General features: G+C 53.4%; 5 protein-coding genes across 5 annotated transcripts; 4 read left to right on the top strand and 1 right to left on the bottom strand.

Moving 5' to 3' along the window:
* Positions 1 to 58,822: 58,822 nt before the first annotated feature.
* On the top strand, positions 58,823 to 60,440 carry P2RY8 (P2Y receptor family member 8). Its single transcript, XM_058535360.1, has one exon. It carries the CDS (start codon positions 58,838 to 58,840, stop codon positions 59,915 to 59,917), a length of 1,080 nt encoding a protein of 359 aa, XP_058391343.1. The 5' UTR covers positions 58,823 to 58,837; the 3' UTR covers positions 59,918 to 60,440.
* A 7,068-nt stretch (positions 60,441 to 67,508) lies between these two features.
* Positions 67,509 to 70,177, top strand: LOC131400657 (basic salivary proline-rich protein 1-like). Its single transcript, XM_058535344.1, has 4 exons — positions 67,509 to 67,642; positions 67,851 to 67,942; positions 68,001 to 68,184; positions 68,782 to 70,177. The coding sequence occupies exons 1-4, from the start codon at positions 67,509 to 67,511 to the stop codon at positions 70,175 to 70,177; spliced, it is 1,806 nt and encodes a 601-aa protein (XP_058391327.1).
* A 472-nt stretch (positions 70,178 to 70,649) lies between these two features.
* Positions 70,650 to 87,384, top strand: ASMTL (acetylserotonin O-methyltransferase like). Its single transcript, XM_058535343.1, has 10 exons — positions 70,650 to 70,791; positions 75,208 to 75,339; positions 76,529 to 76,576; positions 78,388 to 78,452; positions 79,211 to 79,272; positions 80,707 to 80,815; positions 82,599 to 83,018; positions 83,056 to 83,087; positions 83,373 to 83,675; positions 86,359 to 87,384. Exons 1-10 carry the CDS (start codon positions 70,699 to 70,701, stop codon positions 86,631 to 86,633), a joined length of 1,539 nt encoding a protein of 512 aa, XP_058391326.1. The 5' UTR covers positions 70,650 to 70,698; the 3' UTR covers positions 86,634 to 87,384.
* A 4,352-nt stretch (positions 87,385 to 91,736) lies between these two features.
* Positions 91,737 to 95,270, top strand: SLC25A6 (solute carrier family 25 member 6). Its single transcript, XM_058535359.1, has 4 exons — positions 91,737 to 91,935; positions 92,953 to 93,439; positions 94,133 to 94,273; positions 94,807 to 95,270. Exons 1-4 carry the CDS (start codon positions 91,825 to 91,827, stop codon positions 94,962 to 94,964), a joined length of 897 nt encoding a protein of 298 aa, XP_058391342.1. The 5' UTR covers positions 91,737 to 91,824; the 3' UTR covers positions 94,965 to 95,270.
* A 1,819-nt stretch (positions 95,271 to 97,089) lies between these two features.
* Positions 97,090 to 131,865, bottom strand: IL3RA (interleukin 3 receptor subunit alpha). Its single transcript, XM_058535358.1, has 12 exons — positions 131,710 to 131,865; positions 128,651 to 128,749; positions 121,312 to 121,430; positions 117,332 to 117,449; positions 116,704 to 116,836; positions 116,441 to 116,619; positions 110,947 to 111,062; positions 105,122 to 105,148; positions 103,538 to 103,652; positions 98,752 to 98,860; positions 97,607 to 97,685; positions 97,090 to 97,354 (listed from the first exon to the last, which is right to left on the bottom strand). The coding sequence occupies exons 2-12, from the start codon at positions 128,712 to 128,714 to the stop codon at positions 97,280 to 97,282; spliced, it is 1,134 nt and encodes a 377-aa protein (XP_058391341.1). The 5' UTR covers positions 128,715 to 128,749; positions 131,710 to 131,865; the 3' UTR covers positions 97,090 to 97,279.
* Positions 131,866 to 142,095: the final 10,230 nt, after the last annotated feature.

Below are 142,095 nucleotides of genomic sequence, written 5' to 3'. Positions count from 1 at the left end.
GTGCAACCATCACCTCTATTTCCAGCACATTCCATCCCCCCTAAAGGAGACCCTGTACCTACTAAGCAGTCACTCTCCATTCCCCTCCCCCAGCCTCTGGTGGCCACTAATCCACTTTCTCTCTGTGGATTTGCCTGTTCTGGCCATTTCATGTAAATCGAATCACACACTCTGTGGTCTTTTGTGTCTGGCTTCTCTCACTGAGCATCATGTGTTCAAGGTTCACCCACTTTGTAGCCATGTCAGTGCTTCACTCCTGTTCATGGCTGTGTAATATTCCACCGCAGGGATGGACCCCATTCTGTTTATCCATTCATCCATCAATGGACACTTGGGCTGCTTCCACCTTTTGGCTGTTGTGAATAATGCTGCTGGGAGCACCCTGTATCGTCTCTCTTCTTGACAGATTTACCAAAAAGCAGAAAACACAAAGTTACTGCCTCCCGCGTTCCAGTACCCAGAGACACGTGCCTTTTCTGATCGCTCCTGACTTTGGAGCATTTCTTACACACCGAGACCCCACAGCCCAGATCTAAGGGGAAGTGAAACCGTTTGCCTGGGACCCCGGTCCCCAGGACTTTGTTTTTTTAGAGATTTCGTCAGCGCCCACCTCTGGAGGGAAACGGCGGCCCCCAGATGAAGTGGCTCAGATAGGGCCCTGCGGTCTTGGAGGTGGAGGGCGTGTCACTTCCTTTTCCCTTGCCTTCGCCAGCTTCTCACTAACAACAGGTCTGCCCAGGGCTGCAGAGGGGAAAGGCGGCCACGGGCCAGGAGAAGGTGACAGAGGCTCTAGAAAACGTCCCACCCCGGGCCTGGCATCACTGCCTCTTGGGGTCAGCTTTGCCCAGAAAGATGACACTGAGGTACGTTTGCAGGGTACAGGGTTCTGGACCGGCCCGTGGGTCTGGTCTTTACGGCCCGGGCAAGGACGTGTAGGCATCTCGATTGCCCCCACACATGCTCGGGGCACACGCTGGGCCCGCCGTGTGCCGGGATGGAGAGCAGACCCTCCACCTGCTGGAAAGGCCCCACGTGGACGTGCCTGCGGGTTTGGGGTGGGCGGAGCTGGGCTGACCCCATGTTGCCATCCGGTCCCCCTAAGGTGGTTTTCAACAACCCATCAGCACTGACAGCCGACTTCTCTCTTCCCGTGACTGGGTGTCACAGGACCACGTGATTTTGGAAGACGAAACGTGGGTCCCTGCCACCATGGGCTTCTCCATCACGGCACGCTCCCTCCCGCGAACACCTGGAGGGGCCCACAAAACACACGGTTTCTTGTCTCCCGAGTCCAGACCGTCTTCGATCCTCCCTCACGTAGCATGCTGGACCCCGTGGAATAAACGGTTTCTTGTTCTCCGTATTCCCCGTAGACAGAACATCTTCACCCCTTTGCACTCATCCTCGGACAGCCCAGGCCTTTTAGCGACAGCCCCAGGAAAGGGTGAGTGTTAAGACAAGTTGGGACACAGGCAGGTGCCCGGGGTTCCAAAATCACATATATTTACGTCAAACCCACCGCCTGGAGGAGGTGACACCTCTGGATTCTTGAGTCACCCACGCTGGTCCCGGTCTGGACAGACCTCGTATACAGCCAGTTCTCCTTATTCGTGGTAGGTATGTTCTAGGAAGTCAATGCAAACTGTGAGTTAGCAAATACTGAACCACCGCACCCCAGTGACACACAGGGTCAGGTTCCTTCAAGTTTCTGGTCCCCACCTTTTCATCCATCCACTTGTTTTATGTGTGTTTCTGCTTAAAAACTCTTATTGAATCTACACTGGGACTCACTCACATTGAACTCACACCTGAAGGAAGCTCATCTCACACATGTATTTTTTCCATATGGCACACGGCAGCCTTTTTGTGCTCAGAAACACTAGACGGCACTTCAGCCCTACACTCGGAGAGGCACATTTGAAACAGCAAAATCACCACAACCAAGCACAAAAAATGCAAAAATATGGTCACTAAATAAACCTCAAAAGAGACACTGGTTGACAGTCTGAGCCAAAACGAGAAGGCGGAGCGCCGTCTCCTTAACCCGCTCCAGGAACGTGCGGGGGGGAGATTCACATTTGTTGCTCTGTGCATATGGGCGAATGACTGGAAATCACGTGAGTACTGATTCGGGGGTTGTAAGTACCTTCTCGAGAGTCAGGGAACTCGAAAATACAGAATCCGTGCACCGCGAGGACGGACTGTACGTGCCCCGAGCTCGGGTGCGAGTCCACGGGGGACGGTGTGGTCGAGTGGGGTCTCGGCCAGCGCGGAGAGAGGAACGTGAACAGCAGATTCGAGACCTGCCCTTTTTGGTGGGAAGTGCTACCCACAGGTTCTTCCTTCCTTGAGTGACATCAGACGTTTCCGCCCAAGGGCCTGGCAGCGAGTCCTGACCCCAAGGCGTCCACAGGGACCTGCTCCTGGGGTCTGTGACCTCCCCATGCTGGGGACGGGAGGGGCTGCATCCCCCAGATGGAAGGTCCTAGAATGTCAAGACCAACAATAGTGGATCCAGCAGGAGGGTGCAGATGGCTCCACAGGGGCAGGTCCCATCCGTCCATCTTCTTCCCCTCTCCCCCGCCACCCCTGGGACTCGAGGTGCACCAGTGGCCGCTCTGATGGGGCCTCTGAACTTCCCAGAGCCCACGCCCCGTCTACACTGCAGCCGGTCCTGGGGTCCGCCCGTGTCAGGCGGCAACCAAGGGGCCTCGGCCAGGATGTGAAGACATCGCAGTCCTCGCCACAGCGGATGGGAATGCCAAACGGGGCAGCCGCTTTGGGGAAACAACTTACTGGGAAAACAATTCGGCAGTTCCTCAAAAAGTTAAAGATAGAGTTACTCTATGACCCAGCAATTTCACTTCTGGGTATATGCCCAGAATTGAAAAAAACGACATTCAAACAAAAAACTCTTACAAGCACGTTCATGGCAGTTTTAACAATAGTGGAAAGGTGGGAACAGCCGAGTGTCCATTGATGGATGAACAGATCAATAAATGTGGTCTGTGCATGCGGTGGAATATTACTCAGCCATGAACAGGAGAGAAGCACTGACACAGGCTACAACATGGATGTACATTCAAGACACGATGCTCACTGAGAGAACCAGACACAAAAGGATGCATCATGTCTGACTCCATTTATATAAAATGTCCAGAACAGGCGAATCCACAGACAGAAAGTGGATTAGTGGTGCCACGGGCTGGGGAGGGGGATGGAGAGTGAGTGGTTAATGGATATAGGGTCTCCTTTTGGGATGATGAGAATGTTCTGGAACCAGATAGAGGTGGTGGTTGGAAAACATTGTGAATGTGCTAAATGCCTCTGACTTGTGCACTTTAAAAGGGTGAATCTCAGCTCGATACACACACACACACACACACTCACAAGGGCACACCCAGGAGAAGACCCTCGTCCCCGCTGTGCCCTGGGGTCCTCTCAGCTCCGGGTTCCTGGCTCTGAAGGGGGCTCCCCTGGCCTTCTGTGTCCACCCATAGACTCGGGCACACGACAGCCCCACCTCGGGAAGGTGCGATCGTTTGCACTGTCTCCAGGGTCCCCGGTCTCACCCTCTGCCTCTGACAAACATAATGCCCAGGAAGGCTGGTTTTAACACGAGGGCGCTGACAGGGGTGGGGTGCAAACAGGGTGAGAAACCGCCCCACAAACTGGTGTCCAGACCAGCATCCTGGGGTTCCCGTGACACAGTGCCTCACACCTGGGGTCTTAAACCCCAGGAATCTTTCCTCCCCCTGTCCTGGAGACCAGACGTCTGAGATGAAGGGGTCGCAGGGCCGCGCTCCCTCCGGAGGCTCCAGGGGAGGGTCCTTCCTGCCTCTTCCAGCGTCTGGGGCTCCAGGCGTCCCTGGGCTGGTGGCCGCCTCCCTCCATCTCTGCCTCTGTCTCCACGTGGCTTCTCCTCTGTGTCTGTGTCTCCTCTTCTGTCTCTGATGAGGACACTGTCATTGGATTTAGGGCCACCCCCCTCCAGGTCGCCCTTATCTCCATCCTTCACTTAATCACATCTGCAAAGCCCCTGTTTCCACATAAGGTCCATGCACACATTTGGGGGACCAGGACGTGGACGTATGTTTTGGGGACCACCATTCAGCCACCCACAGGTCACCTAGGGGAGAAGCGGGTGCAGCGTGGGAACAGAGACCCGGTGCAGCCTCCAGGAGGGGCGGTCAGCTGAGCACTGTGTGCTGCAGTCAGGGACAGATGACCACGTCCGTATGCCCAGAAAGCTCTGACCACATCCGTGCTGTTATGATCATTATTCTGTCCTCCTCAACTTGCCCCAAGGTGAGGCTGCAGCCTCTGGTGACCTGGGAGAAACGGGGTCACTCACGTGCCTTGTGGTCAATCAAATGCACAGAAGAAGCTGGCGTGTTCCAGATGGTCGGTCCCCTCCGTCTGGTGTCCATGCCCAGCGGACCCTCTGGATCCCCCACACACCCCCCAGCCACAGCCCCTGTGCTCTAACAGAGGCTGGGTCTGACCACTCTGCTGGCACCCAGGCCCACTCTCCTCTGGTGGTCACTCACTGTCCAGACGTTCCTGGCCACTGGAGGTTGCTCCAGAACCCCGTTCTGACCGATGAGATGTAAGAGACAGTAGGCCACAGGGAAACTGAGAAAGACGTTGCTTTCCTGCAGACCCAGAGGAGAGCCAGCTGATGACCTCCTTTCCTTCTCCTGCCCTAGACACAGACGTGATGCCTGGTGCCAAGGCAACCACCTTGGGCTATGAGACAATAAAGGCGAGGATGTTAAGATACTAAGGAGGGTGGAGGAGAAAGACAAAAAGAGACGGGGTCCTTGATGTCATCCTGGAGCTGTCAACCCCACTCTGGAGGGCTCATCTCTGGATTTCTTCTAAGTCAAGAAAAAAACTCCTGGTGTAAGCCACTGCTTTTCAACACTAGATGACAAAAGTCTTCCTAATGAATCACTGTTTGTGTAAAGCTGCATCTTTCTCCAGCTCTCACGAAGTCCTGCATCTGGATATGAAGACCCCTCCCCACTGCCCAGAAGAAGGGGTCCCTCTGCCTCCATTCAGGATCTGGGACACCACACACATCCAGAATGATCTCACATTTTAGAAGGCACCTCAGGATTTCTGCTTGTCCTGGAGACACATGAGGACAATGGTCCCTGCCCTTTCACTGGGGCCTTGGTCATTGAAAGATCAGGCCCTGCCAGAGGCTTGAGGTCTCCAAGGAAGAAGCCTCGTCACCTCCACAGTGTTTCTACCTAAGAGACGACTAAAACAAAGTCCCAGGAGCCGAGCTGTTCATGGCTGAACTCAGTCGCTCACCACCCTAAAAGGACTGAGGTCCTGACTTGCCTCACGTACCCCAAAGATGTCCATGTCCTAATCCCCGTGTGGTAGACAGAATAATGTCCCCAAAGACATCCATGTCCTAATCCCTGTGTGGTAGACAGAATAATGTCCCCAAAGACGTCCACGTCCTAATCCCCGTGTGGTAGACAGAATAATGTCCCCAAAGATGTCCACGTCCTGATCCCCGTGTGGTAGACAGAATAATGTCCCCAAAGATGTCCACGTCCTGATCCCTGTGTGGTAGACAGAATAATGTCCCCAAAGACTTTCACGTCCTAATCCCCGTGTGGTAGACAGAATAATGTCCCCAAAGACTTTCACGTCCTAATCCCCGTGTGGTAGACAGAATAACGTCCCCAAAGATGTCCACGTCCTGATCCCCGTGTGGTAGACAGAATAATGTCCGCAAATTGTCCACGTTCCAGTCCCCGTGTGATAGACAGAATAATGTCCCCACAGATGTCCACGTCCTGATCCCCATGTGATAGACAGAATAATGTCCCCAAAGATATCCGTGTCCTAATCCCCGTGTGCTGATTAAGTAAGAGATCCCGAGATGGGAAATTTTCTTGGATCATCTGGGTGGACCCCGTGTTACCATAAGGGTCCTGATAAGAAGGGGGCTGGAGGGTCAGAGTGGGAAATGGGTAGATGTTGCACTACTGGCTTGAGGATGAGGATAGGGCCCTGTGCCTAGGAATGCTGTGCCCCCCGGAAGCTGCACAACCAGGAAACCGATTGTCCCCGGGATCCTACAGAAGGAACCAGCCCGGCTGCCCCGTTCCAGACTCTGACCTCCAGAACTGGGAGAGAATAAATGTGTGTTGCTTTAAGCCATTACACTTGTGGTCACCGGTTTCGGCCACCACAGGAAACTCACACAGGGTCCTGAGAACACAGTGTGGCCACCTTGCAGCCCTGCCACAGCGTCTTCATCGGCCAGCCACTCCCGGGCACGCGCCTGAGCCCTCAGAGGGCCGGCCAGGCCCCTTCTCATCGTGGACGCCTCCCCCTGCACGGGGCTGCTCACACCTCCTCCAGGTCCTCCTCTCCTCACCCGCGAAAACCTCATGCCCTGCAGCTCTGCATGGACCATCCTTCTCTCTCCCCGTGCACCCTCACCCAAGACGCTCCCTTGGCTTTGACTGCAGGAACAACCTCCCCCTCCCGTCTGTGTCCTCGTGGGATGGTAGGCACCTGGTCCTAAACTTGTCCTCATCCCAGCTCGCATGGGGCACCCGTGGGAACTCAGTGAATGTGTATTTATTGAACGAGGGGGGGAATGAATGAAGGAAGCAAGGAACGAATGAGAGGCCACGGTCCAAGCCACATCTCACGCATAACCCAGCAGGTGCCCGGTGTACCTGTCCCCACACAGAAGCCTCACCTGCCCCCAACAAACAGACCACCAACTCGTCCACAGAACGGAGGGGCACACGTCCGATAGGAGAAGCTCTGAATTCCATTTTCCAGCCCCATCAGTGGACGCCCTCCGGGCAGGGCTGCTGTGGTCAGCCGGACCCCTTGGTCCTTACAAACCAGCTTCTAAACCGTCACCTCGAAGGACCACGTGCCCAGGGGACCCATCCCAGCCTCCAGAGCAAGACCAGCCCCCCCAGCCAGGGAACTGCCCCCCAGATGAGCACAGCTGCGGTCCTGTCTCCAGCCCACGCATCCCTCATCCGTCGTCAACAGGGCGCCTTGGGGTCTGCCGGGGAGGGCAGACCAGCACCCCTACTTCTGCGTGCTGCAGACAGGCGGGAACACTAGTAAATTACCCAGATTGTGTGTCGGCAGGCAAACAGAGCCACGGGGCAAACACGACCACCCCATAAAGGAGGTGCAAATGCCCGCTGGGGCTCGGGGGTCTTGGGATGGGATTAGCCAGGAGAAGGGAATGTATGATGTTGCAAGGGACCGGGCTTGGGGTCTGGCAGGTCTCAGCCAGCCGCACCTCAGGATGTCCGGTCTCTCTGTCCCTCGCTGGATGCCCTGGGTGTCCACAGAAGACCTCAAAGGGCACTGGGGCGGCATGCAGCCCAGTTTCCCAGGGCGGTTTTGGGGCTGGACCTTCTATTTCAGTCCTTCTCTCCCTCGAGGACCTGAGAAAGCTCTCTCGCTCTCTCAGAATCAGGCTCCAGATCCCCAGGGGCTCTGGGACATCCTGTTCCCTCTCCCCTCCTTGGAGCCAGCCCCAAATAACCCAAATGCGGGAACTAAGTTGGCCTGAGCCAAAGCTGCTTCCACAGCAGCTGAGATTGACGATTTTGGAGCTGCAGACGCCTTCCAGAACCGATGAAGAAGAGGAGTCTGTTTCCCCACAAGGCACACACACGCAGCACAGGGGAACTCAGGGTGCAGAAATGGCCCTACATTAACCACCCTGGGGTGTAGCTTGTGCCCGGGGTCCTCACTGCTTCACTGGGAGATCAGCCACGTGCTCGGGGGGCCACAGAGCAGGGATCAGCAAATTCAGCCCATGTGCGTGATCTGGCCCTCACATCGCTTTTGTAAATAAAGTTTTATTGAAACACATTTGGTCACATACTGACTCTGGCTGCTTTCAGTCAGCCCATTCAGCCCACTGGGATTCGGATCATTAAAGGTTGACCAGACAAAGTGGTATTCACCTCATCATTTTAAACACTCTTGATTCTTGGTGTGGGTTTGTTTTATCACTGGCTGCTCGAAACTGCCCCCTTTGGAGGTGCCGGGCAGTGGATACAGGTGAATCCCACCTGGTCTCTTTAGAGATGAGAGAACTCACCTCAGGAATGATGGTAAGGTTAACGGCTCAGCATACTGTATCTCACAGGCACAGCATCCTACAGATAAATTTCACCATCTGGCGTCTCCTGGACCAGCTGGTTCCTGCTCCTGACTTCCTTCGGGGGACCTTTACGATTCCTGTCATTCAGCATAATAACAGGGTCCCCAAAACGTCTTCTGTAGAGACGTGCTCCTCACGGGGCCCTGTGCTCGGGGAGTGTCCCGGTCCTTCCTGCCATGTTCGAGGTGATCGCTGTGATGCCCACAGACACAAGCCTGGGCAGATATGCTCCCTTTCCCTTGCACACTGGTCTGGAGGTGGGGACGCCTCGTTTCCCCACAAGACACCCCACACTGGTCCCTCAAACCTGAACCCCTTCCACAGGAGCCTTTTATAGCTTTTCTGAAATCAGCCTCGGACGCCAGGTCACAGTTTCCTATAATCAGTCTGGTCATCCTCAAATCTGTCCTCAAATGAGCGAGTTGGCCCCATTAGGGAGTCAAACTATGTTCCCTCCAAAGTGTTACGTTGGAGTCCACAGCTCCTGTTGGGAAATGATGGTTTTGAAAATGTAAACATCATGAGTGATGGGCAGAACTGTATCCCCCAAATCCATGTGTTGGGCTCCTGACCCCCAGGACCTCAGAATGTGACTGTATGTGGAGATGGGACTTTAAAGATGTGATGAAGGTAAAATGAGGTCATGAGGGTGGGTCCTGATCCAATAGGACTGAGGTCCTTATGAGAAGAGGGCACGAGGACACAGACATGCACAGAGGGACAACCATGTGAGGACACAGGGGGAAGATGGCCACATGGAGATGGAGGCAGAGACGGGAGGGAGGCGGCCACCAGCCCAGGGACGCCTGGAGCCCCAGAAGCTGGAAGAGGTGGGAAGGACCCTCCCCTGGAGCTTCTGGAGGGAGCGCGGCCCTGCATCCCCTTCATCTCGACTTCTGGTCTCCAGGATGGGGGAGGAGGAATTCCCGTGGTGTTAAGTCTCCATGTTTGGGTCATTTGTTACGTCAGTCCTGGAAAACCAAGACAGGCCCCAATAAGATCCTTTTCCAACCTTGGGGTGTGTGTCTCATGGACATCAACACAGCAGCTTGGAGAATAAAGGAGGTTACGATGAACTGAATTGTAGGGAGGGTCTGCTGGTCTGTGATTTTGGCTTATGCAACATGCTCGCTGTGAATTATTCTCATTCTCCCCCGTGACGCCTGCACCAAAGTGTGCATAGGGTGCGAGATCTGGAAGCCAGAGGGATCTGGGCCCCCACAGCCCAGGGTCCTGAATGTCGACCACCATCGCTGTCGCAGGAGGGATCTGCCTGGACCTCCTGCAGAATCCCAGGGACACGTCCTCTCTGTGGGACCGACTCCTCCCTCGTTAGGTGTGACCCTCCAACATAGGAGCACCACAGTCTCTGAAAGTGTAATATGTATAAATAGATGGGTGGATGCATAGAGATAGATGGTAGATAGATGACGAATAAATGATAGATAGAATAGATAGATGATGGATGGATGATAGGTAGGTAGGTAGGTAGGTAGGTAGATAGATAGATAGATAGATAGATAGATAGATGATGGATAGATATAGGTAGATGATAGATAATAGATAGACAGATGATAAATAATAGACAAATAGATAGAGGATAGATAGATAATAAATAGGTACTTAACTGGGTAGATAGATAGATGGATAGATAGATAGATAAATAGATAGATAGATAGATATAGATAGATAATAGATAGATAGTTACTTAGGTAAGTAGGTAGGTAGATAGATAGATAGGTAGATAAATCACAGGTAGGTTGATAGATAGATGATAGATAATACATAGGTGGATAGGTAGATGATAGATGATAAATAGATAGATGATAGATAGATAGAGATATATAGATGATACATAGATACAGATAAATAGATAATAGACAGATGCTAGATAACTGATAGATAGATAGATAGATATGAATCTAGACAGTCCATAAAATGCAAACAAATGATAGATAGATGTAGACAAATAGACGATGGATAATAGATAGATGCTAGATAAATATAGATAAATGATAGATAGATATGAATCTATATAGTCCATAGAATGCAAATAGATGATAGATAGATATAGAGAAACAGATGATGGATAATAGATAGATGCCAGATACATATAGAAAAATGGTAGATAGATACAAACATGTAGAGTCCACAGAATGCGAACAGATGACTGACAGATAGATGATGGATACATAAAGATTAACACATAGTGTCTATAATGTAGATGGATAAATAACCTTGGACTTCTCCTGGAAGAGTGATCCAGTATTCACTAATTCACCATCCCGGCAACCTTATAGAACGCAACCACCGGGGATCATGAGAATCGACTGTTCTTCTGCGTGACGGAGCCTGCCAGAGCCTCCAGCTCGGTTCTCAGGTAAATCCCCTCGGTGGCTTCCGCCCTCCTCTCCTACAGCACATGTTTTTCTGAATTCATTTTATTTACTTGTGCACCTGTGCAACGCGATCCATACTGCTCCCCGTCTGCCGTCGAGCCTGACTCGGCACCAGGGGGTGTGGACATGGAGCAGGAGAGCCCGGAGCCCCCTCTCCCTCAGGGTGGTTCCCGGGGCGTGGGTCACCCCTGCCTGTTACCTTCCGGCTGCATACCAGAAGAGGTCGTCAGGCGCACAGCTTTAGGATGTCAAAGGAAATATGTTCTGTTAGCTTTTTTTTTTTAATTAAAAAAAAAAAAAACCAGCAGGGATCTGTTCTGTCTGGGAATGCAACTTCGGCGCACCCTGACCCAACATTAGGAAAACGGTCCTTCCTCCTGCCTAGTTCTCAGGGATCTCTCCTCACAGAAAATCCTTGTGGGGGTGGAAGGCACTCCCCAAGGCCTTGTGGAGGTCGTGCTGAGGCCGGAGGCTCGGGGCTGGCGCCCTCCGGGGAGCACCGAGTGAGCGCCGACAGGAGGCGGGGCCCAGTGGGCTTGGCCATCAATGACGAGCGCCAACAGACGGTTTTACACAGGAAATTTCAAAACGGGTTTGCTCTGTACCTACCCTCTCTCCAACCGTGGCTGCCGGCTGGGAGGTGGACCTTGAAGTATTTGCATTTGGAGACGGCGGCCGGTCTGGCCATGCCCCCTTGGCAGCTTGCCAGAGATGCGGATCGGCCGCTGGGACGGGACCGTTTGCTGACACCGGCTTGTCCTGAGGCACAGTGGCCGGGATGCGGGCTTGCACAATGACGGTGGCTTCCTGAGAGGGGGCACCCTGCTGCTCGCCGCCTTCTGATCCCTTCGTCTGCAGACGCTGGTCTCCTGGCTGCAACTGCAGCCAGCTCCAGGTAAGTTGTCTGCTCTTTCGTTATTTTTGTGCATCGTCAGCAGTAAGGGAGGGTCAGGGTAGGGTCCTGGGGCGCAAAAGGGGGATTGCATGCGTCTCCCTCTCGCTGGTGCAGACACACCGAGAAAAAACCCCAGAAAGACTTTGCAGAGCCATCCAGCAGGGAAACGCTCAGATTTCTGGGCCAACAAGACCCTCTCCTTCCAAAACTCATCCAGATGGGAAAACGTACCTGTGTGCGGGGCAGCCCCCCACCCCATGGCAGGTGCACGGGGGCCCATGCCCTGAAGGGGTCCGCTCGGCGACCTGCAGGAACACAGCCGACCTCGTTGGCACCGGTTCGCTTAGAAACCCGGTTCTCTGTGCACTTTCAAAGCTGCCCCAAAACAGGGACCCACGTGCCGGCCGCAGGGCCAGTTTGGGAATTCCCGGCCGGCCGTACAAACAAGGTCGTCGGCAGTGGTTGTGGGTCACGCTGGGGAAGAGGAACTACAGAGCGCCTGTTCTGTTTCCAAACTGAAGCGAGGTTTTTTCTGTCCTTTCATGTTCAATGTGTGCGGTCAGAAGCAGTGCTGTGTGGCGGGGGTGCCCGGCAGAAACAAGCCGATCTTAAAAACGTGGTGAAGAAGGTGCCCTTCCCACCTGAATTGTGCATGCGGGGGGAACACGGGCTTATATTTGTCTTTAAGATGTTTCTGTGTTGTGAGAATGGAGTTTTTATTTGGGCATTGCCAGTGTTGGTGGAGGGAGGGGGTGTGTCCCGGGATGCTGCCCCCCGAATCCTGGCCACCCCCCCTCCGAGAAGACAAAGGGGACCCAGGCAGTGGGAAGAGTCAGGAGGACGGGCGGACCCTCCAGACTGTGCTGTTGTTGTTTCTGCTGTCTTCTGAAATATCGCTGCTTAGCCTCGCTGACAGAGGGAGGCTCAGCCGGGGCCCCACCCAACCACACCTGAGTCTGTGTCTTCGTCTTAGGGACCAGGGGAGGAAGCAATGGCTTTGTGACAGGGTGGCCGGTGACAGTGGGTAAACACCCACACCCGCCCCCCTGGAGATGCTCCTGACTGGGCAGGTGAGCCCTCCGTCCTTGGTGCCCAGCCCCTCCGTGTGCCTCCTCCTGGGGTGTGGCCATCCGGCTGGCAGAGCCATGTTGGGTAGAGTCTTTCCTTTCACATCTCGCTTTCTGTCCCTGGAGGCAGCAGTTGGATGGGCAGGATGTGGGGACCCCGATGCTCACTTGGCACCTTGCTGTGATTCCCTGAGTGAGGACATTTGTCCAGGGCCCCCGGGAGATGACCCATGGCTGCCCCAGATCCTCCCAGCCCCTCCCTATGGCCAGTGCAATGCCGTGGGGAATGGCGACACTGTGAATGAGCAGAGAGCCATGCAGGATGGGCTCCCCCCAGTGAGAGTTCTGCAGCTGTGTGTCCACAGCCTCACCAGCTGGACAGATGGGTGGATGGACCTGAGGTCTGCCTTCCTACAAGAGAAAGCAACGGGTTTGGTGACTGTGTGTGCTTCTGAACTGTGCTCGAACCTTGGTGGCTGTGTCCCTGCTGGGACCTTAGGAGGGATGTCCATGCTGGGACCTCGGGGGGCCACGTCCGTCCTGAGACCTTGGATGGCCACATCTGTGCTGAGACCTCGGGGGCTGTGTCCGTACCAAGACTTCAGGGGGGCCACGTCTGTGCTGGGACCTCAGGGGACCATGTCCGTGCTTGGATCTCGGGTGGTTGCAGCCATGCCAGGACCTCAGGGGGCTGCCTCCACCACTTCTGCGCCAGTTGTCTTGCTGTGGGGCATACGGCCAGGGCCAAGAGGGCAGACTGCCCTCGGTGCCATCCTTTAGGCCATAAACTCGCTCTCCCCAGCAATATATGGTCACTCTATCAAAGCAGCTCCAGGTTCTAGAGCAACAGTGTTGGGTGGAGGGGCTCTGTGAGCCAACACTTTTCCCGCACCGACTGTATACGCCAACACACGCCCTGCTTTCGGACCATCCCACTCAGTCCTAACCACACCATCCTCATCCCCCTGTTCCAGATGGGGAAACTGAGGCTGGAAGAGGTGAAAGAACTCACCCAAACACACAGAGCCACTGAGGGGCAGAGCAGGAATCCGGAACCACACTTTCGGCCTCCAGGGCCCTCTTGCTTAACCCAGTGCCTGACCGCTGTCCTGTCATCCCCTTGTTTCAAGCATTGGACAACTCACCACGTGCTGGGCTCGGTGCTGAGCGTTTCTGGGGAACAGGAAGACAAAACAATGTTGTGCAGACTCAGGATCCAGGCCCTGAGCATTCAAAGCAGGAAGAAATCCAAGAGGGCTTCCTGGAAGTGGTGGTGCTTGCCAGGGCCATGTGGGAGTAGAGCTGCAGCAAAAGGGACACCATGAACGGGAGCAGGGGCAGGCTGGGGTGTGTGTTCTGGGTGGAGGGAGCACTGGTGTGCACAGGGCCCAGGGTAGCCCCAGGAGGGGGGTGAGACTTCAGCAGCTGGCCCGGAAAAGCCATGGAAGCTTCTGGCACTGCTGGTAATGCTGGGACTATGTTTTGGAAAGACATCTGTGTGAGGTGTGATCCAAGTGGCTGGCGGCCAGAGCAGGAAACGCCCTAGAGCTGGAATCTGTGGTTTGCTGACCGACGAGGGGGGCTGGACGTGAGGGGAGGGGTCCAGGGTGACTCTCAGTGACTGGGAGGTGGGGTGACATGGACCGAGGCAGGGTGGCCGGCCAGGCTGGGCTGTGTTTGTTGAAGATGGTGACTTTGTGCAGAGGCTGTTCTGGCCGGACCCCCAGGGACGCTTATGAGTGGGTGGTGGGCTGAGAGTGGGGATCCCAGGCTTTGAGCAGTCATGGGGCGACCTGGGTGTTGTTTATGGGGGTGACACAAGCATGGAACCCCTGATGGAGAGAGGGAGCATGGGAGGAGAGGGACAGTGAGGTTCTTGGAGAAGAATTGAGTGTGAGATACTCAGGGCTGGGGTACGTCCTCTCTGATGTGACACTAGTGGGTTAGTGTAATTACTGGGTTAATTCTGTCATCTCCCATCACCAGATGCCAGCAATAACCTCTCCCCTGAAGTTGAGACAACCAAAAATCTCCCCAAATATTGTCCAGTGTCCCCTGGGGGGAGGGACAAAGTTACCCCTGTTCATGAACCCCTGTGATAGATGATAGAGAAATAGAGAGATGACAGAGAGAGAGAGAGGAAGAGAGTGTGAGAGAGAGATGATAGACAGATGTATAGATAGATAGATAGATAGATAGATAGATAGATAGATAGATAGATAGATAGATAGATATAGATATATGATAGATAGATGATAGATACATAGATAGATAGATAGATAGATAGATAGATAGATAGATAGATAGATAGATAGACAGATAGATAGATAGATGATTGATTGATTGATAGACAGACACAGAGTCTTTTATGCTAGATCAAAGTTTCTCAACCTCAGCACCATGGACATTCAGGGCTGGACCATTCTCTGTGGTGGGGCCGTCCTGTGCACTGTGGGGTGTGGAGCAGCGTCCCTCATCTCCACCCTCCAGTTGCCAGGAGCACATCCTCCATTTGTGACACCCAAAACTGTCTACAGACATCACCAAGTGTCCTCTTTGGGACAGAATCACCCCCAATTCACAACCACTGGGGGAGAGGACAAGAAGGAGCAAGGAACAAAGCAGCCATGGGGTTTGGAGCAGAAGAAGGACCATGTCTCATCCCCAGGGTCTCAGAGAGAGAACTGGGCTGGGTCGGGACATTCTGGGCCACGTCCTCCCATTTCTCAAACTTTTGCTGCATGCTCTTGTTTCTATAATACATAACTAAAATGTAAAAGGCACAGTTAGAGGGCACAGAGCTAACGTGTATAGAATAAGCAGATATGCCTCTTGCAGGCCACATCTTGGGGGGAAATGGGCCAGGAGTTACTCCCCCCATCCCTACATGAGGGGCATGTCATGCCACAGTGTGTGCTTGTCATCCTTTTGGTACACGATTATCTGCCTGAGAACCAAACACTGGCTCCAACAAGTGGCATCTTTACTAACAAAATGGGAACAATAGGAAGACTCTTTTGTAATATCCCGTGGTACAAAGACAATGGAGGAAGTGTGTGGATTAGGAGACGTGGCTCCCACCCGGCTGGGTCAGTCACTGCTGCTGACGTGGCCCATCCGCCAGCATGTGAAGGCTCCTCTGAGTGCCCTGCGGGGGGAGGTGTGGGTCTCCAGGTGTTTATCTGACATGCACGTGTGCTGGGGGCAGAACAGGGCAAGGCCACCCCTGCACTCAGGACAGGGAGAGACCAGCAGGCACATGGGATAGAGTGGGAGATAAACCCTCAGTCATGGCCACAGGGAATGAATGGGTAGGGTGTCTGCGTATGCTGCAACCTTGTATATGAGAGACTAGAAGAAATTATCTTGGGCTCAGTAACCATTTGTTGGATGGATGGATGGATGGATGGATGGATGGATGGATGGATGGGTGGAAGGAAGGATGGATGAATGGATGGATAAATGGATGAGTGAATGGATGGGTGGGTGGATGGGTGGATGGATGTGTGGGTGGATGGATGGATAGATGGATGCGTGGGTGGGTAGATGGATGGATGGATGGACAGATGGATGGATGGATGAGTGGATGGATGGTTGGGTGGATGGGTGTGTGGGTGCATGGATGGATGGATGAATGGATGTGAGGTGGATGGATAGATGGATGAGTGGGTGGGTGGATGGATGGATGGATGGGTGAGTGGGCGGATGATGAAGGAATAGATGGATGTAACAAGAGAGGAGGCTTGTACCCAGTTAATTCCCCTGAATTACTTTTCTAAGCTGTCATAATAAATTACCACAAACTGGGTGGCTTAAAACCACAGGAATTCATCCTCCTCCAGTCCTGGGGACCAGACGTCTGAGATGAAGGGGTCGCAGGGCTGCACTCCCTCCACAGGCTCCAGGGGAGGGTCCTTCCTGCCTCTTCCAGCTTCTGGGGCTCCAGGTGTCCCTGGGCTGGTGGCCGCCTCCCTCCCGTCTCTGCCTCCGTCTCCACGTGGCTTCTCCTCTCTGTCTGTGTCTCTCTGTGTATCTTCTCCTCTTCTTATAAGGATGTCAATCATATTGGATTAGGGCCCACCCCTGACTCATCTTAATTTACATCTTAACTACATCTTCAAAGACCCTATTTCCAAATAAGGCCACATTCACAGCTACCTGGCATTAGGACTTCAGCATATCTTTTTGGGAGTCACAGCACTCCTCAAACAAAACCCTGCAGTCCTCATCCTGATTAGAGGAGGAGAGAGGGTGTGGATGGGTGGAGACCTGGTGCCCCCGCTCAGATGCCCTCCACTACCGCTCACCCAAATTCCCTTACTAGGTCACAGATCTCCCCTGAAGGGCTGCTGGAGAGTGGAACTGCCCCCAAAGCTCACGCCTTCTTGAGCACCTGCACAGGGCCCACCTGTGTCCCCACTGTGCAAAAGGAATGGGGGAAGACAACTAGCTCGTGTGCAGCCTACTGTGTGCCCAAGGGGCTCCCTGGATGCTCTCCAGGAAGATCATGGGACCCTCACAGGAATGTTGCAAGACCCAACTCTGCATCGCCACCCTGGTGCTGATGAGGAAATGGAGCAGGGCTGAGAATAGGGTTAAGCACATGAGGCCCTCAAACACCACAAACCTCAGTCATCAAAGTAAATACTGTTGTCTTCACCTTTTTTAATGTATCGAGGAGAAATTCACATCACATAAATACACTATTATAAACACAATCCAATGGCATTGAGCCCATTCACCATGGTGGGCAACCACCACCTCTATCCAGTTCCAAGACACTTCATCACCTCCGAGGGAAACCCCGTAGCCATCAGCAGTCACTCCCTATTACCCTCCCCACAGCCCCTGTGAATCACCAACCTGCAATTGTTTTCAGTTCGGAAAGGAAGGAAGCTCTGACACACACTACAATGTGGATGAACCTTAAAAACATAATGCTCACTGACAGAAGCCAGACACCAAATGTCACATGGTGTGCGATTATTCCATTTATATTAAACGTCCAGAACAGATAAGCCAATAAATACCATTTAATGCAATGCTTTCACAAATGCAAATTAACGCAGAAATCACAAGATGAACCAAACATTAAAATTTCAAAAAAAAAGAACAGCATCACACAGAGACCTATTGGAGAGTGAGGCAAAAGGAAAAATTGTGCTTCCATATATACATCTTCTTATGAGTTTCTTTAATGGTAAATTTTTGCCAGACTATTAAACAGTTGAGAGAAGACAGAAACATTGAAAAGTAGGTGTACTGAAGCTCACAGTATTGTGTTAAGTTTAAATAGTTTATTGGTATCCAAACTAGAATTTACGATAAGTTGACTTTTCTGGCTTTCATGAGAGCAAATGCATCAATAATATATTCAAAATCTACTTCTACTATAATATGGTGGGGGAACCGAACTGTTAAAATATATAAAAGCAGATCCATAGGATGCTCATTTATCCCTTGCCTCAGGCTGTCACGTGGCTCCACATGGCACTAAAGCAAACGCTAGCTGGGGAGCAGAGCCTGGAAAGCATCTGGCCAAACCCTGGGGTCTTCCTTTCCCAGCCCAGACCTCCATGGAGGCATCAACCAGCCAGTAGGAGATCACCAGAGGCTCGAACCAGAACTCATTTGTGACACTTTGTTACAGCAACTACAGGAAACTACAAAAATTATCATTATCATGAAGATACAACAAGTCACAATGTGTGGCATGAAACCAAAGCAGCCAACACAGGCAAATTCGTAGCCTTGACAGCATTCATTGGAAAAGAAGAACAGTTGTAAGTCTGTGGCCCAAGGTTCCAGCTCAAAACCTAGAAAGAGTTTCTCTTCCTAGATCAAATCCAAAGAAAGTAGAAGGATGGAAATGCTGAAGGTCAGAGACCAGTGAAACAGAAAACAAATGCGCTCTAGAGAAAAATCCACAAGAATAATATCCATCTCATGTGGTCACCTTTAGCGTTGAATAAGATGCATTCGTTCAGTGCTAATGGATAATAAGTACTTGACAAATGTCACTCTTATTGGGGGTTTATCCCAAATTATATGGGATTCCCAGTTCTAGGTGCTTAACTCAGATAAACTCATAAAACCCTGATGACATGCCTCTGAGAAAGTTACCAACATCACTTTACACATGGGGAAACTGAGGCACAGAGAGACAATGTTATGTTTCCAAGGTCACCCGGCCAGTCAGTGGTCTACGCTCCCTGCTTTTATTACTGCTATTATCATTTATTATTATTGCTCCATACATAGGGATTCTGAGCAATCTGATGACTGTATTTAAAGCTAAGTACCCATCTGTGTGGGGGTGATGGAAACATTCTAGAACTAGACATGGTCGCGTAACGTGGTGCATGCACAGAATGACAGTGAATCATTCACTTTAAGATGGTGCATTCTATCTCAATTTTAAAATAAGGGAGGAAAAACATAACTGTCCGAGGCCCCGTGTCTTACTTCCTCATCCCGGCTATAAACAGTCTCTGCAGGACGTGCTGCTAGCCAAGCTGGGTCCTAGAGGTTCTGAGTCACCCTTGCAGGAAGCCAGTGAAGGGGCGTTCCGAGATCCCCACCGCAAGGTAGCTGTCCCTGAACCCCGGCTGGCCGATTTCCTTCACCAAGCACCACTCCCTTCTAAATAAACACTGCCGTGGCCGTTTCTAAACAATCATGCAAATGATGGACGGGCCAGGTTTCTGCACGTGGGGCTGTGGGCAGCGCGTGGCACAGCATCCCCCTGGCTGTGGCTCCAGGATGAGCCTCCTCACGACCCGGTTTTGTGCCAGCTGCTCTGTGATAAAACATCAGGCTCTGTGCACATGGCTGCTGACGAAAATGGACCACAAGGGAGAGACGATGGGGGCCAGAGAGATTACTGGGGGTCAGAGAGCCTACTGGGGATCAGGAGATGATTGGGGTACCAGAGAAAAATTTGGAGAACAAAGAGATTATTAGGGTACCAGAGAGAAGTTTGGAGAGAAAAGAGATTATTGGGGTACCAGAGAAATTATGGGGGACCAGAGAGAGGTTGGGGGACCACAGAGAGTTTTGGGGATCAGTGAGAATTTTGAGGACCAGACAGGGTTTTGGACTACGATAAATATTATTGGAGTATCAGAGAAAATTTAGGGCAATGAAGAGACTATTGGGGGACCAGAGGAATTATGGGGGATCAGAGAGAGCTTTGGGGACCAGAAAGTTTATTGGGGTACTGGAGAAATTATGGGGGACCAGAGAGAGTTTGGGGGACCAGAGAGCATTTTGGGCACAAGACAGGCTTTTGGAGGACCAGAAAGATTTTTGGAGTATCCAGAAAGATTTTTGGAGTATCCTCAAGAAAACTTGAGGAAATGAAGAGTCTATTGGGGGACTAGAGAAATTATGGGGGACCAGGGAGAATTTTGGGGACCAGAGAGACTTTGGGGGACCAGAAGTTCAATAAACAAGAAAGTTTATTGGGGTATCAGAGAAATTTTCGGGAAACAGATTATTGGGGGCCATAAAATTATTGGGGACCACAGAGACTTTGGGGGACCAGAGAGATTTTGGGGTGACCAGAAAAATTATTGGGGTACCAGAGAAAATTCGGAAGATCAGAGAAAATATTGAGGGCCAGATATATTATTCGGAGACCAAAGAAGCTTTCGGGGCCAGGCAGATTATTGGGGGGCTAGAGAGATTATTGGGGGCCCGACAGATTATTGGGGACACATGCCAAAGATTTCATTTTCACTATCCCCCATTCGAGGAGCTCACTTGGGTCACAGTGATGGCTGAGTGCACTTTTCCCTGAGAACATTCACGGGCCGTGTGTGCCCGGGCAGAATAACCCCACTTGGAGGGTGTGGTCTGTGCCCGAGCCCCACATACGGATTAGCCCCAGATCCTCTTTTCCCACTGAAAGTTGTTTCCATTTTGCTAAGAGCCTCTGACAACTTCCCTAGTGCCTTATACTTGGTCCTCAGGCTCCGGGGGACGGAACGTGGACCCAGGCTACATGCCGAGGGCTTCCCGTAGGGCTCTGGGGTGCAGCAGGGACTGAGTGGTTCCTGCGTCCCTGCCCGGTGTCCTCTTCCTTGTGAGGGGTGACACCTGCATGGCACACTCAGGGTTTGTCCTCGGAGGTCCCTGCCACCCTGAATGTCCAGGTTCATACCCACCAGGCACAACCCGGCCCCAGCCTGACACCAGTATTCTCACCTGTCTACCAGGTGCGCCCAAGTGCCCTTCCCCACCTCCTCACCACTCACCTAGCACCCAGGGTCTCCGTCCTGTCCCCTGGCTCTGTGACCACTTCCTCTGGGAAGCCCATGCTACACTGGGATACAGCCCACCATGTAACACCCCTGGATGGCACGGCCCAGGACAGGTCCCCATACAAACAGAGAGTGACCGTATGACCTGGCAAATCCGCTCTTAGGCATATACCCAAGAGAGTTCAAAACGGGGACTCAAACAGATACTTGTACACCCACATTCATGGCAGCATGATTCACATCAGGCAAAAGGTGGAAAGACCCCAAATGCCCATCAACGGATAAACAGATAAACCAAAACTGGTCCATCCGTACAGTGGAATATTACTCAGCCATGAAAAGGAGTGAAGCTCTGACACAGGGTACAACGTGGATGAACCTTGAATACATGATGCTTGGTGAGAGAACCAGACACAAAAGGCCACATAGTGTGTGGTTCCATTTATATAAGATGTCCAGAACAGGCAAATCCACAGACAGAAAGGGGATCAGTGGTGGCCAGTAGGAGGGGTAATGAGGCAGTGGGGGGATGTCCTAGTCAGCCTGGGCTGATATGACAAAATACTATAGATGGGGCAGCTTAAAAAGCAGACATTTATTTCCATAGTTCTAGAGTTTGGAGTCTAAGATCAAGATTCCGGCAGATTCTGTGTCTGAAGAGAGCCTGCTTCCTGGTTTGCTGTGACCTCTGTGGTCACTGCTGGGGGAGGGGGTGAAGAGATCAGGTGTCCACAGACAGCGGCCGCTGATGGCCTGGCTTGACCTGTGGGTTAAAGAGAATGGTACTTCCTGTCCAGCTGTTGGGTGTGGGGTGAGCAGCCATCCCCATTTGCCCGGGAAGCAGGGCGCTCTTGGGAGGCAGGACTTTTGGAGCTAAAATGAAGACAGTCCTGGAAAATGGGAACACGCTGTCACCCTGCTGTAGAAGGTTGAGTAGTGGCCCCCCAAAAGATATGCCCACGTCCTAACGCTCTAGTACCCAGGAACGGGACCTTGTTTGGAAACAGGGTCTGTGCAGATGTGATTAAGTGAAGGATGGAGAGGAGGTCATCCTGGGAGAGGGTGGCCCTAAATCCAATGACAGTGTCCTCATCAGAGACAGAAGGGGAGACACAGACACAGAGGAGAAGCCACGTGGAGGTGGAGGCAGAGATGGAGGGAGGTGGCCACCAGCCCAGGGACGTCTGGAGCCCCAGAAGCTGGAAGAGGCAGGAAGGACCCTCCCCTGGAGCCTCTGGAGGGAGCGCGACCCTGCGACCCCTTCATCTCAGACGTCTGGTCTCCAGGACGGGGGGAGGAGGAATTCCTGTGGCTTAAGCCCTGCAGTGTGGGGTCATCTGCTATGACATCACAGGACACTCGTACACTAGGTTACCCTGGACACGACGCCTTCAAGCCTTGTGACCACCAGGCAACCTCCACATACTTCTTGTTTTTACTCATTTCTCTGCTGTGATGGGCCTGGGGGAGGGGCCGGGAGGGATACTGGCTCCCATATACACAGGTGACCTTCAGAGACTCACTTCGGTGCTCTCTGCCTCAGTTTCCCCCATGTGTCGAGGTCTCTGCATCTCTCTGAGGTTGCACCAGGTCCTGCTGTCCCCTTCTCCCTTTCATCCCAGACAACGCTCCTTATGTTTCTTGTTGGGAATGCTCGGGATGGTGGGGACGTGGAGGGAGCCCCACATTAACGCCCCAGGCCACCGTCATCACAGAAATGGTCTGCAAGGGTAACAGCCAAGGCGAATGGACACAAGATAGCTCTCTCGTACACTTGGCCCTAATTGCAGGGACCGCAGACTGATCGTGAGGACCCTATACCCTCCTGGGCCATAAGAAAGATGGGACCCAGGCTACCCCTGCCCTCTCTCTCGAGATGGCCCGCCCACAGTCTGGTGACCACACTCAGGGGATCTATCTACCCACAGCTCATGGATGCCCACCTGGTTAGAGGGCCACATGGACTCCATCTCATCAGCTGACCATCCGTGATGTGCAGGGATGGACGCTGGGGCATTGTCACGGAAAGTCAGAGTATGTTGTATCGAATCCAGTGGATTGTGACCTAGGTGGGATTTCTTGTCCTCAGCACTGTGGACATTTGGGGCCCGATGATGCTCTGGTGTGGGGCATCCTTTGCATTACAGGACGTGGAGCAATACCCTGATCTCCACCCTACGGATGCCAGGAGAACTCTCCTCCCAGTGGTGACAACGAAAATGCTCCCAGACATGCCAAGTGTTGTCCTGGGTGGCTGAGTCATCCCCACTTAGGAACCACTGTGATAGATAATAGATAGATGGATGGATAGATAGATAGATAGATAGATAGATAGATAGATAGATAGATAGATAGATAGATGGATAGATAGATGATAGATGGACAAAGATAGATAATCGATGATAGATAGATAGATAGATAGATAGATAGATAGATAGATGATAGATGGATAACAGGTAATGATAGATAGGTAGATAGATAGATTAGATAGGTATAAACAGATTAGATAGAGGGATAGATAGATAGATAGATAGATAGACAGACAGGTGATAGATGGGTAACAGATAATGATAGATGATAGATAGATAGATAGATAGATAGATAGATAGATAGATAGATAGATAGACAGGTGATAGATGGGTAACAGATAATGATAGATGATAGATAGATAGATAGATAGATAGATAGATAGATAGATAGACAGACAGACAGATGGTAGATGGGTAACAGATAATGATAGATAGATGATAGAGGGATGAATAGATAGATGGTTGAATGAATGGATACATAGATAGATAGAAGATAGACATATAGATCATAGATGATGGATGGATAGATGATGATAGACAAATGATAAATGGATGGATAGATAGTTGATGGATAAATAGATACGCAGACGGATGGGTGAATGAATGGATGGACAGATAGAATGACAGGCGATAGATGGATAGACAGATAATGGATGGATGGATGGATGGACACATTGATAGATGCTGGATGGGTAGATACGTAATGGATGGATGGATGGGTGGGTGGATAGGTAATGTATCAACGGATGGATGGAAGATTGATACATAGAGAGACAAATTGATACATGATGAAAGAAACAAAGAGTCTCTCATGTTGAGGCTGGCTGTCTCAGTCTTGGCACTATGGGCATTCGGGGCTGGACCACTCTCTGTGGTGGGGTGTCCCCTGCACTGTAGAGTGTGGAGCAGCATCCCTGGTCTCCACCCTCCAGATGCCAGTAGGATCTCCCTGTCCCAGTCGTGGCGACAACCAGAAACCACTTCAGACATTGCCAAGTGTCTTATGGGGGGCCCAATCGCCCCCAGTCGAAAGCCCTTGGCCACACTCACCCTGGTTAAACAGCAATATCAGCCACATCTCACCAGCTGACCACGCACACCTTTGAGGGATGCTGGGGCTTCTTGTAGTCTCAGCAAGCACCCCATAACATTGACCAGAAAATCAGCGTAGGTTGTGCCGAACCCGATGTCTTACCACCGAGACCAGCCCTCGGTTCTTCCCCAAAACCCTCAGGGTGTCTGTGTGGGGCTCTGTGATGAGAACAAATCAGGCACACTCTCCGGTCCCGTGTGAGGCCGAGGAGGAGGGCGGTGAGGACCACGGGGCCACCTCCAGGATCCCGACATGGGCCGGGCCCTGTCCAAGCTCGCTGTGAGGTGGGTGTGTGGTGGGCGGGGCCCGACGTGGGTTTGCTCCTTCCATGCAAATCTTCAAACACTATCAGCTGTGTGTCTGACCACGGCCACGTCGTGACCTAATGACTTAACCTCAATTTCCTCTTCTGTTAAACAAGAGAAATCATACTTTCTCCCCCTCATCACAGGGATGCTGTGCTAATAGACGGGCTCTGGTAAATATCAAGCTACAGAGATACACGAGGTGTCGACCCGTGAAATGACATGACATTGAACATCAGCACTGCCGACAACAAGAGGGGAGTCAGCCAGGCGGTTGGGGGCCTTCTCCCTACTCTGAACAGGATGCCCTCAGCTCCCCCGATCCTCAGTTTAGCAATCCATACAATGGATATAGTGCCGTTCCGGGGCCTTGCAAATTAAGAAACATTAATTTTTCGTTCAGTGGTGGTTTTCTGGTATACGGGGCCTTGCAAATTAAGAAACATTAATTTTTCGTTCAGTGGTGGTTTTCTGGTATAAAGGCTTGGCAGTGCCCCTAATTTTCTCACACAACAACTTGGTGGATGAGCTGTGGGGTGTATTTTCTCCAGAACTCAGGAGGCAGAGTCCCGTCTGGTGAGTCAAGATGATCTACTGTGGCCTCTAAAACATGCCTAGCACCCCCATCTATGATACCCGCCCCCTTGTCTCCTCTTTCTGGACCTTCTGGCTCTGCTCAGAGGTGGGTGGGGGTTTGCACATGATGAGGGGTCTCCAGCAGCCTGTTGGTGGTGGCACAAGGGTCCTGGAGTGGCCTCTGATTTGAACGCTGAGAGACCTGGTCTCTCCAACTTCGCCCCGCTCCTGGCACCCCCCAGTCTTTGCAGCTTCCAGCAAAATTGCATCTTAATGTCACCCCATCCTGCATCCGTGTTCCACCGCCCCCACCCACGTTCCACCCCCTGATAGCTGCCGCGTGCTCAGACATGACCTGATTCTGCCACTGATTGAGAGTCTCGTCATTGAAGTTCCAGGGGCCCGTGGGAGGATAATGTGTCAGTGCCAACGTGCGATGGGTGATGCCTTTGGAATACAGGGGTCTCAGAACTCAGAGGGAGAAACGCACTTGCCCTCCACCCAGGGGACGGTTAGGAACGTCACTGAGGTTCTTGCTTGTCCAAGGGCATGTGTCTCAGTCAGAGTTCTCCAAAGAAACAGACTGTGGTGGCTAATTTTATGTGTCAGCTTAGCTGGGCCACGAGGTGCCCAGATATCTGGTTAAACATTATTCTGGATGTTTCCGTGAGGGTGTTCCTGCATGAGATTAGCATTTGAGTTGGCAGACTGGGTAAAGCAGATTGCGCTCCCCGATGTGGGTGGGACCCATCTAATCAGTTGAAGGCAGGGGTAGAACTAAAGGTGGGGTAAGGGAGAATTCGCTCTGCCTGCCCGACTGTCTTCAAGCTGGGATGTTGGTCTTCTCTGGCCCTCAGAATGGAATTTACATCAGCTCTCCCGGTCTCCATGTTGCTGACGGCAGATAACGGGACTTCTGAGCCTCCATGATCATAGGAGCCAGTTCCTTATCTTACATTTATTTATCTCCTATTGATTCTGTTTCTCTGGAGAATGCTGACTAAATTAAGAACCAAAAAGAGATAAATATAGATATGGATACAGATATAGATATAGATATAGATATAGATATAGATATAGATATAGATATAGATATAGATATAGACATAGACATAGATATAGATATAGGTATAGGTATAGGTATAGATATAGATATAGGTATAGATATAGGTATAGATATGGATATGGATATATAGACATAGATATAGTTATAGATATAGATATAGTTAAAGATATAGGTATAGATGTGGATGTATATATCTATCAATAAAGATAGATAAATATAATAGATAGATAGATGGATGGACAGATAGATACAGATAGACATAGAGATTTATTTAAGGAATTATCTCATGTGATCCTGGGGGTTGTCAAGTCCCAGTTTTGCAAGGTAGACCAGGCAGCTGGAGACCCAGGGAAGAGCTGATGTTGTAGCTCGAGTCCAAAGGCCGTCTGGAGACAGAATTCCCTCTTCCTTGGGGGAGATTAATACGTTTTCTCTAAAGGCCTTCCACTGATTGGACGAGGCCCACCCACATTATGGAGGGTCATCTGCTTTCCTCAAAGCCCACTGATTTAAATGTTAATCTCATCTAAAAACAACCTTCACAGCAACATCCAGACTGGTGTCTGACCACATATCTGGATACCGTGGCCCAGCCAAGTTGACACTTAAAATTCACCATCACAGTTTGGTGGCAATCCACCTGGCCCATGCCTGGTCCCTGGGCTGTGCTCAGGGCTGACCCTGCCTCTCGCTTGCCTTGCCCAACTCCCAGAGTCCAACCAGCCCTCTGAGTCTCTGCTGTGTCCTCCGTTGGTCCCCCTAATCCAATGTCCACCCGGGTTTCTGTGGCTGGACCCTCACTCCCCAGGCGCTGCCCCCAGCTCTCCATTCAGCTGCCCCCTGAGTCCTCTTCTGTGGCTGTGGGCATTCGCAGGGGCTGCCACGCCCCAGGGGACCACAAGTGCCCAGGAAGTGGAAACGCCGAGGGCTCTCCTCTCTAACCCTCATGAGTCACTGAGCCAGGGAGACACGGCCGAGCTTCTTCTGGTCAGCGTGACGGCAACGGAGAGGGGCTCTCTCAAGAGTCCTCGGGGACCTGGGGCAGGCGGCATCCCCACGTCCATCCAATGGGCCTCTTTCTCACTAAGGAGTGAGCATCTCCCTGGTTTCTGCACTGCACACCTCCAGGCTCGTCTTAGTGAGGATGGGACATTAGGGAACGAGGTTTGCTGTGTTTCGTTTTCCTGCACGCGTCTTTGTGTGCACATATCTTTTCATTTCTTTTTCTCCCCCAGTTTTGAGATAGAATTGACATATAACACCATACGCGTCTACAATGTACGACACAATGATTTGATACATGTACAAGGAACACATTTTAAGAAGGAAACAAAGTGGCTTTGTTTAATATCCATAAACACACTCTCCTGTTACAAAGTTTAGGATGGAAACAATGAAAAAACGCAATGCTTGAGAAATCATACCCAGCAGTAGAAATGAAGAAGAATGAACTCCTTCATTTGCAAACACCCTGTTTGCGTGTGTCTTAAGTTGACTGATAATAGTCTGCACTTCGTGCTCAGAAGCCAAAGCGACATCTGTATCTGTGTCCTTGGAGACTCGTTAGATGTGTCAGGACAGGGTTGCTCAATGAGCCGACCCCACCTTGACGAACGTTACAAAATCCATCAAGCGGGTAGGATGCGCAATCATTAAGATCCCAAGATAATAGAGAAGGCCGGTTGCGGCATCCTGGGTGCTCTCTTCACGGAAAGATAAACATCTCCTTCCCGTGATCTTATCAGTTTCACAACCATCAGCCCTCTGGCCTCCACGTCACCCAGGAAACCCAGCCCTTCTCCTCCGAGAGGTCCCGCTCGTTGGTTGGGCGTGGTTGGGGTTGAGATTTCGTGTCTACAGAAGACACGTCTCCAATGGTTAACAGCCTGAGGCCCAGGTCAACGGCGAGGCCCTCATGGGGAAGTTTTATGTAATTCGTTAAGTAGGAAACCAACAGAATAACGAGATCTCTAGTTACTGAGAGACCACATGGAGGTGTGAATGCCAGAAGACTGCTAATTTAGATATGGGACTGTGTTACGGGCTGAATTATGGCCCCATAAAATTCCTATGTTGAAGCCCTGACCCCAGGACCTCAGAATGGGGCTGTATGTGGAGATGGGTCTTTAAAGAGGTGACGAAGGTAAAATGAGGTCATTAGGGTGGGTCCTGATCCAATAGGACTGGGGTCCTTATGAGAAGAGGAGATGAGGACACAGACACGCACAGAGGGACGACCATGTGAGGACACAGGGAGAAGACAGTGTCTACACACCAAGGAGAGAGGCCTCAGGGGGAACCAGCCCTGTGACACTTGGATGTCGGATTCCAGCCTCCAGGACTGTGAGACCATAAAAGCCTGATGTTTAAGACCCCGGTCTCTGGTCCTTTGTTACAGCAGCCCAGGGAAACCCATACAGACAGGATGGGTTCTAAGACTCCCATCACTGTGGTGTTCTTCTCTGCTTCTCATCCTAACCTGCTGTATCTTGGAAATGGTGACCACACAGTAGACACCAACACCATTGCCAGGTGGGGGTACTGTTTGTCCGCAAGCACCCTTCACTGGCCTCTGTAATTAAATGTGGTCTGGAGATGGCCCTCAGGAGGGACTTTTCACATGCACGGCCACTTCCAGCTGGAACCTCCTCCAGAACAGGTGGACACACATCGCTCTGCACAGTTGTCTCTCCCATCAACCATTAAACTGGGTACCCCGTGTGTCAGAGGCCACGAGGAGAGTGTGTAGACAGACCTCCGCCTCAGGCCCCTCAAGATTTCCTCATCTAGGCTCTGGGCCCCCTGGACATAATGATAATCTCTACCCCATCACCAACGGAACATCTGCTAGATCTGCAGCCACCTCACCCATTTCAAAGGACTGAATGCATTCAGAGTACGTTCTCTGATCCCAGAGGAATTAAACTGGAAACCAGTACCTAAAAGATGACTAGAGATTCTCCAACATCCAGACATTTCCAAATAACCCATGGGCCAAAGAAGGAATCATGATGAAAACATAGAAAAAGACTTTTAATGAATGATGGTGTAGGCAGAATAACGCCCCCAAACATGCCCAGATCCTAATCCTTGGAACCTGTGAATGTGCGACCTGACATGGTAAAGGGGACTTTGCAGATTTGATTAAATTAAGGGTCTCCAGGTAGGAGATGATCCTGGATTATCTAGGTTGCCTTAATGTCATCACAAGTGTCCTTATAAGAGGAATACGGGAGGGTCAGAGTCAGTGATGGAGAGGTGAGGGCAGAGGAACAAAAATATTTGATGATGTTACAGAATAGAGACAATTAAAGAGGAGAGAAGATGCTACTGTGCTGGCTTTGAAGGTGGAGGAAAGGACTACAAGCCCAGGAATGCAGGCAGCCTCTAGAGTCTGGAAAAGACATGGAAACCTCCAGGAGGAACCAGCCCTGACCACACTTGGACTTTGAGCCGGTGAAACTGGCCTCCAGAAGTATGAGAGAATACATTTCTGTTGTCTTCAGTATGTCACACTTTGTTACAGCAGCTGCAGGAAACTCCTGCACACGATAATGAAGGCAGGATGAATCAAAACATGTGGGATGAAACCAAAGCAGCCAACACAGGTGAATTCGTAGCCTTGAATGTATTCACTGGAAAAGAGGAAAAGTTGCAGCTCCGTGGCACAAGATTCCATCTTGAGATTCCTTCTAGATCAAACCCAAAGAAAGTAGAAGGATGGAAATGATGAAGACAAATGTAGAGGTGGGTGGAAGGAGTGTGTACTAGAAGAGAATCGACAAGAACGGTATCTACATCATGGGGTCATGGTGAGGGTTAAATAACATGTATTTGTTAAATGCTGGCTGTTAAATGCTTCTCACTCTTCAGAGTGAGACGTTGCAAAGCAGCTCACACCTAATCTCTTGACGGGTAAGATTACAACCCTGCTTCGTGTAACACCCTCCAAAAATAAAGTATGCTTGCCGCAAACACAGCGTAATTCTGAAACGTCTGCCTCCCGTCTACACCTGTTAAAACCACAAAGAAAAAATAACAAACAATGCTTGAAACCTTTCTGAGATCCAAGCCCAAAGATTAATTTTGTTTATTCTAGTGTTCACCTTGTGCTTACTATAATAATGACGTTAAGTCATTAAGCTTGTAAGTAAGTGGTAAAGCTATTCCTTCAAAGTGGTCATTCTCACCCCAACTGCAAGATGAAATTCAGCAGGATGCGTGTCAGTCTTGGGCTGTCCAGCTACGCACGAGCTCCCCAGGGTCTGAGCTGAGTTATTGCACCTCCTGTGACCCAGATCTCCGTCTGAAAAATGCACAAAGTTCATGATCCCTCATGAGGTTGTTTAACATTTCAACATGCTTTTGTGATCACATTCGAATCAAAGCAATTTCACTGAAAAATTTTTTTGCACACCGCCCCCTCCTCTCGAGTCCTGGATTATCCCTTCTCTCTCCCTGCACAAAGGTTGAGGCCAGCAGGGATCTTCAAACTGGGGTCCCCTCGCACGCTTGGTTTGAGAACAACCAACGTTCAGCTCCTCCACAGTTCAAGAGGATCCTAGTGTCGAATAGACCTATGTTTGAAAGTCTCACTCATCACCCCATGCAACTCATGACAACAAAAATAAGCTGTTTGCCAATCAACATTCAGATCCTCTGCAGTTGAAATGGAAGTCCTAGAAAATTCTAGAATTCTGGAAAGCACGCTCTCTCCCAGGATAAATACTACTATGGATGTCTGTCCAGCAGACCCAAACAAAGGGGATGCCCACCTTCTTAATATTCAACCCAAACCCATAGGGTCCCGCATCCTCTTCTTGGAGGCACCTGTGTTGATGGTCGGGGGGCCGACTCAGAAAGCGAGTGCTCAGCCCCCATGCAGGGGGGGCTCCGAATTCAGTGGAGTGGCCGCCGTAGCCAAGTTTTTCAGTTTATCATCCTCCCTTCCTCCACCCTCAACGTGCTCAAAGAGATGCTGATCCTTTTCGACATGGTGGGACCGATTCCTGCTACTTTCAAGATGCACGGATGAATCTCACAAGCGGAACTTGTGCACAATTTCCTTCAAATCTGCTGTGTGTTAATCTGTGAGTTAGCATCCACGTACTGGAACAAATCGTGGAGCATTTGCTCCAGGTGCATTGAATCCTCATCCTGGGGGATGCTGTAAAATGTGCAATAGATTCAACACCTAATAACGAAAGCGAAAATAACCTGCTAGCTGCAGGAACGTGCTGTTCCCTTTCTTCAAATACAAAGGAAATTCTTGACCATAACGTACTTACTCGGGAAGTCGGATCCAAGATATTTTTCACTTATATGTTCCATAATTGTGCATCAAAGTGCATAATATCTTTATGTTGCTTTGATCTATTTTGATCGCACTGACCATTTAACCAGAAGAAACTTTCAGCACATAGGGCCTGCCGGTACAGGAAGTGAAACATTTAAATTCAGCGCATATGTCTATTTTTGTCGCCATGACTTGGATGGGAAGACAAAAGACTTTCAAACCTGAGTCCATGTGATACCATGATGAGAGTCTGTGAAAATGAAATGCAAGTTGCAGGAGAGAAAGGAAGAATGTAAAATGCCCCAATCTTTAAAAAGAGTTCCTTCCTGGGTCATTTAAATGGATGATGGAGTATATAAAACCAATAGAGTCAGAATCCACTGGATACCTTCAAAATGGTCACCTGGCAGCTGTATTTTTAAACAGCAATGTTCACGGTGTGTCAGAAATTGTTTGCATCTTTTAAAACTTAAAATTTCACTGTGAACGTTGAAATCCTTTTACAGGTGCACAGAGAAAGCCATTTGTGCTAGTTCCCTGCGGCTGCTGTCACAAATTACCCCAAACAGGGGGGGCTTAAACCACAGGAATTCATCCTCCTCAGTCCTGGATACCAGACGTCTGAGATGAAGGGGTCACAGGGCTGTGCTTCCTCCGGATGCTCCAGGGGAGGGTCCTTCCTGCCTCTTCCAGCTTCTGGGGCTCCAGGCGTCCCTGGGCTGGTGGCCGCCTCCCTCCATCTCTGCCTCCGTCTCCACGTGGCTTCTCCTCTGTGTCTGTGTCTCCTCTTCTGTCTCTGATGAGGACACTGTCATTGGATTTAGGGCCACCCTCCTCCAGGACGCCCTCATCTCCATCCTTCACTCAATCACATCTGCAAAGACCCTATTTCCATATAAGGTTCCATCTGCAGGTTCCAGGGGTCAGAATGCGGACATATCCTTTTGGAGCCCCCACTCAGGATTTTCTGGGCGGACGCCATGAGCGTGGCCTCCTTCCTGGAGGGCCAGCTGGGGAGAGGGCTGTCCTACAGCGGGGACACCCAGCTTGGGGCCGAGGGGTGGGCATGGCAGCAGGCAGAGAGCCCAACAGCAGGGCACGTGCGGAGGAAGCAGGCAGGGTCCCCTGAGAGCGACTAGAAAGAGGAACCAGCCCCCCGCAGGGCCCGTCCCCGGCCCATTGTCACTGGCCCAAACTCCATGTTATGAGAGGGGGAAGGAGCGGGGAGAGACGCTCAGAATCGGGATAACTAAGTCCCTTGTCTTTGCAATTTACACTCACGACGTAGTTTCACCCATGACAAGCCTCGAAATGGATTTACGTCCAAACAGGAAAAGGAAAAGTGACAGAAGCTTCTGGGTGGGCAGAGCTCCCCCCACAGGTCTGGCATTTCCGCCGTCTGCTGGCGGGACATAGGAATCGCGGTCCATCCCCAGACAAGGTGTCTGAGAAGATGGGGGTCCCCGGGGCCCACCCTGCTCCCATCCCCCAGGGAAGGGCCCAGGACTCTCCGGCCAGCCCCGGGAGACTTACAGGACGGTGTCGCACTGTCACGTGGGGTCCGAGCACAGCCTCGTAGCCAGTTAAAAGGTCACGGTTGAAAATCCCCAGCTCCCGCAGCACAGAACCGAGATTCGCCTCCCCACGCCGGACGGGACGGCAGCCTGGAATACCACCGGGCTGTGGACGAGGATCACTTCCCTCCTGTCAGGGGTGTGTCTCGCTCGCGGGTCTCCCGGGGCGGCTGACACCCAGAGGGGTCACCAGCTCGTCCTTGCTGCTGCCGGGGACTCCCCCGGTTTACCACCAAAAGTCCCTACACCCAGGAAGCCCCTGATTCCCCGAAAACCTGGCCAGTGGGTGGCGGCAGCTGAGAGCCATGCTGACCTCCGGGACGAACTGACCTGCCCGGTGTGGAGCCAGGCGGCGTCTGGGCGCGGGGTGGCCAGGGCTCGGACACATGGCCGAGGAGGTCCTCGCCGTCACACCGGGAGAGAGTGAGCTTGTGAGGGGGATGGGGAAGGGCGAGGGGGGAGGACGGCCCCCAGACCACCGAGCGCCTTCTGCTGATGGCACCATGGCTGACTCTGAGGCTGCTTTGATCTGGACACTCTGAGCTGCCCCTAAACTTAAAACCAGCCTTAAGGTTCTGTCCCTCCTTCCTCCCTCTTGCCCTTATAGGGACCCCGCGATTCCATAGGGAAAACCCAGGATCGTCTCCTGTCTCTAGGGCAGGCTTTGGCCAGAAAAGACCCACATCTGTGCCTGTGAGCAGCGTCCGGTTCTCCAGCTGTGCACAGTGAAACCGAAAGTTTATGCTGAATTGATGTAGAAATTCCCTTTTTTCCCCCAAGGGTGAATAGTTTTATTTTCCTTTATTTTATTTCATTTCATTCTAGTCTAGTCTAGTCTATTTTATTTTATTCTTTTCTAGTCTGGTCTAGTTTGTTTTATTTTATTTTATTTTTGTGGTAAGAACGCTTGATATAAGGTCGACTTTCCAAACAAATCTTTTAGTGCACAATACGGTATTGTTATCTATAGATGCTGCGTGGTGCATCAGATCTCCAGAACCCTGTCATATTCCTAAACTGAAACTCTGTCCCCATTAAACACCAACTCCCCATCCCCTCCCCCAGCCCCTGGCCCCTACCATCTACTTTCTGTCTCTATGGATCTGACTCCTTTAGGGACCTTGTAGAAGTGGGATCACACAGGATTTGTCCTTTTGTGACTGGCTTATGTCACTGAGCATCACGTCCTCAAGGCTCATCCACGTTGTAGCATGTGTCAGAATTTCCTTCCTTTTCATGGCTGAGTAATATTCCATTGTACGGATGGATCACATTTTGTTCATCCTTTCCTCAAACGATTAAACGTCGAACTACCATATGATCCTGCGATCCCAGTTCTGGGTATATTCCCAAAACACTTGAAATTACGACCTTAAAAAGATATCTGCACCCCCATGTTCACAGCAGCATTAGTCACAATAGCCAAGATGTGGAAACAACCTAAATGCCCGATGGTGGATGAGTCGATGTAGAAATTGTCAACAGACTGAGTAAGCCCCGGGGAAGCTGTGTGTCCTGCCCACCCCCTGGGTTCCTTGTGCAGGACCATAAACCCCATTTCTGGCCCTACAGACTTTGGGGAAAGCAAGAGAGGCCTCAGCATCCTCCAGGGCCCCCAACTTCCCTCAGCCGTGTTGCCTCCCAGTGCCCTGTCCCTCTCCACCCATGAGACTCCCACCCCATGTCCCATTCCGGCCCCCTGGGCTGCCTCCTCCTGCTGTCCTGGGTCCACTGGACGCTTCCTCATCATTGTCCTCAGCGGGGCCTCTCAAAAGCCCAGGAAGACCCGAGAGGTGTGGGCTGCCAGCCTTGGGGGACATTCCTGAGCCCGCCCCATCCCCAGGCATGGTGATCCCCCACCCATACTGCCATCACACTTCCATCCTCCTTCCCTCCCTCCCTCCTCCATCCACCCACCCCTCTCTCCCCTCAGTCACTGGGCCAAGACTATAGCCAGGGGTCCCGTTAGCTTCAGGAACCTAGGAATTAACTCAGCATGGCCCCTGCCAGTGGCAGGCAGAATAACACTCCCCCACCAAAGACGTCCACATCCTGACCCCCAGAACCTGCGAATACGTTTTGTGAGTTGGCAAAGGGGGACCTGAGGGTGCAGACGGGATTAAGGCGGCTCATTGGCTGACCTTGAGATGGACGGATGACCCCAGGTTATCTGGGTGCGCCCTAAGCAATATAAGGGTCCTTCAGTGTGTAAGCAGGAGGCAGACTAGAGAGACTCGAAGAGGAGACGTGATGCTATGCAGCTGGCTTTGCAGAAGGAGGAATGGGCAGTGAGACAAGAAATGTAAGCTGGAAAAATGCAAAGAAACGGATTCTCCCCCAGAGCCCCCGGAAGGAACCGCCCTGCCCACACGTGCATCTGAGCCCAGGGAGACCCATGTGGCGCTTCTGACCTCGGAGCTGCAAGATGACCAATGCACGCTGCCTCGATCCTCTGGGTCAGTGCTCCTGTGTTCCAGCGGTCACAGGGGACAAACACCCCTGCTCCTCTCCCGGCTGGATTCCCCCCGGGTTTTGCGATGGGAATGTCACGCTTTTAAAATAGGAGACTATAATGAGCACTCTGTTATTTTACAGATCGCTCTCTCTGCTCGGGGCCTGACTTTCCAATGACTTGGTCCCTAAAATGCTCAAGATTACTCCAAATCCTGGTGGTCCACAAAACACATGTTCTAGGTTCATCCACGAAGCCTCAGGCTGAATATATAGGGGTGAACGCCGCTGTTTCCCAGCCCAGTCCTCGTGGGGAGGTGGGAGTGGGAACCTCGTAAAGGGCTGTGTCCCAGATGGATCAGAGAGAGGACAGCTCTCCGATGGGCAGGGAGTGGCATGGGCCCCATCATGATGATGGATGGCGCCTGGGGGGCTGCAGCTGCACAGACCCTCTTAGCTGGCTCCCCAAAACCTGGGCCAGGCGTCTCTTCTAATTAGCATTTCCCAACCCTGTATCGTTACATCTCCACTTAAAACCAAGGTGTAAAGCAGAACACAAGGCAAATTGCCCACAGAAGGGTCTTTGGGGTTCTTTAGTGGGGATGAGCTGCGTTGCAAGGAAGTTTCCTTTTATCTGTCACGTATTTCTGCAACATCTGGAATTGTTCCCAACAAGCACACTTCTCTTTAAAAATCTCAGTCTGTCGCCTACCGGTCCCCAAGTTTCCCTGTGGTAAGGGGGCGGCTTAGTTAGCTCGGGGCTGAAATAACAAATACCACAGACTGGGATCTTAAACAACAGACATTTATATCTCACAGTCCTGGAGGCTGGAATCTGAGATCCAGGTGTTGGCTGGGTGGTTCCTCCTGAGCCCCCTCTCCTTGGCGTGTAGACGCCGTCTTCTCCCCGTGTCCTCACGTGGTCGTCCCTCTGTGCGTGTCTGTGTCCTCATCTCCTCTTCTCATAAGGACACCAGTCCTGTTGGATCAGGACCCACCCTAGTGACCTCATTTTACCTTCGTCACCTCTTTAAAGACCCATCTCCACAAACAGCCACATTCTGAGGTCCTGGGGGTCAGAGCTCCAACATGTGAATTTTGGGGGGAACACAATTCAGCCCAGAACAGGGGGCAACCTCAGAAAATATCTAATCACCCAGCTGTTTATTTGAGACGAAAGAGGACCCTTATCACCATCTAATAAGTAAGGTTTTAAATAGCTAATATTAACATAGATTTTTAAAATAAATTAGAAATATAAAATAATATTAAATATATTCAAAGGACACCATGCTTAAATACGCTACAGTTCCTCACAAACTAACCCTCATGAAGTGATTCCTGAATATATTAAGGTGGAACTTATGCTTCCCAAAGCATGTTTTTAAAAAAGTATGTAAAATCCCCTCCAGTGACCTTCTCTAGCCCCGGGGGCCCACCATGAAAAAGAGGAACCTTTTCTTCTACTGTGGCTCTGTCCTCCGGCTCTGTGTTTCATAATCTTCGTGCATTTAATTAAATCTGCACATGACAGGTTACCGTTACAAGCAGCCCGTGGGGTCCCTGGAGGATTAGGGACGGTGCCAGTCACAGGTCCGGTGGGGGAACAGACAGTGGGGTCCCCAGGAGAGCAAGGAGCTGTCTCGAGGCCCCTGTTCCTGTATGAGCTTTCTCCGAAGAGGCCTCTCCCCTGCACCAGGGTGAGGGTCCCCACCGCCCCGCTGGCACAAGCCCCACGAGGCCAGCTCACCCAGGACCACCGCGGCCCTCTCAGCAGCCACAGTAAGTCCCAGGACCCGAGGGGCACAGGCGGGATAGCGACCCCCAGAGACCCCCCGGGAGTCAGGGCAGATCCAGGGGAGGGGACGCGCGTCTGCATTTTAAAGATGCTGTTTAACTGGGGGGGAATGTGCTCAGCTTACATTGGGGGTGTGTTATTTTAACCGGGGATACCAAAGTCCTACCAAGTGTTTGTGGGACCCGTGGAGAGCAGACAGAGGCTGCACGGAATCCAGGACTTGAGCGGAGTCCTGGCGAGGGCTGAGGTTGCAGGAGAAAATGCTGGTCCTTGCACATCCGCTGTTACCGTTGTTTCTGTTTTACTGATAAGGAAACCGAGGCACTGAGTTAAGGAACGTGACCAAGATCCATGTCCAGAGAGGGACAGAGTCCTGGAGGGAGCTGGACACCAGGTTCCCCTGCAGCAGGGGGAGGGCAGGCGGGAGCTGGTCAGCAGGGGGACATCAGGGGGGAGCTGGACACCAGGTTCCCCTGCAGTGGGGGGACATGAGGGGGGAGCTGGACACCAGGTTCTATTGTAGTGGGGGGACGGCATGGGGGAGCTGGTCAGCAGGGGGACATCAGGGGGGAGCCGGACACCAGGTTCCCCTGCAGTGGGGGGACATGAGGGGGGAGCTGGACACCAGGTTCCCCTGCAGTGGGGGGACATGAGGGGGGAGCTGGACACCAGGTTCTATTGTAGTGGGGGGACGGCATGGGGGAGCTGGTCAGCAGGGGGACATCAGGGGGGAGCCAGACACCAGGTTCCCCTGCAGCGGGGCGATGGCAGGGGGGAGCTGGACATCAGGTTCTACTGCAGTGGGGAGACATCAGAGGGGAGCTGGACACCAGGTTCTATTGCAGTGGGGGGACGGCAGGGGGGAGCTGGACACCAGGTTCCCCTGCAGTGGGGGACATGAGGGGGGAGCTGGACACCAGCTTCCCCTGCAGCTGGGGAACATCGAGGGGAGCTGGACACCCAGTTCCACAGCAGCAGGGGGACAGCAGGGGGGAGCTAGTCCACCATGCCAAGGTCACTGGAGGGCAGCTGGACCAAAATCCACACTACTCCCTTCCTTCTGTTCACTCATCCACGCATCGTGCATTCACCCTCTCTGCATTTATGGAGAGCATCCTTGTGTCATTCATTCATTCATTCACTTACTGCACATTTAGGGAGAGCACCCTGTGGTCTTCCATTCATTCATTCATTCATTCACTCTGCGTGTACGGAGACTGTCCTATGTGAAATTCATTCATCCACTTACTCTCCACTCTGCTTTTATGGAGAATATCCTGTGTGTCACCCCTGCTCTGCTCTGCTCTGCATTTATCAAGAACCCCCTCTGTGTCCAGCTCTAAACTCGGGACAGCAGATTCAGAGTTGTGTGTGACCCGTGCCTGGCCTGGAGGGGAGGGTCATTACCTAGGCCTGACCAGCAATTGTGGTGCAATGCAGTGTGGACGCCCACAGGTGTGGGAGAGGTCTGGGGTGGGGGCTGCCTTGGGGGAAGGGGAGGAGGGTGGGCAGGTGTCCCTCAGGTCTGTGCCGGTGTAGAGGGGTGAGAGGCTGCGTTCGGGGGAAAAAACAGCAGGGACATGGCGGGAAGCATCAGGGAGCTGGTCCCACTGGTGTGGGCATACAGCCTGTCCCGGGGCAGGAAGGTCAAGAGGAGGTGACCAACGCATCTTCTGTGCCTGAGACCCAGTCAGGGAAAATCTGTCCCAGACTTGAATGCACTGGCTCTTTGCACAGATTGGGGTCTTTTCTCCTGCCAGGGTTGTTGGGAGTGGAACGTGGCTGCGAGCGCGGCCAGGCCATTGTGCTTCCACAGGTCAGGACACAGGCAGGGTGAGGGGCTCTCGGGGGGCTCAGCTGTCCAGCCCTGGACATGGGGACCCTGCTGAGACCCTCTGCCTCTTCTGTCCCTGTGTTTTAATTTGTCCCTACCACCGCTGCACACACCCTCCGAAGAGCAGGTGTGAATCAGCTGGCTGATGAAGGTGAATTGTCTCCATGAGGACGGTTTCCCACGTAGAGAAAACCATGAGTGATAAGAGGTGGACGCAGACCAGGGTCTCAGGCAGGGCCCCTTCTCTTCCTTGGGGAACCCTCAGCTCACAGTGTGGCCCCAGAAATCCCCTCTGGGAGAAAAGACGATGAGACACGCAGCCTGACGCCAGGCAGGGAGCGGGGCTCAGAGAGACGAGCGTGTATGACTCACAGCTTATTGCAAATGGGCTCTGCCATTTCCATCACTGGTCAGAAAACTCTGGACCTGGGTCCTGAATGTACCTGTCGCTCACCACGCAAGTTCCTTAAGCCCTCTGTGCTTCGGTTTCCCCATTTGTAAGGTGCGTCTGAAGGAAGGTTCCAGGAGAAAACGTTTGCAAACATTTAACAGGATGCATGCTCCAAATGGGAGACGCAGACTGAGGGCTTGAGGAACCCTTGGCCAGAGCCCCCCACGTCATCCCCAGGACTCGGTGCCAGGAAGAAAGACGTCGGTGGCCTTGGAATAGAAGGAAATGAGCACAATAGAAGCCCCCTGGGAACCTTGAGCTGGTTAAGAGTGGCTTCCTGGACGAAAGCATTATGTAAGCAGAGAAGCTGGCAGGGTCCACCCCCTTCCTCTTCCCTCAGGTCCTGCCTGAGATTAAATCGCCCGCGGTGACCACAGAAGACGTGGGAGGCCGGCTCCAGACACCCCGGGAGTGACCCGGGGGGTCAGGAGGCCAGAATAAGAGATGTAAGATTCAGAGTGTGGGGTGAGCAGGGGGCCAGGAGGCCATGGGTGAAAGGGCCTCCTGAGACGCAGCAAAGTCACACAGAAGCGTCTTCAGGCTGTTCCCTGAGATTCACAGGGCGTTTTTTTTTTTTTTTTTTTTGTATTGAGATGGAATTCACACAACTTACAATCAACTCTTTAAAATTCAGTGGCATTTAGCACATTCACAATGTTGTGCAACCATCATCTCTGTCTACTTTCAGCCCACTTTCGTCTCCCCAAAAGGAGACTCTGGACCCATAAGCAGTCATTCCCCCTTCCCCTTCCCCAGGCCCTGGCAACCACTAACCAACTCTCTGTCTCTATGGATTTACCCATTTTGGACATTTCATATAATTGGAATCACGCACCGTGTGGCCTTTTGTGTCTGGTTCTCTCACCGAGCATCATGTTTTTGAGGCTCATCCACCTTGCAGCTGTGTCAGTGCGTCACTACTTTTCATGGCTAAATAATATTCCAGCATACGGATGGACCACATTCTGTTTGTCCATTCATCCGTCGATGGACACTTGGGTTGTTTCCACCTTTTGGTTGTTGTGAATGGTGCTGCTATGAACATGTGTGTTCATGTTTCTGTGTGGACATATGTTTTCATTTCTCTTGGACTGATAACTAGGAGCAGAATTCCTGGGTCATATGATAAGTCTATGTTTAAGGAACTGAGGGACTGCCAGACTGTTTCCATGAGGCAATTAGTAAACAGTGAGGGGTCGAAGGGGACAGGGCTGACTCCAGTCCTTGCTCAGAGAGTGCCCCCAGGCGGCCCACATCATCTGGGCCACCCCTTCATTCCTGGAATAGTTGGGCCTCGTGTAGGTCCCACCTGGCTCTCAGTTCCAGACCCCAGACTTTTACTGAAACGTGACCATCATAATCAGCATATTAAGTACTTTCTCCTCTAAGGGACCACACAAATCGATGCGCATGGATGAGCCCATTTAGGTCTTAGAATGGTCTTTTGGGTTCTCACCACCACTGTCTTGGGTTGGGAGTATTCCCCCCAAATGCCCCCCAAATTCATGTCCACCTCAGAATGGGAACTTATTTGGAAACAGGGTCTTTGCAGACGTGATTGAGTGAAGGATGGAGATGAGGACATCCTAGAGGAGGGTGGCCCTAAATCCAATGACAGTGTCCTCATCAGAGGCAGAAGAGGCAACACAGACGCAGAGGAGAACCCACGTGGAGACAGAGGCAGAGGCTGAAAAGTCTAGATGGAGGATATGGTTAGATAGATAAAGATGGCTAGATGGATGGATGGATAGATAGATACATAGATACATAAATAGATAGAGATGGATACATGGATGGATAGATGGATGGATAGATAGTCTATACAGGTGGGTGAAAAGGTTAAGCACATTTGCATCAAATACTTCCCCCTTGATGCCTCATTTCAATGCACAATTTTTCATTGTGAGGACTTTAAAAAGTCCTCAATGTTAAATTGAACCTTCCTTCAGAAGGAACCAGCCCTGCTGACACCTTCATGTTGGACTTCTGGCCTCCAGAACTGGGAGAGAATAAGTTTCCACTGTTTTAAGCCTCCAGCTTGTGATCATGTGTTCGAGTATCCACAGGACACTCATATGACCCTGTCTTCAAGGTGCAAACTGGGCTTACAGAGGGATGATCCTGTGCGAGATCACCTAGCTCACATTGACAGGGCTGGACTCGAACCCGGGTCTTGCTAACCTCCTCCATCCCCTCTGGGATCCTCACCACCAGGCCATCCTGCCCCCGTGGACGCACTGTGGGGCAGGCAATCTCTTTCACATGGAAAATTAATGTCAGTGGGTCCACTTAGGGGATTTTCCTTTCTCCCCACCCCCGAGTCACCGCCCTCAGGTTTTCCTCCGTTCATTTAATGTCACTGCTTTTTTGATGAAACAGTAAAGCAAACATCTAATTTCATATAATTTTTAACTGCTGATGGGGGATTTCAGGCAGATGTGGTTCAGTTAACAAGTGAGGTCTTTCCATTTGTCTGTCTATCGATCTATCTGTGATCTATCTATCTATCCATCCACTATCTATCCGTGTGTCTATCTGTCTATCTATGTGTCTATCTATCTATCTATCAATCATCTATGTTTCTCCCTCATCTATCTGTCATCTATCCTCTGTCCACTATTGATTGTCATCTATCTAGCTATCATCTATCTATCATCTGTCTGTCTATCTATCCAACTATATCTATCATCTATTTACCTATTTTATCCTATCCTTTATCTATCATCTATCCATCTTCCATATCTATCTACCTACCTGTGTCTATCTTTATTTTCTTTCAATATATCTATCAATCATCCATGTATCAATTTGTTTATTATTTATCTATCCACCCATCCACCTATCCATCCATCTTTCTATCTATTTATTCTGTATCCATCTATCATCTTTCTATCATCTATCTATCTAATCTATTATCTATCATCTATCTATATCTATCTTTATTTTCTATCAGTATTTGTATCTATCTATCCATCTATCCATCCATCCATCCATCCATCCATCCAACTATATCTATCATCTACCTATTTACTCATCTACCTAATCTTATCCTCTCTATCAATCATCTATCTATTTGTCTTTATCATCTATCTATCGTCTATACACATATATGGACATCTGTATATATATATAATTTTTTACAACAGCATATCTTTCTCTGAACCATGAGGAGTTGCATGTGGCATGGTCTTTTGACTCTGAGAGCCCTCTCATGTCCTCCCTAACCACAGGGAATCCTCTTGGAAAACCACAGCACAGTTGTCCACCTGATACATCAACATCCACACAATACTTTCATCTAATGAGCTGTCCATACTCCACTTCTGTGGGTGTATCCAATAATGTCCCATGTGCAGAGCTCCCTCCCCGTCCACCACGGGGTCCAGCCTGGGAGCAGCCTTTCTTTGTCTTGTATATTACCATTTTCTTAGTGTCAACTTTCTTCCTTGGGGTGTGTCTAATGCTTGCCCATGATCACATCCAGGTATGCATTCTCAACGAGCTCTGTGCCCAGGTGAGGATGCTGGGTATTTCTCGAGTCATCGCACCTGGGGGCACCTGGAATTGGGCCACCCATCACATATGATGCTAATTTTGATCATCCGATGAAGGTGTTTGTGATTTCTCCACTTAGCAGTTACAACTGTGTCTTTTGCTACTCACAAGACACCTGCGGGGAGACACTTGAAGACCATACATATGTCCTGCTCTGCGTCAGAATCTCCCCTGGGATCCAGCACCCATAGACGAGTCTGTCCAATTCAATCATTACCATAGTTGCACATTGTAGTGCATTGAACAGAGTTCCTTAAAAAGATACGAACAAGTTCTACCCCTGCTTCCTGCAATGGGATTCTATTTGGAAACAGGATCTTTGCAGATGAGATTAAGTGAAGGACGGAGAGGAGCTCATCCTGGATGAGGGTGGCCCTAAATCCACTGACAGTGTCCTCATCAGAGACAGAAGAGGAGACACAGACACAGAGGAGAAGCCATGTGGAGACAGAGGCAGAGATGGAGGGAGGCGGCCACCAGCCCAGGGACGCCTGGAGCCCCAGAAGCTGGAAGAGGTGGGAAGGACCCTCCCCTGGAGCCTCCGGAGGGAGGGCGGCCCTGCGACCCCTTCATCTCAGACGTCTGGTCTCCAGGACTGGGGGAGGACAGATTCCTGTGGTTTAAGCCCCCAGTTTGGGGTAATTGGTTTCCCCAGCCCTGGGAGACTGATGCACATATTGGCAAATTCCCATTCTATCAGAGGGCACCAATGATTCCTCAGTTACCAGCTGGCAATGTGCTCTAAGCCAGAGCCCTTCCTTTGCTCGCACTGATGGATTTCTCATTGTTTGTTGGTGTGCATTCATGAATCCATCTTTTTTCCACTGCTTTATAATTCCTGACTGTTTATTGGTGAGTTTGGAGGTCATACTCCCAGATTTCACCTGGGGAGCCCCTTCAAGCTGCCTCCAGTGTCCTGGTGACATGCCCCCTCCGTCCTTACTCTCTGGCCCAGTAAGAGACCCCAAGATTGTGGGTGGCCCCCGACCCAGATCTGGAATCGGCCATTGTCTCCCTCCAGCCCCGCATCTCAGTTCCCGTGGGATGTGAGGATTCCCTCCCAAAGGACAGCACCTCCTTCACGTCTTCTCCAAACTCTCCACCTTTCGGGATGACTCACCTCCAAACCCGCCCCGCCCATCAGGTTACACATTTGAGCACACATCCCAAAACACGTGTGTTCATTTCAGGTATCAGCCAGACACGTACTGGACAGTCAATGTTTCTACTAAATATTAGCAAAGGCAATGTCTCACTTACATTTCAGATGAAAAACAGAAATATAAATGCAAGTCCTAAACTGTTCTTGCGCCCTGTGGTCGTCTTGCCTTCTCTATGGGGGCTCTGCTCCTCCTTGGAGACTGTGGTTCCCAGCTGTCTCAGATTCACCGGGGACCCTCCTGGGTTTGCTCGTGTTGTCAGCCCAGCCCAGAAAACCCCCCACCTCTGACCTTCTCCACCTGAGCATGGGGGCGGTGGGTGGAACCAGGTGGGAGGTGCGTCTGCAAGTTTCACGTCTGATGCTGTGTGGTGCCCAAGAGGGCTTCTTATGGTGTGTTCTTTCAAAATACCCTTTCGTGGGTGCCTGAGTACTTCCTAGTGTCACAAAGAAATGCACCTATGTCTGTCTTCGTTGGCATGTTGGCGAGCTTCTCACTTTAACAAGAGAGAGGTTTAAACACTATCTGGAAAGTGTGCATACCAATGGTGAATCCCACCTAAGGGCTCTGGTCACCGGAGTTTAAGTCTAGACGACCAGGAGGAAGCCCATCTTTGGTTTCACAGCAAGAGCGGCATGGTTGACATGCGTTGGCTCCTTCTCAAAGGTTCCTTAGGCTGGTTGTCTCCTTGGTGGCTTTGCTTGACACGTTCTTAGAAATTGGGTGGGTAGAATCAACCCAGTTATGGTTAAACCATTCCATGGCAAGTCAATATATGTTCACCTGGAGAAGACATTTAAGTGACCATCTTTTGATAGAGAACAGCTGTCAGTTAATCAAGCATGTACATCTTCCTCTGTCTCTACCTCTCTCCACCGATCTGCTAAGCAAATCTCTCCAGCTTACGAGCACCGTCGACCTTGTGGTCCAGCCCTGGCAGAACTAAGTGCCCAATTCCCACACCATGTGCCACTTGCAAACTGCTATTTCCCGGCAGGCCCCCACCCCCCAGGCCACCTCGAGTTTTGTTTTTTTGTTTTTTTCACGGAACGGCCGCTTCACGTTAATAAATGCGTCCACGTAAACTGGCTTCCTGCCTCGCAGACGGAGGCCGGTTTTGCAGCTGCGATTCAGCCGCCGAGAGGGACGTGTGTGTGGGGGTGCAGCTTGACAATGGAAGGAAAAAAAAATGTAACGCAAAGAGAAAGCAGGGGTCTCCTTCCTTTTTTGCAGAATCTGGTCTCTGGCGGGTTGGGAAGCCTGTCGCGGGGTGCCTTCCTGGAGAGAAAGATACAGAAGGCAGAGAGCATTGTACGCGGCCTCTGTTTGCAGGAGGCAGAGATGAAACTCTACACAACCTACACGCATATAGAGACACACAACTGCATGCAAATTGCCCGTCATATACTGCACGCTTAGGTTGTGCAATTAAGACGAGAATAAAAGAAAGGAGAGAGATAAGAGGGCTGCTGATGCCTTTGTGTTTAGCGGGGAGATTTCTTGCCCTGAGATCTGAGGGTTCTGCAGAACACAGAGGGACAGGTGTTCGTCCCCCATCGCCCAGCTGCTGCCCAGGTCGCTGTGGCTCTGTCCTCGCTTTGAAGTGGGTAGAACCGAGCGTCACCCAGGGGCCATGCAGCAGTACTGGGAGCCTCGGGTCTGCAAAGATAGGCCACCTGGAGGGCGTGAGCCATCACAGAAAATGTGCCTGCAGCCTCAAAGGGACCAGAAGGCCACCAAGGATGCCAAGACCCTCCTTTAACGCCCGGCATTGAACGAGAGCTCCCGTTCCGCGTCCTCGTGTTGGCGGTGTTTTTACGTCTTAGTCATTCTGATACACGCGAGTCTGGTGGGATCTCATTAGCCTTAATTTGCATTTTCCTGATGACATATGACATGGAGCATCTTTTCATCTGCTTCTTTCCCTGCTGAGGTGTCTATTTAGGTCTCTCGCCCTTTTTAAAATTAAGTTGCTCGTTTTCCTATTGTTGAGTTTTAAGAGTTCTTTATATATTTCGGATACCGGTATTTTTCGGATGTGTCTTTTCCAAATATTCTCTCCTGCCTATGGCTTGTCTTCCCAATCTCTTGACATGGTCTTTTGCAGAGCAGAGGTTTTTACTTTTAACGAAGTCCAGTTTATCCATTCTTTCTTCCACGGATCTCGCCTTTGCTGTGTGTCTAAAAATGCCTCCCACAACCAAGGTCATCTAGATTTTCTCCTCTTATCCTCAAGGTATTTTATAGGTTTGCATTTCATGTTTAGGTCTGTGGTCTGTTTTGAGTTAACTTTTGTGAAGGGTGCAGAGTCTATGTCTAGATTCATTTTTTTGCATGTGGACGTCCAGTTGTTCCAGCCCCATTTGTTGAAGAAACCATCTTTGTCTCATTGAATTGCCTTTGCTTCTTTGTCAAAGACTAGTGGACTATATTTTTGGGGGGTCTACCTCTGGGCTCTCTGTTCTGTTGCATGGATCTGTCTTTTCTTTCACCAGTGCCACACTGTCTTGACGACCGTAGCTTTCAGGAAGGCTAGAAGTCAGTATTGTCAGCCCCTGATGTTGCTCTTCTCCTTCAATACTGTGTTTGCTCTTCTAGATCTTTCCCTTTCCCTGTAAACTCCAGAATCAGTTGGTCAACGTCCACATCTAGTAAGGAGCTGTTGGGATTGGGGGCATCCCCTGTGCCCCACACCCACCATAGCATCATAGTATGGGGCTACAGCTCCAGTGGGGATGACAGTCAGGCTCCAATGGATGAGTGAGCTCAGGGATCTCTTGGGTACCACTGGCTTCTGAGAGTTTGTGATCTTATGTTGTGTTCTCTTGGATCCCATCACATGGGCGCTCAGCCGACACTGCGCTTCTGCTAAGAGCAGGCATGGTGACAATCCCTGCGTGTGACGGCACACGAGGGACAGTGACAATACAGCCCGGGCAACAGCATGAGGATGAGAATTGGAAAATAAAAATCGTAAAGGCACTTCAAAAAGAGGGAGGGGAAGATGTTATAGCCTCGGGGTGGAAAAAGTGCTCCTAGGCAAGGGATATAATACAGAAGACGTAATGGGAAAGATTTTGGGACGTAAAGATATAAAATGCTAAGGTAATGTAAACACCACTAACAAAAGTGAAAGATGAACAGCGGGTGGAGATAACCGTCCGCAGTATGTATGGGGGAGAGGGGGCAGGACCCACACGAGCCTGCACAACATCAAAAGAGAAGGACAAAGTTGGGAACAGATGCTACCAACCCTACTAACGCTACCAATGCTAAAAGACAAGACATGATCAAGACCGCGTGGTGTGGGGGAGAGAGCCATCCCCAGTTGTTAACCACCAACATAGATAGATAGATAGATAGATAGATAGATAGATAGATAGATGAGAGAAATGGATGATGCAGATAGATAAATGGATGGATGGATGGTTGCTTGGATGGATGGATGAATAGATGATATAAGATAGATAGATAATGATGATACGTTGACAGACAGATAGATAGGGAGGTAGATAGATGAAAGAAGGAAAGAAAGAAAGAGAGAGAGAGAAAAGAAGGAAGGAAGGAAGGAAGGAAGGAAGGAAGGAAGGAAGGTAGGAAGGAAGGAAGGAAGGAAGGAAGGAAGGAAGGAAGGAAGGAAGGAAGGAAGAAAAAAGGCACATGGATGAGAGAGACATAGATAATAGAGATAGATAAATGGATGGATGAGTGGTTGGATGGATGGATGGATAGGTGTATAGAGATAGATAATGATAATAGGTTGATAGATGATAGATAGGTAGGTAGATAGATAGATACATAGAATGGTATATCGATGGATGGATGGGTAGGTAGGTAGGTAGGTAGATAGATAGATAGACAGACAGATGAGAGAAATACATGATGCAGATAGATAAATGGATGGATGAATGGTTGGTTGGATGGATGGATGGATAGGTGATATAGAGATAGATAGATGATAGGTTGACAGATAGATAAGTAGATAGATGATGGATGGATAGATAGATAGATAGATAGATAAATAGATAGACAGATAGATAGATGAGAGAGACCTACAGATAGAGTCTCTCACGCTAGGTCAGGATTTCTCAACCTTGGTGCTACTGACATTCGGGGCTGGACCATTCTCTGTGGGGGGCCGTCGTGTGCACTGTAGGCTGTTGAGAAGAGTCCCTGGTCTCCACCCACCAGAGGCCAGTAGCATCCTCTACTCTAGTTCTGACACCCAAAAATGCCCCCAGACATCACAAAGTGTCCCTGGAGTGATGGCCAAGTTTCCCAGGTGACAACTCCCCGGCTAGGTTTACCATCAGTCACCCCTCCAACGCCTCTCATACATCTAGCTGACCTGTCCTGCTTCTGAATCAAGAACCGACGATGTTGCTCAAACAAGTCTGGGTGTATCCATGGTGACCGTGGGACCACATCATTAACGTCCCATCCATCCCACTAATATGCATTGGCCCAAAGCTGAGGTCCCCTCGAGGCCAGCGTGGATCTGCCACCAGGCGTACGCCCATGACTTCTCCCTACCAGGGCTGGCAGGGGTACTGAGTCCGGGACAAGAGAGGTGTCCCCGAGCACTGGGGATCCTGGGACACGGCCTTCTGGGGAGCCGACACACCCCGCCCACTGTCGGGAGGAGACCTGAGCAAAGCCTGCAGCGCTTCTGCAGTCTCTGCGTATGATTTCGTGGCGGCCGGCGAGGGGACAGTCTCCTGTGGTCCTTTATCCTGGGCTTCTGCAAAACTGGTCACAATTTATACATGACCCCCTGAGCATGTTGACCAGAAAAGGGGTCCCATGGATATACTTTGTTGTCCTTGTTGCTCATAATGCAAATTTTACATCTTTAAATATTTCACTCCTTCTCTCCCATGGAGTTCCTGAGCCTGGTGGCTCCCTCTTCATGTTATTCTATTACCCCACCACCTCATCCTTTCCTGCTTTATCTCTTTTTTGAGAGAAATTTGTTACGGTGCATGTATGGTGCATGTATGGTGCATGATCTTGCATGGTGCGTGATCATAATGTCCATCATTTCATTGACTTTATGGAGTCCATTGGCTAGACTCTTCCTCTCTTTCTTCATGCATGAGTTTCCAGGGGCTGTCGTAACAAATGACCACCAACACAAGTGTGTCCTCTCATGTTCTGGAGACCAGAAGTCTGAGCTCAAGGTGTGGGCAGGGCTGGGTTCCTCTCGTGGCTCTGGAGGAGAATCTGGTTCATGCCTCTCCCAGATTCTGGCGGCTTCCACAATCCTTCTCTTGTAGACACATCCCGCCAATCTCTGCCTCTATCTCCACACAGCCTTCTCCCAGTGTGTGTGGGTCTGTGTACAAATGTCCCCGTTTGATCAGGATGCCAGACTTATGGGATTCAGGTCCCATTATACTCTGTAGGACTTCATCTTCATAATGCATTACACCTGCAAAGACCCTGTTTCTCACTGAGGTCGCATTCTGAGGTATGGGGACTTAGAACTTCAACGTGTGAATTGGGGGGACACCTTTCGGCCCATGACAACCGCATGGTTTCCTGTGTCTTTTCTGAGTTCTTCATGGTCGACCAGAAAACCCCATGCAACTTCCTCTCCCGGGCTGCACCACAGCATCAGCCATGACCTTGGGCCGGGGGCAAGAAGGGGGTCTCCCAGACGAGGCTGGTGGTGGGGGCACACAGCTTCCCCATGGCCAGGACTTCTGGTCAGATTCCAAACTCTGCAGGCTGGGCATCCAGGGGAGGCTTCACTCCAAGAGCATCCCTCAGTGCCAGTGGGGATGAGGCTGAAGCTGGAAGCCTCATCCTGGAGGATGCCTTGAGGGTTAGCAGCAGCTGGCTGGAGGGAGGGTCTCGGGTTGCGGGGATCACTCACAGGCTGGTGGGATGAATGTGGGGCCCAAGCAAAGTCAACCCTGAGGGACGCTAATGCTCAACACAATTCTCCTGTCTGTCGGTTGAAGGTGGGGGTCTAGAAAATGCTCTAAGCAGCTCTTAGGAATATTCTCCTCCTTGACACATGCAGTGGGCTGAAGGATGGCCCCCAAAAGACACGCCCACATCCTGGCCCCCAGAACCTGTGACTGTAATTTGTTTGGCAATAGGGTCTTTGCAGATGTGATTAAGTGAAGGATCTGAGGTGAGGTCATCCTGGAGGAGGGTGGCCCTAAATGCAATGACAGTGTCCTCATCAGAGACAGAAGAGGAGACACAGACACAGAGGAGAAGCCACGTGGAGATGGTGGCAGAGACGGGAGGGAGGCGGCCACCAGCCCAGGGACACCTGGAGCCCCAGAAGCTGGAAGAGGCAGGAAGGACCCTCCCCTGGAGCCTGTGGAGGGAGCGCGGCCCTGCGACCCCTTCATCTCAGACCTCTGGTCCCCAGGACTGGGGGAGGAGGTAGTCCTGTGGTTTAAGCCATGAAGTTTGTGGTCGTTTGTTAAGACTGCCCCAGGACACTCATCCAGCTACTGATCTTGCTAATATTTACAGAGCACACCACAGGTCACCTCAGTTCAGCTCAGTGCATCATCAGGAGTCTATTGAACAAAGCCTGCAGGACGTGAGCTGTCCCAGGTGTGAGAGAAACAGAGCTGGGTCCATGCCGGGCTCGGCAGAGCAGCCAGGAGCTCAGCCCGTGTGTGTTGATTGACTGAATGTTGTCCTACGTGATATAAGGCACCGTCCAATTGGATCCTCCTACATCCCCGGGTCTCCTAAGCGGGGGCACTCGCTACCTTTGGGGTGGTCTGAGTATCCCAGGGCTGCTATAACAATGCACCCCAAACTGGGTACAAAAGCCAAGGAACCCAGAAGGAAGACCAGCCCACTCTGCTTGGGGCTGTCTCATGCCTTCCTGGGGATGGGACTCTCTTGTCCCCACTGTGAGACCCCGGGACGGCCCCCAGCACCCAGGAAACATAGATTGCTGTTTAAAGAACGCAACATAAGACCCACATCAACTGAGACCAGAGGACCACCATAGTCAGCCTCGAGAGTCTTCAGATGGGGGGTCCCGGGGCTGGGTGTAACAGATAAGAAGCACTATTCACAACAGCCAACATGTGCAAACAGCCCAAGTGTCCACTGATGGATGAGTGGATAAACAGAGTGTGGTCCATCAACACAGTGGAATATTACTCAGCCATGAACAGGAGTGAAGCCCTGACATCGCTACAACCTGGATGAGCCTCGAAGACACAATGCCCAGTGAGAGAACCAGACACAAAAGGTCACATAGCGTGTGATTCCATTTACATGAAATGTCCAGAACAGGTGAACCCACAGACATAAAGCAGATTAGTGGTCGTCGGGGGCTGGGGGAGGGGGATGGGCAGTGACTCTTAATGGGAACAGGGTCTCCTTTTGGGGTGATGAAAATTTTCTACAAATAAATAGAAGCGATGGTTGCACAACATTGTGAATGTGCTGGATGCCCCTGAATCGTATACTTTAAAATGGTTAATTTTACGATATGCGAATTTTAACTCAATTTTGAAATGCTGATCAGTATGCGCTGGGGAGGGGGAAGCAGAGGGGGTGACAGCTAAGGTGTGCAGGGTTTCTTTTAGGGGTGATAAAAACTTCCGGGAATCGCATTACAGGGATGGCTGCACATGTGTGAATTTATTAAAAACCACTGAATTGTACACTTTAGATGGGTGAACTTTATGGTATGTAAATGACATCTCAACAAGGCTGTTAAGAAAAAAAGAGAGATGTGGGAGGGTGCACACGTGCCGTCGACAGGACAGAAACGGCTGGACCGCTCTCTGAGCCGCGTGCGTCCTCCTGCAGGGCACAGTAAGTCCGACCCTCCCACCCTCGGCCCCTGACGGCCATTGGTCCCTTTAGATTGGGCAGCTGGGTGCCCGTCCCTTTTGCAAAAGCCACCTCTGCCACCAGCGCCTGGCCGTCCCCCCGGAGCAGCCGTTTGTGCTCATTTCATAAAATTTCCATCCTGCCGCCCAGGGCCTCCTCCAGCTCCAAACCACAAGTGCCCGTCTTTCAGGGGCGCTGCCGTCTGTTAGAGGTGATTTCTTTATTAATCACCCGTGGCGGCTGGCGGCCGGCGGCCGTGCTCTGGGGGCGGGGGACCAGACACCACAAGGCTGCACACGGGCAGAGGGGCCTGCCAGATCTCGAGGTGAAACCCTGGGGCCAGCAGGGAGGGGGCGACTTTGAGGCTGCAGACAGACGGCGGTGGGCCATCCGACGGGCACATGGGTTTTGCAACCACTCACTGCTTCTCCACCTGCTCGGCGCCTCCCGCCGACTTGCAACAGCGCGTGGCGTTCAAATTCTTTAGAAGTGCCCACCTGGCGGTCACAACGGCGGATCCCAGGTCCTTTGTAGCTCCCGGGCAGAAATGCAAAGAATTTCTCCCAAAATCCTGCCCTGTCCTCTGCAGCCCACGGCATCGCCCATTTCAGGGGAATCATGTCCCGTCTCCAGCTCTGTCCATCCCTGATCTTCTCTGACCCCAGAGAAGGACACATCCCTAAGGTATGCAGCAGCCTCCTGGCTCGCTCTGCCCCCTGTACGGCATCAGCATCTCTGTCTCTGATGCATCACTCTGCGGCACCAACGGGGACCCCGGGGAAGCATATGTCCCTTTGGTTCCTGAACCCCAGGATGGACTGAGATGGCCCTGGGGGATCGAGGCCAGCCCCCAGGTAACTGTAAGACATGCACCTGGGCACTCGCCAGTGGAGCAGAAAGCTTCACAGTCAAACTGAAACCCGGGGCCATTTTTAAATTGGTTTGAGGAAGCTCTCTCTGCAGATGCATGCAACAGATGGTAAGCCTTCTCCGGAGGAAGAAACACTAGGGCAGGACAGGCTGAGATGTAAGTCAAAATCAAGATATGCTTTGAAGGCTGTGTGCCAGCCTCTCGGGCACCTGGACCCTGTGTTTCCTGCTAAGAGGTATTCCGGGAACAACGCCCTGGTGATGATATGGCCAACGCCCAGGCCAGCTGCCCTTACAGCAGGACAGGCGGCAGCAGGGATGGCCTTGGGAGCAGGGAGCGTCCTTGGGGCTTCCGTCTGAGCTGGACCACCACCTGGACGTGAGGCTTGGTCCGTGACATGGCCACCTGATGCCCAGTGGGCCCCAGGCCCCACACCCTGATTTCAGGAGCCCCAGCATCTTGCACATCCCGTCGTCGAGCGGGTAAACGACAGCTCCGGCCACCTGCAAAACAGCAGAGCGATGATCCCCCACCGGATCTCGAGCAAGAAGTGAGGTGAGAAAAACAGGCCTTGGCGGCCCCAAGCTGAGTACCAGAGCTTCCTTCCACAGGCCCTCCGACCCCGCTGGCTTGTAGTTTCCGTGCTGCGCGCAGAAGCTCGCACCTCTGGTTTCTGAGTCCCGAATGCCGGGAAATTGCTTCTCGGGGTGAACGCAGCCGGAAGGAACCTGCCCCGCCCGGTGCGAATGGAGTGAAGAAGCAGGAGAACTTCTCAGAGCCGCCTGAGAACCGGTTTACGGGCTCCGGGACGGGCCTTGCAGAATACAGACCTCAATAGCTCCTATGGTTTCACAGTGGGGGTGGAGCCTGCAGAGATGGCCTGAGGCCATCATTACAATGGTAGTGAGGCTCACTGTCCGTGAGAATGCCAAGACATCACATGGATGGACCAATAAGCAGGCTGGATCCTTTCAAACCCCAGGTCTCCCCTCTGGCCTCTTGGAACCTCGGTCTCCTCTTCTGTCAAACATGAACACAACACCTGCCTCACCACCTCCCGGCATGGCAACAGGGACCGAGGAGTGGATTAGGGGCTCTGTGAGCTGCCGTGCACGGAATATAGGTGGGTCACTGTGACTCATATGATCACAGTATCTCCCATGGCATCACAGCACGAGCAGTACCTGCAGTGATGGCCTGAGGCCATCAGTACAATGGCTGTCTTGGTCAGCTTGGGCTGCGATGACAGAATCCCACAGATGGGGCAGCTCAAAAAACATTTATTTCTCACAGTGCTGGAAGCCAGAAGTCCAAGATCAAGGGGGTGGGTGGGTTGGGTTCTGATGAGGACCCTCTTCCTGGCTTGCAGGCGGCCCCGTATATGACCATGGAGTGCTGGACGGATTCTCAACTCAATGTCACATTAATGTTCCATTAAAGGATCCTAAAGATGTGTCTGAGATCCCCCACTAAATGTCCCACCCAGTTGACTCCAGGTTAGGCTGCCCAATGTGGCCGCCGCCTTTCAAATCGAGAAAAGACACACAACACACTTTTTTTCCTACTTTAAATGTGAAGGCTCTTTTTTTCCAGCATTCCAAGAAAGAGAAATCAGATTTCCTCAGGGTAGATACAGGAAAGATGAGGAGAAGCACGGAAGGAAACCCCAGACTCTTAAAGACATTTCTCCAAAGAAGATATACAGATGGCCAACAGGCACATGAAAAGATGTTCAACATCACTAATCATTAGGGAAGTAAAAATGCAAATCAAAACTACAATGAGATATCACCTCATACACGTCAGAATGGCTATAATTAACAAGACAGGAAACAATATGTGTTGGAGAGGATGTGGAGAAAAGGGAACCCTCATACACTGCTGGTGGGAGTGCAAACTGGTGCAGCCACTATGGAAAACAGTATGGAGATTTCTGAAAAAATTAAAAATAGAAATACTACACAATCCAGCTATCCCACTACTGGGTATTTATCCAAAGAACTTGAAATCTACAATTCAAAGAGACCTATTTACCCCTATATTCACTGCAGCATTAATCACAACAGTCAAGAAGTGGAAGCAACCCAAGTCCCCATCAACAGATGATGATAAAGAAATGTGGTATATATACAATGGAACACTACTCAGCCATAAAAAAGACAAAATCGTGCCATTTGCAATAACGTGGATGGACCTTGAGGGTATGATGTTCAGTGAAATAAGCCAGACAGAGAAAGAAACACCACATGATTTCACTCATAGGTGGAAGATAAACTAACACATGGATAAGGAGAACAGATTAGTGGTTACCAGAGTGGAGAGGGGTGGGAGACTGGGCATAATGGGTAAGGGGGGACATATGTATGGTGAGGGATAAAAATTAGAATGCTGGTGGTGATCACGATGGAGTCTACACAGAAGCTGATACAGAATAATGTACACCTGCAATTACACAATGTTATAAACCAATATGACCTCAATAAAATAATTGGAAAAAGAAAGCCAAAAGCAATGCCCAGTGAGCTGCCTTTTGTCGCATTTATGTAACAAACTACAAAGAAAGTGAAACCTGAACCCAAGGTGCCCAGAAGGCAGAGGGCATCACGCAGACAGCCAGAGGTCTCTTCCCTCCAGGGTGGGTCTGTAGGACAGGCGCCCAGGAGCCGGGTACCAGATTTCCAGACTTCTCCGGGGGAAGGAAGAGCCAGGGCTCCAAGATCAGCAGGAGAAGCAGAACTTCACGGTGCGAGGCTTGCGTTTCAGGAGCAGGAGGAAATGGCTCAGCGCCCACTGCCTCCAGTGGGTTCCTGTTTTCTGGATTGTTCCATGGACCCCTCAGGATAACAGTGGGGGGACGTCCCTGGGCACGGCAGCACCTCCCGCTGATCTGCCTTGTCGGGCTGTGAAATGGCCACGCGGAGCACGGCTGGAAAGGGCGGCTGGGTTTCCCGGCTCTCCCACTGGGTTCCAGCCCAGGTTCGTGGGGGTCTCGGGCTCAAAGTCCCTGCTTCTTATCGCCTGGACCAGCGGGGAGCTCCGAGCCTGCTGGTCACAGGAACATATGCCTGCGGCCCCGGGGAAGCGGGACAGCAGAGCCTGGGGCTGGACCCCCGACACCGCCCCCCTGGCCCGGGCTCCTCTTCTGCCTGGATGTGTGGGTCTCTCCTGCACATACGGATGCGGCTAAGGTGGGGAAGGGACCAGGACCCGTTCAGAAAGCATCTGCTCCCAGATGGTGGCCTTTCTCAGGGGTTAAGATTGCCGTCTACCGAGAAGTTCTCTCCGGTCTTCTGTCTCCCTCTCTGTGGCTCCAAGGTGCCCAAACAGGATTAACCATGAAGGCATTTTATTTCAGAAAATCCCTGCATGAGACACTCGGGGAAGGCTGGAGACCATCCGACCTTGGTGTGAGGGAAGGAGAGGGGACAGGGAGGGCGTCACGGAGGCTGTCAGCTCCCGGGAAGGCTCTATGAGGAGTGTGGGGTCCTTGAGACAAAGACACCATCAGAGGAGGCCCCGTTCCAGGGGAACGGGGCCTCCATGCTGGTAGGGGGCAGCTGGCATCCGCACAGACCTGGGGAGGGAGGTCAGGGTCACAGACCTGGGGGAGCCCTCGAGGGGCATGCGTGGCTGTCCCCATCTCATAACATGGGAGACAGCACAAAAGTGATGCACAGCTAGTCATTGTCCCCCTCGCCCCGTGGGGCTCTCGGCAGGACATCATCGCTGTATCAGTCATGGTTCTCCAGAGAAACGAAACACAAGGATGGAGATACATGGTAGATGATAGATAGATAACAGATGATAAATAGATTGGCAGATGGATAGATGATAGATAGATAGATAGATAGATAGATAGATAGATAGATAGATAGATAGTTAAATAGATAGATAGAAAGACACATAGATGATAGATAGACTGACAAATAGATAGATGATAGATGGATAGCCAGGTAGATAGATAGATAGGTAGATGATAGATAGATGATTGAAAAGTAGGTAGATATCTAGATAGATAGATAGATGCAATAGGGTACATACGAGATAAGATACATGGGTGTGTTACATATTCCCATACATAAATATGCAATAGAATACGTGTGAGTATATACGTGCACTAGAATGCATACACAATAGGATGTGTGTGTATATGCGTGTGTGTATATATATATATACACACACACATACACGCAAATATATACAATAGGATAGATGTGCAATAGGATATATATGTCTATATAGGTACACAAACATAGATGTATGTATATAGGCATATGTACATATATAAATATAAAAGATACATATGCAAAGAAATTTATTTCAAAGAATTGGCTCGCACAGTTGTGGGGCTGGTGAGTCTGGATGGCAGGCTGGGACCTCAGATGGGAGCTGACTCTGCAGTCTTGAGGCAGAATTCCTTCTTTTCCTGGAAACTTGTGTTTGCTGTAAAGGCCTTCACCTGATTAGACGAGGCCCACTATGGTACGTAGCGTCATCTTTTACCTCAAGGCAGCTTCTCGCACACTTGAGTCACACCTACAACACCTTCACAGCCACCCCCACACATGTGTCCAGCTGGGTACCTGGGGGCCATGGCCAAGCTGTGTGGACACATCGTCCACCACTCCCTGTGGAGCCAGCCCCCCACCCAAGGACGTGCTCTTCCTTGCCTCTTTTTGGGGCCTCTGCCAGGTGTGGCCAGCGGAGGGGTCTTCAAGTAGGGCCCTCAAGGTCCCAGAAGTGCGATGTCCAAGACTTAAATGCCCTGGAGCACCCCAGGGGAGGCACCTGTGTGTCCACTGGGGAGGGAGCAGAGAACTTTCCCCATGGTCTGGGTGGGTGCCCCATGAGGGCCGGGGCAATGGCTCTACCCTGTCCGGAGGTTGAAAACACGCCGCCCGCCCACCTCCGAGCTCCTCTTTCCTGTCTTCCTGTCCTGCTTGTGCTGTGGGGTGACGCTCAAGGTGACAGGAAATTTTGTGGGGATCCAAATCCACCACTGAAAAGCCTGCCTTTAGGGGAGGGAGGTGGGACGGAGGACACGTGGGTGTCGTCTCAGGGGCTCCAACGTCCTCAACCCTAATGAGCAGCCTCCAATAGGTGCTCTGGGGTTGGGGTCCCAGGTGTAGAAGTGAATGGAGGTGGGGGGCCGTGGTGATGAGGTGTTATGGTAGCAGAGGGAGGGAGGCCAGGCACACGGTGATAGATGAGTAACAGACCTGCCGGGCCTGCAATGTTGGCAGTGCAGTGCCCCCATGTGGTCGAGGAGGGCAGTCAGCGCCAGCCAGGCTGTCTCTGGGGGGGTCGCCAACTTCACCTTGCCCAGATGAGGAAACCAGGCTCAGAGCAGTCCCAGGGGAACATTTTGCTGCTGGAAACACTGTTGCGTGCAGGATTCGTCACTTGGTAACTTTGTAAACTTGTCACTCTGTTGCACTCCCCGCTTTCTCACGGCCCCAATGTTGAAGCCACCGCGGCGGGGCTGACGGCACGCTCTCTGTGCTTCCAAACAACGAGAAGGAAAGAGGTTGCCAAGGAAGGGCCAGCTGCGCACTGACCCGGAGGCCCCGGGCAGTCTGTCTCTGAGCCCACCTATGTCTCTGGGCCGTTGAGTAATGGATGGTCCTTATCTGTTTTCTGTGCGATGCAGTGTTTCAGGAGTTGGCGTGTGTGAGGCCTGCGATCCAGTGGGAGAACAAGAGGGAGAGAGGAGGAGGGGGGAGAACCAAGCGGGGAGCCCACGGGGGCCACAGACGAGGACCCCTCCCTGCCCCTCTCACCCCTGTGCCCCTTGCCTTCCAGATCCGCCCCTGAGCCCGTGGAGGTGGGCGCGCGGCCCGGCCCTGCCCCCCGGCCCCGGTCTCCCCGCCATGATGGACATGAACATGACGCGGCCGGACAACGCCACGCTGCTGATGCTGCAGGACCCCACCATCGCCGTGGTCCTGCCCGTGGTCTACTCGCTCGTGGCGCTGGTCAGCATCCCGGGGAACCTGTTCTCGCTCTGGGTGCTGTGCCGACACATTGGGCCCCAGTCGCCCTCCATCATCTTCATGATCAACCTGAGCGTGACGGACCTGACGCTGGCGAGCGTGCTGCCCTTCCAGATCTATTACCACTGCAACGGCCACCACTGGGTGTTTGGCGAGCTGCTGTGCAACGTGGTCACCGTGGCCTTCTACGCCAACATGTACTCCTCCATCCTCACCATGACCTGCATCAGCGTGGACCGCTTCCTGGGCGTCGTCTACCCGCTGGCGTCCGCCCGCTGGCGGCGGCGCCGCTACGCCGTGGCCGCCTGTGTGGCCATGTGGCTGCTGCTGCTGGCGGCCCTGTCCCCGCTGGCTCGCACGGACCTCACGTACGAGGTGGAGGCCCTGGGCATCGTCACCTGCTTTGACGTGCTCAAGTCGACCATGCTGCCCAGCGTGGCCCTGTGGGCCGTCTTCCTCTTCACGCTCTTCATCGTCCTCTTCCTCATCCCCTTCGTGGTCACCGTGGCCTGCTACACGGCCACCATCCTCAAGCTTCTGCGCACACCCGACCCCCACGGCCGGGGCCAGCGGCGGCGGGCGGTCTGCCTGGCGGCCGTGGTCCTCCTGGCGTTCGTCACCTGCTTTGCGCCCAACAACTTCGTGCTGCTGGTCCACATGGTGAGCCGGCTCTTCTTCGGCCAGAGCTACTACCACGTCTACAAGCTCACGCTGTGCCTGAGCTGCCTCAACAACTGTCTGGACCCCTTCGTCTACTACTTTGCGTCCCGCGAGTTCCAGCTCCGCCTCCGGGACTACCTGGGCTACGGCCGGCTGCCGGCCGACAGCCTGGACGCCCGCCGGGAGAGCCTCTTCTCGGCCCGGACGCTGTCGGCCCGCTCCACGGCCAGCGGCCACGCCGACGGGCTCGAGGGGGCCGGCCAGCCCTGCCTCAAGAGACAGGAGAGCCTGCTTTGAGCCGGGTGCCCCCCGGGACGGGGCGGCCAGACCCCTCCCTTCCGTCCTGGCGTCCGGACACGGCCGCCCACAGAGGGTGAGAGCAGATGGGAGGACAGGCAGGCCCCGTGGGATTCTGCAGACGGTGGCAGAGGGCGGACGGCCAGGCGGCCCCGCTGTGTCCCCCACGGCCCCCGACAGCCCATCCGGAGCCGCCCACCTGACTCTTTCTCCGCGCCTCCCGGGTCTGAGGTGCACGCACACCCTCTGCTGCCCAGCCGGGTGCCCCCGGACCTGGTGTTCATCTCATCATCGGTCACTCCCAGTGCTCGGATGTGGCCAGACGACGGTGGACAGGCCCCTTCGGCCCCCGTGCTCCGGGAGCTCAGGGGTCCCCCCCACTTCACCAGGTCCCCACAAGAGCAAACGACAGGGGCTACCAGAATGGCTGGTCGCTCTGGCCCTTCGGGGCACGTGCTTGACTTAAATTTCACAAGTGGAGACCCCCAGAAGAGACGGACGCCTGGGAGGCATGGGTCAGGCCCCCCCCAGTGGATGAGAACCCGTGGAAGCCCAGTTGTGTGAGGACAATGAGTGTCGGCAGCCACGATGGGCTCCCCGAGATGCTTTGTGGTGCACGAGGTTTCCTCTGGCCGGTCCTCTGGCTCCTGCCCCAGCCAAGAGCCCCGGGCCACAGAAGCATCTGGGGTCTGGCCTCCAAGAGCGTGCTCCTGGCCTCACCCAAGGAATCCTGTGGGGACCAGGCACCCAGCAAGACCACTGGACACACAAGCCCCCCAGGAGTGTCAGCAGCCGAGACCCCCGTCGTCACGTGGGTGGGGGCATCTCTGTCTGTTCCCGCACCCAGCACGCACCCGTCACAGCCCCAATGCCTTGCTGCTCCGGGAAGATGAGGGGCCCCCATGCCTGGAGCGTCCAGGAGGCCAAGACAGCGGGGTCCTGGGAACCGAGGATTCGCCTGGAACAGCAAAGTTTCTGACACTTTACACATCACAAGGGGACATGCGGCGTTGGGTTCACGGCCCCTTTGGAAGAGGACGGCCTGCAGTCTGCAAGGCAAGAGCTGGGCGGGGCCCAGAGTGGGGGGGCTCGGGGACCTCCAGGGTGAGATGGCCGCAGGGCAGGCGGCCTCCCCACTGTGGGTCCGAGATGGAGATTGTGAGCTGTAATTCGGGGCCTCTGGGAATGCCTGCTTCCCGCCATCATTGCTTTGGAAGAAAAGCACACATTGGTACCGGAGTGAAGAGTGTCCCCCAAAATCCATGTCCACCCAGAACCTCAGGCTGGGACCTGCTGCATGAGGGTGGCCCTAAATCCAGTGACAGTGTCCTCATCAGAGACAGAAGAGGAGACACAGACACAGAGGAGAAGCCACGTGGAGACGGAGGCAGAGACGGAGGGAGGCGGCCACCAGCCCAGGGACGCCTGGAGCCCCAGAAGCTGGAAGAGGCAGGAAGGACCCTCCCCTGGAGCTTCCAGGGGGAGAGCGGCCCTGAAACCCCTTCATTTCAGACGTCTGGTGTCCAGGACTGGGGGAGGATGAATTTCTGTGGTTTTAAGCCCCTCAGTTTGCGGGAATTTGTTACAGCCGCCCCAGGACGCTTGCACACACATTTAAGCTGTGCCAAAATTCCGTGGCTGTGACGCCAGCTGACATACAGACACCAGAGATTTCCAGCATCGATGGCTTTCACACCTTCATCCCGATTTTAATTCTGGAACGGGTGTGCAAGGGGATGAGCAAATGCAGTTATCTTTGGAGCCCCGAAGATGGAGCTCCTCCAGGTGTAGGGCACAGAGAGGACATGAATCCCACCTGGTGCTCCCAGCTGCGGGCTCCCGGGTCCTCAGAGCTGAGCACCCTCTGCAGCCGAGGACCGGGCAGGGCCCCTCCCACCGACGGCTGCTCTGAGCAGGGACGTGGTGGAGCACGCAGGGCCTTGCTCCCTATTCCGTGCTGTGGACCCCGTCCTTTCCTCCGAGGTCTCCAATCCCCTCACTGTGCACGGTCCTAGAATCGAACTGAACGTCCCTGTGTTTGCAGGGAGCTGAGAGCCACCAAATGGAGGCTTCCGGAATGACACCCTGAGCCCGACCTGAGAAAGGACTTCAACTGGCGGGTGGAGGTGATGCAGAAAAGGCCGGTGTTGGGGACCGGATTCTGCACGGAAGCCGTGGCATCCTCCGCTTTTCCCAACCGTCCTGAAGCCGAACCCTAGAAAGCGTTGTCGAGGCAGCAGCATCCACAGCGGGAAACGCTGAGCCCGCGAGACGCCGGCCCCCCCAGTCCTGGGCGTGGGCCTCCCGCGTCTGATGCAGAAAAGCTGTGAAAAACCTCAAACCGCCTGCACAGGATGCCTTCCTCCCCTCTGTGAAGAAGCCTCACAACTCCGTGTGTGGAACTCCGCCGTCTACACAACATCCTCCTCCCTGGGGGGTCAGATCCCACAGCCCTCGGGTTCCAGAAGGTGCCGGCATGGGTCACCAGCATTGCTATTATTGGGGTGTCCATCAAGGGTGGCCGGCGCCCCCATGAGCTCTGCGTAGAGGGGGCCCCGATTCCGCTGACGTTATGGGGGGCCCACCAGGGTCTTTGGCATCACCGGGAATTTCAATCCAGAATTTGCTCCTGCAGGCGACAGTCGGCCCTCCCGTAGGGGTCTGTCCTATAACGTGAGACTCCAGGGCTGGCCTCGGTCTGCTATCAGCAATTTAGTAAGGTTGTATGCATGTGTTTTCCCCAGAAACTTAATCTGTCCTCCTGTTGAGCATCAAGCAAAGGTATAATACATTTGTATTTACAGACACATAAAAAAAGATGAGATACTGTCCTTCAGCTCTTGGCAGGATGTGGAGAGAGGGGGCCCTCGGAGAAGCAAGACCCTCGGTGACATTCCTAATTGTCCCCAGGATGAAGGGCGAGTGTTTCTCCCTCTGACTTCTGAAACGATGCATTCCAAAGACACCTCCCATTGCACGCTGGAACCGACACGTTATCCTCCCGCAGGACCCTGGAACTTCAGTGACAAGACTCTCAATCGGTGGCAGAATCGGGGTGCTTCTGAGCACACGGCATGTGTTTAGGTGGTGGAACATGGATACGGGGGACGGGGTGACATCAAGGATTTGATGGGTGGGAAGACGGGACTGTGGCTTTGTTAAAAAGAAACGCCAATCTGTTAAAGGTATGTATGTAAATAGTCATGTGTGGAATGATATGATGTTTGCTGTTCACCTTACAATAGCAGAGCAAATACAAGCATACACGCACACATACACACATGCACATGTATGCATACATGCACACATACATGTGTGCACGTGCGCAGGCACACGTGCATGGATGCATATATACACACAGACGTGTATACACGCATGCATATAGCACACATATGCACACAGACATGTACACACGTGCACAACACACATCCGCATAGCTATACATGTGTGCGCACACATGCACGTGTGCGGGCAGGCATATTTGGGAGGACTGGATGAAAGAAAAAGAGCAGAACGCCGATCCCCGATAATGGTTGAAGTTGATGAAGGGAACAGGTTACATTGTATCTTTCTCTTTACATGGAGCATATCTGAAAATATACTAAAAGAAACATGGTATCCTGGGAAATGTCACATGAAGATATTTGATTTCTGCAAACTGTATCATTGAATGCTGGACACTGTCTCCTTTCAGAAAGGCTGACTAGGGAAGAAGCAAATGCTCTCGACCTAGCTATTCTTTCATTTTATTCTAATTTTTTTTATTATGGTAAAATACACACAACATAAAATTTACCATCTTAACCATTTTTGAGTGCACAGTTCAGTGGCATCAAATTCATTCATGATCTTGTGCAGTCATCCCACCAGCCATCTCCAGAATGCTTCATCTCGTAAAACTGAATCTCTGTCCCCACTAAACATCTCCCCGTCCTCTCCCCCAGCCCCTGGCCCCCACCATCCCACTTTCTGTCTCTGTGAACCTGACTCCTCTCGGTCCCTCCTAAAAGTAGAATCACACAGCATTCGTCCATTTGTGACCGGCTTATGTCATTCAGCAGCCTGTCCTCAAGGTCCATCCCCCTAGCTTCTATGAGGCATCATTTACATATTACAAAGTTCACCCATTCTAAGTGTACAGGTCAACGACTTCCCGTACATTTGCAGATATGTTGTAGAATCACCCCGATGCAGCTTTAGAATATTTCCATCACCCCCAAAAGAAGCCCGGTGCCCCTTTGACATGTCCAGCCCCAGGCACCACGCTCTGCTGTCTAGAGATTTATGTCTTCTCTTCATGTGACATAAGTGGACTCACAGGACACGTGGGGCACTGTGTCTGCTGGCTTTTTCCCACCACGATGTTTTTGGGGTTCATCCGCAGTGTAGCATCAATTCCTATGCTTTCCTTCCTGCTCAGTGGCTCGGTCACCACCTCTGTCTGTCATTCACCAGGAATCTCATTCCCATAATCATTCCGGTGGTTTTTATGTGAAAACCTATAGACAGGCTCAAAATAGCCCTACGTTAGCCAGATTTTGCCCTCCATCTCCAAAAAGGATCAGATCAAAATTTGACATGAAATAGCCAGGGCACCAAAAACCCTACTCCTATCACGTCATGCCACAAACGCGTCTTCACTATCAAATTTTCACTCTCTCTGGAGGACACAGCCAAGTAAAAGCGTCCGAGATTTACCCAGACTTGACCATGTCATGGTTATTGGAGCAAAGTAGAAGCAATTCAGGTTCAACTGTTTAAAAGCTTCAACTTGGGACTTCAGTTTTTAAAACATTTCTGATCTGTCTCTGGAAATCTGTGGGATTCCGTAATGACAATGGGATTTCCGAATGCCGTCGAAATCCCTCATGGTCACGCAGCGCTTCCTAGACTGTATGTAAACAGCAGATCGAAATGCCCATCAACCTGTCCCCTCCTCGTCTGCGACCCTGAGAACGAAAGAGGCTGGAACTTGTAAGGAACACGAGATCCTGGATAAGCGGATCCTGGAAGAGTGTTGGGAAAACTGGTGAGATTCAAACACAGCCTGGAGACACTTAACTTTCACGGCGATGGACTGATGTTGGTTCTTGGTTGGGACCCATGGGCCACGTGATGCAGGATGCTAACATGATGGGGAAGATGTGACCCGGAGATGGACGCTATGCTATTTTTGCAACCCCCATGTAAATCTAAAACTATCGCAAAATCAACCATCTCTATATTTTTTAAAATAAATGATTGGCTCGTGAGTAGAACTAAATAGGAGTCTTGGGGGCTTGCTCTGGAGACCTGGGGGGAGTGGACCCAATCGAACGCTTTCCGAGAATTTATGCTACAAGGTCAGAGGGATGGATTCTCAAAGGTGTTGATCCTTCAATAAATGTTTTCCAAGTTTGCCTTTGAAATACCTCCTGTTTCCTTCTTCCCGATAACAATTAAGGGACACCATCGGTGGCAGCGGAGAAATGAGCAGCCTGCCCTCAGACAGAGCTGGCAGGAGGCCGGCTGGACACCATTTCTGGTGTGCAAAGTGAAAATCGGTCCTTAACACCTTCATCTTGACCTTTCCAGCCAAATGTTGGTTGGCGTGACCAGGAGGAGATGATTCAACTATAAAGACTTTATAATTGAGCTTTAAGGGTGATGGCTCGACTTAGAAACTATTATTATAAGGATTATTTCTAACATTTGAGGGAAATGCAAACCTCAACCAATCAGGAAATGATTCCTGAATTACGTGGGATGTTTTGGGGCAGGCTGTCCTGGGTGAGGCTGGACGGCAAATCGGAACCAGCTGTTGAGAGACTGGCTGGTGGGCGGTCACCCCTCTGGAGGTGTTGCTGTGGGGGCCTGGGGGCTGGATGGACAGGGATGGGATGGTGGAGGAGTCCGAACACCTGAGTCCTGCCCTCCAGGTTCACAGCCCCTCTGTCGGGGGAGAGCAGGAGTGGACAAAAGGGGCTTCGAGATCTGCTCCGAGGTTGATGGCTCAGGGGCTCAGGGGGTCGGGGAGCCGGCTCCTGGGCCCGCAGCCTCCACCACGGCCCCCACTGCACGAGGGAGCCAGCGAGACCATCACTGCCTCTAAGTCCCGTATCTGCATCACCGCCCGGTCTGCAGGCATCCAAACCTGGTTTGAAGGACTATCCCAAGCCTTGTGGGGGTCTCCCAGTACAGACGGCTAAGAAAAACAAAAGGAGGTAACAATGCCACCCAAACATGTAATAGGATGGCACATTAATGTACATATACATATATACCGCACATACACAGACACATGTACATATACATACACACATATGTTTCTATTCATATACGTGTATTAGTCTGGGGACATTTTTCATTGTCACAATGAGAGAGGGTGCTCCTGGCACCTGTTGGGTGGAGACCAGGGATGCTGCTCCACACCCCACAGGGCACAGGACACCACCACATCAGAGAACGGTCTAGCCCCAGATGTCAGTAGTGCTGAGGCTGAGAAACCCTGACCTAGCATGAGAGATTGATATCTATCTATCATATCTATCTATCTATCATCTATCTATCATCTATATATAATCCTCTATCCCTCTATCTATCCATCCATTTATCATCATCTATCTATGTCTTTCACCTATCATCTATTTATCTATCAATCATATCTATCTATCCATCTGTCATCTATCAATCTATTTCATCTATCTATCATGTATCAATCATATCCATCTATCTACCTATCCATCTATCATCTATCTATCATCTACCTATCTATCATCAATTTACCTATCATCTTTCTATCATGTATGTATCTATCATCTATCTATCTATGTTTCTTTCATCTCTCTATCATCTCTATCTATATGTCTTTCATCTATCTTTCATCTATTTAACATCTCTTTATCATCTGTCTCTCTCTCTCTCTCTCTCTCTCTCTCTATCTATCTATCTATTTAACTATCTTCTATATATAATCATCTATCTATCCATCTTTCATCTATCATCTATTTATCTATCAATCATATCTATCATTTATCTATGTACCATCCATCTATCTATTTCATCTATCATCTATCTATCAATCATATCCATCTATCCATCTATCATCTATCATCTACCTATCTTCTATCTATCATCTATCCTTTCATCTATCATCTCTATCTTTCATCTATCATCTGTCTATCTATCTATCTATCTATCTATCTATCTATCTATCTATCTATCTATCTATCTTTCTATCTATCATCTATCTCTAGTCTATGACTGTGGTTCTCAAGCAAGACCACTTCTGTCCTCAGGGGACACGGATTCTGGAGACAGTTCTGGCGTCACATCTTGGAGGGCAAGTACTGACCGCCATCTAGTGGTCAGAAGACGGAAATTCTGCTAAACATCCCGGGACGCGCAGGGCCGCCTCCACAAAATGCAGGATGTGTCCCCAGATGTCACCATCGCCGAGGCTGAGAAGCCTGTCTTAGCGTGAGAGATTCTGTGTGTCTGCTGTTTATCTTGTCTCCATCTCTCTTTTTCTCTCTGAATCTCTGCCCCCACCGCGCCCTCGGGGGCCCCGTCTCCCAGCGCCCAACCACGCCCCCAGTGAGCTTCCTTCTCCATGACTCACCGCGACCGCGGGGACCCCCATGTCCCCCCACAGCGCGCCCGCCGGGACCTCCCCATCTCCGCCCCCACCTCCGCCCCTACCACGCCCACGGGGGCCCCGTCTCCCAGCGCCCAACCACGCCCCCAGTGAGCTTCCTTCTCCATGACTCACCGCGACCGCGGGGACCCCCATGTCCCCCCACAGCGCGCCCGCCGGGACCTCCCCATCTCCGCCCCCACCTCCGCCCCTACCACGCCCACGGGGGCCCCGTCTCCCAGCGCCCAACCACGCCCCCAGTGAGCTTCCTTCTCCATGACTCACCGCGACCGCGGGGACCCCCATGTCCCCCCACAGCGCGCCCGCCGGGACCTCCCCATCTCCGCCCCCACCTCCGCCCCCACCACGCCCACGGGGGCCCCGTCTCCCAGCGCCCAACCACGCCCCCAGTGAGCTTCCTTCTCCATGACTCACCGCGACCGCGGGGACCCCCATGTCCCCCCACAGCGCGCCCGCCGGGACCTCCCCATCTCCGCCCCCACCGCGCCCACGGGGGCCCCGTCTCCGAGTCCCCAACCACGCCCCCAGTGAGCTTCATTCTCCATGACTCACCGCGACCGCGGGGACCCCCCATGTCTCGCCACAGCGCGCCCACGGGGGCCCCGTCTCTGAGTCCCCAACCACGCCCCCAGTGAGCTTCAGTCTCCATGACTCTTACCGCGATCGCGGGGACCCCCCATCTCCAGTCCCCTACAGAGCACAGGGGACCCTATTCCCCCCCATCGCGCCCGCGGGGACCCCTCCTCTCTGCTCCTCTACAGAGCCCGCGGGACCCCCCCATCTGCGCTCCCCTACAGAGCCCACAGCAACCCTATTCCCCTCCACCGCGCCCTCGGGGACCCCCATCTGCGCTCCCCTACAGAGCCCCCAGGGAACCCTATTCCCCCCCATCGCGCCCGCGGGGACCCCCATCTCCGCTCCCCTACAGAGCCCACAGGGAACCCTATTCCTCTCCACCGCGCCCGCGGGGACCCCCATCTGCGCTCCCCTACAGAGCCCGCGGGAACTCCCATCTCTGCTCCCCTACAGAGCTCACAGGGAACCCTATTCCCGCCCATCACGCCCGCCGGGACCCCCCATCTCCGCTCCCCTACAGAGCCCACAGGGAACCCTATTCCTCTCCACCGCGCCCGCGGGGACCCCCATCTCCGCTCCCCTACAGAGCTCACAGGGAACCCTATTCCCGCCCATCACGCCCGCCGGGACCCCCATCTCCGCTCCCCTGCAGAGCCCACAGGGAACCCTATTCCTCTCCACTGCGCCCGCGGGAACGCCCTTCATCTCCGCCCACATGCCTTTCCCGCGGGGACCCCCAGCTCCGCTCCCCTACAGAGCTCACAGGGAACCCTATTCCCGCCCATCACGCCCGCCGGGACCCCCATCTCCGCTCCCCTACAGAGCTCACAGGGAACCCTATTCCCGCCCATCACGCCCGCCGGGACCCCCATCTCCGCTCCCCTGCAGAGCCCACAGGGAACCCTATTCCTCTCCACCGCGCCCGCGGGGACCCCCATCTGCGCTCCCCTACAGAGCCCGCGGGAACTCCCATCTCTGCTCCCCTACAGAGCTCACAGGGAACCCTATTCCCGCCCATCACGCCCGCCGGGACCCCCCATCTCCGCTCCCCTGCAGAGCCCACAGGGAACCCTATTCCTCTCCACCGCGCCCGCGGGGACCCCCAGCTCCGCTCCCCTACAGAGCTCACAGGGAACCCTATTCCCGCCCATCACGCCCGCCGGGACCCCCATCTCCGCTCCGCTGCAGAGCCCACAGGGAACCCTATTCCTCTCCACCGCGCCCGCGGGAACGCCCTTCATCTCCGCCCACATGCCTTTCCCGCGGGGACCCCCAGCTCCGCTCCCCTACAGAGCTCACAGGGAACCCTATTCCCGCCCATCACGCCCGCCGGGACCCCCATCTCCGCTCCCCTGCAGAGCCCACAGGGAACCCTATTCCTCTCCACCGCGCCCGCGGGAACGCCCTTCATCTCCGCCCACATGCCTTTCCCGCGGGGACCCCCAGCTCCGCTCCCCTACAGAGCTCACAGGGAACCCTATTCCCGCCCATCACGCCCGCCGGGACCCCCATCTCCGCTCCCCTGCAGAGCCCACAGGGAACCCTATTCCTCTCCACCGCGCCCGCGGGAACGCCCTTCATCTCCGCCCACATGCCTTTCCCGCGGGGACCCCCAGCTCCGCTCCCCTACAGAGCTCACAGGGAACCCTATTCCCGCCCATCACGCCCGCCGGGACCCCCATCTCCGCTCCCCTGCAGAGCCCACAGGGAACCCTATTCCTCTCCACCGCGCCCGCGGGAACGCCCTTCATCTCCGCCCACATGCCTTTCCCGCGGGGACCCCCAGCTCCGCTCCCCTACAGAGCTCACAGGGAACCCTATTCCCGCCCATCACGCCCGCCGGGACCCCCATCTCCGCTCCCCTGCAGAGCCCACAGGGAACCCTATTCCTCTCCACCGCGCCCGCGGGAACGCCCTTCATCTCCGCCCACATGCCTTTCCCGCGGGGACCCCCAGCTCCGTCCCCCTACAGCATCCGTGACCCCTATTTCCACCCCTCACCGCCCGCGCGGGGACCCCCGTCTCCGTCGTACCGCGCCCGCGGATAGCCCATCTCCGCCCCCACCGCGCCGGTGGCGACCACCCCATCTCCGCGCACCCCACGGCGCCCGCGGGGACCCCCATCCACCCTCACGGCGCCCGCGGGGACTCTCACCTCCGCCCTCCCACACTCACAGCGCCCACGGGAGCCGGGGGGCGTCCGGGTTCTGGGGCCCTGCCCCCCGCCCAGGACCCCAGCCGGGATCCGAGTCAGCATCCCCAGCGCGCGCCCAGCCTCAGTGCCCGCGGCGCGGCGGGGGCGGGGCGAGCGGCGGGGGCGGGGGCTTCACTCGGGCGGCGTGATGGGCGGGGCCTGGGCGGCTCCTCGTGCGGAACGGGGCGGGGCCAGGGCGGGGCCTCGTCAGAGAGGGGCGGTTCCTGGGCGGGGCCTCGTGCGGCGCGGGGCGGGGCCTGGGCGGGGCCGCGTGCGGAACGGGGCGGGGCCGGGGCGGGGCCGCGTGCGGCGCTCCGCGGCGGCGGCGCCGGCGCGTCTGGGGTGCGGGGAGCGGAGCGAGGGCCCGGCGGCGCCATGGTGCTCTGCCCGGTGATCCGGAAGCTGCAGCACCAGTGGGTGGTGCTGGCCAGCGCCTCCCCGCGCCGCCGGGAGATCCTCAGCCAAACGGTGAGCGTCTGGGACGGGCCAAGGCCCGGTCTGCAGCGGGGCCTGGTGATGAGTGTCTGCAGGGCCTAGTGACCCAGGGGGCTTAGTCTCCAGAGGGCATAGTGACGGGGTGGGGGGCCTAGTGACCAGCGGGCTAGTGTCCAGGGGCCTAGAGTCCAGGGGGCCCTAGTGTCCAGGGGTCCTAGAGACCAAGGGGCCTAGCGATCAGGGAGCCTAATGTCCATGGTCTGCAGGGCCTAATGACCTGGGGCCTAGTGTCCAGGGGCCCTAGAGTCCAGGAGGGCTAGTGTCCAGGGAACCCAGTGACCTGGGAGCCTATTGACCTGTAGGGCTTAATGACTGGGAGATCTTGTGAGCTGGGGGCCTAGTGTCCAAGGGTCCTAGTGACTGGGGGGCCCAGTGTCCAGGAGGCCAGGTGACCCAGAGTCTTCATGACTCAGGGAACCAGTGACGTGTGGAGCCTAGTGTCCAGGTTCCCTAGTGACCGGCGACTTAGTGTCCAGGTGGCCTAGTCACCTGGGGAGCCTAAGGACCTAGAGGGCCTAGTGACTGGGTTATCTAGTGACTTGGGGGGTCTAGTGTCCAGCGGCCCTGGTTACCTGGAATCCTAGTGTCCAGGGGGCCTAATGACCACAGGTCTGTGACCTGAAGGGCCTGGTGACTGGGGGACCTAGTGACCTGGGCGGCCTAGTGTCCAGGGTATCTATTAACCAGGGGCCTATTCACCTAGAGGGCCTAGTGACTGGGGGTCATTGTGACCTGGGGGACCTATTGTCCAGGGAACCTAGTGACCTGGGGTCTTATTGACCTGGTAGGCCTAGTGACTGTAGGACATTGTGACCGGGAGGTCTAGTGTCCAGGGGTCTAGTGACCTGAAGGGCCTATTGACCTGGAGGGCCTAGTGATTGTGAACCTTGTGACCCGGGGGCCCTAGTCTGCAGGATACCTAGTGATCTGGAGGACCTTAGTGCCCAGAGGGCCTAGTGACCTGGAGGGCCTAGTGTCCAGGGGACCAGTTGACTGGGGGACCTATAGACCTGGAGGGCCTAGAGTCCGGGGTACCTTGTGACATGAGGGGCCTAGAGTGCAGGGGACCTAGTGACCTGGAGGGCCTAGTGATTGTGGACCGTATGGCATGTGGGGCCTTGTGTCCAGGGGATGTAGTGACCCGGGGACATAGTGATCTGGAGGGCCTAGTGACCGTGGGACATTGTGATCTGGGGGTCTAGTGTCCAGGGGGCCTAATGACCACAGGCCTGTGACTGGAAGGGCCTGGTGACTAGGGGACCTAGTGACCTGGGAGGCCTAGTGTCCAGGAGGCCTAGTGTCTAGGGGGCCTATTGACCTGGAGGGCCTAGTGACCATGAACCTTGTGCTATGCTGGGGCCTAGTGTCCAGGGGACCTAGTGACTCGGAGTCTATTCACCTGAAGGGCCTAGTGACCATGGATGTTGTGACCTGGGGATCTAGTGTCTGGGGTACCTACTGACAGGGGTTCTCTTCACCTAGTGGGCCTAGTGACTGTGAACTTTTTGACCTGGAGGACCTAGTGACCGTGGACATTGTGACCTGGGGGGACTAATGTCTGGAGCACCAAGTGACCAAGGCCTATTGACCTGGAGGGTCTATTGACTGGGGGTCATTGTGACCTAGGGGTCTAGTGTGCAGGCGACATAGTGACCTGAAGGGCGTAGTGACTAGGGGACATTGTGACCTGAGGGCCTAGTGACCTCTGGGGTCCAGTGACCAGGGGGACCTAGTGACCTTTGTGGCCTAGAATCCAGGAGGGCCTAGTGACTGGGTGGCCTAGTGTCCCAGGGGTCTTGTGACCTGGGGTACCTAGTGACCAGGGGGCCCGTGACAGGGAGCCCAGTGACCTGGAGTCCCATTGACAGGGGGCCCTGAGACCTGGGGACGCCATGGCCAGGGGTCCTAGTGACCAGTAGGCCCAGTGCCCAGAGGCCCAGTGATGAGGGGGTCCAGTGAGAATGGGGCCCAGTAACTTGGGAGCCTGGTTACCAGTGGGGCCAGAGACTGGGGGCCAAGGTGCATACCCCAGGGCCCAGTGCCCAAGGGCTTAGTGACCAGGGCTCAGTGACGAGGGCCGGGGTGTGTGGGCACGGGCCTAGTGACCAGGGCTCAGAGACGAGGGCCGGGGTGTGTGGGCGCGGGCCTAGTGACCAGGGCTCAGAGACGAGGGCCGGGGTGTGTGGGCGCGGGCCTAGTGACCAGGGCTCAGAGACGAGGGCCGGGGTGTGTGGGCGCGGGCCTAGTGACCAGGGCTCAGAGACGAGGGCCGGGGTGTGTGGGCGCGGGCCTAGTGACCAGGGCTCAGTGATCAGGGCCAGGGTATGCAGGCAAAATCCTAGAGAGGATGGGAGACCCTAGTGATGGGGGTCCAGGGCTGTGGGCCGGGGAAGGAGGAGTCTATGTGATCGGTGGGCCAGGCCCTAGTAACCCAGTGACCTGCTGGCTGCGGTGTGCAGGGCGGCCCAGCCAAGGCCAGTGTGTGTGCCTGAGCAGGGTCCTGCCTAGAGCTGCTACTGGCAGAAGGGACAGGGGCAGAGGGGAGGGGACAGTGCATGGTAGGCAGCTGTGTTGTCTGGGGGGGTCTGTGCTGTCTGGCGGGGCTGTGCAGTCTGGGGGGGCTGTGCTATCTGGGGTTCTGTGCTGTCTTGTGGGGGGCCGTGCTGTCTGGTGGGGGGCTGTGTTGTTTGGGGGGGTCTGTGCTGTCTGGTGGGGTCTGTGCTGTCTGGGGTTCTGTGCTGTCTGGTGTGTGATGTGCTGTCTGTCTGGGGGGGCTGTGCTGTCTGGCGGGGCTGTGCTGTCTGGGGTTCTGTGCTGTCTGGGGTTCTGTGCTGTCTGGTGGGGGCTGTGCTGTCTGGGGTTCTGTGCTGTCTGGTGTGTGATGTGCTGTCTGTCTGGGGGGGCTGTGCTGTCTGGCGGGGCTGTGTCCTCTGGGGTTCTGTGCTGTCTGGGGTTCTGTGCTGTCTTGTGGGGGGCCGTGCTGTCTGGTGGGGGGCTGTGTTGTCGGGGGGGGTCTGTGCTGTCTTGGGGGGGCTGTGCTGTCTTGGGGGGGCTGTGTTGTCTGGGGTTCTGTGCTGTCCGGGGTTCTGTGCTGTCTGGTGGGGGCTGTGCTGTCTGTCTGGGGGGTCTGTGCTGTCTGGCGGGGCTGTGCTGTCTGGGGTTCTGTGCTGTCTGGTGGGGGGCCGTGCTGTCTGGTGGGGCTGTGCTGTCTGGGGTTCTGTGCTGTCTGGGGTTCTGTGCTGTCTGGTGGGGGCTGTGCTGTCCGGGGTTCTGTGCTGTCTGGTGGGGGCTGTGCTGTCTGTCTGGGGGGGCTGTGCTGTCTGGCGGGGCTGTGTCCTCTGGGGTTCTGTGCTGTCTGGGGTTCTGTGCTGTCTTGTGGGGGGCCGTGCTGTCTGGTGGGGGCTGTGCTGTCTGTCTGGGGGGTCTGTGCTGTCTGGCGGGGCTGTGCTGTCTGGGGTTCTGTGCTGTCTGGTGGGGGGCCGTGCTGTCTGGTGGGGCTGTGCTGTCTGGGGTTCTGTGCTGTCTGGGGTTCTGTGCTGTCTGGTGGGGGGCTGTGCTGTCTGGCGGGGGGGCTGTGCTGTCTGGGGGGTGCTGTGCTGTCTCAGTTGCTCTAGTTTCTGGCCTGTGGACTGGGTGGAGATAGGGGAGCAGAGGAGGCCCAGTCTGGACCTGGGTGGAGGGGAGGGGTGGGTACCGAGTGAGGGGTGCTCTCTGTACCTCCAGGGGCAGGGCTGGGGGCACTGAATGGATGGAGGCTCACAGAGTGGTCCAGGGGACGTAGGGGTTCTCGAGGTACATGACCGAGGGGCACCCCTTAGAGAGGTGAACAAGGAAAGTCAGAGCCAGGTGTGTGCCCTGTAGGGGTGCCCGTGCAGATAGGGAGTTTCACCTCTGTGGACAGGCCCACATTCCTGTCCCCAGTGGACTCTGGTATGTCACCCGACCGTGACCGCCTCCCCAGGGCTGTCCTAGCTGCTCATGGTGTCAGGGACCAAGTGAAATGCAGCTGCCCCTTAGGCAGCCAGTGTTTGTGGCATTTCTTTGTATTTTGTGTGGGCAGTATATTTGACCACCACTGGGGAGGGGAGCGCTGGCCCTTGGGACACCCTGAGAGCCCTTCGACCCCCAGAGCTGTGGGCCCCAGCACCCCAGTCAACACCACCCTGCTGGTGTTGTGTGGCTGCTGCTATGCCAGTGTCTTCCCGCCAGGACCCGCCACCCCCTGCCCCACCAGGAGCTGGCTATTGGTAAAGTTCCCGTGAATAGTGGACGGCCGGAAGGGGGCGTGCCCGTCGGGAAGGCCGCAGTTCCTGTAAACCGTGCCCATTCTGTTCCACGTCCTCGAGTTCTTCCGGTAAACCCTCCAGCCTTCCTTTTCTCCCGTTCCAGGGTCTCAGGTTCGAGGTGGTCCCTTCCAGGTTCAAAGAGAACCTCCAGAAAGCCTCGTTCCCCACCCCTCACGCGTATGCCGTCGAAACAGCCAAGCAGAAGGCCCTGGAGGTGGCCAGCAGGATGCACCAGGCAAGGCCCCGCCTCTGCTGCCCGCAGGTCCTCTCGCTGTGAGGGCGCGTCCAGGTTTCAAACATCGGTGTTATAAATAAATGCCGTTTACAATGTGCAATTGCTGTAGCTTACCTATTGCTGAGTGTTCCTGTGTAGTGTGCTATTGTAGCCCTTTAATGGTGTCCTTTATGTAACAACGTGTGTCTATTACTCTGTTACAATGTAACACTATGACAATGTAACAGTATCATTACAATAAAGAATTAATACAGCTCCTTTATGACTATGTAATATACTATTATAATTGATATAGCAGTATCATTTATGATATAGAATTAATGCAACTTATTTATCACTAGGTGTTACTATGTAATATACTACTGTTATTACTATAATAGTGTCACTTATGATATAGGATTAATGTAGCTTATCGATTACCGTGTGTTACAATAATATCTGACACCAGCCCTGGTGGTCTAGTGGTCAAGATTCAGTGCTCTCACTCTCATGGTCAGGGTTTGTTTCCTGGTCAGGGAGCCACACCCACATCTGTCATTGTCACAGTGTGGTGGCTGCACGTTGCTGTGATGTTGAAAGCTCTGCCACCGGGATTTCAGATACCGGCAGGGTCACCATGGTGGGCAGGTTTCAGTGGAGATTCCAGACTAAGACAGACCAGGAAGAAGTACCTGCCACCCACTCCCAAAAACATTGACCATGAAAACCGGTGAATAGCAGCAGAGTATTGTCTGATAGGGCACTGGAATGGGAGAAGACGGTGCAAAAAGACTGGGCAGGGTTCCCTCTGCTGTCCACAGGGTCACCAGGAGTCAGAATCCACTCGACGGCACTAACAACAAAAATAATATCCTACTGAAATTAATATAGTAAATGTATTCTAGTTAATGCTATAATTATAACATAACTATTGGTGTAAAAAAATGAATATTGATTATTTGATTTTTGGCAATGGAAATGTTAGTATTACGGTGCGCCCAAAGATCAAGGTTGTATACAAATGTCAGATGAGCGTCTTGGGGTGACACTTGTGTCCCTGCCTGGCGCATTGAGGACATGCAGATCTTGCTTTCTGAAACAAGACTGGCTTTGTACCAGTGATGCTGTTTCATGCCCGTCGTAACACGAAAATGTCTGCATAAGACACGCAGGCATGCCATTTCTAAATCTGAGTTTGGATTTCTTGCAGAAAGACCTCCGGACCCCCGACATTGTCATCGGAGCGGACACCATCGTGGTGAGTCCACTTTCCAGCCTCGGGTTCCGTCTCCGTGTCCTTGGTGACTGAGGTCAAGGTGTGGGTGGAGCTCGCCCCTTCTGGAGGCCCCAGGGGAGAATCCGTCCCAGGCGTCTCCCAGCTTCTGGAGGTCTGCGGACCATTCTCAGCATCCCTTGGCTTGTGGGCATCCCTCCAGTTTTCACATGGTCGTCCCTCTGTGTGTCTGTGTCCCAATTTTCCTCTTCTTATAAGGACACCAGTCATAATGGATTAGGGCCCACCTGACTGTAGTACGACCTCACCTTAAATTCCATTACATCTGCAAAGACCTTATTGCCAGGTAACATCCTGTTCACCAGGTGGGGGGTTAGGGCCTGGACATATCTTTTGGGGGACACAGTTCTACCTGAGACGGGGGTTTTGTCCACAGAGCTTTGTGCTCTGCGATGGGAGGTCGCACAGATTGGTCCTCACCGCAGCTCTGCCACACTGGTGACGGCCCTCTGTCCACCTTCCAGCTGGCCTGATGGTGACCTGAACCCAGCGACGCTGGGCCTCGATGCCAGCATGCCACGGACAGTCTCCAGACAAGGGGCCGGCAGTGTGAACGCCGAAACAGTCCGGGGTCGGAAAACACTGGATGGGGCCGTCCCGGGGTCCACGTCGCCCTCACGTGCCGTCTGTTCCCATGTAGCCCAGGTCGATGGGACCTGCGTGCATGTGGGCGAGAACCAGACACTGTCTGGTTAACGGTTCAGGGCATCTCTACATGGAAGTTCAAAAGTGAGCAATGCAGGCTCCTCAAAAGGCTAACCATAGAATTACTGTAGGACTCAGCAGTTCCAGTGCTGGGGGCTGAGCTGTGTCCCCAAATTCACATGTTGGAGCCCTGACCCCCAGGACCTCAGAACGGGGCTGTATTTGGAGATGGGTCTTTAAAGAGGTGATGAAGGTAACGTGAGGTCATGAGGGTGGGTCCTGATCCAACAGGACTGGCGTCCTTATGAGAAGAGGAGATGAGGACACAGACACACAGAGGGACGACCACGTGAGGACACGGGGAGAAGACGGGGTCTACACGCCAAGGAGAGAGGGCTCAGGAGGAACCAGCCCTGTGACACCTGGATCTCAGAGTTCAGCCTCCAGGACGGGAGAAATAAATGTCTGTTGTTTAAGCCCCCAGTCTGTGGTCCTCCGTTATGGCAGCCCTAGTATCTACTCTTAGGTATATACCCAAAAGAATTGAAAACAGGTGTTCAAACAAAATCTTGTACACGCACATTCGTAGCAGCACTGTTCACAATAGCTCAAAGGTCAGAACAGCTCCAATGTCCATCGATGGATGAGTGGATAAACAGAATGGGGTCCATCCACACAGTGGAATATTACTCAGCCATGAACAGGAGAGAAGCACTGACACAGCTACAACGTGGATGGACCTTGAACACACGATGCTCAGTGAGAGAACCAGACACAAAAGCCCACATAGCGTGTGATTCTATTTACATGAAATGTCCAGAACAGGCAAATCCATAGAGAGAAAGTGGATTAGTGGTTGCCAGCGGGGATTGGGGGGGAAATTGCTTAATGGGTACCCAGTGTTTCAGGATGATGAGAAAGTTCTGGAAGTAGATAGAAGCGGTGGTTGCACAATGTTGTGAATGCACAAAATGCCACAGAACTGTTTACTTTAAAATGGTGCATTTTATGTCATGTGACTCTCACCTCAAATTAAAAAAAAAACCACGGGTCTAAAGAGTGGACGGGGCGGCTTTTATGCTCCCGGCTTAGGGCCTGGAGAGACCCTCTCCCTCTCGCTTCTCTCGCAGACGGTGGGCGGGCTGATCCTGGAGAAGCCAGTCGACAAACAGGACGCCTACAGCATGCTCTCCAGGTGGGTGCCCACCACCTGCCTCCTGGGATATGGCAGACAGAGCTGCGGGGCTGGGTGGACGGGCCGCAACCCGCCTCCGGGTCAGCTCAGAGGACGGGCCGGCACCCGTGGACATAAGCTGTGCTGATTTCACCCTCTGGGCCTCCCGCGGGGGCCAGGTGTCCATCAGCCTGCCCCTCTGGCCCCTCCCCATCCTTCTTGGCTCCCCACGCCCCTCTGACCGGCTTTCCCCAGGAGCCCAGTGCATCTGAGCTTCCGCTCCGGCCACGGGGAGGTGGGCACTGTCCCTCCCTGCCCGTCCTCGGGAGGAATTGTCCTGGATCCCTGACCCTGGGCGGGCCACACCCTCACACATCTGCACGGTCTCACCTCCGTCCTCTGCACTGTGTCTGTAGGCCGGCATCTCGCTCCGGCCCCAGACAGCAAATGGACCCGGAGAAAGAGCCAGCTGACAGCTGCCCGGTCCCCACACGGCCGGCCTCCCTGTCAGGGTCTGTGTGCTCCCCCATGACGGGGACCTCGAGTCCCATAAGAGACGGCCCCCGCGCTCCCTTCTGCTCTAAGAGCGGTGACCACACTGGCATCAACCTGCACTGGTCACTCTAGGAAGGTTTCCTTGGGGACCCGGTGGCTGGGATGATGGCGGCAGAGGCCGGCGAGCGGACAGGGTGCGAGGACTCCAGCCGTACCGTGGGGCATCAGAGGCGCTTCAGCCCACGGCCCCCGCCTGACCACGTGGCACTGGGCGTGTCTTGCAGGTTGAACGGGACCGAGCACAGCGTGTTCACGGGCGTGGCCATCGTCCACTGCTGCAGCACAGGTACCTCGGCAACTCCACATCCTGCCTGGGTCGGGGTCACCCGGGGGAGCCGGGCGTTCTCGGTGACCTGGGCTCACAGAGGGAGCCGGGTGTCGCTCCCAAGGAGCCCTTTCCTCCCGTCCTGCCCGGGGAAGTCGGGGTCTGTCCTGGAAGTCGTGGGGTCACCTCTGGGCGCCCGAGGGAGGCGGTGCTGGGAGGCGGTGTCTGGATGGCGGACACGTGGGTGTCCAGTCCTAAAACCCGTCAGTGACCCGTGCAATGTTTCCTGAGACCCTTCAGTCCTGGAGGCTGACGAGGTTCGCCCACGTTGGCGTCTCTAAATTACGTCACGGCAAAGTTCTTAAAAGACGCACGAAATCCGTGAGGAGTAACCTGAACGGCTGCTTTGCAGAGGCTTTAGGTCCACGGAAGGACCCTGACGTGGAGTTTGAGCTCCTGGCCCTGGGCCCCCTGACTGCATCCCCCGATGGGCGGCCCCAGGGCATGTGGTCAGCGATTGGGGCACCTTGACCCTCTCGGGCCATCTTGGACTTCAGCCTGGGGCCCTTTGGGGAGAAAGCAGTTGCTGGAGACTGAGATTCCCAGGGACCCTTCAGCTCTCAGTTCTCTTTCATGTCTCTGTTGTTGGCTCAGACCCTCCTAATGCTGGGCTGGGGTGTGAGTGTCCTGGGGCGGCCGTACAAATGAGCACAAACGACAAGGCTTAAAACCCCAGGAATTCACCCTCCCCCAGTCCTGGAGACCAGAGGTCTGAGAGGAAGGGGTCGCAGGGCCGTGCTCCCTCCGGAGGGTTCAGGGGAGGGTCCTTCCTGCCTCTTCCGGCTTCTGGGGCTCCAGGCGTCCCTGGGCTGGTGGCCGCCTCCCTGCATCTCTGCCTCTGTCTCCACGTGGCTTCTCCTCTGTGTCTGTGTCTCCTCTTCTGTCTCTGATGAGGACACTGTCATTGGATTTAGGGCCACCCTCCTCCAGGACAACCTCATCTCCATCCTTCACTTAATCACATCTGCAAAGACCCTATTTCCAAGCAAGGTCTCATTCCCAGGTCGCGAGGGACATGAATTTGGGGGGCACCATCACTGCAGGACAGCTGGTTAGGGCGACTCTCTCAAGCGGCCCTTGTGCATGGTTGCTGTTCTGTGCGTGGGGCTTTTCCAACCGCACAGGCAAAGATCTTGTGTTGACCCCAGAAAACCAGAGATGCCATCTCATCTGGGTCCGCAGGCTTTTTCTCCTCCTGCTGATTTTATTTGCTTGATTTCTCTTCTTTTCTCTCTCTTTCTCCCTTGTCGAAAATGAACTCTTACCCCCCCGTTAACCAATCTCTGAATTGCACACAAAGCTCAGGAAACTCCCCCAAATGCAGAGACACAAACCTGGGGACCCCGAGGCCACGCCCTGGCCGTGGGTCCTCACCTCGGGCTTCCGACCTTCCAGACGGCCGGCTGGACACCGAGGTCACGGAATTCTATGAGGAGACGAGGGTGAGGTTCTCGGAGCTGTCGGAGGAGCTGCTGTGGGAATACATCGACAGCGGGGAGCCCATGTGAGTGCCTGGCGGGAGGCGCCGTCCCGCGTCCTGGGGGGAGGTCCCTCGGCCCGGCATTACAGCCTGAGCTCCAGAGGGTCCACTCCACGCCCCTGTCTTCCAGAAGCGCCTGGCTTAAACATGCTTCTGAGGGTCCCCGGATGATCATAAACCGCTGGGGGCCCACCCGGGGCGCCATGCCCGCTCCTGTGATGGTGGCACGTTTGGGGAGCTGGCGTGGGGGCAGGGGGTGACTCTGCTTCGACAGCAGCTCTCTCTCTGGACCTCAGAGGTCACCGCAAACTGTACCGGCCCCAGGCAGCAATCGTCCTCAAGCTGGGGACATGGGCTCAGCTGCTGGGGCTGGGCTGGGCGGCCCACTGTCCAGCTGTGCTGGGCCTGCTCCTGGGGGCCGGCTGGTGGCCCCCCTCCCGTGTCTGATGGTGGCTTGGGGACTGGCCTGCTGTGTTTCCTCATGAAGTGGCTCCGTCGGGGTCCACACGAGGGGCCGGGCGCCAGCAGCAGCGGGAAGGGGAGCACAGATGCCCCGGGCTCCTGAGGCCGAGGGTCGGAGCGGGCATTCTGCTGGTTAAAGCCAGTCTCGGGCCAGCGCAGGGCGAAGTCAGGGAGAAGGGTGCCCTCGGGGTCGGGTGATTTCCTGAGGCGGCTGTGACAAATGAACCCACCCTCATGACCCCATCCAACCCCAATCAACTCCCACACATCCCATATAACAATCCCATCCCACTGGGCGTCAGGGCTTCCACATATGAATTTATGGGGACACACACATTTAGTTCACAATAGGGAGGTGATTGTCCCATTTACAATGAGAGGGCCGGGCTCAGTGGGGCAGTGCAGGGGCCGAGGTGACAGGATGGTGAGGACAGCGGGGTCCGGGCTCAGCGGGGCAGTGCAGGGGCTGAGGTGACAGGATGGTGAGGGCAGCGGGGGCCGGGCTCAGCGGGGCAGTGCAGGGGCCCAGGTGACGGGATGGTGAGGGCAGCGGGGGCCGGGCTCAGCAGGGCAGTGCTGATGTGAGGATGGTGTTGGGTGGCTGATCGGGACAATAAACCCAGTGAGAGAAATCAGCAAGCCCTTCATCAGTTGCTGTTGCTGTAAGAGGTGGATAGAAGGTGCTAGATCCCCCCGTTCCGTTGTCCCCCGTGGGACATTGCCAGACGGGGCCGGATGGATGTCACAGACGTGGGGGTCATCTTGCTGCTGAGGGGGCCTCCAGACCAAAGCCTCCTGCGGCTTTAGGGACCCGGGTCTGGGGAGGAGGGGAAGGCTTGGATGGAAATGTGCTGGGTGCTCAGTCACTGGAGGAGGGTCTTCAGGGACCCCTGTTCCCCTGTAAGGAGGTCTCAGCAGGGGCGCCCGGGGAACACCTGGGCCGAGGACCCCCGTAAAGAGGCCTCCGAATGGGGCGCCTGGGCAGGGCTGCAGGGGTGCAGAGCAGCGCGGCCGGGGGTCCTGGGTCCCTGACTGTGACCCCCTGAGACTGTGGTCCACGGGCCGGGCACCGGGCTGGGGTGGAGGGCAGCCCCCTGGGCCGCCATGTCCACCTGTACGATGGCTGGCGGTCAGGTCTGAAGGACCACGTCCGGCTTTAGCCCGGAGCCCGACCCTCCGTACGAAGCCCCCGGGGTGCAGATCTTGGGGTCCCCTCCAGTCCCCGCGTCCGACTGGAATGACAGGGTCGCAGCGGCTGTGCCTGTGGCCCGAGAACCCTGGATGTCTCCCGTGGTCTCTTACCCTGTGTCCTCCCCGCCCCGTGTGGCCCTTCCTGTGCCCTCAGGGACAAGGCTGGCGGCTACGGGATCCAGGCGCTGGGCGGCATGCTGGTGGAGTCCGTGCACGGGGACTTCCTCAACGTCGTGGGCTTCCCGCTGAACCGCTTCTGCAGGGAGCTGACGAGGCTGTACTACCCCCCGCCCCGCGAGGGTCCGCAGCGGCTCACACACGACCCCCTCCCGGCCCTCGACACCTGCGACAACCTGAGCGACGCGGAAGGCGGCGGCTCAGACGCGGCTCAGAGCCAAGAGGCTCGCGGCGGCCGGGCGGAGGCCGGCGGAGAACGAACACAGGCTGAGGGTGCACAGGAGGCGGCTTCCAACAGGACGGGGAATGGCCCGCCCCCGTTCCCCACTGGCCTTCTTGAGCTCATCGATGGCTTCAAGGCATCAAAGGTACCTGAACAAGGTGTCCTGGGGCGGCCGTAATGAATGACCCCAAACCAGAGGCTTAAACCACAGAAATTCACCCTCCCCCATCCTGGAGACCAGACGTCTGAGATGAAGGGGTCTCAGGGCCGTGCTCCCTCCGGAGGCTCCAGGGGAGGGTCCTTCCTGCCTCTTCCAGCTTCTGGGGCTCCAGGCCCAGGGCTCTGGGCTGGTGGCCGCCTCCCTCCATCTCTGCCTCCGTCTCCACGTGGCTTCTCCTCTGTGTCTGTGTCTCCTCTTCTGTCTCTGATGAGGACACTGTCATTGGATTTAGGGCCACCCCCCTCCAGGTCGCCCTTATCTCCATCCTTCACTTAATCACATCTGCAAAGACCCTGTTTCCTTATGAGGTCCCATTCCTGGTTCCCAAGGGTCACCACTTGAATATGTCTTTTTGGGGGTCACAGTTCTCCCCACGACAAGCGGGGTCTCTGCTTCAGCATCCCAGAGACCGGCCCAGCCCCTCTTCCATCAGCTGGAGGACCCGTTCTTGTGCCCTGACGATTTATTCCATCTTCTTTTCAAACCAGGTGACTTCTTCACAGAGAGCCTCCCGGACGCCGACCTCTACATTCTGTCCAGAATCCTCAGCGACTGGGAGGACGACAAGGTCCACGAGTTGCTGAGCCGCATCTCGGGCAGCTGCAAACCAGGTGAGGCCACGGCATCTAGTTTCCGCTTTTAGAAGACAGTTTTCATTTAAACAAAAAAGGAGTAAATTTTACCAAGACAGTGAGTTGCCCCCTCCACACTCTGGTGCTGTGTTTCCCGTCTCCTTGAAGACGGACTTGATTCCTAGCTGGTGCCACAGTTTCTGAACTTCTTGGTGTCTGGACCCCGACCTGTGGTTTCGAGGGTCACCTGGGTCCCCAGAGCCTGCGACGAGGTCTGGGGGCTCCCGTCCGCGCACCTCCTCCTGGACGCCCCCCCGCCATGTCTCTCCCGGGGCCCCAGTGGGCGCAGGCTCTCCCTTCTCCTCCTCTGATTTCCCCCCAGCTGCTCTGTGGTCCCCGGGCTGTCTCCACGAGGTCAGGGCCGACATGGGTCCTCAGGCGTGGACGCCCCGTCAGCCCGAGAGGCTTGGGGCGAGCAGACAGGACAAGGCGAGGGCCTGGACACAGAGGCCCGTGTTACCCCAACCCACCTGTACTGCTCAGGGCTCTGCCTAGAACAGACCCACAGGATGTGTGTATATATATGTATACAGAGAGAGGTTTATTATGAGGAGTTGGCTCATGCGACTGGGGAGGCTCACAAGTCCTGGCTGCAGACCCAGGGAAGAGCCGTCACAGCTGGAGTCTGAGGCTTTCTGGAGGCACAGTTCCCTCTTCCTTGAGGAGCTACAGGTCTTTTTCCTCTCGAGGCCGTCAACTGATTGGGTGAGGCCCACCCACATTACGGAGGGCCATCTGCTCTACTCAGACTCTACCCATTTCCACGTTAATCTCATCTAAAAACACACTCCCAGACACACCCAGGAGCATACCTGAACACACATCTGGGGACCGTGGCCCAGCCAAGATGACCTGTACAACTCACCATCACACCAGCCCCCACAGCAAGCCCCTCCCACAGGGGCCTGACCCCTGCAAGCTGGGCAGGGCATGTCTGGGTTGCCCAAGGCTCCTGGCTCAGGTGCAGGGCCCCGTGGGGGGCACAAGGGACCGTTTGGTACTGGACTGGAGAACATAGAGGGGGTCCCCTTTGCCGACAAGGGGTTCTCCTGGACCCAAGAGGTGCAGTAGCCCCCGAGCCCCCAGTTGTCCCAGGGGACGAGCGTGGTCACCCGGGACTCACAGGACACACGGGAACCAGGGAGCAGGGCAGCCACAGACCCGCCCAGAGAGGGCGCAGGTACACGTCAGCCTGTAGCCAGCACAGAGGCAATGTCTCCGGACCCCAGGGCCCAGGAACGAGCCTCCACTGCAGGAGGCTGGAAACCAAGTCCCGCGCCAGCAATCGGCCCCAGAAACGCACGGGGGCCCTCAGAACCAGCCACGGAGCTCGAGGGCCACAGAGCCACACTGCCCGCACAGGGAACAGGGATTTCCACGGGTTCCCAAATCACCCGTCCCGTCTGTGGATGGAAAATGCCCGTCGACATTTATGGGCTCAGAAATGTGCCTGCACCTCACCATTTCTTGGGGACCTCCTGGAGACAGGCTGGAGGGAAATGAAGACAGAGACCCAGAAACCGGAAGCTAGGGCTGCTCCCGCCCGGGGAAGGAATGACATTGTGGCGTCCCGGGGGGAGGCGGGGTCGGCGCCTCGAGAGCCAAATGCCCACCGACCTCGGGAGACATTCGGGTCACGTCGGGAGAGTTGGTTCTAAGCGACCTTTATACTGTGAAGGGTTGGGGGGCACGGCCTTGGACCTCTGACCTGCTGGCTAGACCCACTGTCACATTTCGAGGAGTCCTGCCGAGTGTCAGCCTGCAGCTGGTCCTGGAGGAGAAGTTGCCCCACAGAAATGGGGAGACCCCGGGAACCCCGGCTTCCCTCCCCCACAGCTGGGCTCAGGTCACCTGCACCCGGGGGACGGCGGGGGTCGCAGGGGAGAAAGGAAAGTGGCCTCTTTATGTAAAATAGGGCTTTTGGAGCCCATGGAGGTAACCTCGTGTGCACACACACAGTCACACTTTCTGTTCTCCATCCTCACGAGGATGTTCCCCACCAAGGATCCAGCTGTTCCGACCCGCTATGAGCAGCTCCGCCCCGGAGGTCGCTCAGCTGACTCCCACAGAGAAAGGGAGGCCCTGAGGGCATCCAGCAGGCGGCGGGGCTGCGGCTGTGTCCCGTGATCAGAATTCCTCACGTGTTTCCACAGTGAATTCCTTCCGTGGAGCCCCGGCCGGTCCCTGGCCTGGACCAGGCACCCCAGGCTCTGTCCTGTGATTCTGTGTCTCTCTGTCTCTGTCTCCTTCTCTGTCTCTTTATATCTGTCTCTGTCTCCCTCTCCTCTATCTCTGTGTCTCTCTGTCCATCTGTCTCTCTGTCTCCGTCTCTGTCTCTCTCTCCATCTCTGTCTCTCTGTCTTTCCTTCTCTGTCTCTGTCTCTCCTTCTGTCTGTCTCTGTTTCTCCTTGTCTCTCTCTGTGTCCATCTCTCTGTCTCTCCTTTTCTGTCTGTCTCTCTTTTTGTCTCCCTGTCTCTCTCTCTCTCCATCTCCATCTCTGTCTCTCTCTGTGTCTCTCTGTCTCTGTCTCTCTGGTTCCCCAGGCTGGTGGGCACTGCCTTCAGCCTCTCCCCCGTAATTCTGCCCTCCCGTCCCCCTCTAAGCGCTGGCCGTCCCGTCCCCGGGGACGCCGCCTCTAGCGTGCTCTGCTTCTGCCCTCAGGCGGTGGCCTCCTGCTGGTGGACACGATGCGGGACGAGGAGGGCCCGGAGAACGCGACGGTGGACGAGGCGAGGCGGGCGGCGCGGAGCGGCCTGCGGCGGGCCCTGGACGGGCTGGTGTGGCCCCCGCGCGCGCAGAGGAGCCTGGCCGAGTACCGGCGCCTGCTGCAGCGACACGGCTTCCGGGACGTGGCGGAGGCGCGGGCGGGGGACCAGCTGCACGTGCTCCTGGGCACGCGGCCGTCCCCCCAGGAGGCTGTCCCCACGCAGCCCTGAGGGGACGCCTTCACTGCAGGGACGCCTGAACGTGGGGGGTCAGAGCAGATTGAAGACGCCAGAAGCCCCCGTCTCTGAGCTCGTCTGTGTGGTCTGAAGACGGGGCGCTGCCTCGGGGGATGGCCACGGGATCCACGCGGGCCGGGGAGGGAGGGTCCACGGTAGCCGTGAGTCTCGGGGACAGACCCCACCAGAGCAGGTGTCAGAGGTGAGAGGACGCGTCTAGAAGCCCCCAGAGAGACGGGAAGGCTGGGCGACAGGGCGGGCAGCGTGGACCCTCACCCCTGCCTCCCCGCCTCCCGCCAGACGCTTCTGCCCACCTCTCACGCTGGCAGCTCACGTGGGATCCGGGCGAGACGGCTGTTCACCGCAAACGTCCCCAGCGTACCAGTGGAGACGCAGGTCTGTCTCACGATTCAGCAACTTACCTGCTTTGTTAAAGGAGCAAGCTTGTGCAGGTAACTCTGTATATTAGGTCATAGGAAGTATGCAGCAACTTACAGGTTATTTACAAACACAATTATTATTAGAAAACATTATTGTCAGAACTATGATTTCTAAAGTAAATTCTGTACAAAGGAAATTATTAGGAAAAAACACCCGACTGTCAGATGGGGGCAGCTAAGACCACCATAGGTTCTTAGACAGGTAGCTAACTTACAAATACACAGGCATTTATATAAATTTTCTCTGTGTAATACATTTTAAATAAATAGAACATATAAATGACCTATGTTTTATATATAAATGTGTAGGGATATATATTTGTAATTTACATACTATTATAATTGTAGAAATAGTATTATAAATTACACATTATAATTTACATATAATTTTACATATAGTTTTATAAGTACTATTATGATTTTTATACTATTACAAACTACATAATTATACTATAACACATATAATTTTGGATGGACTTCAAATTTTTTTTAAAAAGCACAAATGTGTCTCCCCGGGAGGCAGGACGTGCAGCATGGATCACGCAGGGGCTGAGCTGTCCGGTGTGGTGCCTGCAGCTCACCCGTGTGAGAGCAAAGCAGAGACGCTCACGGCCCCTCTGTCCTTGTCTCCCAGGTGGACCTGCAGAGCGAGTGGCCAGGAGAGCCGAGCGCCTCACCGGCCCCGCCCCGCCTCCCCGGGCTGGTGCACGGCTGCTGTGCTGGGTGACAATGACCCGGGCACCTTGGCCACCGCAGTCAGCCTCCTTCCTTTCCCGGGGGAACAGGCTGAGTCCTTCAGGTGCCCCTGTGGTCCCCGTGTTCAGCCAGGCTGAGCAGAAACCCGGGGCGTCCCCAGTGGGAACAGCGACTCAGGTCCAGGGCACATCGCACACCTGCTCTGCAGCCCTCGGGGTGCCCGGAGCTGTCTCAAGGTCACTGGGTTTCTCAGAAGCAACCAAGCGTCCGTCTCAAGGTCACCCGGTTTGTGCCTCTAACCAGAGGTGCCAGCTCCCCTGCCCGGGGCACCCGAGCCCCCCCAGCCCTGGATGCAGGGAGCCGGACGGGCTGGGGGCAGCGTGGCTGTGCAGTCAGCCCCGACCCCCGGACCCCAGGAGTGGCCGACCCTGAAGTCCCACACCCATGACTGTGCCCTTGAACCAAGGACCCACCCACCCGAGGGAGACCCCCGGGCCTGACAGTGAGGGCCTGATGACACGTGAAAGCCGACGGAGGGTCCGTGGGGTCCCCAGACCGCCCACTCCCCCTGTCTCTGCTGGACTTGCAAAGAAGTGAGAAAATATGAGTCCTCCACGACCCGTGTTTGCATTTATTAGAACTAACACCCAAAAACAGTGCTTTCAGGAGATGGTGGGAGAGAAAGTGAGTGTGTGTGTGGGCCCCCATACAGGTGTTTATTCTTTAGGAGACAAGATTTCAAGCTTGGAATTCTGGGCTGGGCAGCCTGACCGGACCCCCGCCCTCCAGGCAGAATTCATTCATTCCAAAAATATTTCAGCACACACTGCATACGGTACAGTCTAAATGCATTACTGGCTGCAACATCAGGGGTCGGGGATGGGGGAAGGAGCTAGGACAAGAGACCGTCAGGACCACACCCGTGTCCACAGCGCCCCGGCCCCTCCCCTGTCCCCGTGGGTCCTCATCTTTCGCCCTCCCGGTGCAGCCTCATGACACCCCACTAGACCACGTCACACAACGCAGGACTGGAAGGAACTGCCTGTCGACTAGGACAGACTCCCCGGGCCCAGCTCACAGCACGTACCCCCCAAATCCCTCCTCACCTCGATGACTCACCCCCAGGGGTCAGCTGAAACCCTGAATCACCTCCCCCGTTTCTTTCAATCACCCACCCCCTTCTCAGATGCTCTGGGGTGCAGATTCAATCAGATCACCTGCTGGCCCAGCCACAGCTCATCTCTCACTCCGTCCGAGCGCCACCGAGGGCTGGGTCTTGTCTCCTCGCTGCTGGGTCTTGGAACTTAAACCCTTGGAGGAGACGCTCCCCACCTCCGCTTCCCACTCACCCCACCTCTCCCTTTCCAGGCCCAGGTGCACAGTCTACCTGGGCTCTCCCCTCCCAGGTATACGGAGATCTCGGATTCCGGCGTGCACAGCCCCGCCACCCTCCCAAATCAGCCCTAGTGGGGCAGGGGAGCCATGACTCGCGCGCGCACGAGTTGCCCACGGGCAACACTTTCTACAGAACACATTCTGAGCCCCAGTCAGCGATAACAGGAAGAGACCACGTTCATTCATTCACTCATTCACTTGTTCATTCGAGAAGCATTCCCCCAGCACCGTCCTGAGGCCAGGCACAGGCGGCCAGGGACCCCCGGGCGCTCAGAGGAACCAACACACATCATACTGGGCTGAGCGGTGGGGTGGCAGCCAGGAATGCAGGCGGAGCTCGGGGAGGGGACGTCCCCACGCCTGGGGCAGGGGAGCGGGTCACTGAGTTAACGGCCCCCCCAGCACGGGAGGAATGTTCCAGTGTCCCATGACACAGGCTCTGAGACAGAAACACTGGTTCCAGGGCCTCACCCGCAGCCCCGGCCTGAGCAGATGCCAACCAGCTGGATCCTGAAGGAGCAGCTTCAGCTGGCTGGCCCCCGCTAGCCCCGTGACAAGCCTCGCCAGGGTCCCTCCCCATCACTGGGGTCCCTCCCGGCCCAGCGAGCTGATCCCGGCAACAAATGAACAAGAGGAGATGCTTTTCTCCTCTGAGACACGGACCCCTGAGCAGACATCTCGTCCCCCCACACCCCACGGCCGCCCTCTGTCCTCCACTCCAGAGCCCCATGGGGGCTGCGGGCGTGGACCTCCAGGGACTTTCTCTGCCCCTCTGTCCCGGTGAAGCCTCAAGAACATGCCAGAACCTCCAAGGCCCTTCCAACAGCAATGCCCCCAGGGCCAAGACGCTGACACTCCTCCCTCCCCCACAGCTAGACCACCCTCTGCACCTGGGCAGCCCCAGGCACTGCCCGTCCCCTGCTTCTCCCTGGAGGTCAAGACCGGACTCAGGAAGCCATGGTCAAGGACACGGGAGACTGGGGAAATCACCGGCTCCCAGTGCCCAAGGCTCTTCTGGGTGCTTCCCAGGCCTCCACCCACCCGTGAACCCATTGCCAGGGGGGTTTTACCTGCTGGTGGGGACGCAGGAGACCAAAAAGAAGCAAAGGGGGCAGGGAGAAAAATGAGAAAGGGAGGGAAGAAGACAGAGACAAACAGCGGGAGAAAAGAAACGGGATTCTGGCTCCCCGGTTGCTACTGAAGAGCTATTTGGTGCTCCTTACACCGTGTTCAGTTCGCGACGGTTACGACCTGTATCACTTAGTTACAATTCACTAAAAAGTCTGCAACATTTCAAAACACCTCGGCCTCGGGAGCGTCCCTGTGCATGTCTGTGTGTGCACGAGCATGTGTGCAAATGCATGTGTGTACACGCGTGCATGAACTTGTGTGCACGTGTGAGGGTGTGTATACGTGTGCATGAAGTGTGCATGTGCGCGGGAGTGAGCGTGCGCACGCGTGGCGTGTATGCACGAGCATAAGCGTGAGTGCATGCGTGTGAGTGTGAGCATGTGCCGGGCAGCACACGCCCTCCTGCCCCTCCCGGAGCCCCCACGTCGCAGCGCCCGGAGCGCCACCCGGAGTCCCGCCATGGGGTCAGGGTTCCGGGGCCCCCGCGGGAGCTGGGGTGGTCCCGGGGGGCTCGCGCAGGCCCCGCGGACGGATAGGAAGAGGGGCCGGGGTCTCCCGGGCAGGGGGCGAGCACGGCCTGGAGAGCCGGGCCGCGGGGGCACGTCTCGGGGGGAGCGAGTGTAGGGGGTAGGAGCGCCCTGGGGGTCGAGGGTCCGGGGGAGGGGGGCTCGGCCCCCTGCTCTGGCCCTGCGGGTCACGGCCGGGGTCCGGGGGTCAGCGGGGCGAACGCGGAGGTCACGACCACGGCTCGGGGGTCCGCGGAGCAAGCCCGGGGGGTCACGGCCGGGATCCGGGCTCAGCGGGGCGAAACCGGAGGTCACGGCCAGGGCTCGGGGGTCGGCGGGGCCAGCCCGGGGGTCACGGCCGAGGTCCGGGGGTCAGCGGGGCGAAACCAGAGGTCACGGCCAGGGCTCGGGGGTCGGCGGGGCCAGCCCGGGGGGTCACGGCCGGGATCCGAGATCAGCGGGGCGAAACCGGAAGTCACGGCCAGGGCTCGGGGGTTCGCGGGGCCAGCCCGGGGGTCACGGCCGAGGTCCGGGGGTCTGCGAGGCGAGCCCGGTGGTCCGCCGGCCTCCCCTACCCACCGCCGCCGTCTGTCGCCCTCGCGCGGGCCCGGCTTGACCTTGACAAGGTCACGGCGTCCGCCAAGCCCCCGACCCACAGGGCGCATGGGCGGGGCCCGGCTCCCGACATGCCTCGCGGCGCGGAGCGCGGAAGAGGCGGGGCGTAGTCGGCGCCACAGCCAATGGGCACGGCGCGCGGGTGTGCGGGGCGGGGCGCGGCGCGGCTCCCGGCAGCCTGCGGGGGCGCGGGATCCGGGAAGGGGAGGGGCGTCGGCGCGCGGCGCAGCCAATGGGCGCGGCGGGCGGGGGCGGGGGCGGGGCGTCGGCACCTTAGCGGCTGCGCGCTGGCCGCCCCGTCCTTTCGGTCCCGGCGGCGGCAGGGCTGAGCCAGCGGCGGCTACCCACGGCTCTCCGCGTCCCCGTCCGCTCTCCGCCCGCTGCGCCGCGCGCCCCGCCACCATGACGGAACAGGCCCTCTCCTTCGCCAAGGACTTCCTGGCCGGAGGCATCGCCGCCGCCATCTCCAAGACGGCGGTGGCCCCGATCGAGCGGGTCAAGCTGCTGCTGCAGGTGCGGGCGGCCTGCGGACGCGGGGGCCAGGGCCTGGGCGCGGCGGAAGCCGGCCGGGCCGGCCACGGGCACCGCTCCGGCGGGCGGCCGGGCACCGGAAGTGGGGCGCCGCGCCGCTTTGTCCGCGCGCCTCCGGCTTCCGGGGGCGGGCCGGGCGCGCGTCACGTGGGCGCTGCCGCATGGGCGGGGGTGGAGCCGCGGGCGCGCACGCGCTCTCCGCGTCGTGGACGCCTGCGCGTGCGCTTGGAGTCTGGCGTGCCGGGATGCTGCGGCGCTGGCCGAAGGGCGCATGCGCGCCTGCTGGCCGCGTGGACAGACTCTTTGGTGTGGGGGGGGCGGTGCCTTGGGCGCGCCACGGGGTTCCTGCTAACGCCCTTTGGCGTTGGACGTCGGTTCTTGCTCCCCCTTTTATACTCCGTGTTCTGAACCAGAATAAACTATCATTGTGTGTTGTTACAAATGTTGCAAGCTGCTGGAAATGTATCGTTCTGGTGGCAGCATTTGTTGCCTTAGAAATGTATGGCTCTGATGGCAACATTGTTGCCTTAGAAAATGGATTGGTCTGATGGCAACAAGATGGATCGCTCTGATGGCATCATTGTTGCCTTACAAAATGGATCGCTCTGATGGCAACATTGTTGCCTTACAAATGGATCGTTCTGGTGGCAACATTGTTGCCTTAGAAATGGATCGTTTCTGGTGGCAACATTGTTGCCTTAGAAATGTATGGCTCTGATGGCAACATTGTTGCCTTACAAATGGATCGTTCTGGTGGCAACATTGTTACCTTAGAAAATGGTTTGCGCTGATAGCAACGATGTTGCCATGTCTGTTGGCAACACTGTTGCAGCGACAAACAGTTACCGAGTTAAAAGAACTGGTGTTTCCAGATGTGAGGTCTCTGGGCAATTCGAAGTCCGCATGCACGAGCTAGTCTTTGGAGCGGACATCTTCAGTGGGGGTCGTGGTGGGTGTTAGAGAAAGGCCCCCGTGTGACCCGCCCCCATCGCCCCTCAGGTGCAGCACGCCAGTAAGCAGATCGCGGCTGACAAGCAGTACAAGGGCATCGTGGACTGCATCGTGCGCATCCCCCGGGAGCAGGGCATCCTGTCCTTCTGGAGGGGCAACCTGGCCAACGTCATCCGCTACTTCCCCACGCAAGCCCTCAACTTCGCCTTCAAGGACAAGTACAAGCAGATCTTCCTGGGCGGCGTGGACAAGCACACTCAGTTCTGGAGGTATTTCGCCGGCAACCTGGCCTCTGGGGGGGCGGCCGGAGCCACCTCTCTCTGCTTCGTCTACCCCCTGGATTTCGCCCGGACCCGCCTGGCGGCCGACGTGGGGAAGTCGGCCACGGAGCGGGAGTTCAAAGGCCTGGGGGACTGTCTGGTGAAGATCACCAAGTCTGACGGCGTCCGGGGCCTGTACCAGGGCTTCAACGTCTCCGTGCAGGGCATCATCATCTACCGGGCCGCCTACTTTGGCGTGTACGACACGGCCAAGGGTAAGTGGGTTCTCCCGGGCTGCTGACACGGCGCCGCTGGCCGGGGGGGCTTCAGCAGCTGACACTCATGTTTTCCCCGTTCTGGAGGCTGGAGTCTGAGACCCAGACGTGGGCAGGGCTGGTTTCTCCTGAGGCCTCTCTCCTTGGCACGTAGACACCCGTTTTCTTTCTGTGTTTTCACGTGGTCGTCCCCCTGTGCATGTACATTGTTGATGTCTATATGTCTTAATTTTGCCTTCTTGTAAGGATGTGAGTCTTATTGAAATAAGGTTGTGCTATATCATTTCATTTTATCCTGATTATTTCTGTAGAAAATCCGGTATTCAGATACAGTTCTGTTCTGAGATCTTGGGGGTTGGCAATTCACTGTGATTTTTTGAGGGGGCACAGTTCACCTGTGAAAGTAAGCCCCCCCGTCAGTGAGGGCCCAGGCCTGCTGGCACCTCTACAGCAGAACGGCCTCAGGTGTGGCATGTCCACTGTCCGAGCCTCGTGCATCCGCTGCTCTGGAGAGGCCACTCCCAGGTGCTCTGCTGGCCCCTGGGCCAGTCCCACTGGAGCTTGCAGGCGGCTTCCCCCTGTAGCTGACCCCACTGTGACCTCTCCAATGTCGCCTGGTCCCGGGAGCTCCGTGTGGAGCCAGGGGGCGGCAGAGTGCAGCTGTGGGGCCTAATGCTGGTGGTGACCCTGCAGGCATGCTCCCCGACCCCAAGAATACCCACATCGTGGTGAGCTGGATGATCGCCCAGATGGTGACGGCTGTGGCGGGCGTGGTCTCCTACCCCTTCGACACCGTGCGGCGACGGATGATGATGCAATCGGGGCGCAAAGGAGGTATCTTCTCTCGGGGCTGGGAGGGGGCTGGGCAGCGGGAGGTCAGAGACGTTCTCGTAGGGCCTCGTGGCCTCAGCCTGTGGGATTCTGGGGCCATCGGATAAGGAGTTTCCCAAGGTGGCCTGGCTTAACAGGAGGCTCTGGTCGATGGCAGTGACCCATGTCCAGGCAACACTGGATCCGGTTCCAACAGCCTCTTTTCTGGCCTTGCCTGCAGACTTGTTCATGCCCGTGTCCTGGGTCTGCCTCCCTTAACTGTCTCTGGGGCGTCCACGGGCCCTGAGTGGACCAGGAGTTGGAGGTGGGGTTCTGTGGAGGAGTTCTGTGTGTTTCATCCCCACCCCCCAGCAGTAGGCCCAGTGGGGCTGTGAGCAGGGGCACTGGGCATCCAGAGCCTCCTTTCCCGCGGTTCTGACTCCAAGTTGCCCGGATGGTGGCATCCGAGGATTAGTCTCCCTACCGTGTCTTTCGTGGTTCGCCTCGTGCCCGTTTCCTGAGGAACCTCCCGCTGACCCACACCCCTCTCCCTGCAGCTGACATCATGTACAAGGGGACCGTCGACTGCTGGCGCAAGATCTTCAAGGACGAGGGCGGCAAGGCTTTCTTCAAGGGCGCCTGGTCCAACGTGCTCAGGGGCATGGGGGGCGCCTTCGTGCTGGTCCTGTACGACGAGCTGAAGAAGGTCATCTAGGCCTCGCCGCGCCGGACCCGGGACCAACCGCACCTCAGAATTCCTAACTGTTACGGACCATTGATCTTCGAGAAATTCCACTATCCTTGTCCCGGCCCGATCCCGCATAGGGGCCGGGGAAGGCTCTAGACAGGGTCCTTGTGATCGTGACCACTGGCGCCCGGATTCCATGTCTCGATTGCGGGGGGGAGGGGAATCATGCCGTCTTCGTGGGTCCACGGCCAGGCAGCTCGGAGACACGGCCATAGAGTCCAGGTAGGGCCCGCCTGTGTTTAAGTATTTATTTAAAAAGGAATCATGTTTCCCATTTGTACTTAAGCACTATCTTTTGCACAGCCGAGTATTTCCGATTACGTTCTGTGTTGGGCATTCCGCTGCAAAACAATAAAATCGGGGCACAGAGACCCTGTGTGGTGGTCTGTCTGAACCAAGCGGCCTCGTGGGGTTGGCGGCCCAAGGGGTCAGGGTGATCTCCAGCTGGGAAGCGGCAGGATTGAAACCGGGGCCCTGGCTGCCCGTCTGCAGCCTGGTCTGTCCCCCAGGCCGCCCGTGGATGGAAGAAGGGACAAACAGAAGCCAGGACCCTGGGGTCTCGGAGCTTCTCTGTGGGGAGGCTTGTTTGCTGACAGGCCTCTCCTTTCTGAAGTCCTCTTCTGCCCTGAGCTCCTGGGGTCTTCTCCATCCACCATTCGAGCATTAAGCCACCAAGGAGCCCCCAGGGGTGGCAGCTGCTGTGCGTCCGTGGCCCACGCCTGCCCTGGTCTCTCATGAGCATTCACTGCCCCGTGTGTATGCCTGCATGGGGGAGCCCGTTGCCCAGCCCCCAGGCAGCTCAGCATCCACCCCATGGAGCCGTCTCTGCACAAACACTTAGGTTCGGTGCAGGAAACAAAAAAAAACTGCAGTGTCCCCCGGGCTGAACTTGGATCCTGGTATCGTCTGCCTCTGGGCTGGGTGAACTGGGGTGGGAAGGCCGGCCCTGCTCTCCTGGGCGTCAGAAATCCTGGCCCAAGAAGGCAGATTTTGTTTTTTCTGATTCCAAAACCTCGGTACCTACAAACCTTCATGTCTGTGGAACAAGACGGTTACATTAGAGATGGAGAAATTGAAGCAAGCTTGGCCCAAGATCTGCTGGCTTCCATGGGGTAACAAGACAGGACAGGACTGTCCACCGTCACCCCCACAGGGGCCCTGCCCGCCTCCACGGAGGAACCTTGTCGGGGAGCCCCGGCGTTCAGGGTGGACTAGCTTTGAACCTGGACACCCTCCGTGTCCTCCCGGGAGCTGTGCCGGATTGAGAATGAGGACATGGCCTCACCCCGTTCCTTCTAGCCTGGTGGGGAATGGCCCATTCAGTTAGATAATTACGGCCCCGTTTAATTAGCACTTCGCTGGAATCCCGTCAGCCTAACCCTGGGACCCGTGGGGCATTCTGCACGTCATCACCTTCTCGCTATTCAGCAAAGTAGGCAAAGTCGGAAAATGCAACTCAGGCTGATTTCCTGCCTGTAAGAACCTGGAACTCTAAGGATGGAAGCAAGCCAAAAACCCAGAGGTCACTTCGCGACTCCACGTGCCAGACAGCGTTTCCAGGGGAGCCCGCCTCCTGGAGACCAGGTCCCCGAGTGGCGGGCGGTGTGACGTGAGCGTTCTTTCTCCTGGGTTCATGGCTGGGTGTTGGCGGGTGGCCGTCTTCCAGCGGCTCCGCGGGGTGGGGGGCCTCAGTGGCAGGAATTTACGCCGTGGGCCCTGAAGCTCTCACACCCTGCTGGGGGCAGCAGACAGCGGGGTCCCCCGCCTTCCACCATCTCCAGCTCCTGACGCTCCGCGGCCCCCTCGTGCTGGCCTCCCCCGACGTGGGGTCCCGTGGCTGGGACGCCCCCTTACTGCTGCCCCAGCGCCCCGTCTCCTGTGTGCGCTTCCCCAGGTCGCACATGGAGCTCACGAGGGCTGTGAGCCGCATCCCCCTTACGTGAGGCATTTAAGGTGCTGACGAAGAGAACACGCAAGAAAACACATGGGACCATCAAAGACAGCGCTCGCAAAGGGGCAAGTCCAGTTACGTGTTAGTGGGGCCCTGGGTGCAGCCAATCTCAGGAGGCCAGACAGAGGGGTCACGGCCAGATCCCAACTCCCGGCCCGGGAGTGAGTGAAAAAGCTTTTTATTTAGGAAGTGAGCACAATACAGGGTTTTGTCTTTCTTCGTAGTGGCAGCTCTGCGCACGCTGCACTGGGGTCCCCCCTCTCTCCGGTCACAACGTCCATTCGTCCAACTGCGCCTGGTCGCCCCCGAGAACAAGGCCTGGCCTCCGGCTTCACGTTTCCCCCAGAACCTGCACCTCGGCCACCGGACACTCCTCCCGGCTGGCTTTGCCGGCCTCCCAGACCATCTGTGAGAGAGGGGGAATTCAGCCCGGCCCGTCCAGAACCTGCCTGGCCTGGACACTGCGCGGCTCACGGGGGCTCGTGGCCCCACCCCCCGGGGGACCCCCTCGGGGGACCGCCCCCTGCTCACAGGCCAGGCTCCCGGTTCCTCCCGTGCGCGCCGCCCACCGGGGCCCACAGGAGAGCGTCCTGCTGCTTGGGCCGGGCTGCGGCCGCCTCGTCCCCAGACCCGCGCCCTGGCAGCAGCCACCCCGTACTAGCTTGTTCTGCAGGTGGTCGGTGATGTGGTCCTTCATGCGGGGGATGGGGGGGAACAGCTTCTGCGTCACCGAGTACCTGGGGGAAGAGACATTCACGCTGGGAAACCAGGACCAGCCAGCCCCCGTGGGGGAGATGCAGCGTCCGCAGAGGGGCCACAGCGAGGCCGGGATGGAGTTAGGACCCGACCCTCCTGGCGGGGGGCTCTAGTTCCCGGCCCCCACGGCCAGGACACGCACGAGTGGCTCATCACCGTGTTAGCAGAAGCTAAGACTGCTTCTCAGTCGCCTGCACCTCGCCCCACCCCTGCCAGAGACCCTGGAAAGATGGAGGCGGCCTCCAGCTCCTATCACCATGGCGATGACCCCATCCCAGGGGCTTGTCCCCTACCCGCTGGCAGCTGGCCCACCCACGCCTAAAACCAAGCCCCTCCGCAGGGCGGCTCTGCCTGAAGGGGCTGGGAGGGTGGGGTGAAGCCAAGAGAGAGCCAAGGTCGAACCAGAGTCGGGGGCCACCAGGTGAGCACTGGGAGAAAGATCCCCAGGCCAGGACAGGGCCTGTGCCGGGCTCACCCATCAGGCTGAGCCCCCCGGGCATGTGGAAGGGACCCCCAGCAGCAGGAGTTGTGGTCAGCTGGGACAGGCCATGATAGCGCTATCGGCTGGCCTGCTGCCCGCTGGGTGGGGAAGGGTCCCAGGGGCACGTCCTGACGGATGTTGGGGAGGGGGGAGTCTGGATAAGGTGTGACGGAGCAAAAAGTGGGGACATGTGGGGACGAGCAGATGACCCTGGCTGCAGCCCCCCGTCGTGTGCTGGGGGTCTGGGGAGGGAGGAAGGGAGGGAGGAAGGGAGGGAGGAAGGGAGGGAGGAAGGGAGGGAGGGGCCCCCGGGATGCTGCATTGGGGACCGGGCGTCCTGGTGTCCCTTGAGCAGCGGGAACCAGATGGTGGAAACTAGGATCATGTTTCAGAAAGACCCCTGGGGCGCCTGGAGGCCCGGGAGAGGCGGGCGCGCGCGCCCGGGCGGCTGAGACCCGGGGGCGCGCGATCGGGGGCGAAGGGGTAGCATCCGGCCGCGAGGGACCCCCAGGGTGGAGCGCGCCCCAGAAAACCACCCCGCGAACCCGGGGCCGCGGGGCGCTCACCTTCTGCAGAGGAGGAGCAGGAGCCCGAGAGCCAGCAGCGTGCCCAGCGCGGTCAGCGAAGCGGTCAGCCAGACGCGGAGGCCCGCGCCCTCCTTCTCCGGGTCGCACACTAGGGAAGGGGGGCGGAGGGGACGCGTCGGGCCGGTCCTAGGGGTGCAGGGATAGCGCATCCGCGGCCGCTGCCCCAGGGGTCCGGGATGGGGAGGCGGCCGCACGCGGAGCACCGTCCACTGTGGGGACGGCGGCCACCTGCTCACCGGGACCCTGCGGGAGCCGCCCCCACGGGGGGAGCCCTCGCCAGAAGCCCTTTGCCCCCCGACTGACCACCGAGGGACACTTGGCGTTGACCCGTCGCCCTCTGGTCTTGCCAGTGCGCGGGACACCCAGCCCCGAGAGTGTTTTCAAAGAGCCCGGCTTCCCCTCGCCGCGCATGGTCCGCCGGGCCGGCTGGAGGCGAGGCGGGTCTGTCCTGCAGAACAACCGCCTCGCTCCCGCTCCGCGCCCTGGTCTGCGCGGAGGGGGATATTATGCCCATCGTGGATTTTTTGCATAACTTTGATTAAAAAAAAAAAAAAAAAACTATGGCATTAAACGATTTGTTTTAATGACAGATTTTTGGCAATAGTGGGCTCTTTGCCACGGAGCAAGACAGGCAGCTGGCTGGAACAGCTTGGGCAGGGGTGCAGAGCTTAGGGGTGGGACAGGGGAACGGAGGGGAAACTGAGTCCAGGAGGGGCATGCAGCACGGACAGGAAGAGGATACCCAGGTGTGGTAGTAGCCTGAGAAATGCACGTGGTTCTGAAGGCATCTGCTCTGCAAGCCATAGGTGAGATGTAGGTGAGATTAGCCCGATGGCCAGGAAGCCAGTCCCAGAGGGGAGGAGGGGAGAAGGCAAAGGGGACCTCACGTCTCCACCCACCCCTGCCCCAGACCCCCAGGCCGGCCAGAGGGCAGGTGAAACCCAAAAGGCACATTGCAGGGAGCTGGCCATACAGCTGCTCTACCTGGGAAAGGTCTCCTACTTGCCCCTCGGACCTTTCTCCGTGATGTCTCTCTCCAGGGTCTGCGGGGAATGGATCTGGGTGTGGCGCACCGCAGACCAGGCCTGCAGGAATCACGAGAGCCCACGGGCCTCCAGGGGGCCAGGAGAACTGTGGGTCACGCCAGTAACAAGTAACCCAGCTTTGACTCACAGGGCCTGCAGCCCCCAGCAGCGGGGAGAGGGGCCTGGAACAGACGCTCCCTCAGAGCCTCCAGAAGGAACAGCCCTGCCCTCACCTTGATCTCGGACTTACAGCCTCCAGATCTGGGAGCTAACAAATTTCTGTTGTTTAAGCTGCCCAGTCTATGGTATTTTGTTACGGCAGCACAAGTAATTTATCTATCTCTCTATAATTTTGTGTGCCAACTTGTCTCAACCACGGTACCCAGATATTTGCTTAAACATGAGTCTAGATGTTAATATGAAGGTATTTTTTTAGATAAGATTAATATTTAAATCAGTAGACTTTGAATAAAGCAGATTGCCCTCTGTAGTGTGGGTGGGCCTCATCTAATCAGTTGAAGGCCTCAAGAGAAAAGACTGAGATTCCCTGAGGAAGAAGGAATTCTTCCTCTGGGTGGCCTTGGGACTCGAGCTGCAACATCAGCTCCTCCCTGGGTCTCCAGCTGCCTGGTCTACCCTGTAGGTTTTGGACTTGCCGGCCTCCACAATTGCATGAACGAATTCTTTAAAGCAAATCTCTCTCCCTGTCTCTGTCTCTAGATAGATAGGTAGGTAGGTAGAGAGGTAGCTAGTTAGATGACAGATAAATGATAGAGTTAGATAAATATATGATAGATAGATAGATAGATAGATAGATAGATAGATAGATAATAGATAGGTATAGATACATAGATAGATGGTTAGATAGAGAGAGGATAGATAAATATAGATAGATAGATAGATAGATAGATAGATAGATAGATAGATAGATAGATATATAGACAGATGATAGATGATAAATAGAGATAGATGATAGATATGATGGATGGATGGATGGATGGATGGATGGATGGATAGATAGATAGACTGATACGATGGATGAATAGATGATAGATAGATAGATAGATAGATAGATAGATAGATAGATAGATAGATGATATGATGGATGGATAGATAGATAGATAGACAGATGATAGATAGATGATGGATAGATAGATAGACAGACAGATGATAGATAGATGATAAATTAGAGATAGATAGATGATAGATATGATGGATGGATAGATATGATGGATGGATGGATAGATAGAGAGAGAGAGAGATGATAGATGATGTAGGTAGGTAGATAGGTAGGTAGATAGATAGATAGATAGATAGATAGATAGATAGATAGATAGATGGATATGATGGATGGATAGACAGATGGATAGATACATGATAGATAGATAGATGATGGATAGATAGATGTGATGGATGGATAGATAGATGATGGACAGATAGATAGATAGATAGATGAATAGACAGATAGATGATGGATACATAGATAGAGATATATGCACACATCCTGTTGGTTCTGTTTCTCCAGAGAACCCTAAATAACACAGGGGTCAGCGCAGATATGTCCCCTTCTCTCGTGTCTTCTGTAATACCAATGGCAGATGAACCTACACATCCCACTGGTTGTGTCTGCACAAAGGGGCCGTCCATTCATCTGAAGGATTCATGGAACTTGGCTGGAGTGAGGGTTCTGGTATCCAGCCCAGGGGGCTTGCACACAGTACTGTGTGGCCGTGACCCAGACACACTGCTCATCTGCCCCAGAATTACACGAATCCACCCAACTCTGTGGGACTCAAGCACGAGATCCAACATGGCACCTGCCTTGGCCTTTCCATGGGTACTTGTGTGTCTGCCCTGGGGGCCCCTCGCCTGCCCTCACTCTTCCTTCCAGCCATCCCCACCTCTCCAGTCACCCAAGTATTTGCAGCTGTCTCAACAGATCAGTTGAGTCACATCAACGTGCATTGATCATTTTCACCTCAATGCATTCAAAATTCGAGCTCCATCACCCAGAGAAGGATGCTCATGACCACACTGGGGGCCGTGTTTCCTACTTCCTTCTCACCACGTGCACGGGGTGAGAGTGGGGGGTCTTGGTATGACATAAGTCAGCAGGGCTTGGACTAGGAGAAGGCAAATTTTGGCATTTTATTCATCGTGCATTTTTTTTTGCATTAATTTGGATTTTTTAAGATGTTGCATCCAACTATTTATCTTGATGGCTGAGTTTTGGGCACCCCCATACGTTTCGTGCTGGCCCCGTCTGTTCCCTAACCTGGCAAGAGACAGTCTGCCTCCAGCCCTTCCTGTCAAATCTGACTCTAGTCCCCCACCGGCCACCACCCCTTCTCTCTGGCTGGGGCCACCATCTCCTCCACGTGCAAAAGAAGAAAAGTGCTGGAGGCAGCGTGGTGATGTCATGTGGGGACTGGTCTCAGAGCGATGGCTGCAGGTCAGGGAGGGGCCCTCGGATGGAAGTGGAGGGATCGTGGAGTTGGCAACTGGACAGGCCTGCAGAGCAAGCTTCCTCCTGCCCTGGCGATCCCTTCAGTGAGGGCGGGTGGCCCCACATGCAGAACAGGGAACCAAGGGTGTCCTCCCAAAAGTCGTGTCCACGTCCTGACCCCTGATGCCTTATTTGGAAAGAGAGTGTATGAGTGTCCTGGGGCTGCCGTAACCAAGGACCACAAATGGGTGGCTTAAACCACAGACATTTATCGTCTCCCAGTCCTGGAGGCTGGAATCCGAGACCCAGGTGTCACAGGGCTGGTTCCTCCTGAGGCCTCTCTCCTTGGCGTGTAGACGCTGTCTTGTCCCTGTGTCCTCACATGGTCTTCCCTCTGTGCGTGTCTGTGTCCTCATCTCCTCTTTTCATAAGGACACCAGTCCTATTGACCTCATTTTACCTTCATCGCCTCTTTAAAGACCCATCTCCACATACAGCCCCATTCTGAGGTCCTGGGGGTCAGGACTCCAACATGTGAATTTTGGGGGGACACATTCAGTCCATAACAGAGGATCTTTGCAGATGTGATTAAGTGAAGGATGGAGATGAGGGCGTCCTGGAGGAGGGTGGCCCTAAATCCAATGACAGTGTCCTCATCAGAGACAGAAGAGGAGACACAGACACAGAGGAGAAGCCACGTGGAGACGGAGGCAGAGATGGAGGGAGGCGGCCAGAATCCGAGGGACGCCTGGAGCCCCAGAAGCTGGAAGAGGCAGGAAGGACCCTCCCCTGGAGCCTGTGGAGGGAGTGCAGCCGTGCGACCCCTTGACCTCAGGGGTAGAGGGTGAATTCCTGTGGTTTAATCCCCCAGCGTGTGGTCTTGTGTTACAGCCGCCCTGGGACACTCATGCACATGGCCTCAGCCCGGTGACCAAGTTTCCTGCTGTGCCACCTCCAAAATGTGACATTCCTGGAGCCTGGGAGGAGGGTCCCAGTCACCTGGCTTCAGAACAGCTCAGGGAGAAACGGCAGCCCTTATCCTGGGGAAATCCTTCTAATCAGGCATGGAGCCCACACCCATGGTGACTGGATAGAAGAGATGGACCCCACTGCCCAGCACTGAGGCCCGGGCAGCTCCTGGTGGGACAGTCTTGTTCCCTCCAGCCTCTGCCGTCCCGTGGCATGAACTCAAGGTGCAGGGTCACCTACTTTCTTCAGAGCCCTCTTTGGGGACACAGAAGCAGATAGAGCGTTCAACACACACACACGAGGCGAAATGAAAGGCGCCACTCACCAAAGCGTTTGGGGTCACTCCACTCGCTTAGGATTTTGGTGAAGAAACCCTGGGTTCTTATCTGCACGGTGTAGGTTCCGGGATTGCTTAGCACAAAGAAGTTTTCTTTCAGGACCTGCCATTTAAAAGCAAACAAAGACGAAAAGACCATTCCCAGTTGGTGGAGAGAGAAGAATGGGGCCCTATAAGGGGTAGAGTGGGTCCCCCCCACACTCCTATGTGGGAGCCCTCAGTGTCTTAGAAAGGGGCCTTATTCAGAAATAGGTCGATGCAGATGTCATTAGTTAAGAGGACGTCAGATGGGATACAGTGGGCCTCATCCAGTGTGACTGGTGTCCTTATAAGGAAGGCAAATCTGGAGACAGACAGGCACAGAGGAATAAGGTCGTGTGCATACGGGAGGGATCCGACCGCAAGCCAAGGAGCCCCAGACGCTGGAAGAGGCAGGAAGGACCCCCCCTGGAGCCTCCAGAGGGAGCACAGCCCTGTGACACCTTATCTCAGACTTCTGTTCTCCAGGACTGGGGGAGGAGGAATTCCTGTGGTTTTAAGACATTGAGTCTGGGTTCTTGTCACGGCTGCCCCAGGGAGCTAATACAGGCCCCCAAGAGAGAGCCTGAGCAGCCCCTGTGAGGACCAGCGGGAAGACACCCAGTGCTCAGAGGGGCCCGGGCCCTGGAGCCCCCTTCCTGTCTCAGCCCAGGGTCTTGTTGCCCGAACAAAAATGTTCTTTGTAATCACTAGACAGTAAATAATCCGTGGCCACCACCAGCGAGGCCAACATCAGTAGTGCCATCTGTGGGGTGTTGTGTAGTAAATGGAGCCCTATAGGGTGTTGAGTGGTGTCCCCTCAAAAAAGATATGTCCCCTGGAATCCAGGAAGGAGACCTTATTTGGAAATAGAGTCTTTGCAGACATGATTAAGTGAAGGATGGAGATGAGGTCATCCTGGAGGAGGGTGGCCCTAAATCCAATGACAGTGTCCTCATCAGAGACAGAAGAGGAGACACAGACACAGAGGAGAAGCCACGTGGAGATGGAGGCAGTGAGAGAGCATAGGAGAGGAGAGAGGGAAAGAGAGAGAGAAAGAAAGGATGAAAAGAGAGAGATGGAGAGTGGGAGAGAGAGATTAAGAGAGGACAGAGAGAGAGGGAAGGGGGGAGAGAGAGAGAGGCAGAGATGGAGAGAGAGTGAGTGGGGTCCATTGCCGGCGGTTATGAGATGCCTGTCCAATGCATGGACCACCTATGTGGAAACATTTGCCTCTGCTGGTCACAGCGCACGGTTTTGGTGACTCCCCCACCAAATTTGGGTGCCTGGCCCAGCCTAACGAGTTTGGGGTGCGTGGCTGAACCTCCTTGGGCAGCACCAGGCAGGCAGTAGCCTCTGGGTCTATCTGCTTGGGAGCTTCATCTCAGAGTCGCTGCTTCCTCTTCCCTCAATACTGACTTTGTGAGATTGATGTACGGGTGTGTGACACCCACATGCAGAGTCTGGCATGTGGGCGCTGCTGGATGGGCAGTAATAAAAATAGCCAACTTGCACTTGCTGATGCCACATTCAGGGAGGACAGGGGACGCTCACCTGTGTTGTGTAGGCAGGATCTGTGCCCTGCAAGACAAAAACAAGAAGCAGTGGGTGCCCAATCCTGCCCCCTAAGAAAGCCCCCCCCACCGTTTTTCTCCAGGTGGCCCAGTGAAGCAGCAGGACTTCGGGATGCCCTGGGCAGTGATGGCATGTCAAACGGTGAGCTTAGTGGTAAAGAGCGCCTTAAGAAACGGCCTCTCCTGTGTGACTGCAGCAACAGGGGTGGGGGCCTTGTGAGTGTCCATTGACCAACAAGACCCACTGTCTTCCCAGGCTGCTTCTGGGGTGTGCCTGTGGTGGCATGGATGGGTGACAGTGGAGGGAGCTGTAGGCTGACTTGAAGCTGGGCTACGACTCTGCCTCTGGCTGCAGCAATAGCTGCACCCTCCAATCATGTAGGGGAGAAAGGAGTTTGGGTGGTATTCAGCCAAAAAACACCAACACTATAAAATGCTGATTTGCTCAAAAATAGGTGGCTTTTTTTTTAGTGCATACAGCTTGTTTGAGCAGTTTTAGGTTTACAGAAGAATTGCGTATAAAATAATCAGTAATTGAGTATAAAAATAAATATAATGCAAAAATAAATAAAAATAATAAGTATAAATTGATAATTGAGTATAAAATGTTGATTAACTAAAAAATACCTGGTCTTTCTTTTCATAGAAAATTAATAGACTTTATTTTTTTTGACAAGTTTTAGGTTTACAGAAATATTGAGCATAATCACCAGTTGAGTATAAATAATAAATAAAGATAATACAGGAATAAGGAAAGAAAAATAATAAGTAAATAATTGAGTGTAAAATATCAATTATCCTAAAAATAATTGGTCTTTTAAAAATTAATAGACTTGATTTTTTGAGTAGTTTACGTTTACGTAAAAAAATGAGCAAAAGGGGCCGGCCCGGTGGTGCAAGCGGTGGGGTGCGTGCGCTCCGCTATGGCAGCCCGGAGTTTGCCGGTTTGGATCCTGGGCACACACTGATGCACCACTTGGCAAGCCATGCTGTGGTGGTGTCCCATATAAAGAGGAGGAAGATGGCACGGATGTTAGCCCAGGGCCAGTCTTCCTCAGTGCAAACAACAAAAAAAATGAGCAACAGCAGTAACGGAGTATAAATAATACATAAATATATAAATAGACATAATGAATAAATAAAAATAAATAATTAAATATAAAATAGCAATTAGCTCAAAAATATTTGGTCACTTTCTTTTCATTTATAGCCTTTATTCTTTTTTTTAATTTTTTGTTTATTGCAGTAACATTGGTTTATAACATTGTAAAAATTTCAGGTGTACATCATTGTACTTCTATTTCTGCATAGATTACATCATGTTCACCACCAAAATACTAATTACAACCCATCACCACACACATGTGCCGAATTATCCCTTTCACCCTCCTCCCTCCCCCCTTCCCCTCTGGTAACCACCAATCCAATCTCTGTCCCTGTGTGTTTGTTTATTGTTGTTATTATCTACTACTTAATGAAGGAAATCATACGGTATTTGACCTTCTCCCTCTGACTTATTTCACTTTGCATAATACCCTCAATGTCCATCCATGTTGTCACAAATGCCTGGATTTCATCGTTTCTTATGGCTGAGTAGTATTCCATTGTGTGTATATACCACATCTTCTTTATCCATTCGTCCCTTGATGGGCACTTAGGTTGCTTCCAAGTCTTGGCTATTGTGAATAACGCTGCAATGAACACAGGGGTGCATGTACCTTTGCAAATTGGTGTTTTCAAGTTCTTTGGATAAATACCCAACAGTGGAATAGCTGGATCATATGGTAGTTCTATCCCTGATTTTTTGAGGAATCTCCATACTGTTTTCCATAGTGGCTGCACCAGTTTGCACTCCCACCAGCAGTGTATGAGAGTTCCCTTCTCTCCACATCCTCTCCAACACATGTTGTTTCCTGTCTTGTTAATTATAGCCATTCTGACGGGCGTGAGGTGATATCTCATTGTAGTTTTGATTTGCATTTCCTTCATAGTTAGTGATTTTGAACATCTTTTCATGTGTCTTTTGGCCATCTGTATATCTTCTTTGGAGAAATGTCTGTTCAGGTCTTTTGCCCATTTTTTAATTGGGTTGGTAGTTTTTTTGTTGTTGAGATGCATGAGTTCTTTATATATATTGGAGATTAAGCCCTTATCAGATGTATGCTTTGCAAACATCTTCTCCCAATTGTTAGGTTGTCTTTTCATTTTGTTGATGGTTTCCTTTGCTGTGCAGAAGCTTTTTAGTTTGATGTAGTGCCATTTGTTTATTTTTTCTATTGTTTCTCTTGCCCGATCAGACATGGTACTTGAAAATATGTTGCTAAGACCAATGTCGAAGAGTGCACTGCCTATGTTTTCTTCTAGAAGTTTCACAGTTTCCGGTCTTACATTCAAGTCTTTAATCCATTTGGAGTTAATTTTTGTGTATGGTGTAAGGTAGGGGTCTACTTTCATTTTTTTGCATGTGGCTATCCAGTTTTCCCAACACCATTTGTTGAAGAGACTTTCTTTTCCCCATTGTATGTTCTTGGCTCCTTTGTCAAAGATTAGCTGTCCATAGATGTGTGGGTTTATTTCTGGGCTTTCGATTCTATTCCATTGATCTGTGTGTCTGTTTTTGTGCCAGTACCATGCTGTTTTGGTTGCTATAGCTTTGTAGTATATTTTGAAATCAGGGAGTGTGATACCTCCAGCTTTGTTCTTTTTTCTCAGGATTCCTTTAGCTATTCGGGGTCTTTTCTTGTTCCATATAAATTTTAGGATTCTTTGTTCTATTTCTGTGAAAAATGTTGTTGGAACTTTGATAGGGATTGCATTGAATCTATAGATGGTTTTAGGAAGTATGGACATCTTAACTATGTTAATTCTTCCAATCCAAGAGCACGGAATATCTTTCCATTTCTTTGTGTCTTCTTCAATTTCTTTCAGCAATGTTTTATAGTTTTCGGTGTACAGCTCTTTCACCTCTTTGGTTAAGTTTATTCCTAGGTATTTTATTCTTTTTGTTGCAATTGTAAATGGGATTGTATTCTTAATTTCTCTTTCTGCTACTTCGTTGTTAGTGTATAGAAATGCAACTGATTTTTGTATGTTGATTTTGTATCCTGCAACTTTACCATATTTGTTTATTACTTCTAAAAGTTTTCTGGTGGATTCTTTAGGGTTTTCTATATATAAAATCATGTCATCTGCAAATAGTGACAGTTTCACTTCTTCCTTTCCAATTTGGATCCCTTTTATTTCTTTTTCTTGCCTGATTGCTCTCGCTAGGACTTCCAGTACTATGTTAAATAGGAGTGGTGACAGTGGGCATCCTTGCCTGGTTCCTGTTCTTAGAGGGATAGCTTTCAGGTTTTCACCATTGAGGATGATATTAGCTGTGGGTTTCTCATATATGGTCTTTATTATGTTGAGGTACTTTCCTTCTATACCCATTTTATTCAGAGTTTTTATCATAAATGGTTGCTGTATCTTGTCAGATGCTTTCTCTGCATCTATTGAGATGATCATGTGATTTTTATTCTTCATTTTATTAATGTGGTGTATTACGTTGATTGATTTGCGAATGTTAAACCATCCCTGCATCCCTGGAATAAATCCCACTTGATCATGGTGTATTATCTTTTTAACGTATTGTTGTATGCGATTTGCTAGTATTTTGTTGAGGATTTTTGCATCGATGTTCATCAGTGATATTGGCCTGTAATTTTCTTTTTTTGTGTTGTCCTTGTCTGGTTTTGGTATCAGGGTAATGTCAGCTTCGTAGAATGAGTTAGGGAGCTTCCCCCCCTCCTCAATTTTTTGGAAGAGTTTGAGAAGGATAGGTATTATGTCTTCTTTGAATGTTTGGTAGAATTCACCAGGAAAGCTGTCTGTCCTGGACTTTTATTTTTGGGAGGGTGATTACTGTTGTGATTACTGTTTCGATCTCCTTACTGGTGATTGGTCTATTCAAATTCTCTACTTCTTCTTGATCCAGTTTTGGAAGGTTGTATGATTCTAAGAATTTATCCATTTCTTCCAGATTGTCGAATTGGTTGGCATATAGCTTTTCATAGTATTCTCTTATAATCTTTTGTATTTCTGAGGTGTCTGTGGTAACCTCTCCTCTTTCATTTCTGATTTTACTTATTTGTGCCTTCTCTCTTTTTTTCTTGGTGAGTCTAGCTAAAGGTTTGTCAATTTTGTTTTGCCTCCTCTTTTTGCTGAGGAAGACTGGCCCTGGGCTAACATCCATGCCCATCTTCCTCCACTTTATATGGGACGCCGCCATAGCATGGCTTGATAAGTGGTGCATAGGTCCGTGCTTGGGATCTGAACCTGTGAACCCTGGGCCGCCAAAGTGGAGCACGCGAACTTAACCACTATGCCACCAGGCCAGGCCCCTATAGACTTTAATTGCTTTGAGCACTTTAGGTTTATAGAGAAATTGAGTATAAAATAATCAGCAACTGAGTATAAATAATAAATATACACCAATAGGTAAAAAAATAAATATATAAGTAAATAACTGATATAAAATACTGATTAAGTCCAAAATACTTGGTCTTTTTCTAATTAATAGATTTTGAGTAGTTTTAGGTTCATAGAAGAATTGAGTATCAGTACATAAATAAGTCTAAGTAAATAATTGAGTTTAGAATTCCAATTAGCTCAAAAATACTTGGTCATTTTCTTGTAATGTGCAGACTTTAATTTTTTCGGAGTAGTTTTAGGTTTACAGAAAAACCAAGTATAAACTAATCATAATTGAATGTCAATAATAAATAAATGTATTACATAGATACATAACATAGTAAATAAATATTTGGTGGCCTTATATTGTCCTGGGTCCAGACCTAGCAAGGGAATTGCTGGCTCAGTAAGATACTTTCAAAGGGTTTTCCAAAGCGGCTATACCGGTTGAAATTCCCAGCAGCAGCATACGGGGGTTCCCGTCCACTCAGCCTCACCCGTGCTTGGTCTGGCCAGCTTTTCTCAATTTAGGCAATGTATTGGGTGTGAAGCCAGCCCTCGGGGTCTAGTGGTCACCCCCACAGCCCGGGTTCGTTTCCCAGCCAGGGGACCACACCACCCGTCTGTCGGTCATCACACTGTTGCAGCTGTGTGTTGCTGGGATGCTGAAAGCTGTGCCACCGGGATGTCCAATGCCAGCAGGTCACCCGTGGTGGACAGGGTTCAGTGGGGCTTCCAGACTAAGACAGACCAGGAAGAAGGACCCGACACCCACTTCCAAAACACTGGCCACGAAAACCCCATGAATAGCAGCAGAGCGTTGTCTGATAGAGGCCGGAAGGGGAGAGGGTGGCGCGAAAAGACCGGGCAGGGTTCCCTCGGCTGCCCACAGGGCCGCTGGGAGTCAGATCCATTTCCGACACTAACAACAAAACAGACGTGAAGTAGTCTCTCGTTGCGTTTTGGATTTGATGACATTATCGTCTCTGATGACTAATGATGGGTGAGCATCTTCTCACCTCCTTATGGGTCATTAATATATCTCCTCTGGGGAAGTGTCTGTTTAAACCTTTTGCCCATTTTTTATAGGGTTGCCTGTCATCTTAGCATTGACTTGTGAGACTCCCTTATCTACTCGAAACATAAGTCCTTCAACAGACACGTATGCACGTGTCTTCCCTTCTGTCATCTGCCTTCTCGATTTTAGCTGCGTATTTCAAACACGGGTATTTTTAGTTTTGCTAAAGCTAAATGTTTTTATGCTTCATATTTTTTGTGTCTTTTCTACCCAAAAGCCACCAAAAGAGTACAGATTCTAGAGCAGGGACGCCAGCTGGGAGAAGCATTTACCGTTTGTATTTGAAGTTCGTAGTTAAATCTTCGAGTGAAGTGGCTTGACGTTCTCCACTCCATGAGAGCGTAGGTTTTATTACACCATCCCGTGACGTTGGGTGGGCTTAATCTCTCTAGGCGAGGAAAAAAGACACTCGTATGAGCAAAGCAAGTCAAAATCAGTTTTCTGGACATACTCTTAAAATAGGCCTCCTACAAATTCAAGGGAAAAAAGGCAGGAAAATGTCATTCAAAGGTTGAAGAATAGTGAAAATATCAACAGACACGCATGACAAAATTATGTTGGGATGCGGGCACGTGAAAAGATGTACAACATCACTAATTATTAGGGAAATGCAAATCAAAACTACAATGAGATATCCCCTCACACCCGTCAGCATGCCTACAATTAACAAGACAAGAAATAACAGGTGTTGGAGAGGATGTGGAGAGGATTCACTGCTGGTGGGAGTGCAAACTGGTGCAGCCACTATGGAAAATGGTATGGAGATTCCTCAAAAAACCAAAATAGAAACACCGTACCATCCAGCTATCTCAATTCTGGGTATTTATCCAAAGAACTTGAAATGAACAATCCAAAGAGACTTATGCACCCCTGTGTTCACTGCAGCATTATTCACAATAGCCAAGATGAGGAAGCAACCCAAGTGTCCATCCACTGATGAATGGATAAAGAAGATAAGGTATATATACAATGGAATACTGCTCCGCCATAAAAAAGAAAAAATCGTACCATTTGTGACAACATGGATGGACCTTGAGAGTATGATGTTAAGTGAAATAAGTGAAAACAGAGAAAGACAAACATGGTATGATTTCACTCATATGTGGAAGATAAACAAACACATGGGTGGAGAGAATGGATTGGTGGTTGCCAGAGGGGAAGGGGCGTGAGGGGGTTGGGGGAAAGGGGGAAATGGGCACATTTATATGGTGATGGATAAAAACTAGACTATTGGTGGTGAGCACGATGCAGACTACACAGAAACTGATATATAACAGTGTACGTCTGAAATTATACAACGTTATAAGCCAATATGACTTCAATTAATAAAAAAGATACGTTGGGATGGTTAGCCTAATTCGGCCTTGGGATTAGCTCTCAGACACCAGCATGGGGGGAGACTTGCCCCCCTGAGACCCTTCTGGAAAGGTTTTGCAGGTCTGTGTGGCTGACACCCCCCAGAACAATGCTTGTTCTTTCCGCTCTTGCCAATTCCAGTGCCCCTCATTCCGTGTTTCTCCAGCAGATGGAGAAAGTCTGCTGTGTGCACTGTGCCCTCCCTCCTTCCCACCTGACCGGCTCTGCTCAGCCCCGGGCAGCCCGACCTGCTCCCCACCCTGCCCCAGACCATCCCACTCCCAGCGACCTCAGCCGAAGACTTCACCGGGCGGCTTCCGCTCCTGCCCCAGACTCCCGCCCCTTGGCTGGGACACAGCCTGCTCTAGATGTCCGGACCGCCTGCCTTCTCTCCTTCCCTAGACCCGTGCCTGCTGGAGCTGGCTCCTCCCAGGACCCTCCTGCCCCCCTTCCCTGTGCTGCCCCAGGGCTCTGCCCTGCCCCTCCCTCGGGTCCCCCTCCCCTGCCGCCCAGGCTCCATCAGCTTTCTGTGGGACCACATCCCCACATGCACTTGCAGGCCTGACCCCACCAGGAGCCCAGCCCTGTCCCCACCTGCCTGCTCGGAGTCTCACCTGGACCCTGCAGGAAGTCCAAGCTCCCTGTGGGGTGATTCCCAGGTGTGGGTGCCCTGGCCCCTCCCTCTCCTCCACCGTCCCCTCCTCTCTCTCCTCCTCCTCTCCCGTCCCCTCCCTCCCTCTCCTCCTCCTCTCCTGTCCCTTCCTCCCTCTCCTCCACCGTCCCCTCCTCCCTCTCCTCCTCCTCTCCCGTCCCCTCCCTCCCTCTCCTCCTCCTCTCCTGTCCCTTCCTCCCCCTCCTCTACCCTCCCCTCCTCCCCCTCCTCCCTCTCCGCCTCTTCTCCTTCTCCGTCCCTCCCCCTCTCCCTCCTCCCTCACTTCCTCCTCCTCCCCTCCCTCCTCCTCTCTCCCATCTTGTCTCCATCAGTGCCCTCATCCTGCACCCAACCTCCCCAAATTCCAGCTTGAGATCCACCTTCAGTCCCTCCATCTGTCTCGCAGCATCTGCAGAACCAATCCGCAATTCCACCCCAGGAAATACTCTCAGAACCGGCTCCCCTCCCTCCTCCCTGCAGCCCTCCAGGCCCTGGCCGTCTGTTGCCATGTCCGCAGCAGGATCCCCAGCATCTGGGGTTCTCCCTGGCCTGCTTGGGGGCAGGGAGGGGAGACTAGGAAGGGGGGGATGCCCCATAAAGGCAGCCGGGTCAGTCCTGGTGGGGAAGGCCCAGAGACAGCCCAGACACGCCTGCTGGGAACCACCCCAGCCTAGGGCTAGGGAGCAGGTGTATCCACCAGCCTCCTCCAGCTTCATCTGATGGTGGCACATCCGGGCCTGCCCATGGGCTGCAAAGGCTCTAGTCACCATCTAATGCTCTCAAGTAGGGTCGCAGGTGTGGCGCTTGGAAGCCAGTGTCTCTGTGTGCAAGGAATGGTGAGGGCTGGAGGAAATGGGTAGGTTCCTTCTAAAGAGCCCTACAGTGGGTCAAAGGGTGGCCCCCAAAAGGCACATCCACATCACTCCTGTGAATGGGACCTTACTTGGAAATGGGGTCTTTGCAGATGTGATTAAGTGAAGGAGGAGATGAGGTCGTCCTGGATGAGGGTGACCCCAAATCCAATCAATGACAGTGTCCTTATCAGAGACAGAAGAGGAGACACAGACACAGAGGAGAAGCCACGTGGAGATGGAGGCAGAGATGGAGGGAGGCGGCCACCAGCCCAGGGACGCCTGGAGCCCCAGACGCTGGAAGAGGCAGGAAGGACTCTCCCCTGAAGCCTCTGGAGGGAGCGCGGCCCTGCGACCCCTTCATCTCAGATGTCTGGTCTCCAGGATGGGGGGAGCAGGAATTCCTATGGTTTAAGCCCCCCAGTTTGTACTAATTTGTTACAGCAGCAGCTGGAACTAACCAACCCCAGGACCCAAGTCCCCGGTATCAATGGGCAAGAGCTGTCCTACTGTTCATCAACCCACCCCTCCATGCCTGTCCACGCACAGAGGTGTGTGTAATGGATATCCTTGCACAGGGCCCCACACTTGGGTTAATGCTTTCCTGGCGCCATCTTGAAATTGTTAATAATATCATATTAATCTCCCTGGTAACAAAGTATCACAAACGGTGGCTTGAACAATAGGGATCTATTCTCTCCCAGGTCTAGAGAGCAGAAGGATGGGCAGTGTTGGTTCCTTCTAGAGGCTCTGACAGAGAATCTGTCCCATGCCTCTTCCCCGGTTTCTGGTGGCCGCTGGCCATCCTTGGCTGGAGACGCATGACCCACATCTCTGCCTCCATCTACCCACAGCCTTCTCCTCTCTCTGTGTGTCTGGTGGCTACTGGCCATCCTTGGTGGCTGTAGGCCCATCACGCATGTCTCTACCTCCATCTCCCCACAGGCTTCTCCTCTCTCTGTGTGTCTGGTGGCTGCTGGCCATCCTTGGTGCTACTTGACTGTAGGCCCATCACCCACATCTCTGTCTCCTTCTCCCCACGGCCTTCTCTTCTCTCTGTGTGTCTGGTGGCCACTGGCCATCCTTCATTCTCCTTGGCTGTAGACACATCACCCATGTCTCTACCTTCATCTCCCCATGGCCTTCTCCTCTCTGTGTGTCTGATGGCCACTGGCCATCCTTGGTGCTCCTTGGCTGTAGACCCATCACCTCTGTCTCTACCTCCATCTTTCTGCAGCCTTCTCCTCTCTGTGTGTCTGGTGGCTACTGGCCATCCTTGGTGGGTGTAGACCCATCACCCATGTCTCTACCTCCATCTGCCCACGGCCTTCTCCTCTCTCTGTGTGTCTGGTGGCTACTGGCCATCCTTGGTGGGTGTAGACCCATCACCCATGTCTCTACCTCCATCTGCCCACGGCCTTCTCCTCTCTCTGTGTGTCTGGTAGCCACTGGCCATCCTTGGTGAGTGTAGACCCATCACCCATGTCTCTACCTCCATCTGCCCACGGCCTTCTCCTCTCTCTGTGTGTCTGGTGGCCACTGGCCATCCTTGGTGGCTGTAGACCCATCACCCATGTCTCTACCTCCATCTGCCCACAGCGTTCTCTCTCTGTGTGTCTGGTGGCCACTGGCCATCCTTGGTGGCTGTAGACCCATCACCCATGTCTCTACCTCCATCTCCCCATGGCTTTCTCCTCTCTCTGTGTGTCTGGTCACTTCTGGCCATCCTTGGTGGCTGTAGACCCATAACCCTGATCTCTGCCTCCATCTCCCCATGGCCTTCTCCTCTCTCTGTGTGTCTGCCTCACTGTCTCTTTTCTTCTTCTTATAAAGACAGCTGTCATAGTGGATTAGGACCCAACCTATCACATATGTATACACCCCACTTCCTCATAAGGTTGCATTCACAGGAGCCAGGATGTGCACAGATCATTTTGGGGGACACAGTTCTACCCACAACAAGTGTCTTTTCCTCTGTGTTTTCTTATGTGAAGCCTGATGGGAAAATGGGGCATGCACTGGGGGTCTGGAGCCTCAGCTCATGCGGTGACACCTCCCTTATGGGCTCTCGGACACCCACTGCCCCGGTGACCGCCGTCACCCCCACCCCTGCTGGGAGCCGGGGTGTGGGAGCCGGGGGGCCGAGGTGGGAGCATGCACTGAGTCGCAGGCAGACCCCCAAACTGTGGGTCTGTACTCCCAGTGAGCTCCCATGTCTGAGGGATCTCAGCTTCACACGAACGCAAATGAAACACAGCAGGTCAGCTCAAGAGTGGAGACCACGGACCAAGGAGAAGTCCCCTCTGCTTTTTAAGCAAGAGGCCCCACACTTTTCCTCTGCACCAGCCTCTCAATTCAGTAGTCAGCGATGAGCTTTCTTACTCCATGTGGACCGGCTGGGGCTGGGCCCGGTTTTGTGGGGCTTGAAGCTGTCACAATTTGGGGGGAGGGTCTAGTTAAAGAAAATAATACCAACATAGTTTTCTAAGAGGGTTTTGTGTTATAAAATCCCATCGTCATGTGAACACAGGGCCCTGGGAGGGGCTCCCCCAGCCTCATGGCGAGTCCAGCCCCAAAGGGGGCTGTGCGGCCATCCTCTACGTGTGAGATGGAAATACTCTAAATGCAAGGAGGTGACTTCCTTAGGGGCGTGAACACAGAGCAGCTGCTATGAGCTGAATATGCGGGTCCCGCAAATTCACATGTGGAAGCCCTGACCCCCAGTGGGATGGTGTGAGGAGGTGGGGCCTCTGGGGGGCGACTGGGGTTAGACGAGGTCACGAGGGTGTCTGTTGTTGCAGCCGCCCCGTCTCGGGTATTTTGTTACAGCCGCCGGAGCCGAGACAGCAGCAGCATCTCATAACCAAGGTTGGGAATGTGAGGCAAATGTCCCCAGTTGTCACTCACCAATTTCTGATAATTCTTCAAAAATCTCAGAGCAGGGGATTCCGGAGCCTCGGCTGGTGCCATTCACCAAGAACCGGTAGAAACGGTCGGAGAATCTGGAGACGTCATCGAAATGACACCAGGTGTGTGTCCCCCGCTCGTCCGCTCTGTAACGTGCACACTGCCACTCCTCGTGGGTCCTGCAGCGAGTAGGCACGGCCAGGAGTGACCCGGGCTCTCCCCCGAGCCCGGGAGAGCCCGGCCGTGCCCGAGGCCACACTTACTTCAGGTTCTCCACGTAGAGGCGATACTGGACGTCGCTGGGGGCCTCCCTGCCCACCGTCCAGCTGCACGTCAGGAAATCCACGTCGTGAACCCAGCACTTCAGGTTCTCGGCAGCTGCCCCAGGCTTCCCTTCTGGGCTTGCAAAGAAGAGGAAAGAAAAAGGAGTCCCTTTCTAGGGCGACGTTATGATGGAGATCCTTGTGAATTCACTCACCGTTGCAAGAAATAAGACAGAGACATCCCACATCCCCTTTATGGAATGTCCCCAATGATGGCACCTTGCAAAACGGTAGAATCATCTCTTAACCAGGAAGTTGACACACGTACATGCAACATACAGGACATTTGCATCCCCCATGTGGATCCCCCATCCTTTATAACCTCACCCACTCCCCTCCCGCCCCCAGCCCTGCCAGCCACCCATCTGTCTTCCATTTCTACGGACTTATCACCTCAAGAAGGTCACAGGAATAAAATCACATGGCACACGCCTCTCTCGGTTTGTGTATTTCTCACTCGGTGCGCGTCCCTGCAGATCCGGCCGAGTTAAACGTAATTACTTTCATACTGAGAAAACGCACGGATGACTGACACCAAAGCAAACCCAGAAAGAGCGTTTTCCGTCACCTTGCTCTGGGTACAAAATCGACGTTGAGAAGCTCTGACTGCTGGTGATGTTGACCGTGTAGTTCTTTGCTTTGCATGAAGGAAGCACACGAAACTCACAATAGCGGTTGTTTTTTGCCTAAGATGGATAGGGTCATTGATTAGTTGTTTAGAGAACAGACCTAGTCAGATATTGATAATATTTAGGTTTCTTTAAAAAACTGCAGTTCTATGAAATCGACAATCCAAAGAGGCTTATGCACCCCTATGTTCATTGCAGCATTATTCACAATAGCCAAGACATGGAAGCAATTCAAGTGCCCATCAATGGATGAATGGATAAAGAAGATGTGGTATATGTATATACAATGGAATACTACTCAGCCATAAAAAAGACAGAATCGCCCCATTTGCGACAACATCAATGCATCTTGAGGATATGATGCTAAGTGAAATAAGCCAGACAGAAAAAGACAAACCCCACGTGATTTCAGTCATATGTGGAAGATAAACTTACACATGAACAAGGAGAACAGATTACTGGTTACCAGAGGGGAAGGGGATTGGAGGGTGAAAGGCATAAAGGGGCACATGTGTATGGTGACGGATAAAAACTAGACTATTGGTGGTGAGCACAATGCAGTCTACACAGAAACTGATATATAATAATGTACACCTGAAATTACACAATGTTATAAGCCGATATGACCTCAATAAAATAAATTTTAAAAAACCCAACTATAGTTCTTGCCAAGTTGATCTATAGATTCAATGCAATCCCTGTCAGAATCCCAGCAAGTTGTTTTGTGGATATAGACAAGCTGGAAACAGTAAATAAATCAGTGGTTCCCAGGGGTTGGAGGAAGGAGGGAGGGACGCATAGGCAGAGCACAGGATTTTTTTTAGGGCAGTTAAACTATTCTGTATGAAATATGTGGTTATGCACTTGCCAAAACCCACAGAATGTCCAACGCCAAGAGTGAACCCTCATGTAAACTACGGACTCTGGGTGACGATGACGTGTCCATGTAGGTTCATCAACTGCAACAAATGGACCACCTGGTGGGGGTATTTATAATGAGAGAGGCTGTGCATGTTGGGGAGGGGGGCAGGAGTATATGGGAAATCTCTGTACCTTCCCCTTAATTTAGCTATAAACCTTAAATTGCTCTAAAAAACAAAGTTTAGTGGCCGGCCCGGTGGTGCAAGCAGTTAAGTGCGCGCGCTCCGCTGCGGTGGCCTGGGGTTCGCCGGTTCGGATCCCGGGCGTGCACCAATGCACCACTTGTCAAGCCATGCTATGGCGGCGTCCCATATAAAGTAGAGGAAGATGGGCACGGATGTTAGCCCAGAGCCAGTCTTCCTCAGCAAAAAAAGAGAAGGATTGGCATGTTGTTAGCTCAGGGCTGATCTTCCTTACAAAAAAAAAAAAAAATGAAGTTTATTAATTTACAAAAAGTATAGAAAAAGTTGTATACAAATAATTCCATTTATGTATTAATAGAGAGAGATGATGCTTTTTCTAAGAATACAATGATAAAAGAATTGCAATGGAAAAGATGGAAAAATTATTTTAAAAAAGTGAAAATTTCCGTGAAACAAAGATGAAAGAAAAACATAGTGGAAAGTGTTGATCCAAGTCATAACGTGTTCAAGCTTCATACCTACACTATATAATAAATTAATATAAATACAGAACACCAAGACCCAGACGGATTCGTAGGCAGAGTCTTCATTAAATAAAGGAGAGCCATACAGAGTGAACCACATCTACAAAAGATTCACCCAGACTGGTTGTGAAATGCCTCTGAAGCTCGGGAAAATGTGCACTCTTGTGCATTTTTGATGCTGCTATAAAGCTTTCTCAGATAATTCATGTTAAGACTCATCACATATTCCCTATCTTTTGTCCCAGGAATCCAGCTCTGAAAATTTATCTAAAAGAAAGTTTACAATGACAAACTATGGGGGCAAAACGGTGTTGTCCCCTCCTCCCTTAGCTCTGCGGGGCACTGTCTCTGAGACCAGCTGTCAGCCTGAGGATGCTGGCCTTCGTGGATGGACATGGTGGAGGACGCCAGTCCAAGCGAAAGAGACCCAAAGGTCCTAGGACACACTTTGCAGGATGCCATAATGTTTTCAGAGGCGACGTAGCCATTTGACCCAGAGTGTGATGTTAAAGTGTGATGGATATAAGAAAAATGGGGCAAACAGATAAAGACCATTCACAAAAAGGAAATTGTTAAATTCAGGAGAAACAAACACTTGTGCAGGCAGGGGAAAATATTCCTAGTTAACCACATGGCTCGGTGGTGACTAGCTTCACAAACAAGAAAATAAATATGTGTGCATTGAGGGAGAGGAGAAGGAGAGTGAATGGAGGATGGGAAACACGTGAGAGATGAGTTAGGCAGAGGAAACAGAGATCGAAGCCTCGTGTTCCTTAGGAGAAAAGCCACCAATTTTGCCTAATCTGAGAGTCAAGAATTTGCGATACCAACCTGTTATATAGAGACGTGGAGGTATACAGCAACAGAATCGGGTTCAAGAAGGTGAAAAGGATGCGTCTGGGGAGCCACCTTGAGAACTGGGTGGTCCCTGTCCTCACGAGAGCTAGCTGTGGCCCCCACCTCGTGAGCATGGGGACGCGGCAGACGAGGGAATCACAAGAGAGTCCAATATTTGGAAAGAGTCCTGCGTATTTTCTTCTACTCCTTCAACAGTTAGAAAAACATCTAGATCTTTAATGCTTTTAATTTCCCTTGGCTTATGGGGTAAAGTAGACATCCAACTTAATTTTAGTCCCTTCTGGATATTGTACTGACACCATTTATTAATAGTCCCTCATCTCTCCACTGATTTGAAATCTCATCTTAATGGCATAGAAAATTCCCCCAAATGCCTGTTTCTGTTTCTAAACTATAATCTTTACTCTATTTATCCTTTAATTCATTTGTCCACTCTCATGTCAACACTCACCCAAAGGGTGATTGAAGCTTCTCAGACCATTTTGATATGTGGGAGGGCCAGTCCCTGATCACTAGCCTTCTTCATCAAAATCTCTTGGTTCTTCTTCAGCAACTGTTGTTCCAGATAGAGTGTGGGGTCAGCTTGCCAAGCTCCATGAACACCCCATTGGGGTTTGTCATGGAGTGGATTGAGTCCCCCGAAATTTGTATGTTGAAATTCTAACCTCCAATGGGGCTGTATTTGGAGATGGGTCTTTAAAGAGGTGATGAAGGTAACGTGAGGTCATGAGGGTGGGTCCTGATCCAATAGGACTGATGTCCTTATGAGAAGAGGAGATGAGCACCCAGACACGCACAGAGGGACGACCCTGTGAGGACACGGGGAGAAGACGGCGTCTACACGCCAAGGAGAGAGGCCTCAGGGGAACCAACCATTGATCTTGGCCTTCCAGCCTCCAGGAATAAATTCCTGTTGTTTAAGACCCCAGTCTGGGATTCTTCATTCTGGCAGCTCTAGCAGACCAATCCAGGGCTGTGTTTTGGGGTGGGTTAAATCAAGAGTAATTTGAGGAAACAAGTTTATTCTGAAGGAAGTGATGGATGCTTCTACCTCATGAGACACTTTGAGTTGTAAGTGGTTTGGATTCCCACCACGGCTTGCCCATGCGATCTGTCACAGTTCTCAAGACCTCGGAAGCCAGGAAATGACACAGCGGGGGAGTCGGATGGGGGTTGGCAGGTGATGAGGGGAACAGTGATTTCTGAGCGTGCCCTCTCGGTCGGGCTTGGTCGTCTTCCTGCCGTATCTCAGCCTATTTTCACATCAATCGTCTCATGTGGGTACCATCTTAGGCATCTGACAGATGAGGAACCCTGAGCCACGGGGTTGCCTGCAATCAAGTCACCCCACATTCTACAGAACCCGGGTCTCTGTGGTGCCAGAGACGGACTTAACCTTTGGACTCTGCTGGTGTCAGGTCACTGAAAGAGAGGGAAATGTCTACAATGCTACACACAGCGAATATGGTTTACCTTTATGGGATAATTTGGAGTGTCAAAACACTTAATTTCAGTAACATTTCCATTGAGGTCCCAGGTCAATCTTCGACTTCTCGGCTCCATCCTTAAGTTCTTAATCGGTGAGTTTGCATCTGAAATGTTTATGCGTTAGAGTCAGGAGACACTCAAGATACTTAAACCAGTATCTCCATGGGAATGCCTTTCTCACACCGAGTTGGCCTGTATCCTTGGGAAGTGGAGCTCTACACAGACGAGAAAGCCCCAGGAGCAGGCAGAGGCCATGAAGCAATACTGCCTTATTGATCTCACGAGCTCACCCTCCCAATGATGGAAAAAACAAGTCAGAAAAGCAGACCCCTTCTGCCATCCCTGTTCATGCAAAATTCACCTTCCGTGACCAGGTATCTCACAGAACGTTTTTCTCGCTGAGAACAAATTCTGGCTTGGCTATCCAGCTCAGAGTCTCCTATCCAGACTGAGATTTTGGTATGGCTTGCAAATTGCAATAAAATATATATATTTTTTGCTCTACTTCATAAAATATGAGGCCCGATAATTACGCAGTGATATTCATTTTCTTACCTAGTTTACAGACTGTTTGGGCAATCCTAATACTGTTGGGAAATCTCCCAGAGTACATACGTTTGATTAAGTTTTGAAATGTAACCAAAGCATAAATTTCTGTGCCACAATGTCGATGTGGAAGGAGATCGCAGGACTCAATGTATTTTGTCAATGACTCGCTTAACAATGTAGAAGGTGTTACTCAATCACATTGTGCCAATAACTCAAAGCTATAAAGGTACATCACATACTTTTTCAGGTTTTGTCTGTGACCCTTCATTTGGAGGACTTAGAGAAAATGAGTGTTTATAAACTTTTATACAGTTTACAAACTGTAAGTCCCATGATGCATTATCAAGATCGATAACACAGCTGGATGAGCAAGACCGAACCGTATGAATATCTGGGTTTCTGGCATTATATTCTAATAACCTAATTTATTCCTTAAAAAAACTCATCTGGGAAATTGCTTATAAGTTGAACATGTAATTTTTAATGGATTCTTATGCCTCAAAATTTACATTCCCCTCTGCCAAAACAACACTACATATCATTAAAACAGATATGAGTGATGTTGTAGTATTAGTTTTAGCATGTTTATCATATTTTAGGTTATTTCTCTAAATACTACATTTATATAAATAATAAAAATATTACATTTTATTTTTATAAATACTATATTTATATAAATAAAAATACGTATGTATATATATACACATATATATGGTGTAAAATGACATAACAAGGGAGTTTCCTGTCATTAATTATTCAATAAAGTCCACCTATGCTCTTTCAGAGTGGTTATTCTCCACCCAATTACAGTTGTGCTCACAAATACAAAATTTTAATACAAAAGAGACAAAGAAAATCTGTAAAGACAAATGCAACAAAATCAATGCAAATATGCACAAGATTGTCTCCTGCAACACACTCACCGTCCTCCAGTGTTCTGAAAGAAGAGAATGGAGACCTAGTGTTCTCCATTCTGAGGCACTTTTAAAAACTCTAGATGATGGGAAATACTCTTCCAGTCATGATAAAGTAGCTAGTCTGACATTTATCTCTCATCATAAGCAACTGCAAAACTGGGCAAAATACATAAATCAATCCATTTCTGATGTTGGATAAGAGGCAATGCAGGACTCTGAAAACTACTTGGGAAGAAATGACTTGAGACTCTGAGCTGAGCAATCCTGTGAGTTTCCTTGGAGGTGGGAGACATTCAAGTCCCAAAGAGACAGGGTGGAGATTCCTTGCTAAATATGAAAGGCGTTAGTAAAGAACCCAGAAAAGTCACGCCTTTGTGTCAGGGAGAAACTAGCGCCAGCTGAGCCTACTCCAGACTCACCCTGAAAAAGCTTTAAAACAAGGATTCACCAATAAAATAATAGGCTAACAAAACAAACTCAACGTCTTTAAAGGAAGACCAAAAAACCAGGCTGTCACCAACCCATCATTTACAACATGCAGCACCCAATAAAAAGTTAGTCGATATACAGGGAAGCAGGAATGTGCTTCCTGTGGCCAGGAAGAAACATCAGTCCATAGCAAGAGTCTCATAAATGACAGACGATGAAGTTAACAGATGAGGATGTTACAATAGCTGTTGTAAATATGTTCAAGGACTTAAAGGAAAAGATGAACACAGTGCAGTGAGGAATGGAAGATACAAAAAAAAGAAAGAACCAAATAGAACTTCTAGGGGTAGAACATAGAACATCTGAAACGAAAAACTCCCTGCATGGGCTTAAATCAGATGAGACCCTGAAGAAGAAAATGTCGGTGAACTTGAAGACACAGCGATAGAAAGTGTCCACGCTGAAGACCCAAGAGAAAAAAGATGCAGACTCAAGAGAGAAAGGCTGACAAATGAAAACCTCAGTGACTTGTGTGACAATACAAAGTGGGTGAGCGTATACTTGTCTGGGGCCCAAGTGGGTTAGAAAAATATTTGAAGAAATAGTGGCTGAAAATTTTCCAAACCTAATACAATTACAAACCTGTGGATCCAAGAAGCTCAGAAAACCTACACAAGATACACACACAGAGACACACAGACAGACACGTACCAACAAAAAACAAACAGAAATTCCAAGAGACATCATAATGAAATTGCGTAAAAAAAGAGTGGCGTAAAGAAAATCTCAAAGACTACCAGAGGAAAAAAGACACAGTACATATTAGAGAACAAAGATAAGAATTATCGCTGATTTCTCATTAGAAATAATGGAAAACAGAAGAAAGGAGAATGACATCTCTAAATGCTGGAAGAAAAACAACCCTCACAAAACCCCCTGTTGACCTAGCATTTTATATCTAGCAAGAAATGGAGGGTGAAGTAAAGCCATTTTTAGACTAACAAAAACCGAAAGAATTTTTGCCGGAATACCAGGTCTATAAGAAATGTTAATGGAGACTCTTCCGGCTGAAGGAAAATAACACCAGAGGGAAACTCAGACCTGCACAAAGAAATGCAAAAAGAAAGTGAACAGGAATACACAGGGAATGTCCACCAAAATAGTAAATGTGTAGGTAAACATATAAACCTTTTTCCTCATTTACAATATTTAAATAAGGTGATTGTTTAAAATAAAAATAATCACAGTGTATTGTGGGCTTTACAAGATGTGTACAAGTAAAATGTGTGACAGAGCATAAAGGATGACATGAGAAGTAAAAGTGTACCGTTTCAAGGTTCCTACATCAAACGTGAAGGAGAATAACATTTGAAGATAGAATGTGATCGACTAATGGAGCACACTTTAAACCCAAAGGAACCACAAAATCAGTGAAACAAAGAGGGACAGCCAAAAAGCCAATGGAGGAAAAAAAACTGAACACTAACAAATAGTTAATTGGAAAGAAGTCAGGAAAAGAGGGGGAAAAAAAAACAAAGAAAAACTGAGAAAAATAGCAAACAAGTAGAAAAATGCTAGAATTAAACCCAACCATATTAATAATTACATGTAAATGGTCTAAACACTCCAATGGAAAGAAAAAGTTGTCAGACTCGATTAAAAAAGTACCCCACAGTATGCTGTCCACAAGAAAGGTACTTCAAATATAGTTTAAATTAAAATAATAGAAAAGCACATTTTATGGAAACTCTAGTCATATAAAACCTGGAATTGCTGTGTTAATACAAGTCAAAATAAACTTCAGGACAAGGAGTATTTCCAGGGATAAAAATGGACTTTTCCAAATGATAAAATGGCCATTTCATCCTAATATGTATGCTCCTAATAACAAAGCTTTAAAACTCATGAGGCATAAGCATAACCCCCCTCTCAAATAGATAGAACAAATAGAAAACAGTAAGTCTACAGAGGACTTGATAAAAAATGTCAATCAATTTGACCTTATTGATGGAACAGCATGGTGCATAAGGGCAGAATGCATATTTTTACCAGTTGCACAGGGAAGATTAATTAAAATAGACCACGTACTGGGATGTGAAAGAAGTCCTTGTACATTCTAAAAGATTTAAATCATTCACAGCATATTCTCTGACTACAATAGGATTAAATTTGAGATCAATAAAAAAAATCTGGAAAATACCAAACATATACAAATGAAACAACACATTTCTAAATTACCACATGGGGCATAGAAGAAATCGCAAGGAAATTTAGAAAATGTTTTGAACTAAAGAAAAATGAAAACAACAAAAAAATGTGGGGTGCAGCTATAGCAGTGCTCAGAAGGAAATTCGTAAGATTTCATGTTTATGGCAGAAAAGAAGAACAGTCTAAATTCAGTAATCTAACTTTCCATATTAACAAGTTAGAGAAAGAGGAAAATAACCTTAAAAGAAATTAAACCTAAAAAAGCTTCCCTAAAATAATAAAGAGAATAAAAATCAATGGAAAAGAAAATGGAAAAACTATATAGATAGTGAAGAAAACCAAAAGCTGGTTCTATGCAAAAACAATATAATTCAAATACCTCGAGCTGGGCTGATCAAGAAAAAAAAGAAAGGGGAAAAATGACCAATTTTAGGAATGAAAGAAAGGACAATGATACAGATCCTGTAGATTCAGAAAGAATAATAAGGGGGCGGTTTGAACAAATTTATGCCAATGCATTCAACAACAGAGCACAAGAACAAACTTCTTGAAAGACACAAATTAACAACACTGATGCGAGAAATACAAAATCTGAATAGCCCGATAAATACTAAAGGGATAGAAGATGTAAGGAAAAGCCTTCCCATCAAGAAAGCACATATAACTTTGCTGGCGAATTCTACCAGACATTTAAGGAAGAAATCGTATCAATGTGCACAAACTTTCAGAAGAGAAAAGCAGGGAAACATTTTCTGACTCATTTTATGGGTCTAGCGTTACCCCGATACCAAAATCAGACAAAGATGTTAAAGGTAAACCAGAGTCCAATATCCCTTATAAACGTAGACACAAAATTCCTTCACGAAATATCGGGAAATAAAATCCAGCAATAAATAAAACTAGTAATAATACCTCCTGAGCCGAGAGGTTGATTCCAGGAACGCAAGGTTGTCTTAACCATCCATACCATTCACCCTATGAACAGCAAACTGATGATCTTATCAAGAGACAGAAGCAGAAAAGAAATTTAACACCCATTTGGGATTAAAAACTCAGGAAACTGGGAATGGAAGAAAACTTCCTTACCCTGAGGAAAGAAATCTATGACAATCCTTGAGCTAATTCAGACTCAATGGTGGAGGACTAACCACTTCTCCTTAAGACTCGAACAACTCACTTCCTGCCTGTGGTCAGCGATTCTAGAACACCCCCGGGCCTGAAGTGACCACAAACATGGCGGCATCCTCTGCCCTGGGTCAGGAGGGCAGACGAAGACAGGCACCGGGAGAGGAGTCCAGTTGATACTGGGACCTGGGGCACGGGGGCCCCTCCCAGACCTCCTGCGTCTCTTGTTGTTGGGTGTGAGCTGAATTGTGTCCCCCTCAAATTCATGCTGGGTCCCTAACCCCCAGGACCTCAGAATGGGACCGTGTTTGCAAATAAGGTCATTGCAGACGTGATTGAGTGAAGGAGGGAGATGAGGTCGTCCTGGAGGAGGGTGGCCCTAAATCCAGTGACAGTGTCCTCATCAGAGACAGAAGAGGAGACACAGACACAGAGGAGAAGCCACATGGGGACGGAGGCAGAGACGGAAGGGAGGCGGCCACCAGCCCAGGGACGCCTGGAGCCCCAGAAGCTGGAAGAGGCAGGAAGGACCCTCCCCTGGAGCCTCTGGAGGGAGCGTGGCCCTGTGACCCCTTGACCTCAGACGTCTGGTCTCCAGGACTGAGGGAAATAAATGTCCGTCATTTAAGTCTGGTATTTTGTTACGGCTGCCCGAGCTGACAAAGACAGCAGCCCCAGGAGACTGATACACCCCCCACCCCACCCCACAAAACACCCGAATTCCACTATGATTTGGGGAAAGAATGAACTTCTAAAAGGTTACAAGATGTTGAGACTGTTACTGCAGCTCATGTCATTGAGACCCTGGGGATGGCTGGGTAGCTCGGGAGCAGGCTGCAGAACCTCGGTCCACGCCTGCATACTGTGGGACCCGAGGTTAGGCTGCCCTGAAGATCATCCAGTTGGACCCTCTCATGTCAAATCTCGGTGCCCAGAGGGCCGAGAGCTTCCCCGGGGTCCCTGCCACCTCGGGGACCCTCCTCAAGCAGCTGGCTGGCGTCCCCTGGGATATTCTCTGCCCCACGTCCACCAGCTGCAGCTGTCACTCAAGGGCAGCCGGACACTGACAGCCGGAAATGGGCCTGGACCGCTCAGGGATCTTAGTCATCCTTTTCCACCTTATTAGTCCGTGTTACTATTGAATCTCATTATCTTTCATTAAATTGTCATGACGATTAAATATGCTGCGAGCTTCACGGAAAGGAAGGAAATCCTAATTGGCTCCGTCTGTCAATCTCCATCGTGCAAGGTAGAAAAACAGGATGGACTTGCCCCCAAAACATGTTCCCTTTCGGGTTTAAAAAAAAAAATGTCTCCTTTAGGAGATTTGAACTATGCATTTATCCCCTCAGGGAAAGCAAGACTCGTAAAGACGCCCAGGACATTGGATGGATCCTGAAGGGGACCCGAAGGCTGCAACCTTTCTCTGACTGGGCACAGACTGTGGCCTCCGTCCTTGGTCACGGAGGGAACACACTGCCCATCCAGGTGGCCGCTCTGGCCGGCCGAGGCGCGGCCATCCGAAAACACATTGTTTCGGCAGATGAGTGACGTCGACGTCCCAGGGTGCCTGGCTTAGGGCCGAAGTGCCATTTCCTGGCACGGAGAGAGCTTGGCGCTCTGTGGTTCTAATGGGATTTTGCATGGGCTTAAAAACAACAAAGCAACTTGTTTGAACTTAATCACATCTGCAAAGACCCTATTTCCAAATAACTCACATCCCCAGGTTCTGAAGGTTAGGACATCAACATACGAATTTGGTGGGGACGCAATTCAGCCCATAACCACGGGCTTTCCAACGACCCCACCATAGGATGATACAGATGGAACACGATTTCCTACCGGAATAATAATCCTGGGTGAAGGCAAGCGATGGGTCCTGGCGCCCAAGCTACATCGAAAGACCCGGCATCTTGAGTGTATCAACCTCAAGATTCCGGCTGTGACATTGTGTCAGTTTTGCAGGATGATCCTCGTCCCTGAATTACATGTTACGGCTGCGTGTGAATCTACAGCCGCCTCACAGTAAACAGTGTATCTGAAAAACAACACCCGACAGACCCGCAGACCGCACGTGGCTTTCCCCGGGTGCCTACCCTGGTCCGTGTGCAGCAGGCAGGAGACGAGCATCAGAAACACGGCCAGCCAGAGGAAACCCATGGAGAAGGCAAGTCCCTGGGGAGGGAGGGCGCGTGCTGGAAGAGAAGAGAGCGTTACCTCGGGGTGTGGTTCTGGGGTGGAGGAGGGAGGCGGGGAGGCTGTTGAGCCCCTTAGGGAACAACATTCCAGGACGTCTAGGAGGAAAGTCTCCCGTGCGTGTGCATGTGTGCATGCGGTTGTGTGTGCACACGTGTACAGATGCATGTGTCTACATGTGTGCATATCCATGTGTGTACACGTGTACATGCATGAGTGTTTATATGCCTGTGTGTGTGCAAATACGTGTGTGCACGCACACGTGTCTTGTGCACGTCTGTGTGCATGTGTCTGCCTGTGTGTGTGTGCACGTGTGTGCATCTGTGTGTATCTGTCACCCCCCGCCCCAGGGTTTGAACACGCTCTTGGCTCCAGCCTCATCCAGAGACCGGGAAAGCACACGCCACCCGAGTGCCAGGAAACACTTTGATCACAAAGCAGTGGAAGGAAGTTTAATTAAAAGTCTGAAATCGACGCAGACCGAATTTCCTGAACGGACCGAGTTACAGGAACTGAACGCTGGGCTGTCCCAGCATCCCAGCCGGGAGTGTTTCCCAGGGTCCCCACGAAGCCCCCCTGTGCAGGCTGGCCCTCCCGGACCCTCACCCAGCTGGCCAGTCTTCTGCACCCACCCGGGCCGTCAGCATTAGGGTCTCCTGGTGGACTCTCATTCCTCCCCACCCTGACGCCTCTTTTGTAAATGTCGCGAGTGCCTTGGGGGCCGGCTGGGGGCTGCCACACAAGCAGACGACCCCACAGCAGAGCCTCAGACCCTCGCCTGCCATGGGGGCCAACCCCTTCACCAGGGGTCAGGCTCTCTGTGCACAAAATGCACCCCCTCCAGGCCACTCCACCTGGAGAAACTTGGCTGGGATGGAAGATCGGGGCCACGGACTCTCCCCACCTCGTTCTGGGCCTTCCTGTCCCCCATCGTGGGACCCAACCCGGACTCCATTGGGGGTCTCACCTGCTCTCCCCACCCAGTCCTGAGGCTCCCAGATTTTGCGTCTCAACACTGGGACCGACAATGGTCTCCAACAGGTGCCAACTTTTGCACAAATCTGGCAGAAGATGCTGATACGCACAGTGCTTCCCGCTGAACCCGGGGGCAGGCCGAGAGACCCCCGTCCAGGAGACGGGGATGGGGAAGACCCAGAATTGCCTGTCCCTCGGGACCCATCCAGGGAGAGATATCTCATAATCCATTTGTAATGCAGGGACTAGGGTGAGGAGAGCGAGGCATTGGGCACAAAGTTGAAGGGGGTGCCCCCAACCCATCGTCACGATAAATAACATTTTAGTGCAATATTTACAAAAGTTCAAAGTGATAAATGCATGATGAGGAAAAGATCAGAATTTTAAACAAATACATGACAAGATGGCCTGGGACTCACCTTACTTAATGAAGACAGGTCCAGCAGCCCCACGGTGTCCCGGGGGCAGTGGGCATCGGTTCCTGTCTGCTCTGGTGAGTCAAGCCCCCACATACATAGAGGGGGTCCAGCGTAGTGACGCTGACCCCATAAGGCATCTTTCCCCTCTCCAAGATGTTCACATCCCTTAAAGAGCCAAATTGCACTAACCACGTCGTCGTAGCTGGCTGTTACCCAAATTATGAAGGGATGGGGCCGGCCTGGAGAAAACTCAGCCCCCAGAGGTGAGCATGGGACTGGGGTCAGCGCATAAGGGGCCAGATAAGGGGGAACGGGGCTCAGGACCCTGCTGCCTCGGGGGAGGGGACGTGAGCCCGTCTCTCCGCCAGTGACAGTGGAGGACGCTGCGGCTAGCGGGTCACGAAGAATCAAAAGTCCTGCCAGAGACTCAGACGGGGTGGGCGCTCATGACCAGGTGAATGTCAGGGGTCTGGAGCCCCCACCCTGGGGGAGCCAGGGGGTGAGTGCCCTGTCACGGGGCTACCCCAAATGCAGTCCTCGGCACCCCCATCAACATCATCGCTTAGGACCTCAGTCCGGCCAGCAATCTTGAGGGGAGGCCCAGGGAGCTGCGTTTTTAAACGTTTATTTATTAATATTTTTGTCGAGGTGAAATTCACATCCCATAAAACTCACCCTTTTAAAAGGCACGATTCGGCGGCATTTAGCACATCCACAGGGTTGTGCAACCATCGCCTCTATCTGGTTCCGGCGCATTCTCATCACCCCAAAAGGAGACCTTGTCGCCATCAGCAGTGACTCCCCATCTCCGTCCCCCAGCCCCTGGCAAACACTAATTTCCCTATTCTGGACATTTCATATAAATGGGATCACACACTCTGTGGCCTTTCGTGTTTGTTTCTCTCACTGAGCATCACGTGTTCAAGGTCCATCCAGGTTGTAGCCGTGTCAGTGCTTCACTCCTGTTCATGGCTGAGTAATATTCCACTGCGTGGGGGACCACGTTCTGTCTGTCCGTTCATGCACCGATGGCTGTGTCCACCTCTTGGCGACCGTGAATCGTGGTGCCATGCAGGATCTCTGCTTTCACAAGCCCTTCACGGCCAACTGAGTCCCACGAGGGCTTTGAGGACCACGGACCCTGGGGACCCAGCCCCCAAGCAGCTCCCAGGCAGGCTGCACTGGATGTCAGGAACAAGCCCCCTGCCCAGCCTGGACCAGCGCCCCCCAACAGAAACAGCCCTATAGCCTCATTTGCATGTTTACATTTTCCAGTGGCCACTTCAAAAAAGGTGAAAAAGTGTCAAAAATACATTTTCTTGCTACATCTCTTTAACTGAACACAGCAGCCCGTTCCCATTTCAGCCTGTAACACTGATTACATCACTGTCACAATTCTTAGCGAGATACGCAGCATCCTCATGCTGAATCTGGGGTGCATTGCCCACGAACCCCGTATCTCAGGGGAACCCGCCGTATTCAGATGCTGGCGGTCCCCCGGGGCTGCAGCCCCCGCCGCCTGCCTTCTCTCCCTCGTCCTGCCCTGAAACGGAGCGGGGTCTTACCTGGGACGCAGAGCAAAGTCCAGGGGACGGAGGCAGCCCCCTCCTGGCGCTCGCCCAGCCGTCCTGGAAGTCCTTCCTCCGGGCTCCCCCTTCCCCCGTATTTTCTCAGCTGTGCTGGAGGACGGCTCCCCAAAGAGAAACCGAAGCTTCCTTTCTCCCGATTCAGCTTTTTTATAGTCTCCGGGTGGGGCCCCACCCCTGAAAATCCCACCCAATGAGGGTGGGGCATGTGACCCGGCCAGGGACCCCCGCCCCCCCTCCCTCCGTCTGTTTCTGTCTGTGGCTTAAACTTTGGGGTCAGCAGAACGGGAACAGCTGCGGGCTCTCCCTGGAACCAGCGTGCTTTTTCTCAAAAGTGTGCTTTTCTAGTCTCATTTTTCTCTGCCCGTTCCTCTTTGTCATCGTCCTAAGCGCTGCTCACCATTCACCCTGCTTGGGCAACTTCCTGAGGCGGTAAATTAACCCCAGGAGCGTGAATGGCCCCCGGGCCGTCTTCCTCCTGCGGTCCCAACGGAAAGACCCCTCCCGCCCTCCGGGGCAGGAAGGTGACCCTGTGTCCCCAATTCCGTAGCTGCTCAGGGCTTACGGGGTCAAGGCCCATCTTCGTGTGGCATCTGCCAAGGGCCCCCTGCTTGCCTTTGCAGCTGAAATCCGTCACGTCCCCTCGCTCAGACCCTCCTGGCCATCCCTGGTCCTCATGTACAGCGGCCACCTCTGCGGTCCTTCTGGTCATCGCTCCCAAGTTCAAGCCCCACCCCCCCTTCCCTGCAGCCTTCTCCCCCGAGGCTGGCTCCTTTATGGGTTGAATTGTGTCTCCCCTCATCCCCCCAGATGTATGTCCACCTGGGATCTCAGCAGGCAAATTTATCCGGAAACAGGAACATCAAAGGCGTCCTTGATTGAGAGAAGACAGAGTCGCACTGGAAGTGGGTGGTTGACGGGTCCAGCGGGACCAGGGTTCTCATAAGAAGATGATCAGGGGGACCTAGAGACCCACAAGGAGAACGCAGCCACGTGGAGACGGAGGCAGAGATGGAGGGAGGCGGCCACCAGCCCAGGGATGCCTGGAGCCCCAGAAGCTGGAAGAGGCAGGAAGGACCCTCCCCTGGAGCCTCCGGAGGGAGCACAGCCCTGTGACCCCTTCATCTTAGACCTCTGGTCTCCAGGACTGGGGGAGGGTGAATTCCTGTGGTTTAAGCCCCTGGTTGGTGGTCCTTTGTTATGGCTGCCCCAGGACACTCCTACATTCGCCCACTGTCCTCAGATCATGAATCTAGGTGGCCGACCAGACCCACTTGGAGACGAAAGCAGCTCCCCCCCCAAAGGAAGGACCAGACCCTTTCTCCACCTCCCTCCTCCACATCTCAAGAATTCAGGCAATTCCGAAATGCGTGGTGTTGGAAATGCAAAGACCCCTCGGTCTGGGACCCACAGCGGCGCTGTGGGTGGTCTAGGTGGACGTGGGGGACGGATGGGATCAGGGATGATGAGGAGTCCAGAGTGGACCCCACCCACGGGACTGCCCACCATCGTCCAGCTGAGCCCTAGCTGGCCCCTTCTCCACGGCAGCGTGCACCCCGATGCTCTGGAGGTGGAGTTGAGATGCGGATTCTGATGCAGAGGCCTGGGGGGGCATTCCAACCAGCTCTGGGGGATGCCCCACAGGGCAGGTGCACAGCTCCAGGTGTGGAGAGCACGGAGCACGGGCGAGAGGCAGAAGGCAGGGACAGGGGACCTCAGGGGACAAAGAGGAACTAGAGATGCCATCGGAGGAACCAGCTCCTCAGGCAGAAGTGGGGGCTGTGAGAGATAAGACCAAGCTGACCCGAGAGGTTGCCCCCCGTTACAACACACCCAGCTCCTCCCGCCACTCAGGACTCTGATAAGAGAGGTGAGGCCAGAAGCGGAGAGGTGAGTCAGATCGAGATGCGGGGTGCAGACATGGCCTCCCCTGGCCCCCCGGCACCACCAAATGGGAGGGAGTCTGGCTTCCCTCTCTTTCTTTCTTTCTTTTTTTCTCTAAAAGACCAGAACAAAAAGAGGCCACAACAGAAAAGCATCGTGGGGGCTGGAAGACCGAAGGACGGTCGGTAACGGACTAGCAGACCAGAGAAAGCTGAGCCCTCACTGGCCGTGGGGTCAGGCGAGATGTACCCCAGTGTTTGCAGCATAAGTGGCTGGAAATCAGAGGCCCCCGGGCATCCAGAGGTGGGGAGGAGGGAGGGACAATCTACAGACCACGGGTCACACGTCTGCTTCCCAAAGGCTATACCCCCGGGTCCACCCCACGCCCATAGCCCGGCTGGTGTCAGCTGTAACCCCGAAGGAGGCTTGAGGTTTGGTCTCTGGAGGGTCTCTGGACAGGGTCTCGGGGAGTGGAGGCCATTAAGGCACATTTGCATGGAAATGCGGGGACTCCCTTCCTCCACTGACTTCCAGAATGCCTCCCTCTCTGCAGACGGGAAAGCCCTCTCTGCAGAATGTGCCTCCAGGCCCCACCCGCTCGGTCCAAGCTTCCCGCCACCTGTTCAGTCCCTCGTCCTTGAACAAGAGCCAACAACCAAAATTTACGATCTGTCGGAAAACTGAACCCAAAACAGACAAAGAAATGGGGGTGGAGGGTGGGAATCAAGTTACAGGAAAGACACGAGTCACAGGGTTGAAAGCTTTTCAAAAATTGTTAACACTCACAAAAGCATAACAGGACCAGAGGGGGAAAAGGCATATTAAGAAAACAAAAAGAAGTAAAGAATTTGGTTGCGACAATGTTGCAAATAAATGTTACAAATAAAATCCACTGATGTTGTGAAAGATAAAGGTGAGAAAAACTACAAAGTATCAAAAAAGAAAAACATCCCAGAAAATGCAGATAGTAAGAAAATGATAGAACAGGACCGGCCCACCCTATGTTCAAGTAAGAGGGGTTTCAGAAAAAGCTAAAGAGAAGATAGATGGAGGAATCTTTGCTGATTCGTTCAGAACATTTGTCAGTGCCGGAGGACATGAGTTCCCCATGGAGGGGGTCATGGAGAACTGGGCGTCGTGATGAAGTAAGGTCATGTCAGCACGCTCCTCCAGAACGTGAGGGACAAGCAGAAGATTCTAGAACCTTCCAGAGAGAAAATCAACCTTGGATGTTACAACACAAGGCCTTAAAAAAATCTGGGGAAAAAATATAAATAAGATTTATGCCTTACAACTCTATGCCAGGATAAACTTGGTGCCTGAGCACAGACGTGGTCAGGTGAGCACGGTCTCAAAACGTTGACCTACCAAGCATCCTTTGTCAGGAGGATCCCGAAGGGTGAAAAACTATAAACCAAGGAAAAAGAAGACACAGGACCACGGATCCACCCAATAGAGAAGTGAGGGGACATGGGTAGAAGTTCCCAGGGAGACAGCTGTCCACCCCAGGCACAGACGGCAACTGGTCCAGATGACTCTGGATGCAGATCTGCTCTGGAACAGATCCAAAAAACTACGAGAAATTTCTCCAAGAGGATGAAAAGTGTAGACCGCCAAATGGGTCTGAACGTGGCGGGAGGAAATTTAGCCAGTTGGCAGCAGTGAGTAGTGTTTGCGTGGTAATCGCTGGGTAAATCCACAAGACTGAACCAGCCACCAATATGGCGGCACTATGTTGGAGGATGGAGGCCATGAGTGCACCTTGGGATGGACTTTTCAGGACATGGTGGGCGGCGTTGAAAGAAACTAAACCCACATCTTCCACAGCGGAATCAACAGTAAACGCCTAAAATTGAGAAACCCAGAAGCAACAGAATAAGCATTATTTGCAGCATAGACGGAGGTCATCCAAACATGGTTGGTTCTGATATTTTTTTCCCCATCTCCAATGAAGAGTGTTAGATGCAGGTGGAATGGCCGGGGACCATGGGTTGGGTCCCTTCTCGGTCACCCAGTAGCCAAGTGACCCCAGAGAAGCCACCAGCCCTTCTGCACATCCCTGCTGCCTCTGGGCTGCTGTGGGGTTCAGAGACGGACGGTGGCGTCCAGAGGTGGCGGTCCACACCGTGATCCCAGCCGTGGAGGGTCCGGGCCTCTGAGATGCTTCGCATGTGAACTTCATCTCTAAGGAGAGAGCCAGAACGGAGACCCGTGGCCCCAGGTCCCCGTGGGCAGCTGTCAAGTCTTTTCCATCTTTCTTGGGGAGCCTGGTCACCCAGAGCCAGGATGTTTCCAAGTTGCTGCCTCATCTCAGCTCAGAAATGCAACGTCCGGTCCAGCATCACGGTTGCCAGGAATCTTCTTCTCGAAGGAAGATTTGCATCGGTGGTCCGGCCTGGGAGGCTCCTGGGGGCGTCTCCCCTCTGCCTCCCACCTCGCCTCCTGTCCGGAGGTGGGTGTGGGGGGTTTGGGGGCTGCTGCCTCTGAGAGGGGGTCCCCTGTGATGGATGAGGGGACAGGGTCCTGAACCCAACCCTTTCTGGGGGTCTCCAGTGCCCCCCATCAGCATCCTGCAGTGGGTATCGGTCCCCACTCCCTGACCCGGGGCACCTCAGCCCCCTTGCAGGAGGAGGGCAGGGTCCTCCCCTCTGCCCTTCACTCCTTTACCCAGAAGGAGGAGGCAGGGTCCGGCCCTGGAGACCTCGGTCCTGGGAGCACAGACCACGTCCTCAGAGCCGGCCCTCATAACCCATCTCCCCGGCTCGGGGCTCAAGGCGGGCACCCCGATGCCCTCGGGGATTCTGGCCTCTGAGATTCCTTTCTTCTCCAAAAGATGCCCAGCACTGTCTTCCCTGGAGACCCCTGTCCTCCCCCGTGAGCTTTCTGCCCGGCTGGGTTCTGGGACCCTCCCAGGTCCCCTGTAGGGTTCCCGTCCCCACTTGCTCCTGTGGTCTCTCCTGTCTCCAAGGGCTGTGTGAAGCCCCCCATTCATGACCCTTATTAACACCCAGCCCACAGCGAGAGCCCCCTATTCCCGGGTGTTTCTTTCCTTGAATCCTCTCACCGGTCCTTAATTCACAGATGGGGGGCCGCACCCCGGGAGACGCAGCTGATCCGTAAGGGTTTTGGCAGAGGGCAGAGATGGGGGTCCTCGGCCCCTCACCTTTCAGAGAATGCTCTTTACGACAGGCTGAGGCACGGACCCAGAATTTCCCTCCACCATGTTGTACATGCACCCAGAATCCCCTGGGACAGGGCATGCTCGCTCGGGGACACGACCAGCTCTGCGAGGAGGACAGGACCGATGGGATCCTTCCCCTCCACGAAAACCCTTGGTCATGCTGGCTCCAGGCTTGGCACATGACAGCCTGAGGCCACGCAGCCGTCAGGGGCAGCATGGTTCTCAGGGGTGGGCTCCTAGGCAGACGGGGTCACCTTAATCCAGGGAGACTCCATCTGGAGATCCTTAATTAATCCCATCTGCAAAGTCCCCTCTGCCACGTCAGGTCACACATTCCTGGGTCCTGGGGATTAGGGTGTGGATATGTTGGGGGCGATTACTGAGCTGACCAGTGTCTACTACTCTCCCCAAATGCAGTTTGCAGAGGTCCCAGGACATCCTCCCTGCACGTCCTGGGATGGATTAAACAGGATGCAGTCAGGCTCCCCACCCACTGTACCCTTTAAATGTGCCCCGGCCAGTGACATCTGTGGAGCTCAGAGACAAGCGAGTCGATCCTACAAGTCCCAGCTACTCCAGCCTCCGCCCTGGGGTCTAGGAAGGACCCACAGCCCTGCCTTTCCATGTGTGGTCCAAGATACCCCGTGGGCTCTGAGGTCATGCCACCCCCTCAATCCCGGAGGTCTTCCTGGCAGGAGGGTCAGGCGGGCCTGGTCTCCGTGACCCCATTATTGCCTGAGGGATTCCCCCAAGATGAGGGGCTTCCCTGGTGAACTTTCCCTGTGAAAACATATCTGGCCTCGCCCTCCGCCCGCCCCCCTCACCTGCAGGGGCCCTGGGGAGGACGCTTCTGGCTGTAAGATTCCCAGCCCCCCGCTTCCTCCAGGAAACCAGCGGACCTGTCGGCCCAGGGCAGCCTCAGGCTGCGGGGACGCAGGCGTGTGCTCTTCTGCAGCTCACTGGGCTGGGGACGTGAATCCCCTCTGCCGTTTCCAGTCAGTGTGCTGGGGTGAACGGTGCCCCCAGTTCACGTCCATTGCAGCCTCAGAGTGGGGCCTTATATGGAAACAGGGTCTTTGCAGATGTGATTAACTGAAGGATGGAGATGAGCTCCTCCTGGAGGAGGGTGGCCCGAAATCCAGTGACAGTGTCCTCATCAGAGACAGAAGAGGAGACACAGACACAGAGGAGAAGCCACGTGGACATGGAGGCAGAGATGGAGGGAGGCGGCCACCAGCCCAGGGACGCCTGGAGCCCCAGAAGCTGGAAGAGGCAGGAAGGACCCTCCTCTGGAGTCTCCAGGGGGAGCGCAGCCCTGCGACCCCTTCATCTCAGACGTCTGGGCTCCAGGACAGGAGAGGATACATTCCTGTGGTTTAAGCCCCCTGTTTGGGGTCATTTGTTTCTGCCGCCCCAGGAACCTCGTATAATAACACCTCTCCCTTTTTCTTCTCCCATTTCTCCCCGCTGCCCCCTCTGGCCTGCAGCCTCCTGCCCTGGGTACCTGACCCCAGTCCCAGGAAGCAGGACTCGGCCGGGCCCCGGAGTCCCCATGCCCCCAGTGCACGCAGTTGACCCGTCCGTTCTGGAACCTGCCGCAGCTGACACGGCCTCGGGCCGACTTCCCGCTCTCCGATTTTTTATTGAAATCCATCCCCGTAAATCAGAGGCTCCCCGGGTCCGGCTCCCCCATGGAGCCTGTGGACCTGCTGTTTTGAAGAGAAGCCTATCTTGTCTGCACAGAGGTCCCCACAGCCTCCTCCCCGTCATCTCGACGCCCCGCCGGCCCCTTCCCCGTTATCGCTGTGGGCGCCTTGACCAGGCGGCCTGTCAGGGTTGCGACACGGGGGGCCTCGGTTCACGGGCTCCGCCGGCCGCGGCGACCGAGGGCGTCTCCCTCAGGGCGGAACGTTGTCTTTTTCACGTTCCCTTGAAAGATGCTGACTCTCAGCTCGTCTTTATCTCGCTTCTGCCCCAAACCGAAAACATGGACATTTTGAAACTAAAATCTTCCTTATCAGCAGACACTGCCTCTTGTGCAACGCATCTTCCTTCACAGTTCTGACTTCTGCACGGATGGGCGGTTCCCCCTAACCGGACCGGGCGGCCGACGGCCCAAAGATGAGCTGACATCCTGGTCACTTGTCTGGGGCCGTGGGGGTGCCTGACGTCGGCCACCTCAGGGGGCTGTTTGTCTTCCTTTTCCTCCATTTCTTTGTTCATCCTTAAAGCTCTGTTTGAGAGACAGACAGACAGACAGACAGAGAAAGACACAAAGAGAGACAGACAGAGAGAAACAGCAAGAGATGGAGACAGAGAGAGAAGGTGGAAACCATCCGAACATCCACAGATGGGTGAATGCATAAACAGAACGTGGTGCATCCACACAGTGGAATATGACTCAGCCATGAAAAGGGAAGCAGCTCCGACACGGCTACAAGGTGGATGGACCTCGAACCTGTGACGCTCAGTGAGAGAAGCCAGACACGAAAGGCCACACAGTGTGTGATTCCACTTATATGAAACGTCCAAAATAGGTTAATTCCTTGAGACAGGAAGTGGATTACTGGTTGTCAAGTCCTGGGGGAGGGGGATGGAGAGTGACTGGTCATGGGGATGGGGTCTCCTTTTGGGGTGATGAGAATGCGCTGGAACCAGATAGAGGGGGTGGTTGCACAGCATTGTGAATGTGCTAAATGCCACTAATGGTAAATGTCATGATATATATATTTTACCAGGAGAGACAGAGAAAGAGAGACGGAAGTTCTGAGTGTTCTTTCCATGGGAAAAGTTCTGGGGAAAACATGGAGACTACCCCCAGGATTATCTGAAGCCTCAACAGAATCTGCAGTGGGTTCCAATAACTCCAGACACAGGTCTCCATCTCCCACCTCTGAGAACAGTGTAAATCGTGTGCATTTTTTATAGCTGCATAATATTCCATCGCATGGCTGAGCCCTCATTTATGGGGTGGTCACTAAATGCTGTGCAGTAACTACAGCCTCATGGAGAAGTGTTTTGTGGTTGGGGCTTCCAGACGGCTCACTCTGGGTAAGATGGGGAGCAGACCCCTGTGCAAACGCCCTCTGGGGCTGGTGTCGGGCTGGGGTCCCAAGCCCAGACCACCTGGGGCAGTGGGCGGTCAGCTGGACTCGAGGCGGCAGAGGCTGCAGCTCCGTGAAGGTGACGCCAGTGTAGACGGCCAGATGGAGGGCTGGAAGTAGGGGCCAGTGGGTGCAGAAAGGAAACCATCCGAACATCCACAGATGGGTGAACGGATAAACAGAACGTGGTCCAGCCACACAGTGGAATATGACTCAGCCATGAAAAAGGCTGAGAATGGCTCTGGAATGGCTATTCCAGAAGCTTCCAGGGCCCCATTGGGACAAGTGTGTGGACTGGGCAGGGGGGCTCCCTCCCGTTCCCCCCCAGAGCCCACCCGGCCCCCAAACCCTAACAGAGCCGAGGATGCGGCTCCCCACACAGCTCACCCTCCTTCCCGTCCCCGCCACTTGCCAGGGAGGAAGCTGGGGTGTTTCACGTCCGGCTGGTGCACGACGCTCCTCCGTCTACACGTTGTGCTTTCTTGGCTGTGTCTCGTGTTGCTGACGGCGGGTCCTGCGTCCGGCCCCTCAGAGAAACGGCCACGGGGCGGCGTGGCTCCCGTGGACCTGGGGTGGTGCCTCTATCCAGACACCAAGCTCTGCTCGACTTTTCACACCGATGGGGACGCCCGCCTCCCGTACCCCCGACCCTGCCGTGCAAACAGCTCGTTTAAATGCAATGGCACACGTGTTACCTCAGGGACAATCTCCTCCCCCAAAAAAGATAAAAATAAAAATAATAAAAATAAAGGCAATGGGAGAGCCAGAGGGGACCAGGGGCACATATGCACGATGACGGAGAAAGACTAGACTATTGGTGGCGAGCACGATGCAGTCTATTCAGAAGCTGATATATAATAATACACACTTGAAATGACACAATGTCATAAACCAGTGTGGCCTCCACAAAATAATCTAAAAAAAGAAGACTCGTAGATACAGACAACAGACGGTTGCCAGAGGCAGGGGGCTGCGGGCTGGCCAAAATGCGTGAAGATGGGCAAAACGGACAAACTTCCGGTTACAAAATAAAGCAAGTCCCAGGGCCGCCAGGCACCAGCGTGGTGGCTGCGGTTCGTAACACCGTGTCGCACCTTCGCAAGTTGCTGAGAGCGTGGACCTTAAAGTGCTCATCAGGAGACGATAATTTGCAACTGTGTGTGGGGACGGAGGTTAACTGGACTCACGGTGCTGGTCGACGTGCAACATCGACAAAGATCGAATCATCGTGCTGTACGTGAGACTAATATCGTGTCACATGTCAATTATATCTCGGAAAAAAAGGAGAAAAGAAACAAACAATGAGAAAATTAATCAAGGAACCTCAACAGGCGCAAATTACACATGCAAATTATCCCCCGGGAATCCGCGTCCTCCTTTTCCTCGCACACCCTCCGACCTTGTGTTTTCAGCTTGGGGGGCGTCCTTCAGGAATTTGGGGGGCACACCTGCCCCCCAAAGGGAACCCAGTCCGGGACTGTTCTGGAAGCCGGCTGCCTCCATATTTCATCACGGTGAGGTTTGCTAACTGCACAACGGGGACCTGCGATCAATTGTTGCTCCGTTTCCAGGTTTGTGCCGTGAGGGAGGAATCGGGGAGGACCTGGCACGGACGGCCTCGCCCCGTTTCTGGTCGCGTCCCCCGGGAGAGGAGTGGGGGCAGTGCTCAGCGTGGTCCACGGGGCCCAGTGGACTCGGAGGCGAGTGGACAGAAAAGCCGCGGGGCAGGAGTTTGACGGCGGTGCTGCAGGTCTCATCAGAAACCTGTCACGGGCCGCATACAACTGGCACTTTCTGCGTCGTCGGGGGGCCGTGCTGAACCCACAACTTCTGCTTGTCCACTCGCAAATGACCGAATTTCCTCCACCATGAGGACGTCCTCGGGGTCCTGTGAGCCCGGTGGCAGGTCGCCCCCATCCCAGGCGATCTAAGAGAGACAAGACAGAGCTGAGTCGAGACCACCCGCTCGAGTCCCGGGTTCTCCCATCGAGAAAGACGCTGTGAAGAATAACATGATTCTCATCGGCTGGAAGGTGGAAGCAACCCGGATGCCCATCCGTGGATGAACGGATAAATAGATGTGGTCCATCCGTGCAGTGGAATATTACGCAGCCATGAACAGGAGAGAAGCACTGGCACGGCTGCAACGTGGATGCACCTTGAACACAGGATGCTCAGTGACAGAACCAGACACAA

Source organism: Diceros bicornis, chromosome X (assembly GCF_020826845.1).
Source record: "Diceros bicornis minor isolate mBicDic1 chromosome X, mDicBic1.mat.cur, whole genome shotgun sequence".
Classification (NCBI taxonomy): Eukaryota; Metazoa; Chordata; class Mammalia; order Perissodactyla; family Rhinocerotidae; genus Diceros; species Diceros bicornis.
The sequence above is the reverse complement of the archived record's forward strand: the minus strand, read 5'-3'. Positions and strand labels throughout refer to the sequence as shown.

Coding starts and splice junctions, on each gene's coding strand:
- P2RY8 (XM_058535360.1), top strand. CDS start 58,838: ATGATGGACATGAACATGACGCGGCCGGACAACGCCACGCTGCTGATG.
- LOC131400657 (XM_058535344.1), top strand. CDS start 67,509: ATGACTCACCGCGACCGCGGGGACCCCCATGTCCCCCCACAGCGCGCC. Junction 67,643..67,850: donor AGCGCCCAACCACGCCCCCA/GTGAGCTTCCTT, acceptor GTCCCCCCACAG/CGCGCCCGCCGGGACCTCCC. Junction 67,943..68,000: donor AGCGCCCAACCACGCCCCCA/GTGAGCTTCCTT, acceptor GTCCCCCCACAG/CGCGCCCGCCGGGACCTCCC.
- ASMTL (XM_058535343.1), top strand. CDS start 70,699: ATGGTGCTCTGCCCGGTGATCCGGAAGCTGCAGCACCAGTGGGTGGTG. Junction 75,340..76,528: donor TGGCCAGCAGGATGCACCAG/GCAAGGCCCCGC, acceptor GATTTCTTGCAG/AAAGACCTCCGGACCCCCGA. Junction 80,816..82,598: donor ATCGACAGCGGGGAGCCCAT/GTGAGTGCCTGG, acceptor CTGTGCCCTCAG/GGACAAGGCTGGCGGCTACG.
- SLC25A6 (XM_058535359.1), top strand. CDS start 91,825: ATGACGGAACAGGCCCTCTCCTTCGCCAAGGACTTCCTGGCCGGAGGC. Junction 93,440..94,132: donor CGTGTACGACACGGCCAAGG/GTAAGTGGGTTC, acceptor GTGACCCTGCAG/GCATGCTCCCCGACCCCAAG. Junction 94,274..94,806: donor GCAATCGGGGCGCAAAGGAG/GTATCTTCTCTC, acceptor CTCTCCCTGCAG/CTGACATCATGTACAAGGGG.
- IL3RA (XM_058535358.1), bottom strand. CDS start 128,714: ATGGGTTTCCTCTGGCTGGCCGTGTTTCTGATGCTCGTCTCCTGCCTG. Junction 116,837..117,331: donor GATTTTGTACCCAGAGCAAG/GTGACGGAAAAC, acceptor TTGCAAGCCCAG/AAGGGAAGCCTGGGGCAGCT. Junction 111,063..116,440: donor TGAAGAATTATCAGAAATTG/GTGAGTGACAAC, acceptor TTCCTCGCCTAG/AGAGATTAAGCCCACCCAAC.